The following is a 142,969-nucleotide window of genomic DNA, read 5'->3' on the forward strand; positions in this document are numbered from 1 at the left end:
TAGCAGGGGCTTGACGATGGCTCATCCCTTTGACCCTCCAGATGTTAATAGACTACAGCGCCCACCATTCCAGGTCATTGGCCATGCTTCCTGGGGCTGTCAGAAGCTGTTGTTCAGCAACTCCCAAAGGGCCAAACGTTCCCCCATGGCTGATTTAGGCAATGAACACATCTGAGTCAGGAATTACCCACCTGACTCCCTACAACATTCCCCCCCTCCCCTCTGCTTGTCTTTATTGCTGACACCAGACTGAATAATAAGACACGCTTTCTCCACACACAAAATGTGTATTTCCGACAAGGCTCTTCCACTGTTCATCTTGCTGGCAGCTTCTTACGAGGGGTGGGTCTGTGGCTTTTCCTTCTCAGTTTCCTGCTACATTTCTCTTTTTCTCAACTTAGTGACTATGAGTAGCGACAAGGCTCCTTGATATGGCAGGTTATAATCCTTTCCTTCTTTTTTGTTTTGTTTTGTTTATTTTGGAAAATAATAGGGGGAGCCGTATCAATTATCAGGACTGTATAAGCAGACATTGTTGCCCCCCCCCCCCCGCTCCTTTCCCTGCCTTCTGCTAGAATATTCATCTCAATACACTTTATCACTAGTTACCCGTTGTGACAATCACAATTCCAGACGGTTGTTGGGCAACAGAAACAAAGCAGAAACAAAATGTTTGGAGTGTAAAGGATAAAAGACTGTTGAAAACTGTTATATTCTCCTCCTGTCTTTGGAATCATTGAGATCTTCTGCTTTTTTATTTTTAATGCTGGGCTGAGGTGTGTTTTTTTCCCCCAACTCAATGCAAGTGGAAGTCATTATCTGTAAACATTTGAAGAGCCAGCGAGATGATTTTCATAACTTTAAGTTCTACAAAGGAGCCAAATAATCTTGCTTCGTGCATGCCACGGTGATAGAACCCTCCGGCTTTCATCTGATCTGATTCTCCCCAGTAAGGATAAAATGTTCCCTTTGGTGAATGTCTAAAGCTTACACTAACCGGTCTGAGAGGCACGTGCATGCCCCCCCCCCCCAAATGAATTGAAATGAAATATAAAAACTAAGCAGTATAGTCTTGAAGCCAGCCGCAGGGAGAAATTGCATTCTGAGGAAAGCCAGCAAAATATCCTATTCCCTACCTCCCAGAATAAAATAAAAGTTCATTTCTACAAAGAATTTGGAGTGGATTAGGGAACAGGAGAAAGACAGAAAGCTAAATAATAAACAGGAGATTTCCCCCTCTTCCAAGTTACCTCTTCCAATATCCCTTCGGTAAAGATATTTCCTGCATTATGCAGCTTGAGGTATGAGAAATCCTGGGATGCACTTCATACTTCAGGGTTGGAAAGTGGTGGCTGTAATTATGAATGAGCATAAAAAATCCCCCTCTGTATAGTAAAGAAGTGAAAGAGGGTTAACATAGCCATCTCCCTCAGTTGCTGGCTTACTACAGACAGGGAGCTTTGGGCTCATGGGAGCATCTGAAAATAGGAGCACACTCCTGTGGTCAGTTGGGATAGCCCAGGAGTTTATGTCTTGGTGCTCTTCTTCCAAGGGTCAAAATTATATACATGATGAATGAGTGGTGGAACAGATTGCCCTTCTTCAGCCTGCGGGTGGGGGAGTTCCAGATTCAAATGCTCCTCTCAGTTCTTTTCCCTTACAAAACACACACACCATGCAAAGAGAAAACTAGCAGATCAAGGACAAAGGTTCATTCATGGCCTCCGTTGTGCTCATTATTTTTTTAAAAAAAAAATATTGAGGATTTTCTTGGTTTACAAAGGTAATGCAGTGTCTCATTAATTTTTCCATTGTTACACATCAATCTTGCTTGTTGGGACATTAGGAAGAAGGGGGGGAAGAGGTGGGCGGGATGGGGGAGTGGGTGGGGTGGGGTGCCTATGTTTCTGTTTTTCTTGATATATGCAATAAATAAACAATATTTATGTGTGGCAAGGAGTTTTTAATATCGGAGGGCATTTAAAAATGTGTAACTCCCTCAACTGGCAGTGATACAGGCCAGATTTCTTCCAGCTCATCCCTCTGTGTAGATTAGACTTTAAGGCATGCCCAGAAACTAAATCTAGGGAAGGAGCCAGCACAGGAAGGAACTCTGGCACATCCTCTATGGAGAGGTCTCCCAAGGCCTTCCCTTCCTTAGAAACCCCAGGTTCAAATGGACTGAGCTTCCTGGGCTCCATGAGGGCTTACAGGTAATGCCTGAAGAAGGATAATGGTCCGACATAAGAACAGCTGTGTTGCATCAGGCTAATGATCCCATCTAGTCCATCACCCTGTTCTCACAGGGGCTGAACAGGTGCCCCAATGGAAAGCCAGCAAGCAGGACCTGAGCACTTGTGATCTCCAGCAGCTGGTATTCAGAGGCATCACTGCCTCCGACAGTGGAGGTGGCACATAGCCATCATGGCTAGTGGACATCGATAGCCCTTTCCTCAATGAATCTGTCTGATCCTCTTTTAAAGCCATCCAAGTTGGTGGCCATAATTGCCTCCTGTGGGAGCAAGTTCCACAGTTTAACTCTTAGCTTCAGTTCCTTTCCTAATGATCCTTAGCATGGAATTCAACTGACACTCCAGTTTGCCTTAAGGGCCACCCTTTTAATGATGCTCCAATGCGGGCAAACATGGGAAATTAAAATGGCACCTAGAGACAGCACTTTGGTGCTACTGGGAACATTCCGGCCAGATAGGACCGCCAGGGTCCCTTTGTTGGAAGAGAAGTCCTCTCTCTTAACTTGGAGGCTGATTGAGAGGGACCGCAGCATCCGAAAGGCTTCTGCAGGCTAGAGGACCAAGTGCAGGCAGGTGATGGGAACAGACCCTGGCCCTGGACTGAGGCAGCTTCTTGTATTGTTAATTGAATATCATTATTCTTTAGGATACAGCAAGCCGGCAACTTGGGTGCATTTAATTTGTGTGCTTTCAGCTTTACTTGCATGGCAAAATAAAAACAAAACCTATTAAAAATCAAAAAGGGGGCAGAAACGGGTGGAAATGACTTTGGCAGTCCCACCTGCCACAGAACCCAATGTGTTTTGACTATACGTGATTTTGGCATTAAGCTTGATCCCTGGAACATAACCACTGCATAAGTTGCGGGCCTACTGTAGAGGAAGCATCCAGCTGTTCTCAAAAACCAGCCAGTGTGCTACTGCTAGGGGCATTAACTGAACATTTCCCTCTCCCCCCTCTCTAAATAGGGTGTTTTTCCTGCACATCACACCTGAGTCCATTCTGGAGCGCCTGTGTTACCGTATGCTTGACCCAGTCACTGGAGAAAGGTTAGTAGCAGGTGTGCTTGGGATAGCTTCACTGCTTTGGAAAATTTATCCAAATCTAGTGGGGGGGCATATTTTTTGTTTTTGTTTTGCAGAATACAGTACACTCTTTGAAGGGATGTCTGGTCCAAGTGCAATTCAAAGTTAGCCCTCAGTTACCCTTCAACAGACAGGCTCACCTGGACAGCAGACTGAGCAGGCATATGAACCTAGTCACAGCCTTCGCCACTAGGGCGAGGTGAATTTCCATTGGAATGACAGTAACCCTGTCTGCATTTGCATTTACTCCAGGGGTGGGTCACCCTTCTTAAGCTGAAAAGCTGCCTTCCCTTCTAGACAACCTTGCAAGGGCTGCATGCCAGTGATCAGGGCCGGCCCTACGGCCAGGCTGGGTGGCGCAGGGCACCACGGCGCTGGCCCGCCAGGAGGGCGCCGCGAGCTGCGCCCGCCTGCCCGCTGGCTCACCGGTCCGCCGGTCCACTGCGCAGCTGCACCCACAGCAACCGCGCTGTGCCTGCCCGCCCGCCGCGCAGCAGCGCCTTTGGCAGCCGTGGTGCGCGCTGCGCCCACCTGCCCACCGCGCTGGGAAACGGGGTGGGAGGGTGCACCACAGCACCAGTGGCGCTTAAGACGGCCCTGCCAGTGATGGGAGGAGCCATTGGCAAATGTGGGAAGTGTCAGTTTTCTCATTTACACAGTAAGCTAATTTCATCACATGCTCATACACTCTTCTCTGTCCCTCACCCAGACAAGCAAGAGGCATTGTCAGAGTTCAAGAACACACCCCTGCCAGACAAAAAATTTGGAACTCAATCAGATCCTGTGAGGGGCATGGCCTGGGGAGAGTCCTAAGGGTCAGATAGAAAGGCCTGGAGAACAACTTTCAGCCAGGTGGCCTGAGGTTTCCCATCTACACATACAAATCATCATGCACATTTTATGCAAATCATTTTTGAGGGGCAGTGTTGATGTGTAAGTGGCCGTGCTAACCATAGTGAGCAAGTCTGGATGGAAATCAAAAACGAAACTGACATCCTTGTGTCTGAGCTCAACAACAGCACATGAAGGCAACAACCGCTACTCCCGGTTTTGTCTTCTAGCTACAGGTGTTCCCAGGTATATTGCCCCTGTGCATGCAGGTCGGCGGTTTGAATCCGCTTGACAGAGTGAGCTCCCATTCCTTTGCCCCAGCTCCTGCCAACCTAGCAGTTCAAAAGCATACCAACACAAGTAGATAAATAGGTACCGCTGTGGCAGGAAAGTAAACAGTGTTTCCGTGTGCTCTGGCACTCGCCACAGTCCTCCGGTGTGCCAGAAGTGGTTTAGTCATCCTGGCCACATGACCCGGAAAGCTGTCTGTGGACAAACACTGGCTCCCTTGGCCTGAAAGCGGAGATGAGTGCTCCAACCCCATAGTTGCCTGACAGGACTTAACCGCTCAGGGGTCCTTTACCGTTTACCATTGAGCTATAGTGGTTAATAGGTGTGGACAGATCTCTGTCTCCTCCATCCAATCCCCTTCTGGAGCCATCTAAGTTAGCTGTCACCACATTGTAGCAAATTTTGTAAATTAATTAAATACTGTATGCTTCTTCCTTGTAAGCTACTCCAGTCAGTTTCACTGGGTGACCCCTCATCCCAAGGTGGGGTGAGGGAGGCACCCTTCTGTATCTCCACACCATGCATAAGCTGATGAGCCTCTGTTAGCATAGAATATATTTGTAGAGTTGGAAGTGGCCTTGAGTGTCTAGTCCATCCCCCTGCATCGGTGGGCTCAAACCACCAACCTTCCCGTTAACAACCAGACACACTGACCCATTGCACTACAGACTCAGCCAGGCTCCATTCAGATTTGTGTGATTGGAGATACTGGAAGCTCCTGCATCAGATAAATTACCCCAAGGAGCATGAAAACAGCGAGCTTCCAGTGAATGGAGGGGCCAGGGGACCTCCCAGGAAGCAGCCTCAAATGGGAGTCAGACCATAGGTCCATCTAGCTCAGCACTGTCTACACTGGCTCTCCAGGGTTTCAGACAGGGAATTTACCTTTGGGATTGGATTGTAAACTTGAATGCAAGACTTGCCATTTTTCTTTTAAAAAAAACTTTGTCCAGGGGCTAGAAAACCGTAGGCCAAGCCTCCCCAGCTTTGGTTTGTTTGTTTGTGAGCACTTTTGCCAACAATTTTCCTGTGTTTTTAAAGAGTATTTTTTTCTGAATTATGGCTATATATCATGTCAGCAGTGGCCCTCCAGATGTTGCTGGACTTCAACTTCCAGCATCCCCTGACCATTGGGCCATGCTTGCTGCAGCTGGTGAGAGTCCCACAATATATGGAGTGCCACACAGTTGCTGATGGAAGAAGAGGTGCTCTCCTCTCTCGAATGAGAGACTGCTCTTCTAAAGAGAAGCATCCTTCCATGTATTACATGCAGTAGGGAATGCTGTTTCTTAAAATAGGTGTGGTGGACCCCGTGGGCTTCCAGATGTTGTTGTACTTCAACTCCCTTCATCCCTGGACCATTGGCTGTTGTGGCTACAGGGGCTGGAAGGCCAAAGGTTCCCCATTCCTGCTGTCACCTGGACACTCTTTAAAAAGGTAGGGTAGAGCTTCTTCTTTGAGCTTTTTACTGTTCTGCCCGCATTTCCAGGTACCACACACTGTACCAACCGTCAGCCTCCAAGGAAGCCAGTGACCGCCTCCTGATACATCCGAGGGACTTGGAGGAGGCTGTGAAACTCAAAGTGGACGCTTACTTGAGGATCGCCGAAGGCTTGGAGACTTGTTTCGAAGATGCCATTTTCATCAACGGCGACCAAGACCCACAGACAGTATTTGAGTACATCGAAAGCTACATTGTCAATCCCCGCCCCACCACCGTAGGCTTGCCACAAGAAATGGTGTGAAGTGTCTTCTTGAAAATGATTAGGCAAGTGCTTGGCTTGGCTTTGTTTTACTTTTTTCCCCTTTACTTTTTTAAAATAATTTTTTTAAAAAAATTCAAATTTTGCAAACAACAATTAAAAACAAAAACAAAAACCGTACACATATCGCATTGGACTCCCCCCCCTCTTTTGTGGATCCATATATATACAACTGTCATCATCCCAACCATTGCCCTGCTTGGCTGAGGCTGATAAGAGTCGGGAGTCCCACTTTGATCCAAGAAGAAGCATCGTCTCTCACATGATGGAATGCCTCTTCTAAATAGAGACATTCTTCCACTCTCTGCATGCACTAGGGAATGCCGCTCCTTAGATCAGAAATGGGGGACTTGTGACCCTCCAGATGTTGTTGAAGTTGGGCGTCTAACATCTGGAAGGCTGCAGGTTCCTCAACCCTGGCCTAAAACAAGTGGACTAGAAATCCCCACCTCCCCTGTAAATTTGATGTTTTGTTTTCCCAAGATAAATTAAAGGGGTGGTAACATTCTTGATTATCAACCAAACAGGATTTTTCTTTTCTTTTTGGATTTTTGTGTCCTGCTAATTCCCATGTGGTTCAGTGACAGAAGAAAAACCTTCCCCCCCCCAACCCCATCCTGTCCTTTCCTATATGGATGATTGTTCAAGGCAAGCTGTAAATCTGATTCCTCCCAAATTTTGCCTGGTGTGTTCTTGGGTCAGAAGATGTAGGACAGACTATTAAAAGCTTTCTGAACTGCAGACACTTATGTTCCAGCCTCCTTATTGTGTGATGTTGGCCGACCTGCACTGGAAGAAAAAAATTAAAAGGTGCCATTGAAATGTTGGGGGAAGGAGGAAAACAGAACATAAAAGCCGTTTATAAAGGAAATGATAAATAATAATGGAAACATAACAATAGGGCCATAATCCTGTCTCAGAGCCAGACATATTTGGGGGAAGGGTCTGTGCATCTCACAGCAGATGGCTGATGGACTCCAGTTGTGCCCTTTTGGTGACACCAGGCGTCTTCTTTGGTGGAGGGAGCCAGGATCCTGCTGAGTCAGCAGATGTTTGTGTGGGGCTCCAGAGAACTCATGAACTGTCTGTCTGAGCTAGAAGTCTCCTTTTCTTTCCAGCAGGTCTCCTCTCCGGTCTTTAGCCGATGACCTAAGGGATTTATCTACACACTGCCACATCGTTTCTGACCAAAGGAATGGAGAGCATGGACTGAGCCATGCAGGCCCAGGCAGCGTCTGCACTAAAAGGCCCCCAATAGGTCCATCTTTCTCTACGATATAGCCCAGGGTTGACTGTCTTTTTCAGCCCGAGGGCCACACTCCCTTCAGGGCAACTTGTTGAGGACCATGTGCTGGTCAGAGGCAAATGTGGATTTTACACTTTGTGCAGTAGTCCAATTTCTACACAGACTCACACACCCCTCTCTATGCTCCATTCATGCACAAAAGAAGCATTAGTAGAATTCAAGGATATATCCCAGCCAGGCAAAAGCACTCAGGGGGGAGAAGTAGGGCCAGTGAAGGGTGTGGCCCGGGGACAGCAGGTGTGGTCTGGAGGACCATATCTGGCCCCTGGGCCTGAGGTTCCCTACCTCCTGTTATAGCCCCCTGGCTCTTTCTTATACTGTATGTCAGGGGTGTCAAACTCAAATTCATCGAGGGCCGCATCAGCAGTTTGGTCACCCTCAAAGGGCCGGTTGTATCTGTAGGACTATGTGTCCACTCTTTATTATCATAAATTATTGTCACTGCATTCAATTATTACTGTTTTTTGTAATAATGTAAGTAATAACTAACATAGTCAGAATAATGGCAAGTAGATATTCAAATGTACAATTATTGTACAATTTATTGAAAAATGATTTTTGGTAACTGCACTGGGTGGTGGAGGCTCGCTAGGGTTTCATGCAGGAGCTTTGCAGAGCTACTGATACCTGGAGATGCTGGGGTCCTTCTGCATGCAGGACAGATGTTCTGCCAGTGAGCCACCACCCTTCACCAAAGGGACTGGCTGAGGTTGATTCACTGGAGCTGTTCTCCTGGTTCCAGGGTTTAAGGGCCAGAAGTATAAAGCAGCATCCTATGTTTCTTAGGAGAGGGAGAGGGAGGGGAGGGGAGGGAGGAAGGAAGGAAGAAAAGAGGGAGTGGGAGGAGAGAGGAAGGAAGGAAAGAGGGGAGAGAAAGAAGAGTAGGAAATAAGGAAGGGAATAAAGAAGGAAAGAAAAAGAAAGAGGGAGAGAAGACAGAGATAAAGAAGGAAGGAAGGAGAGGGAAATAAAGAATAAGAATGAGGGAGAGGAAGAAAGATGGGAAGGACGGAAGGAAGAAAGAAAGGAAGGAAGTAAGGAAGAAAGAAAGAAAGAAAGAAAAGAGGAAGCAGGAGGGAGAGAGGAAGGAAAGAGGGGAGAGAAAGAAGAGTAGGAAAGAAGGAAGGGAATAAAGAAGGAAAGAAAAAGAAAGAGGGAGAGAAGACAGAGATAAAGAAGGAAGGAAGGAGAGGGAAAGAAAGAATAAGAACAAGAGAGAGGAAGAAAGAAAGGGAAGGGGGGTCGCCGCCTTGATTCAGCGCCAGAAAAGAGCGCGAAGGGACCCAGGGGCAAAAAGCATTTCCCGTGCAGCATGAGGCAGCGGGTGTCCGTTTTAGGAGACGTGCGTAAAGCCTCCTCCTGCTCCTCCACGCGGCGCTGCTGGGTGCTTTGTTTGTGCTTCAGCAGCAGCAGCAGCAGCCGTTTCCAGGCGCTGAGCCGTGGCCGGAGGAGGAGGATTCAAAGTGCTACAGAGCACTGCTGCGTCGCAGAGGCTCGGGACTCTCCGTGCGGCGCTGCCGGGCGCTGACCCGGCAAGCTGCCTCCTCCTTCTGCTGTGGCTCGGGGTGCTCCACACAGCGCTGCTCCGGCCGCCTTTCTACCCCCCCAGGCCCCAGCTGTTTGTCGGCGCTTTGTCGGCGCCGCGCTTCAGCAGCAAGGTCCCGCTGCTGGGTCCCGCTGGCTGGGGCGCTCGGCGGGCCACATGACGAGGTCTGGCGGGCCAGATCTGGCCCACGGGCCTTGTGTTTGACACCCATGCATGTGCTTCCAGCTCAGGCCTCAATGACTCAAAGTCCTTTTCATGTTTCCTGAATATTTGCCCGCAACCTCACAGGAAGCGGATATGACAAAGCTCAATATGCTGCTTTACATTCTTACCCTTCCAGGCTGGTTATTCTGGCTTCAGCCCATTGCCGTGCCTCCGTGCATGGGCTTTCAACTGCAGCTCCAGCCACTGCCACCTGCCCCCCCCCCCTTTGCCATTTTGCTGTGGACGTGGTTGCAATCTTCGACCAGGAGGCAAGACTCCAGATCAGCAGTAAACAAGGGTTTCTTTCCTTGTCCTCTCCAGCCCAACGGGTGTGGGTGTGGGGGGTGTCACCTAGCAATCCCCATGGCCCCCTAGCCCCTGCTCACCTCTTGCTTCTGGCTGTGACATCAGGCCAAGGGCAACCTTTGGATTGCTGGAGCCCAGCAGCATGACGTCAGCAGGCACTTGTGAAAGGGCTGCAGTGGCTCAACCCTGGGGCATTTCTGAAGGGTTTCCCCTTGCCGGTGGGATGTGTCACTGCTTACCTCAGCAGCTGCCTCCTTTCCACCCCAGGCCCTGGCCCAGTGCTTGTAAAGCTATACTGCCGCTCCCGTGCATAAATTGGAATGGCGGCTATTAATAATAAATGGAGAGTACATCTTGCTAATATCACCTCCATCAGAGTGTTCCTACTAAATATTGATAGGCGAAACGGCTCGGCCGCGCATTTAAATACTGTTTGCCGTGCAAGTGAGGGTACAAAGGGGACAGTGGCTCTTTAATTAGACAGGTACATCTGCTTAATTAATTTAGCCATAAAGCTACTCCCCCCATTCTTTCATCTATATGCGTCGGCAATATTAGTTCCGCTCAGCCAGTCGCAGAGAAACCGAATGAGGCCGGCTCATTGAGATGCAGCCAGTGTGTCCGCCCAGAGAGTTCTCGGGTCAGTGGTCAACCCCCCAAGGGCTTCCGCCAGGCCTGGAGTGCAGGCCGTCTGGGTTAGCAGAACATGCTAATACTCTTGTAGGACTCTCCCTCAGAAACGACTAAAACAATTGACATTCATTTAATTACTGGGGAAACGAAAGAGGCCTTTGCATCCACTTTGCATAGTAAGAGGCCCCGTTAATGCTACAAAAGGTTCAGCGGGTGAGAGGAGGAATTACTTTTATAATTGGAAGACGATGCTTCAAAACCAATTTGGGAGCTGGGCTGGATTTGATTAGCATCTGATTCCAGCCAAATAAACATTTGGCAAGGAGAGCGCAAGCAAGCAAGCAAGCTAGGAGTGCATCAGGTGACAACAACTAGTCCTTGGATGTTTGTGTGGCACCTAAAACATGCAACTCTTGTCCCATCCACCAATTTGCTACATTCTCAAGAGAAATGTTTCCCAGATTCTGCTAGCAGGGATACATCTTCCTGTCTGATTTGGAACTGGAACCACATGCCATGCACAAAAAAAAGGGTAAGAAATAATCTGACTTCAGAAGGAGGCAACCTGTTTTTGCCCTGTGCAAAAACACATCACTGTTTGTGAGTGTGCCTCCTGACTGCATAGAGGAATGCCAAACAGAATGGCCCCAGGCAGAGGCTGAAGAGGCAGCCAATTTGCTTACATGCCTGCATTACAAGAGCTTAACTGATCTCATCATGCCCAAGGCAGAGACATAGCAGAATCCTTTATGCGGCAGGGGCAAGGCCCGAGCAAAGTCATTCAGAGATGCGGCAGGCAGACTCCTCTGTGTGGGCGAGAGTTTTGGGCTCACGGGAACCTGCAGCCGTGGAATTTATTACCCCTTGCAATCATGTCCCATAATTCTGGTGGGAATTCCTGCTGAAGAGAGTGGGGAGGAGAAAAAGGCTTTCAATAGAGGATTAGCTATGTCAAGGACTTCCCTTGAAAAGCAAGACAACAATGGTTACTCATGTCTAGTCCTGTGACAATATCCAATATGCTCACAGCACAAACCATCACGATACCAAAACTGCCTAGGCTCAGTGTGCAAAGGGCAACACCCAGTCCTGCACATACCTCCCCAGTCACGCTGTGCACGAGGTTCAGTCACCAGATTGAACCAGATTGGCTTGGCCAGTGTGTTCACACCACACCAATGTTACTTCACACCTCCTGGTGGCTTACATGCCAGGTCAGGGAAGAATCTCCGCTTGACCAAGCCATGCAATGACTCGAGCAAGTCATTTAACAGGGATGGAATAAGGCCTATACATGGATGGGGCCATCAATAGATACTGATGGGGTGAGGCTGAGTGTTCAGTCCTTAAACATTCTTCCTCTGGTTCTTAAAAGTGGCCATAAAAGTACAGTGGTACCTCTGGTTAAGAACTTAATTCATTCCAAAGGTCCGTTCTTAACCTGAAACTGTTCTTAACCTGAAGCACCACTTTAGCTAATGGGGCCTCCTGCCGCCACCGCGCCGCCGGAGCACGATTTCTGTTCTCATCCTGAAGCAACTTCTTAACCTTAGTACTTCTTAACCCGAGGTACTATTTCTGGGTTAGCAGAGTCTGTAACCTGAAGTGTTTGTAACCCGATGTACCACTGTACTGCTTTCATCTTAGTAAGACTCTTATTTGTCTGGTTTTCCTGGAGTCCTTGCTACCAGGGTTACAACTTAATTCAAAATTTGGGGCTTGATGGCATTTTTGCATGCTGAAAAGCAAGAAGGACCTCTATGTAGCAGCTGAAAGGAGAATAAAGCACAGAGAAAGGTGGCCGGAAGTGCTACTGTCCCCTCCAGCTTTCTCTGCTTTGGCTCTGGGAGCCCCTTCAGAATCCTCCGTCTCTTCAATCCCTAGCTTACTCATGGCTACTGCACATAGGATGGAAGTAACAAATAGTCATGCTTGTTGTCTCTTCTGTTGGGCTGATTGTCATAACATAAGAAAAACTGATGGGTCAGGGCAGTGTTCTATCTAATCCAGCATACTATTCTCACAGTGACCAGCTAGATGCCTGTGGGAAACCCACAAGCAGGACCTGATTGCAATAGCATTCTCCCCGCCTGAGGTTTCCAGAAACCAGTATTCAGAAGCTTTAACGCCCCCAACCATGCAGGTAGATCATAGCCATCATGGCTAGCAGACATTGATAGCCTTCTCCTCCTTGAATTTGTCCAGTTCTCTTTTAAAGCAATCCAAATTGGTCAAGAAATCAGCATAATGCTTTATCGGCCAAGAATCCAATGTCTCCTTCACTTTGCCAAGGCACCTATTTAAACACAATACACAAGTTGTGTGTTTCTTTACAGTATTTAGAAAGTGATTCGTGTTAACAGTGCTACTGTTGCAGTATACAAAACACATTCTCCAGATTCTGTTTCACATTTACAAAAGAAGTCAACCATATATACAGCATTAATATTCACAGTAATGTACCGTCCTCAAGGGAACCAGAGCATTTTCATAACATAGGCTTAATGCGGTCAGCTTGGTAACACAAGAACCAGCTAGTTGATTAACATTTCTTCTCTCCAACACATTGATTTTGTTTTTTGTTTAAAAGCCAAGATGCAAAAGCCCTAACTGGGTTAAGGAATGAACCCTTAATCAGACTCCCTTATTGCACCATAGCATTTTAAGAAATAAACAACGCACAGACATAACACATATTTTATATTTATGCTGAGCGGGTGGATAATTAATGTCTTTACAAATGACTATGATTTTTTTATGGCTTTTCTCCTCAGAATTGATGGTTTGGTTTGTCAGACCTCTGGCTGTGCTATTTAACTTTTGTAACACAGGGCCAGAAAAGGAGGTGAGCTTTTCCAACCAGAAATCTAATTAAAAAGGAAATCTCAGCCCACTTTTATTGGGGACCGATATTGCGAGGGGTGGCTAATGTTCCTCCTCACCCCATTTCCGCAGAACAGCAACACAGAAAACATTTTCTCTTCTGGCTCCATCTTGCAGTGTCATCAGACCCAGCATCCCACATACCACCAAGGAGGGGTTGAAGGGATATAGTGTTTTGGGGTGAAGGATTCCTTCAAGAGTTATTTCTGTATTGCAGAGACCCCACCACCTTCTCTGGCAAAAACTTGCATGAAGTGCCTTGAAACAGAAGGAACTGTTCCTTTGCCATATGAAACATGTTGTTAAGGGTTAACTGTATCAGTAATGGGTAGTTCCCAAGATTGCTCTGTCCCACTATAGCAGGATCTCCCAAAGTGGTCAATATTTCAATATTCACAAACATGGTAAATGGGACTGTGCAGTGGCTGAATAAGCAGTTGAAAGAGGGTCAAAAAGGACCTGGGAGTTGTAAAGAAGCCTGTGGGGTATAGTGTGAAAAATCTAATTAGGAACTGCAAGCTTCAGAAATAAAGGATGTGGGCATGTGCAGAGAGCACCCCTTCTCATCAACGAGTAACCTCTGGTAACATTATTTATGCTTGTTTTACTTCCTTATTTTTTACATGCTCTGACTCCCAGTAATGGTAATTAATTAATTAAAAAATACTGACTATATACAGTATTGATCTTTATGTTACGAATTTGGGGTGGGTTGGGCTGGACTGGGCAATGATCATAAGCTCATTGTGGCTGCATCAATAGAAGTATAGTGTCCAGATCAAGGGAAGTAATAGCCCCACTCCATTCTGCCTTGGTCAAACCACACTTGGAATACTGTGCCCAATTCTGCGCACCATAATTTAACGTGTACAGAGAAGGGCAACCAAGATGATCAAGGGTCTGGAAAGCAAGCCTTATGAAGAACGGTTGAGGAAGTTGAGTATGTTTAGCCTGGAAAGAGGAGACTGAGTGGAGATATGGTAGCTATTTTCAAATACCTATAAGGCTGTCACATGGATTGCAGAGCAAACTTGTTTTCTCCTGCTTCAGAGAGTAGGACCTGAACCAATGGATTCAAGTTACAAGAAAGGAGATTCTGACTAAACATCAGGAAGAACTTCAGCAGTGGAACAGACTGCTCGGCAGGTAGTGGACTCTCCTTCCCTGGAGATTTGTATGATCTAGTTGAGATTTCTGTATCACAGGGGGCTGGACTAGAAGACTCTCACAGTCCCTTCCAACAATTCTACAATTCTGATTCTAAATGAACTTCAGGTTGGCACTTTAATGGGACCACCAGGGGCTGGGACCAGATTAAGGCTCCCTCACAAGTCTCTGGTGCCATTCACACCCATGGAGAAAAGCAAATCTTTGCTTTGGGGAGAACCTGCAGTAAAGACAAAGTTGCACTTCACCCCAATTTTAGGTCTCACACTCCAACCTTTATTGGAGCTTTTTAAGCATAGATTGGAGAGCCATCTGTCACAAATGCTTTAGTTGAGATCCCTGCATGCAGGAGGTTGGACTAGATGAAACTTGGGGTCCCTTCCAACTCTACCTTTCCATGGTTCTATGCATAGGCAACTTGCATCCCTTACTCTAATTTCATGCACCGCCCTTGAAAAGAGTGCAGATTACTGGCAAGAGTGACCTGTGTTGTTGTTCCCCAGAAACCTTGCAGAGAGGGGAGGAAAAGCACAAGAGAAAAGAGGAGAGAGGAGTGGTTGCACCCACTGAGTGAATGTGGCCCTTGCCATCCTTGTGTGACAGCATCCTTGGCAGACAGAAGCCCTATTTCCAGACCCACGCTATCCACCAGACTGGCAGGCACTGGTTTCTACTTCATAAAAATAACAATGAAGCATTCCCCATCCCCCTGTCCTTTAATAAAGGTGATCAAATGTTAAGCTACTGTTGAGAATTTACTATTTTTTGGAGCTGAATACAACATAAGAGTCACCTCTGTGACTAAAACTCCCCACCCCAATGTGACTGGGCAGGTTTATGAACTCCATATTGCCTTTCAGAAATATCTGCCCTAATTCTTGCAAGAAACTCAGTTCTTTAAGGAAGAGCAGCCTGACTTTGTCTAGACATTCAAGCTGTGCTGGCCTTCATTAAATCTCGGGCCAACAACCAGTGTTCAGAGAAAGTACTGGCACAGCCACACTGATATTAATTCAATAGGCACAAAGTTCTGTATTCACCTGTTTCAAATGGGGTGTATGAGTCAGAAGAAATCTATTCAAGCTTTTGAATGTAGCTATAAAGAAAACAGGAAACCCATTCTAAGATTAAAGGTTAGATCAGTCAGAGATACTCCTGGAGAAGGAGTGGCAAACCACTGGCCCTCCATGTTGCTGCTGGACTCCAATTCTCATTGCCCCTGACCACTGGCCAAGCTGAGTGGGGCTGATGGGAGTTGGGAATCCAACCTCTTGAGGTCCACAAGTTAGTCACACTTGCCCTAGAGCAGTCATGTCCAAAGTGAATAAATAGAAAGAGAACCTACCCAAGTGGCACTAACACAAAACCCTGGCACATACACTAAGTAAAAGAACATAAGCTTTACCATCCCACCCTTTCCCATCTTCCTCTTTTCTTCCCAACCCTATACTGCATATAACACATTTGTCTCAAAACAAATGTAACTGATCTGTAGAAAACACAACCTGAAGAAAGAGACAATGCATGTGCTTTTGTAAATGAGGAAAATCTTTAATAAAAATTATTTATATATATATATAAAACTAAAGTGGGATGGATAAACTCCTCCTACATTCAGTGTGTGGGGTTTTTTTTAAACACACACAAACACACAGCAGAAGTGGGAGTCATTTGGTTAGGAGGGCTGCATTCAGAAATAAGTCACAAGACAGAAGACTTTGCTAAGTTGCTAAGTTAGCAGCAAACTGGTGCTCCCCCATTTTGATTCTACAATGTTCCTTCATCAGAAATTGGCCCCTTCAACTGCCATGGGCTTGAGTCAGCCCCCTTGAAAAGTTTTGTCACAGTTAAGACAGTTGAAAAACGGAACTGAGTCTGAACTCAGTTCTCATGTGCTTCTGAGGGTTCAGTGGGTTCCTCCCATTGTTAAATCTCTCTGCAACGAAAGATACTGGGCATTTACCTTTGGAAGGAAGTAGAAAGTCGATAAAGGAAAGAATTGAAGTCCATCTAGTAGAAGTACAGGTGCTGTATTTTGCCCGCATATAACCCCACACACAACACCAAATCTATTACAGCAGTTTGTGGAGTTATTCAGTAGTGCTGATTGATGAGAATTCAGCTCCATACACTCCACTCTCTTGTTCAGCTTACCATAGCAAGAATACATTGTTCAATATTTAATTAGCCTTTTCCACTGTTTTAATCCAATTAACCCAGCATACTGCCTAATGTGTACTATTTAGGTCCTCTCAATAGGCTGAGAATGGGCTCCAACAGGCAGAGCTGGGTGTGGGTGTGGGTGTGGGTGTGGAGTAATCGTTGGGAAATAGCACTGCCTCCTCCAGCAGGTCTACTCATCTCCAGAATGAAAAAACAAAAAGTAGATCACTTCGCCATCAACCTATTGAGCCTAGTGTTGTCTACACTGATTTGTAGTGACTCTCTAGACTGAAATCACTGTTCTATTCAATATCCTTTTAATCTAGAGGAGACCTTCATGGGGTTGTGGAGTGAGGACAATCATCTTGACCCACTTACATGGATCTTTCATACCCACAGAGTGAAATACCTTCTTGGAAAGTATAAGGAGAGCAGTAGATAGCTTCAGGAGAAAGCATTAGAACAAAGTCATCAGAGGCACTAAAAACATCAGCCCCAAAGCACAAAATTATTAACATAACCAACATCATTTTATGATCCCTTTTGGCTCACCCTGCCAATAAATTCCTATTTCCATGAACTGGTTGATCAATCCAAATTGACCTCCACCTTTTAAAGTGCAGTATTTTGGCCAAGGACAGCAAACAACTAAAAAATGTACCTACAGCCTATGAACGGAGTCCTAGAGAACTCCTGCTCACTCCTATGAAGGGCATGTCCTCAGAGGGCTTAGCCTACATATGCAGCAGAATACAAAAAAATTCAATGCATTCCTATGGGATTCGCTAGACAAATTTTTCGTTATAAGAATAGACCCGTGGAATGAATTAAATTCGTCTAGCGAGGCACCACTGTACTTGATTTTAACCTGCAGGAACTTTTTACTGGTGACTTGATTATTTACAGAAAGAAGTGCTACAAATGTGCTCCCTACTCCACAGTCTGAAGTAGTTCTGAGGACCTCTGATTTATTCTGCTGCATCTTGTAAGAACATAATAAGAGCCCTGCTGGATGAGGCCAATGACCCATCTAGTCCAGCATCCTGTTCTCACAGTGGCAACCAGATGCCCCTTCTGGGATGCCCATAAACAGGACCTGAGTACAAGAATACTCTCCCCTCAAGGGTACCATCTCCTAGGAGCCGAGCAGCAGAGGCGGCCGAGTGTGGCGTGGCTTCAGTAGCTGGCTTCTCCTCCTTCTCCTCCAGTCATGGAGTGGAAGGAGCAGGGAAACAGACTCTGGCGGTGGCAGCAGCAGTAGCAGTAGCAGTACCAGCAGCAGCAGCAGCAGCAGCAGCAGCAGCAGGAGATACAGCCATTGAAGCTGGGCTGCCACTCCACTGCTGCCACGTTCGGCTCTGCCCCCAGCTCCTCCGACATTGTGACGTCATGTACCACGACACACGCCTTCAGAAGCTGGCACCTCTGTCTCCCCTTCCCTGCGGTTTCCAACCACTGGTATTCAGAGGCACACTGCCTTCAACAGAGGGAGAACACAGCCTTATCCATTTGTCTAATCCTCTTTTAAAGCTCTGCAAGTTGGTTGCCATCACCACCTCCTGTGGGAGGGATCCAGCTGTAGATTCTGCCACAGCAAGCTGCAAATGTTTTTATAGCTGGATAGCTTCATTTCATAAGACAAGAGTGAATGACCGCAGAACTCTGGTGGGATAGTTAGACATTTGCCTGGTTGCAATTTCTAACATATTGACTGCTGAAGCCAACATCTACAAATAATGTATCCATCTATAATGGGAGGAAGAAGAAGATTTCCTGGCAAGCAAAACTGTTGCTTTTAAAAAAAAAGGCACTGGCAAAAATTTGGGAGGGGATTATGCGATTAGAAGGGGGAACTGAGCAAGGGGGAACAAATTCACTGGCAAGAAGAGTTTGATCAAAAATGCTGATGCTTTTAGTATGACATGCTCCATTGGTGAAATAACTTGATTAGCCTTTTAAAACTTACCATTCCACATTTGGCACAGGCGGATTAATGTTTCCTATAAGAAGCCACTGACTTGATTGCCAACTTCTGTAGGTGTGAAATGGTCAGGATTTTCACCCTCATGTAATGGGCATGCAGGACATTTAAAAAAATATTCTTAAACCTGCATGTTATTTCTAAAAATTTAATTGTCTCTGGCACAGTTTTAAACATTTGTTTGAAAATGAATGAAAGAGTAAAAGTAGGCTCAAATCCTGCTGACCTATGAAGTAGTAGTAGTAGAAGTAGCAGCAGCAGCAGTGGTATCCCCCACTGCTGGGATTCCACCTTTGCAAGAAAAGCATCCTATGGCCAAATGAAGTGGGCTGGAGGGTGGTGTGGAGTCAGCACCGGTGTATTTCTCCAATTCCAGACCCTACTTGCCAAGAAAAGAAAGGAGTCAAGTACCAATGCTTAACTGGGATGAGTCAGAGCTGTTTCCAAAGTGTCTGTGCTGAAGCTTTCCCAACAGAAGGCTTTTCTGCTTCCTCTCAGGTTTGAAATGGGATGCTGGACCACTAAGCATGTCCAGCTCACTGTCTTCTACTAAAAAGTTCCTTTCTGGGTAATTTACATGTTTGCACCTTCAGGCAGTTTCCAGGGTTAGAGTGGTGCTTTGTGCGCTGGAAAAAAATACATCAGGCTCTCAATCTTGTTCTTTAGAAAACGGGAGAGTCACAAAAACTGCAAGACCCCTGCAGCAACCTCTTGATCCAATCAGGATCTGAAAATAAGAAAACAGGTTGTTGGAGAACTAATGAGGAAAGGCGATAACGAAAGAGAAGGCTAGTCATGAGACAATAGGGGAAAATGCCTCACAGTACAGTAAACAGGATACTACCGTACTTTTCCGTACATAACTCAAGGTTTCTAAACTAAAAAATAATGTTAAAAAGGGGGGTAGTCTTATACACGGGGGCAATCCCATTTTCTTAATTTTGAGTCCCCTAAAATAGGGGGCATGTTATACACAGAAAAATACGGTAATTATTTTGTCTAAAGTGTTTTGAAGAAAATCATCTGGGGGTTAGGGTAGGGGGAGGCTCCACAAAGCAGAGTGTTCTGTGGTCGCAAATATTCTTCACACATGTAAACTGTTATTGGGGAGCAAAGATTTGCTTCAAAACATACTGGACCAAATAAACAGCATTGTATGCAACTTGGGATCTTCTTGCCCTTTCTTTCATGGATGACTTCAGTCTCATTATGACACACAAAAAGATGACTCCCCATTCCAAGAAATGCAGCTTCTGGAATGAAATCTCACGTGGATTTTGAAATGGAGAAATGAGAATCTATGACCTAACAAAAAGGTCAAGGTAAATCAATATCTGGGGTGTTTAGCCCTCGCCCAGCTGATAGGAATGCTTGATAGGTGCCCAGGGTGGATCAATGCAGAGCCTGCATCTTTGCCCAGATCAGAAACTCATCCAGACTCTGCCGCATCATCCACTCCTAGGTCTAAAGGAAAGAGCTCACCTTCTGGGGTTGGATTCCGTGCGATGCTGTCACGAAGCAAGCATCTTCTGTACACCAGGCTTTGGCAGGCTTGATAGGTAAGGAAGCACCTGTAGAAGTGGCAGAAGTGGGAAAATAATTATGGAAAGGCCTTTGTGGTTAAAAGGATCAGATGCTTCTCAGAATGCCATCTGTGCCACCCTTCAGATCATAGCTGGAGGACATGCAGCCCTCCAGATGCTGTTGGACTCCAACTCCCATCAGTCACAGCCTGTAGAGCCAACTGTCAGGGTTGTTGGGAGCTCCACAGGTCCCCTAGCCCTGTTTCAAGAAAGGATACCAAGAAAGGAAATACTGCTCCCATGGGAATAAACAGGACAAGTAATGAGTAACTTGCCCAATAATTTCAGTGGGGCCTAAGATGAACTAACTTAGTCTAAATCCAAACTCTTCTAAACAGAAATCACCAGTTGGATGTAAATGTAGAATACAACTAATGAAAGCAAATCAGATTATCCAAGACTAGTACAGGAAAAATAGGAATTCCATGACTGGGCAGGAAAGCAGGCAAGACACATAATTCAGCTCTCCTATAAAGTGGGAAAAGAACACATTTAACCACTGTAGCTACAATGATATGCTCTCAAATCTCAAAAATCTGTAGCTACAATGATATGCTCTCAAATATCAAAATTCAAAATTTTGTCAAGCAAAATTTCCACTACTTCTGCCCTGAGGCTTCAAGATCAGTTTTGATGGCCTGGGCACAGAATGTTAGCATCTTTTAGCAAATACACACCAAATAATGAATCAGATGACATTACTGTATTTTTCAAACACTGTTGGCATGGTAGAACTATCCTGCATAATCTGAGGTAGTGATGCCAGTTACCCACCTTACTGAAACTAACTGGCCACGTTGCCCACCCACCAGTATTTGAGACTACCACATTGTTGGTTTATACATACATTTTTAGGGGTATACAAAAGTTTTTAAAATGAGTACATATGAAAATACTGGGAAACTGTATCAAAAAATACTACATCACTGTCAGGGAGGCAATCGGGAAACACTAGTTTCAAATCAGAACAGCCAAGATTCAACAGCACATCCAAAGGCTTACAAGTCTATAATGGCAGAAACTTTGGTGGAAAAGAATCCATTTGGTCAGATCTACCACAGGTTTCAAATCAATCTGGCAGCTACAAACAATTCTCCAATGAAGTTTTACTTGAGCACAGGCAGATGAAATACTCCAAATAGGCTCAATATTCAGCTTCAGCACTTGTAGTTTCATGGTCAGATTCTGATTCCTATCCCTTTGGCTAATTTCTTTCAATTTAATGAATCTATACCCTTCATTTCAGCCCATCTTAGGCTGCCAAGGTAGCTTCTTGAGATAAAACACATTTCACACACACCAAGAAGCAAGCAGAAAGTTAAAACCATTTTAAGTTCTGACACAATTTTAAAGACAGTTCAGGGGTGTGTGGGTGTGTAGATTTACAGGTCTGTCCAAAATAGCACAGGCTGGGAAACACCTCTGGGTGCTGAATGCCCACTTGCCTCCCAGGAACCTCAAAAGTGATACACCACATTCTGGTGTCTGTTGTGAACAAGATGGCAATGAAGGAAGTGGCAAAAGTTAGGCACTCAGGCACACAACTGCCAACAGGCAGAAATAGCATTGTAAAGGAATTTCAAACTGTCTGCCTAAGAGCCATACTGTACTTCTCCAGCCCTTGCAAGCAAGCACCCTGCCTGTTTGCAGACTTTCTCAGGCAAGCAGAGATCAACATGATTCCAACTCTCTGCTCCCCCGGCATGCAGAAAGGCATTTCACAGCCACTGATAAACACCTGCCCCCTCCCTCCACTTGGCTAAATCAGAAAGAAGGGAACTTGACAGCGCTTGCTTGAAGTTGGGCTTACCTGAGCCAAATGTGTCCGTTGGAGCAAACTGCCTGCTTGCGATCTGTGAACGGCAGGATCTCTTTGCACAAGCTGCAGTGCTCTGGGAAAGTCTGTTTGTTCATTTTCTTTAAGATATGCCCAATCAGCACCTGGGAACACACAGCAGCAGCAGTCAGTAGCAGCACTTATAGGAAGAGACAGCTGCCTGCTGAAAGGTGGGGAAATCTCACAGGAGTTGTGAGGCGGGCTTTCTGAAGAACACAAGATGCAAAAGCCCAAGCCCTGCTTAAAACGGAATACAACAGAATGAAAAAGCAACAAAGGCGTCTCAGGCATGCAAAACGCAGAGTGAATGACTTCTCCGCATGCCGCTCAGGTAGTCTGAGGAACTTAATTGCCCTAACCCCCCATGCATTTCGGAAGAAAACTGATGGTTGAAGGTAAATCGAAAAGAGAGGAGCTTTAGCTCAAAGCGCATGTTACCACTCAAGAGAACATGATAAAATATTTTTGAACACTCTTTCTTATGTCAGCAGAGTTTCAAGTCTTAGCTACTTAGGAAGCTGCAGAAAAATACAGGATTGTGGCAACCACGGAACGGCACAATTGTTATTTATGTAGAACCATCAATGGAGGCAGGGCTCTATGGACCACCTGCTCCCACATCAACCAAACAGAAAGATCTTTTGCTGTGGCTCTTAAGAGTTTTGCAACCATCACAGATTAAAAAGGAAACAAAAGAGAAGGCTTCTTCATCTAGGGTACCCCAAGCTGGGGAACTCTCCTGAAGTCAGGAGTGGTCAGTAGGGCAGGGTGGTAGTGCTTACCTGGCTTCCCAATTCCAAGGTTGCTGCTAGTTAACAAGAGGAAGAAGGGAGGTTGGCATGGTGCAGGCACCAGACTCGTTGCATCCACACCATGCCAACCTCCTGGCCACCTGCACCCTTCCCCTGGTACCTGGCAGCAATCTCAGTGTTGGGAATCCAAGTAAGCCTTGCTGCCTGCTTCAGCCTCAAGGAAGCTTACCTGGCCCCCACTTTATTATCTAGAAGGCATCAGCTTCATACATTTGTATTCTCCCAGACACTGTAATGGTTTGTACCTTAAGATCATAATTGAAGGAATATACATTTTAAAACCACTGGAATTGAAGTCTTTTTTTACTTTCCAGTTTGCCATTTTGTATACAGGCAGCCCTGTTTATGCACATTTAGTATGTCTGCTCATGTTCTGTATACAGGAATCGCACCGAACCTGGAAGTAACTTGGAAAGGTCATAAAAACATCACTAAAAGGGTGGGATGAGGGGAGAGCAGGGGTGGAACATGGCGTTTGCAGGCTTTTCCGATGGGTTTCAATTACACCCGATTTCACCAACATGTGCAGTGCCTCAGAACATAACCCTGCGTAAATGGGGGGCTGCCAGTATTCTGCTAATTATGTTATTTGTTACCTTCATTTGGTTTTATTGCATATTTTATTACTATTATGTTTTAAACTATACTGTAAGCACCCAAAGCTGAATATTGTGAAGGACTGTATATAAATACATTAATGAAAGTAAATAAATAAATAATACATAAGCAAAAGGTCAGGTCCCCTGCCCCAAGGATTTTACAATTCATATGTCAACTGGAGAGGCAGCAGGGGAAGGCCCCAGCATTCCCTCCTGAAAAGTGTGATGTTTTGACTTCTACAAATATTTACTGATTTTATTTAGGATATTAATATACCACTGGGTAACTCACAAGTTTTGAAAGCAGTTTATTTGTGAAAAAGTGGCTTACAAGTTGGTTTCAAGAAAAGTTGCTCACAGTCCAGTTTAGCATAAGTAAGCAGTCTCCTCTGCCTTACAGACTGTCTACACAGGTGCCACCTGTCTTGGGGGGACCAGCAACCCTTTCCCACCCCAACCCCACGAGACCAAATTTAGGATCAGATAATGCCCAGGCCAGCAGGACAAGGCCGCTCCTGCCACACAGTTCTTTCCTCAGGCAGGTGAGTTGATGGTAGTTTGAATCGTCACGGAAGGGGAGTGACGCAGAGTTGTTTGTGGTAGTTCTGGCCTTAGCAAAGAGCACCTCCCCCTTGCTCCCTGATGAATCTGGCATTAGATCTAATCAACAAGTCCACAATATTTACAGAAGCCAGTAACAGCAGTTGTGATCCTCTGGCAGACCCTCATGAACTATTAGGAATCCAAACTATAACTTGCTAATATGGGCAGGTGGGACCTGCTTTCTTTGACAAGACCACAGTCAGTGCTACCAGATCTGCCTAGTGAGTAAGGACAGATAAACACTGAAGGGCATCAGAAGGCCTGCACCAATGATCTAGACACAGTAGCATTTGACTTTTCCAGATCAGAGACCATCTTTTTAAATTTTTAATATGCACCAAGGTTTACAGTTGGCTTTTGAATTGTGGTTTGTTTGTCAACACATAACAAGAAACTATGGTTGTTTTGCTGATGGCACAAAGATAGAAGAGAAGTGAGAGAAATGGGGCTGTATGTGCATACATGAAGCTGGTGCATATCCTGGTTTCTTAAACCAGGATTTGATAGGGCAAACTAAACCATGCTATCCTACTGCAACCCAACAGCTTTTATGCTGGGATGCACTTACCCGTGCTGTCCTGTCATCATAACTTTCATCAGACATTAAGAAGTCGCAGACTCCCCTCGTGGGAATGCTGGTGTTCTCCGTAATCCATGTGTGCAGGTAGACTTCCCCCAACACTTGCTTCATATGTTCCCGTGTCAAATGCATTTCCACTGCTTCAATCTGAGCTTGGATTTCAAGAAGCTTATCTTCCATTGGCTCCCGTCCTCCTATGTCACTGGAGTAGACAAGAGAGTCATCTGCTTGATCATCCACATCTGCTCCTCGGATTATGTCGCTTGGATTCTGCTTGCTGCCCTGTTTTGAAGTGCCTTTGTCTTGTTGCTGCTCTTCGCTGCTGCCCATCCCAGGGGAATGTGCTATTAAGACTTTTGTGTCCTCATGGGTTGGCTTCCACAGGGCCTCAGAGGGAGCCTTCTGCAGTGACTGGTACAAAATCCTCAAGAGAAACAGTTTAAAGCGCCAAAAATATGTGGACCCAAAGCTCTCAATCTTTTTCTCCAAGGCTTCCTGTAGGAATCGTGGAATGTGCTTATCTTTCAAGATCTTCCAGCGGACAAGATCTGTGAGGTCAACCTGCCTGAAAAGGTTTTGGACAGATGATTCTAGCAGCTGAGCTGCTGCCTCCTCAAATGTTTTAAGGGTCACAAACTGGACCTGGTAGTTCTTGGTGATAGGGTGGAGGCCACTGGTCATGCCTTCTGTGGTCACTACCGCCAGGTACACTCCACACGGGCTCACTGCAATCCCATGAGTCCGCACAGAGCCAAACACTTCAGACAACTTTATCAGCTGGTGCTCAAATTTCAATGCAACATCCGTGAAGATGGGAATCAGCTGCCTGACCTTCCCGTCAATAGAGCATGTGTAGACAGTCCCATTCTGTTTGTCTGCTGTCATGGAAATGATTGGGAGAGAGTGGAGCCCTGTAACATGTGAATTATGGACATTTAAACCTGCTTTGGAGATCAAAAGAAGACACCAGAACACATAGCATCCTCTTGCGGCCACCACTAAGCTACAGCTGCATTTCTGATATGGGTGGTAGAGAGGAATGCTCTTGATGCTGTGTACAGGCAACTGGTCCATCTCTTGCCACAAAATCACTGGTTGCCTGAGGGTGAAATAGCCCTTGACTGCTTTAAGGTTGACGGGGAGGATTTTAACGGGTCCAAAAGCACTCCCAACAATGAGACCACTCATCTTCCTATTATTGTGCTCATATTCCCACCATGACAATACGCTGGGGGAAGTGATTCCTGACTCAATAGTATTGCAAGATGTGATTGATTCCTTGCCCACAAATGGGAGCTGGAACTGCCAGATGGCGATATTGCCATTGTCAAAGATTCCGGCTAGCAGCACGCTGCCCACATCCCGACACTCATTATTATGCTTCACCTGTTGGGTGGTGCAGATTCCAGACCATTCCATGCGCACCAGGGTCTGCATGCTGTGCCTTCTCTGGAATTCGGAGAAGTCCCCTAAATCCACCCTGGGACCCTCACCCTTACAAAGCCGGTAGCCATTCTCAAACAGGCGCTCTCCATAGAGCTCAGTCAAGTCAACCAACTGCACCCATTGAAGTCTGTCAAGGTTAGCGTGGATGGTCAACCTGTTGTCCATGGTTAATGCTGCCAGGAGGCACCTGCTGTTTGCATCACAGCCCAGTGGAGACCAACTGGAGTATCTGAAGCCTCGCATGGACGGCAGCGACTTCCCTTCGGGGTTGAACACCCTGTCCAACATTAATGTCTGGCTCATGGTTGGATCCTTAGAACTGGCAAACTTTTCCTTACATTCAGCAACTTCATTTTTGGAACCAACCTGAAAAAGAATCAGTGTGTTAAAAAAAATAACAATTAAACATTTTACTAGCTTGTTCAAAATTAAGGCTTGTGTAGCAGCTTAAAGGTATATAAATGAGCTACTATTAGCAAAAGCCTATTTTATCAAATACTGGTGCAAACATCTGATCAAGCAAGCTCTTGCCACAGCTTTGAACACTCTAGCATTAAATACAGTAAGAGCAGCCCAGTAAAATCAGACTGAAGGCCTATCTTAGAGAGGTCCAAATTTTTATACCAAGTTGGCTGCAGTAGTACTTTGACACAGAGACTGTGAGCAGCGCACTCCTTGTCATGTGGGGATGAGTGGAACAAGGCCAAAATTTGATGCACCCCACCAGCCCCCTACACTGACTTCTATAAGCCAGCTAAGTGAAGTGCCAGGCTTTGGAAGGAGGTGCGAGGCTCTGGCAGGGTTCTAGAGGCTCTGACAGGGCTCTAGAGCTCTCCCACCTCCTTCCTAAATCCCTAACTAGGCTTGGGTTGGAGGAAGGAGGACTCTAGGACCCTGTCAAAGACCTCAAGCTTCCTTTCCAAAGCCCAGCTCCTCACTTACCTGGCTGGGGGAGGGCGTCAAATATAGCTGAAGGTCACCAAAAAAGGCCTTGAAGCCTGCATGTGGCCCTTGGGCTGCATGTTGGACCACCCTGGCCTATCTAGTCCAACATCCTCTTTCCCTCAGGAGTCAACCAAAAGCCTACAAGAAGCCCACAATTAAGGCATGAGCACAATAGCTACCTCCTGTCATTGTTCCCCTGCAGCTGGTGCAGTATTCAGAAGCCTCTGAGCCTGGAGGTAATATAACCATCATGACAAGTAGTCACTGATAGCCTTATTCTCCATGAAGTTGACTAATCTCCTTTTAAAGCAGTCCAAGTAAGTGGCCATCACTACACCATGTGACAGCAGATTCCATGGTTTTAAGTAGTCCCTCTTTTTGTCTGTCCTGAATCTCTCACCATTCTGTTTTATTGCATGACCCCATTGGGTTCTATTGTTATGAGAAAAGGAGAATATTATTATTACTTATTCTTATTGCCCACTTTTGCTCCATAAAGAGGCAAACAATGATCAAAGTAATATAAAATGATAGAAATACAAACTGTTATTTTTAGCACATTTCCTTCTGGCTTTGTAAAAACATAGCCATTGCCCTCCTGGATCAGACCCAATGCCATGCAATTCAGCATTCTGGATTTTATTACAACTTAGTTCTACTCAGAATACTCACTGACACTGATAAATTTATTTCATATTTTATTTATCTCATAAAATTAATGTACTGCTTGATTTTTTTTAAAAAAACAAAACCTTAAAAGCAGATAGGACTAAAATACATTCATTTTAGGGGACCTAAATTTAAGTAGAACTAAGTTGGATACTTTTATATGCCTGTTGTCTTTGTCCATGGAGTTTTCTTGGCAGGGATACTGGAGTGGCTTGCCAGTTCCTTCTCCAGGTGGATCACGTTTAGTCAAAACTCTCCACTATGACCTGTCCATCTTGGGTGGCCCTGCATGGCATAGCTCATAGCTTCTCTGAGTTATTCAAGCCCCTTCGCCACGACAAGGCATTGATCCATGAAGGGGACGAGATGGTTGGACAGTGTTCTTGAAGCTACGAACATGAGTTTGACCAAACTGCGGGAGGCAGTGCAAGAAAGGAGTGCCTGGTGTGCTATGGTCCATGGGGTCACGAAGAGTCGGACACGACTAAACGACTAAACAACAACAAGTTGGATACATTCCTCTGTTTCTTGCTGCAAGCAAGCCAAGGACACTCAGAAGTAGGATATGAAGACAATCACCTCGTTTGTCCTTAACACCTGAAGTTCAGAGGCAATTAACATGACCCCATAGCCCTATCCTCCATGAATCTGTCCAGTCCTTGTCAGAAAGTAAGAAAGTGTCAGTGGGATTGAACTAAAAATCTATGGAGTTAAGCTTCCTGTCAACAGTGGCCACCCAAATTTATTTTATTTTACTTATCTTTTTTCATAAATAAATTTTTTATGTCACCTTTTAGGACAAAGCAGTTTGTGACACACTGAAAATCAGTACAACAACGAAAACACTGTTAACAGAATCATTCAGAGACTAAAAAGGCAAGGAGAATGGAATGAGAATATCAACCGCCCAATCAGCCACTGCTGAACATCAGATGAAATAAAAACATTTCTAGCTGCCTGCCCATAGCTGCCAAGTTTTCCCTTTTCTCGCGAGGAAGCCTATTCAGCATAATGGAATTTCCCTTAAAAAAAGGGATAACTTGGCAGCTATGTGCCTGCCTAAAAGTCAACTGGGATTGGTCCAATCTAATCCTATTTGGGGAGCAAATTTTACAGCCGTGAGCTGCTGAAGAAAAGGCCCTGCCAGGTATTCCCAGCCAGCCAAACCTGTTCAGGTGGTGATTGTAACCTATGAGCCATTTCATATGAGAGGATTAAAACTTTCTGATATCCTGGGGCCCTTGAAGAGGGCCCAGAAACAGAAGCCATTGCATTCCTATCACCATCAGTCCCAGCCACATTGGAAAATGGTCAGGGATGATGGGAGCTGTAGACCAGCAAAATCTGGAGAGCAGTAAGTTTCCCATTCCTGATTTGACTAAGTCATTTGACATGAGCAGGAGGGAGGGACTTTCATTTAAGAGCCTTCTTACCATCTCTCCCCACGCCCAGTCATTCAAGAATGAGACTAGCAGTCATGCCCACATCTTGCAGCAGTGAGTTCCACATGCTGGCCATGCCTTGTTCTAGATATGTGAAGCAAAGAGGTGCACAGACTTCAGGTTTGTGGGATCTACTTTGTTTTAGTTATTTTTAAAAAATAGAACTCTGAGTTAATCAACCAAACCAACTATGTTGTGGAAGGCAAGCACAATAAAATCTGAGTCAGGAAATGAAAAGAATTCCTAACTTTTTACCCCAAAATCCACTTCTGATTACCCAAAGTTTCTTCGTTTCATTAGTAGCAAAGGGTGGGACTCCTTTCACTGCTTCTGTTAAAACACCTAAAATCCTTCCAGCATTACTGCAAACCACCCAGAGATCTACCAGGAGATCTACCATGTGGTGAAGTGGATGGTGTTGGACTATGGAAGAGGTGCAGGAAACCTTTCTCATCCTTTCATAGGGAGGATATGGCAGTGGTAGATGGGGCCAGAGGACAAGTGGGCAGAGCAGCAACAACAAAACTTTTGCATGTTCTAGTCATTCAAATATCAAAGGTTTCAACTATCTGACTTTTCTACCCAGACAAGAGGCAGTTTGAAGGCACATTTCAGTGAGGCAAAAAAAAAAAGGGTGTGGAGTAGGATATCTGAGGGTGTGTGGCCTGAATAGGGGGTGTAGTCTAGTGAGAGTTCCAAGGGCCAGATTGAGTGGGGCCTGAGGCCACATTCATGCTCCTGAGCCTGAGGTTCCCTAACCCTGGACTAGGATCTGGAAGACTCAAATCACCACTCAGCCACATAAAGCTCATTTGTGGGCTTTATGCGGCTTGGGCCAGCCTCTGTCTCTTTGCCTAACCTAACATGCTGGATTACTGTGAGAATAAGGATCGCTTATTTAACTTTTTTCATTAAGCAGAGAGTGGAAGAACCATGTTAAGCTACCTTGATCCCCTTGCAGAAAAAGCAAGGTCTGCATGCAGAAAAAGCAAGGTCTGCAGGGGGTTGGGCTACATCAGGGGCCAGCAAACTTTTCAGCAGGGGGGCCAGTCCACTGTCCCTCAGACCTTGTGGGGGGCCAGACTATTTTTGGGGGGGGGGGAGAATGAATTCCTATGCCTCACAAATAACCCAGAGATGCATTTTAAATAAAAGCACACATTCTACTCATGTAAAAACTCGTTGATTCCCGGACCGTCTGCGGGCCGGATTTAGAAGGCTATTGGGGCGGATCCGGCCCCCGGGCCTTAGTTTGCCTACCCATGGACTACATGATCACGGGGGTCCCTTCCAACTCTATGTCATTTGAGAGCACAGGCTGCGCTTAACTGAGAGCCTACTGAGAGCGAACTCCTTTAAAACAGACACACCCCCGCATCCTGTGGCGGTGGGTTCCGTTGGTTGATCATGCACACGCCGTGCATGCCTAGGCGCGGCTGCCCATCCCACCCTGCAGCGGTCGCCATCCATTCCCCACCTTGAGGTGACAGGCGGCGGAGGGGGCCGGCACGGCCGTGCGGTGGATGACGAGGTCAGCGCCGCTGCTTCCACCTCCTCCGCCGCCGCCTTGGACGTCGCTGAGCAGCTCCAGGACGGCGATGCTGCGGGCTGTGCAGACCGACACGCGGTGGTCCTCGGACCAAGCCAGCGGCTCCACACCGCTCACGCTGTGCTGCAGCCGCACTGCCGGCTCACGGCGCACCGCCGTCAAGCGGAACCCCGCGCTGCCGCTGCTCGGTCCCGCCGCCGACTCGTCGTCTTCCTCCTCCTCCTCCTCTTCTTGAGGCGGACCGGCCTCCTCGTCGTCGTTCCCCTCCGTCAGCGGCGACTCTGCCGGCTCCACCGCTGAGTTTCCCTCAGCCGCCGCAGCCGCAGCCATCTTGTCGCCGCCTTAGAGGCCGCGCGACCCTCTCCCCCGCCCCCCCGCGACGCTCCACCGCGGCCAACCGTCACTGCCCACCATCCGAGCACAGAGCGCCCATGCGCCGCCGCGCGTAGTGTGGCCTGCGAGGAAGGACCTTAGTTTATCTCTCGCGCGTATGGTGGGGAGGGATAACCCGTTCGAGGGGTGTCTAATTTGGTGCCTGAGAAAACGAATTTGGATTTTTGAGAGTGCGGGTGTTTTTTGGTCTTAGCAGAGGAAGGCAATTACGGTATTATTTTGTTTAGTATCCCTGGGGAGCTTTAACCAAGTATTAGTTTTAATTTTTGTTATTGTTACTCGCTTTTGTTTTTAACCAGGGCAACTCAAAGCGATGTACATACATTAAAACCAGCGTAAAAAATATAGAACAAAAGGAGTGGCTATCCAGGCGTTGCTAGGTTACGCTATTATTTTATGTTGCTTTTATTTATACCTCACCTACTTTTCCTTTTCCCCATTTTGCCCTCACAACAACCCTCCGAGGTAGGTTAGTTAGACTGAGAGAGTGAGTGGCTGGCTCAAAGTCACCCAGTGACCTCCATGGCCGAGTAGAGAGATTTGAACCCTGGTCTCCCAGGTCCTAGTCCGACACTGGAACCACTACAGCACACCGACTCTATTATTAACATCATTTATGAGACAACCAGCCTCAGGTTATAGGACAGGTTATAACAGGCATCCCCAAACTTCGGCGCTCCAGATATTTTGGACTACAATTCCCATCTTCCCCGACCACTGGTCCTGTTTGCTAGGGATAATGGGAGTTGTAGGCCAAAAACCTGAGGGCCGCAGTTTGGGGATGCCTGGGTTATAACAAAACGCTATGGTAAAAACGACTTGGAATCACATAAGATGGGACCTAGAAACATACCTTTCAATTGTCGAAAGCGCGCGGGGGGGGGGGAATAAAGACCACAGCTCCCATTATCATGTTTGTGTGTGTCCGCAACCTAAGTAACATGATTCGATGTATAACTTTTCCTAACAGTATCCACTACACCTCTGCTTTTCTGCAAGGCATCTTATTAGACACCTATGTTTGGGGTCCTTCTCCTTCCAACATACGCACGTGGGTGCCGGTGGGGTAACGACTCAAGTGTGCAAAACTCTGGGAGTGTGTATTGGAAGTTTCTACTGCTGTTCCCCTAAAAGCCTGGTATTAAATCGATTTCTGGGTCCCCTAACTCCCTGTCAGAAGTGCTTCGTTTCAACCAGCCATGGAATGCGATGAGGGGCTGTTCATCAACGTCTGCCAGCCTCCTTCAAGTTTGCGGCCCCGCACTCAGCAGAGGACAGCTTCAAAGCCACAGCATGGCAAGGCAAAAAAGGTATGCTTGTTTGAGGTTGTTGGTGAGGGAAAAAGCGTTTTGGGGGAAAGGGGGCCGCCAGAGTGAACGGAGTTGGAGCAGCTTCTGTACCTACCTCAGTTGGGGCGTTTTAGTTTAGGGTGGGAGTTGAGTAAGGATGTGGGTGGGTGAGTGAGATGTATATATATATATATATATATATATATATATATATATATATATATATATATATATATATATATATATATGATCAAGGAGCTGGAGGAACTCCCCTAGTATTGGGAAAGGCTGCAACATGTTTTAATGGTTTTATTAAGATTTTATTGTGTTACAAAAATACATACAGCGTCTTTAAGTTCATAGAGTTGAAAGGCTGCAACATTTGAGGCTAATTTGTTTAAGGGAAAAGGCAGAGTAAGGGGGAAGACATGGTAGAGGTGTATACAATTATTCATAATGTGGAGAATGGGTTTATCTCCCTTTCTTATAATACTAGAACCTGGAATCATCCAAAGTAGCAGAAAGGTGGGAGATTCAGGGCAGACTGAAAGAAGGACTTTTTCACACAGTCGAAACAAAATAAAAAAATTCCTTCCAACAGCACCTTAGAGACCAACTAAGTTGGTCACATAGGGCACAATTAAACTATGGGATTTGCTCCCACAAGTTGTACAGTGGTGGTGGTTAGGGGAGTGATCTGGCCCTAGGGCCCCAATCTCAATTGGGGGGGGGGGCTCACATTATGACACTTGGTTTTTTTGGGAATTTGAAAAGTTCCTCAATATGAATTAGATCAGGAATCCCCAAACTGCGGCCCTCCAGATGTTTTGGCCTACAACTCCCATGATCCCTAGCTAACAGGATCAGTGGTTGGGGAAGATGGGAATTGTAGTCCAAAACATCTGGAGGGGCGAAGTTTGGGGATGCCTGACCTAGATCATATTGGAGAGCCAGTGTGGTGGTGTGCTTAGAGGTGTTGGAAGTCCAGGTTCAAATCTCTCCTATGCTATGACTTGGGAGCCAGTCACTGCCTCTTGGCTTAACTAACCTACCTCACAGCATTGTTGTGGAGATTAAACAAGGAGGGAGAGAATCATGTATACCACCTTGGAGAAAAAAAGATGGGATATAAATGCAGCAAATACGGTAAATGGTGACACTCATCTAAGCAAATAAGAGACGTGATTTTGTAAAATACGTATAAGTTTTTTAAACTGATATAGATCATAGGGTCATAGAATCATAGTTGGGAGTTAAAGGGTCATCTGGTCCAACATCCTGCAGTGCAAGATTTTGTTCTGTACATAAGATCAACAGTGATGTTGCATGAAACTAAGGTTTGTTTCCTTCAAAAATGATGTCATATCACAGAAAAGACTAGAAAAGTATCTGCTAAATTAAACATATTTTGTTTGCATATGTCATAATCCTTTTGTGGCCATGTTTATTATAATGTGGTGCCTGAAAAGCTAGAAGTAATGTGGGGCTTTACTGGCCTCTGATAGGTCCTGGCAATGCCCCAAAACTAGGAGAGCTAGTTTTTTTTATTAATAACATAATTAATAAATTTTCCCTCCCCATTATACTGCTGAAATATAATTACGATTTCTAGGGAGCAGGGGCATGGATTTTTATGTGGCAGGATTGTGAAGTTAGTTTAAGTTCTGGTACTAAGACAAATTCCTGAGCACAACATTAATTTTATGCCTTTTGTATCAGGCTTTGGTTGGCGAGTTTCAGGGTTTGTGTAAAAAAAAAAAAAAAGCCCTCCAGGAGTCAGCAAACTTTTTCAGCAGGGGGCTGGTCCACTGTCCCTCAGACCTTGTGTGGTGCCAGACTATATTTTGGAAAAAAAAGAATTCCTATGCCCCACAAATAACCCAAAGATGCATTTTAAATAAAAGCACGCATTCTACTCATGTAAAAACACGCTGATTCCCAGACTATCCGTGTGCCGGATTTAGAAGGCAATTGGGCCGGATCCAGCCCCTGGGCCTTAGTTTGTCTACCCATGAGTAACACTCCCTACTTGTGATTCCCTGCAACTGGTATTTAGAAGTATCCTGTCTCAGACAATGGTTTGAAGTTGTTGGTTTGAAACTAACCATACTTACTGCGTATGAACCATGGTTTGTCAGTCCAAATGCCATGACAAATATGGTTAGGCAAAATCTTCTGAATGCCAAGTCACGTACAGAGCCGAACAGCTTTAGGCCGATCAACTTGCTAAATGACATTGGGAAGATTTATTCTGGGTACTTGCTAAACAAACTATCAAAATGGATGGAGGATGACAATATCATTGGCGATGAGCAGGCGGGTTTTCGCCCTGGAAGATCTACAATGGACCAAATATTAACCCTGCACCATCTGGCAGAAAAGTATGCCGACAAAGCCCCAAAAGTTCTTCATGTGGCCTTTATTGACCTTAAGCAGGCTTTTGATGGAATCTCCAGAAAGCAGCTATGGACAAAATGGGCTGCTACACCAATCAATCACAGCCTCCTACACCTGATTATCAACCTGCACACCAACACCTTTCTGAGAATTAGGCTATCTCCAACCCTATTACCACCTCTGGGGGGGGGGGGGGTTAAGACAGGGCTGTCTATTGGCTCCAGCATTGTTTAACTTTTACATTAACTCACTGGTGACTCATATGGCCAATGAGCTTTCCATCCTCCCAAATTAGCAGGCCGTTCTCTGAATGTTCTCCTGTATGCAGCTCCAACCTAACTATGCCAAGACTAAGATTATGGTCTTCTCCGCTCGTCTGAGACCCCATCGATGGTCGATGAATGGGATCCCCCGAGCAGGTTAACTGCTTTAAATATCTGGGGCAAGTAATATGATCAAATAGGTCTTTTCTGGCCCATAGAGACTATATAACTACCAATGCATCTAAAGCAGCCACGCAGATTAGATCTCTATATGCTAAGAACCAGGCGCAATCAGTGAAGGTAGCTTTGAGACTTTCAAATGAAAGCCCTCCCCCTTCTTTTGGTGGGTATCTCTTTGGGCTCCCGTAGGGAATTTCTGAAACTGGATTCTATCCAAACGAGATTTCTTAGAGCCATTCTTAGGATTCCTCCTTCCGTAGCGGACACAGCTATGAGACTGGAGGTCAGTTGGCAAGCCCTACGGTATGTGGCCCTGAAGACAAAGCTTTGGCTATGGCTCAAGCTTTCCTTTAAACCAGTGGGTATCACCCCCTTGATTTTGAGGGATGATTTTCAATCATTGTGGGAAAGGGAAGTCACTAATGAGGTTCACTCCTGCGGATTGTCACACCTTTACTTCGAGTCTATGATGTACATTCAAGCCAGAGCTGTGATCTCCTGGAGACTGAGTGATATGATATTGCTAGGCAAGAAGATATAGCCCAGCTAAAACCAGGGATGTTTCTAGGGGACCAGATCTACCAGATCATACCAGCCCCTTACCTTGCGGAAATCCACTATGTGGAATACCATAGACTTCTCACAGCGGCTAGATTAAATGCCCTTGATTCTGCGGTACTGTGGAGTAGGTATGGGGGCGTACCATACGCCCAGAGAACTTGTCATTGTGCCATGGGCGTCCTTGAGTCCACCAAACATATTCTCCTAACTTGCCCTTCTTACACAGAGCTTAGGCAAAATCTTATAGCTCCACTTCTACTCCAATTTATCTTTCTACCCAGAGAAAATCAGGTTTTATACTTGCTAAATAATGCTACTAGAAATACAGCCTCCTTGATGGCCAAATTTCTTCTTTTAGCTTTCAAGCGTTGTAAGACTAAAATTGACTGTATTGATTTGGGGCTATCTGTTTACCGTAGCCCCTTTTTAGTGTTGGCTGTTTAAAAACCCTTTCAGATGTTTTAACTTAGTATGGATAAATGTATCTTTTTCTGACTGACGGTCGAATAAAAGGATGCTGATGATGAATGCCAAGTCCCAGCCACATGGGAGGTGGGAACCACACAAGCCTAGGCTCATTCCGAAATTTGTTGCTGAATCTGTCCCCTTGTTTCATTTGTTTTTCTTCCTTAAGTCTGGGCAAATAAAATTTGAATGCCCCCAGGAAGGGACTCCACTAAAGCGGAAGGCAGCTCCACCTTCACCCCAAACCAGGAGACCACAGAAGAAAGCTAAAAGTGGCATCAAAGAAGCAGGGTTGCCAAAGTCTCGTTCAGAGAAGCCTTTAACTGATGCAAAGGACAGTGACGCCAGCAGCAACAGACCTTTTGTTAAGACTTCCTGCCTCTTCAAAAACAACCCTGAAATTCCAGACATTCAGAGGTACTTATTTTTAATCCCGCTTTTCTGGTAAAATGTGGGTAACCACAGGGAGGGAAAACTTCATGCCTAGGTGCAAAATGTGGCCCTCCAGGCCTGTCTGTCTAGCCCTAGAAGTTTCATGTAGACCACCCTCCCCAGCCACACCCTTAACTAGTCTTTCTTCACAGCCCCCTTTGCTGCTTTTGCCAGACTGCATGGGCGTACCCAGAGAGGGGCAGGGGGGCAGCTGCCTCCCAGAAGCAAAAAATAAATAAAAAATTACGGACCATAAGCCGCACTTTTCCCCTCCAAAAACTGAAGGGGAAAAGTTGTTTTCGCCCCCTCCGCGGCTGCAGCCAGTGACAGACCGTGGAAGGGGGGAGGAGCAGCCTGAACGGGGGGGCGGACGGACGGGATCTGCATCCTTCCTTCCATCCTTCCTTCCCCCCTCTTTCTTTCTTCCTTCCTTTCTCTCTCTCCCTCCCTCCCTCCCTCCCTTCTCCCCCCCCCTCTCTCTCTCTCTCTCTCTCTCTCTCACACACACACACACACACCCCTTCCTTCCTTCCTTCCTTCCTTCCTTCCTTCCTTCCTTCCTTCCTTCTCTCTCTTCCCTCCCTCCCTCTCTCCTTCCTTCCCTCTCTCTTCCCCCCTCTCCCCCCCCCCCAGTTTTGATCCTGGGTATACCCCTGCCAGGCTGGATTGTAATAACGACTCTTGCTTGTCTGGATAGAGAGGGATGTGTGAGTGTGTTTGGAAGTAGCCTGTTCCAAAGGTTATCAAAATAACAACAACAACAATAATACATGAATTGCTCTGCCTACTTTTGCCTCTGACCCTGCCCTCCCAAAGTGCCTGGGGTCCTTGCCACAAATGCATATGTTTGTCCCAGGTTTGGTGTACCTCTAGCACACTGGAAGCGCTCTCCCTTTCAAGGTTGCGACTTAATAAATTAATCCCTTTTACAGAACATCAGTGAAGCAAGTGCAAGAGAAAGTTTTCACTTCAGACTCCTTTGATCAGCTGGGCCTCCATCCCCATTTGGTGGGTACTTCATTTCTTTGTGCTGTGTCTCAGTAGGAGTAGTTAATGAAATTTATTAAATGCATTTCCTCAAAGATCCAATGCAACTTTACAAAATTTCCTGTTCAGTTCCCAGCATACAGCACTAAAGCATTATTTATAATGTCCGCAATACTATTTTGGTGTGCAGAGGAGCCAGCTGCCTCATTTGGAATTGTTGTGTTAAATTAAATTTTTATACCACCCTGTGTCTGAAGATCACAGGGTAGATACTATGTTTTATCTAGTCCAGGAATGGGGAATCTTCAGTCCTCCAGAGGTTGCTGCACTACCACAATCTCTGACCATTGGCTCTGCTGACTATGGCTGAAGAGAGTTGGAATCCACCAAATATATGAGGAGCCACAGGTTCCCCAGCTGTATCACACTTCACCTTGTGGGGTGGGTTAGCTGGACCTTTCCTTTCCTCTGTTCCCCAGAATTAGAGCATTCTCATCATTGAGTTAAAAGGGACTTTGGAGATCATCTACTCTAACCCTTTGCTTAATGCAGGATCGGAATTGCAGGATGTAGCATCTACAGCAGAAGTGGGGAGCCTTTGTCCCATGGGCCAAATTTTCCCTGCAAGGCTACACTCCAAACCTCAGATCATATGTTACTCCTTTAGTACAAAGTGGCTTGCATTGAAACTGCAGCTAAAACAGAAAGGGGTACTAAGCTCATTCTATGAAAACTTTGGCAGGTAGACGGGATTCCCCCCTCCCATGCCCCCCGTCGATCATCTGAGGTTACCAGGGATTGGGGGGGGGGCTGGAACTTGAACTGAGTTCTGCCACCTTTGTAGCGTGCTGGCAGCTGTGTTGGAGGCTTCAAGCTGCAAGCAGCACATAGCTTTGTGTCAGAGGCTGTGGGGCAGCACATTGGTGTCGATCGGGCAAAGAAGCATTTTTTAGGGTCCCACTAACCTGCCATAGTTGGCCCACAGATATGGAGGCAGACAAAATATCTGGTCCTGTAGGCCTAAAAGTTTCCCTCTCCCTGGAGAGATGGCCACCCAACCTCTGATTATATATATCCAGGAAATGAGAGCCCACTACCTCCTGAGGCAGTCTGTTCCACTAATAAACAGCTATTACACTCAGGGGTCAGCAAACTTTTTCAGCAAGGGGCGGGTCCACTGTCCCTCAGACCTTGTGGGGGGCCGGACTATTTTGGGGGGGGGGGATGAACGAATTCCTATGCCCCACAAATAACCCAGAGATGCAAAAGGGCACATTCTCCTCCTGTAAAAACACACTGATTCCCAGACGGTCCATGGGCTGGATTTAGAAGGTGATTGGGCCGGATCTGGCCCCTGGGCCTTAGTTTGCCTACCCATGCTTTAGAAGTTTTTCCCTAATGTTGACTGTTCCCATTAAAATACTTGTTGCTTTTTCTTCATTCTCCTCTCTGTTTTAACATTTTTGACATAATATTGGTTTGGCTATTTCTGTCCTATTCTAGGATCAAACATGTTATGTCCTAAATGTTTTATTTTTTGTCTCTGCCTCCCCATCAGGTTTCAACCCTAATCTCTGTCTTAAAAATATCTAGCATGACCAGGTAAGTGTGTGGGTGTGTAATTATTGCATGAATAGAAGTTTTTATTGTAAGTTGCCTAGAGAATGCCCTGGGTTTGATGACTTAACAAATCAATTAATCAAATTAAATTTTGTTTGGAGGAAAGGCAAATTGGAAGAGACATGATAAATATGTAATTCTACATGGTGTGGAGAAAGTGAATCTTGTGATACTAGAAGTCGGGGATATCCAGTGAATGTGAATTTTGGATGGCTGGCAAACTCTTCTTAAGATTTAATCCCAAAGCCTAGGTGCAGCACTGAGAAGGTCTTGTCCCAGGTCCCAACAGGGTGTATTCCTGGGGATGTTGGAACACACAGGAGGAGCTTGGAGAACGGTCTCAATAGGCAGGCGCATTGTCCTTTGGACATCCCAGTTACAAACAATAAAGTCCTTTAGAAGTCATCACCAGCACTTTGGGTTGGTCTAGGAAGCAAACAGGAAACCAGTTTAGCTGTTTCCATAAGGGAGTTGCATGCTACCCATCAACAGCTTAGCCACAGCAATTGGGACCCTTTATGTTTTCCAGACTGGAGGTTCCCACTGCTGCACCACAGCATTTAGTTAACATATTATTATCTTAGCAGATATTAGTTACTTAACCAACTATTATGTATTGTGGGGGATTAATTAGATCAGGCATAGGCAAACTCAGATGTTTTGGGACTACAACTCCCATCATCCCTAGCTAACAGGCCCATTGGTCAGGGATGATGGGAATTGTACAGTGGTACCTCGCTTAACGAATGCCCTGCTTAACGAAATTTCCGCTTAACGAAAGGATTTTTCGAGCGGAGGTTGCCTCGCTAGACGAATTCGTTTTATGAAAAATTCGTCTAGCGAATCGCAGTTTCCCATAGGAATGCATTGAAATTCAATTAATGCGTTCCTATGGGCAAAAAAAAAATTTCAAAAAAATTCAATGCATTCCTATGGGATTCGCTAGACGAATTTTTCGTTATAAGAAAAGACCCGTGGAACGAATTAAATTCATCTAGCGAGGCACCACTGTAGTCTCAAAACATATGGAGGGCTGAGTTTGCCTATGCCTGGACTAGATGAATTTTGTGGTCCCTTACAGCTCTACAACCCTAGGATTTTATTATTTAACTATTAACTGACAGTTACTTAACAGACTGACTATTATCTCATTGTCTATTATCTAACTATTAATTAGCTATCATCTAACAGACTGAACTAGCATCTCTCTAGCTTACACTAATGACCAGCCAGCACTATTAGGTGAACTAGCAACTGCTACATTCTTAATACTTTGACTTAAAATCAACAACGTCTTGTTTTTTCTTAACTTCTCCTGTTGTTGCAAAAGTGTTCAGAAGCAAACTATTCCCATACTATTGCAAGGAAAAGATGCGCTGGTGAGATCGCAGACAGGTTCTGGTAAGTGTGGGGGAGGGGTTGTGTGTGTGTGTGTGTATGTATGTATGTATGTAGGCTGCTTGTTTGGTCTTTGCTTTAAAAGGGGGCCTACAAATAATTTTAAATATAGTACAGTGGTGCCTCGACTTACGGATTTAATCCGTTCTGAAGGCACCTTCGTAGGTCGAAAAATTTGTAAGGCGAAAAGCGCCATTGGAAACACGATTTCCCATAGGAATGCATTGGAAACGGAAAAATTCGTAAGTCGAAGCAACCCCATCTAAAAATTCGTAAGTCAAAAAAACCTATCTAAAACAGCCGCAGTTTCCATTCAGATGTCGAGAAATTCGTAAGCGTGCGGCCATTTGCCCCATTCGTAAGTCGAAAAATTGGGTTGTCGAGTCGTAAGTCGAGGTACCACTATATAAAGGAGTAGTAGGTGAGCTTTGGACCTCCAGATACTAGGCAGCGACTATTAGAGTTGTCGTTCAGCAACACGTGGAGGGGGTCAAAGATTCACCTGGTGTAAAGTGACCCTTTGGTTGTACTGCATTGCGTGATGGTCAGTTGTGGTGGGCACTATGTTGTCTCAGGGATCTGACAGAAGTAGGGCAGTTGATTGATTCTGGCCCACCATGGGGAAAGAACAGTGGTGATGTCATTAGAAAGAGAGCAAGCTCTATGCTAGATTTGGGAAGCCACCTTTGACATGGCGTGTCAATGGCTAAATGTCTGGTGCAGGGACAGGGAACTCGCTGTTCCTGTCAGCTCTAGCCAGCATGGCCAGTAGTCAGGGAAGATGGAAGCTAGAGTCCAACAGCATCTGTAGTTCTGTTGAGTCAACCCCATATGTTCCCACTCAACCACTTCAATCACTGGAACTGGCAATGTTACAGGTGCCACAAAACACTTGTTCTGCACTTGTAAGGAATCAATCTTGTTGTGTGGTGGCACCTCTTGAGAGATAGATGGATGCAAAAGATGGAAGAATGCCTCTTATTTAGAAGAGACATTCCCAAGAGATACAGAGAGAAACAGGGGGGAGGCTGTGGAACCTGTTTCTCTCTATGCATTGTTGGATTCCCAACTCCCATCAGCCTCAGCCAGGATGGGCAACAGGCTGAGGATGATGGGAACTGTAGTCTGGCAACATCCAGAGCGTTCCCCACTCCTGATCTGAAGAATGAGGAGATATGTGAAATTGGTCTTTTATGTGCTCTGGGTGTAGAAGGCAACTGTGCCTTACTCCACACACTTTTGCTTATGGCTGTTAAAATCTAATATCTTTTCTCTCGAAGGTAAAACTCTGGCCTACGGAATCCCTCTAGTACAGGCCTTGCAAAGAGCAGAGCCGAAAATACAGGTGGGTTTGTTGAAATGGGCTTTCTCTCTCTCTCTCCACCTTGTAAAAAAGAATAGCAGGTTTTCCCAACCACTTCATATTTATCAGTAATTCCCACAACAACCTTGGATGATGTCTTTAAGGCAGAGAGCATTCCTCCCCCCCCCCACCTGGACCAAAGACTGCCTTTATTGCTCCTTTCACTTATGGGAAGATGCTCGCTGTTTTAAAAAATACTATGAAGGCTGAGTTCATTGGCATGACTTGTGGCTCCCTCAGAGATTTTCTGATAGTCCCTAAAAAGCTCTTCTGGAAGCACCATGGGAGAAAAGAGAGAGATCCGAGCGGACTCTGGTACTGCGGGGAATTGCGGCATACTGGGTTGGTTGAAGATGACAAGGGCTCTTTCCCTTCTCTCTTGTGTTCCTCTGTGTGCAATTCTGCCACTTATCCTACACCTCTTGTTTCCATAGCGTAGTGATGGTCCGTATGCTCTCGTACTGGTCCCAACCAGGGAGGTAAGTTGCCGGGCATTTTTGGTTAACTCCTAACCACACCGGTTTCATGGTTAGTAATGTTGCTAGGGGGGCAGCAGGCAGCCTTCAACCTAATTGCATGTGGGTAACAAGGAGAGTGGCACAGAGAGAGGGAAGGGGTGGTTGAAAGGGGGAAAGGAGGGGAGAGAGAAGGGGTGGTGGGGAGAAGGGGAAGGGAGAGAAAGAAGGGGTGGTAGAGAGTGCTTGCTCTGCATGCAGAAGATCTCAGGCTCCATACCCAACAGGTCCTGGTCGGACTGGGAAGGATTCCCTGCCTGAAACCCTGAGGAGGTGCCAATCAGTGTAGGCAGTGTTGAGCTGGCTGGACCCACTGGCCTGACTGGGTATACCACTGGAAGGAGTGCAGAAAGAAGAAATGCCATGGTGCATTTGCACTAGTGAAACCGGACGCCTTCAGCAGCCCCACCTGCAATAAAACATGTCTCTCTCATATTGGCCTCTACAGCCATAGCAGGCGCCGTAACTCTCCAGTGGTTTGACTTGGCACATGGCACATGGGGGTACAAACAACAACAATACGAAGAGAACCAATGGCTTTCAACCTTTTTGAGTCCATGGTTACCTTGACCAACTCCATTTCTTCAGTGGTACCCCTAGTGTGGGTTAGGAGCCCAGTTATGTCACCCCTTGTGTGCAGAGCTGTCAGCCTCCCACCCTTTTTCGAACACCCTCCTTTGTGGAGTGTTCCCTCAGCCTTTTTTTCCTTTCTCATCTTCTCGGGAGTCCTCCGGGCAGCTACTGTTACTGCCCTTGATCTCTGAGCTGCCCCCCCCCAAGGAGAGGTGCTTCATCACACAAGGGTCTGCGAAGCGGATGCTCACAGCCTTAGTGGCTCATCAGAGATTGCCCAAAGGTTAACATGGGGCCAGCAACTTACCTTGGGTGTCAGCAGTGGGTGCTGCTGGGCCTGCATGGCGGAAAAGCTCCCCTTCAGCACCAAGCACTCAGCTCCCAGGCAGGCCCTTGCACACAGCAAGCACACGAAAGGCCAGCACAGCACCTGCCTGTCTGCTCCCACTTGTCCGTCCATTCCCAACAGCAAGGTTGGTGGCTGGCTGGGTTCCCTCATCTGGTTGCTTACTCTGAAGCCTCCTCAGCTCCTTGCAACCAGCACCCCTTGATCAGCCCAGAGCCACCATTTGCATAGCTGCCAAGTTTTCCCTTTTCTCGCGAGGAAGCCTATTCAGCATAAGGGAAAATCCCTTTTAAAAAGGGATAACTTGGCAGCTATGCATTTGCCTGGGGAGCTTGTAGCCAGGGCTGCTGCAACAAACAGCCGTGCAAGGCAGAGATGAGAGGGCATCAAGGGAGGGAAGGAGGGAAAGAAAGAGGGGCAGAGGCCAGTGTTGCCTGCAACATCCCTGGCCATCAATCAAGGCACCACTGGTTTATGCCAAAGGAGAATGATGTTTTAATGCAAATTGTGTGTGAATTTGTATTAATCTGGTTCAATCCCTTCTTTTCTCCAGCTAGCCCTGCAGAGCTTTGAAACTGTCCAGAAACTGTTAAAGGTAAAGATAATTATTCTTCAAGGGGCAACACTAGAGGCAGAAACTGACAGCCAGGGCCACCACCCCTGGACATGTTGTAAGGGAGAAGGCAAGCAGGGGTGGACTGTCTGGGAGCAGTCCCCATTTATCCTAATGGACCAGTCTCCACTGCTTTGGAAAAACCCCTGATGATTCTGGAGCACTTTCTAGGGCACCCACTTGATTCACATCACGTCCTGTCCTGTGCCCCTTCTATCTTAAGCTGTGTGAAATGAGGGGGCTTGCTAGAACATATCCAACTCTCCCCCTGAGCTTTGCAGATGGCATGTGGATCATATATATAGAGCAAGTGGGGTGGGGGATATTTGACCCTCCAGATGTTCCTGTACTTCAGCCCCCATTATCTTTGGCCATGCTTGCTGGGGCTGATGGGAGTTGTAGTTCAGCAGCAGGAGGAGGGCCAAAGGTTCCCCACACCTGATAATAGAGTCAAAAGGAACTTCAGTGATCATGTGGCCCACCCCTCCTGGCCAATGCAGGAATCAGTGCGAGAGGACCCCTGGGGTGTTGCTGGACTGTTTTTGTTTTCGAAGGAAAGCCTGTCTGCTTCCTTTCGCTCATTGTCGAACTCCCTGCCTTTGCAACTTGGTTTGAAATGTGAGTGCCCCACTTTTTCAGTTATCCACCACTCTTCCTTTCTTCCCCCTCCTCCATTTAGCCCTTTACCTGGATTGTTCCTGGCGTGTTGATGGGAGGAGAGAAGAAAAAGTCTGAGAAAGCCAGGTAGGACATCACTTTCATAAAACCTGTAGGGGTTGTTTTTTTTTTTAGTTCACTCTTTCTCCTCCAGTCCCTTTCATCTGTCACTCTCTCTCTCCCAGGGTGCCTTTTTTTATTATTAGTGGGGAGAGAGTGACTTTGGATCAGGCTGTGAGTACCCCCCACTGTGGATCTTACAAAAAACGGACAGCTGAGCCAGCAGGAAGTGTGTTCATCTTTCTCTCTCTGGTTGTAAAATGTTGATGAGCTTCTTTAGCCTGTGATCCCTGTCGGTGTGTGTAAGATTCTTTCTCTTCTCTGCTCCCCTCCTTCCCCAAAAGATCTGCTGTTTCACCCAGGTCTCTTGCAAGCTCTTCTGTTTGCTCAACTGATGGGGCAGGGAAGGACCATAGCTCAGTGGCAGAGAATCTGGTTTGGCATGCAGGTTGGACAGGGAATGTTCTCAGTGTCCGATACTGAGCTAGATGAACCCAATTGTTCGACTCGGTATAAGGCAACTTCTTATTCAGAATGACAAGAACTGGGATCTTGGAAGTTATTTTTTTAGAGGAAAGGACTATGGCTCAGTGGTAGAGCATCTGTTTTGCATACAGGATGTCTCCCGTTCAATCCCTAGCATCTCCAGGTACGGTTGGGAATGTGCCCTGCCTGAAACCCTAGATCAGTGGTCCTCAACCTTGGGCCTCCAGATGTTTTGGGACTACAGCTCCCATGATCCCTAGCTAGCAGGCCCAGTGCTCAGGGATGATGGGAATTGTAGTCTCAAAACATCTGGAGGCCCAAGGTTGAGGACCACTGCCCTAGATGATGCTCAGCTAGAAGGACCAATGGTCTGACTAGGTATAACACAGCTTTCTATTTGTTTGGAACCATGTCATGCTTCTTTAAGAGGGAAGGACTGCACCTACAGTGCTAGAGCAGGCATCCCCAAACTGCGGCCCTCCGGATGTTTTGGCCTACAACTCCCATGATCCCTAGCTAACAGGACCAATGGTCAGTGATGATGGGAATTGCAGTCCAAAACATCTGGAGGGCCGAAGTTTGGGGGTGCCTGCGCTAGAGCATTTGTTTGTATGCAGAAGGTACCAGGTTAAATCCAAATGGGTTTGGGGATGACCCCTGCTTGAAATTTTTGAGAACTGCTGCCAATCAACGAAGACAATACTATGCTTGAACCAATGATTTGACCTCTGTATAAGGCAGCTTCCTATGTTAACATTTTGCAGTAAGAAAGTGTGTGTGTCTTTCTTAAGAGTCAGAAAAGGGCAGCTTAGATTATGTGTCTGGAACTACCTTGAGATTCCACTCCCATCGGGCCCTTCAGGCATGACTAATGGTCAAGGAAGACAGGAGCTCTTGCACAGCAACATCCAGAGGATCAGCATGTTGGTTATCCCTGCCTTAGATCTTCTGGGGAAATTCTGCTTGTGCCACATTCTATGACTATCACAGGGCGCTAAACAAGAAGCAGTCACCCCTATACAGTCACCCTTCCCACTGCCATTTGTGAAGCAACAGCCACCAGCTGCTTCAAACATCTTGTGAGACTCATCTTTTCCCCGACCCATAAGATTGGACCCCTTTGAAGTTTTATCTTGAGTTCTCTATTTTTAAATTTGTTTTTACATGCTTTCATGCTACTGTTTTACGGATTTATTTATTTCCACCATGATTTTTGCTATTTTTATGCTGTGTTCTATTTAGAGGCTCTCTGGGTTGGGTTGAGGGGTTTTTTTCCCCATGTTTGGAAAATTGGCAAGTTACCTGTTCTGGATGGGGTTGTGTTTCCTCTGAAGGACTAAGGTCATGGTTTGGACAGGGGTAGCATCACCATCATCCATGCACTGGGAACGTTGAACCTAGATTACTGTAATGCATTCTATGTGGGGTTGCCCTTGTCTGATTCGGAAGCTTCAGCTGCTGCTGCTGAATGCTGCAGCCACATTGCTGGTGGGAGTTTCAGGTCAAGAACATGTGACACTAGTATTAAAAAAGCTGCACTGGCTGCCTGTCTACTACTGAGCCAGGATCAAGGTTCTTGTTTTGATTTACAAAGCCCTGAACAACTTGGGTCCAGGACACCTCCAGGATTCTGGTTTGGAAGCAGAACCGAGGCTGGCTTGGCTCACCTGCGATACGAAAACCACGAACCTTGGCAAACAAAGAGGTTCAGTGTGTTGTATGTGTCAGGATTAAAGGTAAAGGGGACCCCTGACCATTAGGTCCAGTCGTGACCGACTCTGGGGTTGCGCGCTCATCTCGCATTATTGGCTGAGGAAGCCGGCGTATAGCTTCCAGGTCATGGGACCAGCATGACAAAGCCGCTTCTGGCAAACCAGAGCAGCACATGGAAACGCCGTTTACCTTCCCGCTGTAGCGGTTCCTATTTATCTACTTGCATTTTGATGTGCTTTCGAACTGCTAGGTTGGCAGGAGCTGGGACCGAGCAACGGGAGCTCACCCCGTCACAAGGATTCGAACCGCCGACCTTCTGGTCAGCAAGCCCTAGGCTCAGTGGTTTAACCACAGCGCCACCTGGGTCCCTGTGTCAGGATTAGAGATCACAAAGAGAGGGAGGGGCTTATGAGCGAGGTGTGATCTTTTGTTAACAGTTAGCCTGTTTTACCCATGTGTTCAATCACTCTTCTTCTGATTTTTTTTTTCAATTAAAAAAAAATATAGATTACGCAAAGGAATAAACATCCTAATTGCCACTCCTGGCCGCCTGGTGGACCATATCAACTCCACCAAATGCATTCACTTCCACCGCATCCAGTGGCTGATCCTGGATGAGGCGGACAGGTAAGTAGTCCTGGCTGCATCCTCAGTTGTTGGAAATACCTGCCCATGAGGGAGGTGGGATCTTTGCAATCCTTATGAGGCAACACACATCAGGTAAGAACATTGGAAGCTGCCTTATATTGAGTGTCTAGCTCAGCACTGTCTACACTGACTGGGGGTGGCTCTCCAGGGTCTTCACCAGCCCTTCCTGGCAGGAGATTAGGGACTGAGCCTGGGGAATTCTGAGGATGCTCTGCTACTGAGCTCCCATAATGCCAGGTTGCCACCATGAACCAGGAAAGTTGAATGTGTTGCTTATCCTGATGCTGTTCCTTTTTTTTCCTTATCTCTCACCTGTGTTTCAGGATCCTGGATCTGGGTTTTGAGAAGGCAGTCACTGCGATACTGAATGCTGTAAATGCTGGCTGTGAGAAGCGGCAAAACGTTCTTTTGTCGGCAACGCTTACAGAAGGTAAGTGCTACATCGGTGCTAATATTTTAATTGCAGCAGCCACTGTGGGAGGAGGAGCCGATGGGGAAGTTGTTGTTCTACTCCAGCTCTAGCTGTTGACCAGAAAGTCATTGGTTGCAGGGAACTTCTTCCCCCACCCCTACCCTCACCCACGCAAGAGACCTGAGTGGGCCCCCAGCAGCTCTGGCAGGGATGAGGGAACCTTTTTCAGCCCAAGGACTGAATTCCTTTCTGGGCAACTTTCTAGGGGTGACATGCCAGTGGTGGGTGGAGCCAGAGGCAAAGTGTGGGCTAAGCGCAAATGTAAAGTTTACCTTTTTAGAATACACTAGTTTCTACACACACACATGATCAGAGTTCAAGGATACATCCCAGCCAGGCTAAAGCACTCAAGAAGGGTATGAAGCAGAGCCAGTGAAGGCCGTGGTCTGGGGAGAGTTCCAAGGGCCAGACAGAGGCCTAGAGGGCCACATTTGTTCCTGGCCTTGAGGTTCCCCACCCCTGAGATACAGTTTTCAACCAGTATCTCAATAATATTTGTAAGCTCCTCTGGGAACTATTTCATGTTGGAGAACAGGATAAAGAAACAGTGATACTAAATAAATATTCCTCCCCTGTATGAAACAGGAGTCTCAAGGTTAGCTGACATCAGCTTGCATGATCCTGTTTACATTTCCATTGCGGAAGGATCAAACACTTCCAGGGCAGAAGTGTGTGCTAAGGAGGATGCCAGTGTCCCTCCAGTGAGCCTGGAACAAAGGGGATTTGCTGTACCGGAAAACCTCCAGCAGAATGTTGTGGTTGTCCCAAGCAAGCTAAGGCTTGTGACGCTGGCTGCATTTATCCTTGGGAAGTTGAAGGTGAGGCTCTAGTTCTGTTGGCTAACAGGTTAATCGGTGGGCCTTCCCCATATCTTTTCCTACAATAGACTTAACATGATCCCTCTCTTAAGAGTTTATTGTTTAGAATGTAATAACATAAGATGTTCATGATGGCTCAGGCCAGTGACCCATCTAGTCCAACATCCTGTTCTCACAGCGGACAAAAATGAGATGCCCCCCAATGAGAAAAACCTGTCAGCAGGACCCAAGCACAAGAGCAGTCTCCCATCCTGTGGCTTCCATCAACCAGTATCCAAAAGCGTTAACTGCCTCTGACCATGGAGGCCAAACATAGTCATTGTGATTTGTGGCCACCAATAATAACCTTATCCTCTATAAATTTGTCTCCTCCTCTTTGAAAACTACCCCAGCTCATAGCCATTTTTACATCTTGTTGAGAGCAATGTCTCACAAGCGCTGTACAAAGCAGTCCTTTCTTTTGTCTGCCCTGAATCTCCCAGCATCAGTTTCATTGGATGTCCTTGAATTTTTGTATTATATGGGGGGGGGGAGACTCTTTCCACTTCACTTCAATCCAGCTTGGACCAGCCCAGTGTCCCATCTAGTCCAGCATCCTGTTCTCACAGTCACCATCCAGATACCCATTATGGGAAGCCCACAAGGAGGACCTGAGTTCAACAGCAACTCTCCCCTCCTGCAGTTCCCTGCAGTTGGTATTTAGAGGCCTGCTAGTAGCCTCCAATAGCTTTCTCTTCTGTTGATTTCCCCACCCCACCCCTCCTGCGGAATTCCACAGTACACTCAGCCCTTGATTTGTGTTCTTATTCCCACAGTTTGAAAAATGCAACAAGATGATTGTCTTCTTCTCCAGCTGTGAGCAGGTGGAGTTTCACCACACCCTCTTCCACAAAGTCTTGGCTGCGGACCTTGAGCAGCCGTGGCTTCCTCCTTCGCTCTTGACGTTCGCACGCTTGCATGGTGACATGAAGCAAGAGGTGAATGGCCCACTCCCCCAACGCCCCATTTCAGGCATAGCTGCCAAGGCCCGGTTAGAAAAATACGGGATCAGCAGCGTAGACATGCGTGGAGGCGACTTCCGGTACCGGCGCTGGCCGATTTCCGGTGCCCAGACATGGGCAGAGTGGCACCGGAAGAAATCCGGGGGAATTGCGGGATATTTCGCCATTCGGGATGACAGTGGGAAACGGCTTTAAAAACGGGGGTTTCCCGGGGGAAACGGGAGACTTGGCAGCTATGTATTCAGGAGCTGAAGGAACCCTGCTTTTTCAAAGGCAGTCAGGAACCCTGCTTTTTCCACGTGCCATTTTTGGGAAATGGTTCTTTAAAAAGAAATGGGGCTTAGTCCTACTCAGAGTAGACAAACGGATAGCCCTGGCTAAATTAGGTCTATTCTTTCAGTGGGTCTATTCTCGGATACTATCCACAGCCTAATAGTGAGTAAGTGGCCGTATCTAGCTTCAGTATTGACTGACTGGCAGCAACTCTCCAGGATTTCATACAGGGCACATTTCCCAGCCCTACCTGATAGTCCCGGGGATTGACCTTGGGACTCTGCATGCAAAGCAGCTGCTCTGCCACTGAGCTGCGCTGCTTCTTGTGTGTGAGAGAAGGAGGAAATGTGAGAGCTGTCGGGTAGTGGTTAGAGAGTCAAGCTAGGGCTGAGGAGTCACTGGGGTTCAAATCCTCACTCATCTATGAAGTTGTCATTGGACAACTTTGGTTTTCGAAAGGACTTTGGGGGCCTCAGTGGGGTGCATAAACAGGAAGAGGCTCTGTCACATTTCCAAGTTGTGTTGCAACTGGTACACCTTGAGAAATAAAGAAGCTGCAGTTATGTCCTCATCTGCTCCTTCCCTGTGGCACCTGGAAATGTACTTTTCTTGTCCTTGGAATTCCCAAGCTCTCTCCAACCCGACAGAGGCAGAGCGGGCTTGGCCTAGCCTGATGCAAACCCCAGCTGTTAAGACAACCAAAATACCATTCCAAAGCCAGCAGCAGAGGGAAGATCCTGCCTTTTAGGGCCCAGTGTGCAATTATCCCTCTGTGGGCTAAACCACTGTGCCGCTTGGGATTGCTGATCGAAAGGTCAGTGGTTCGAATCCCTGCGATGGGGTGAGCTCCCGTTGTTTGGTCCCTGCTCCTGCCAACCTAGCAGTTCAAAAGCATGTCAAAGTGCAAGTAGATAAATAGGTACCGCTCCGGCGGGAAGGTAAACAGCGTTTCCGTGTGCTGCTCTGGTTTTGCCAGAAGCGGCTTTGTCATGCTGGCCACATGACCTAGAAAAGTGGACAGACGCCTTTAAAGCAATATGAACGCCACAACCCCATAGTTGTTCACGACTGGACTTATCTGTCAGGGGTCCCTTTACCTTTACCTTTTTATCTTCAAATTAAGGGCATTAATGGTACTAAATTGTGCCTCCCATATGGCGCTGCTGGGCACAGGCTGGTCTCATCAATACAAGGTCCTTTGCTTGGGGTTTGATTGCAGCTTGGCCTAGTTGCTTTATTTGGCGCACACTGGTGCATCTAGTTTTGTCCTCTTCCATGCCTATTCTGCTCTCATTAATTATTAGCCCCTACCCAAGCTGACAGAGTTTATTTATTTATTTTTAAAACCTCTGCACTTTAGGTGCAAAAGTGCCTTTAATATGATATGCAGATTTGGCTCCTAGGAAATTGCCATATAATATCAAGTGACACCATTGGTCTGTCAAGGCTTTATTGTTACTGCCAATGAACAGCATTAAGTAAACAAGAACAGGTGAGGTCTCTGCAGACTGGAGGTAGCCAAATGTTCCCCTCTTCAAAAAGGGGCGGGGGGGGGAGAAGACCCAGGTACCTACTGACTTTTGAATTTGACATCAATACCAGGAAAGGTCCTGGAACAGTCAGTCTGTGAGCACTTAGAAAACCCAGCAGAGGTTTCTCAAAAACAAGTTACTCCAGACAAATCTCATTTCTTTTTTTGGTGGAGTTACCAGCTTGGTGGAATTCTGTGAACATAGTATATCTTGATTTCAGTAAGGCTTTTGGCAAAATCCCCCATGATATTCCTGCAAAGAAGGTGGTAAGATGTGAGTTGAGTGAGGTAACTTGTTAAGTGGATTTGTAGCCAGAGCCCATACTAGCCCTTGAAGGCTAGCATGACAGTAAATTAATTAATTTAAAATCTACCAGTCAATATTAGAGGGGAAAGCCATGTCTGAGAGTTCCTCTTTCATCCCCGCTGCAGAACTAAGATAGTGTCTAACCAACAAGTTTTCCCATTGCCCAACCCCTTGTGTTGAAACCCCCCTCAATGATTAACCAATTAAATGGCTTTAATCTGCTTATTTGTGTAGTGCTATCCAAGCACAGTTTTCGTTAGAGTCCCTGCTGCAAGGAGCTTACAGTGTAAATAATTTAAAAACCAATTAAACATGCATCATACTTGGTTATTTATAATTAGTTTGCATAATCTTTTTTTCCTCAGCCTCTCACATTGACAGGTCTCATAGGCTCTATCCAAACCCCCAAATCCTTTGTAACCTTTCATGATCCATGTCCTGCCCATCTATGGGATTAATTTTGCTCACGAAGCACATGGATGCTTGCCTCATAAATCCCTTCATTTCTTTTAGGAGAGGACATCTGTCTTCCAGGACTTCTTGCAATCAAAGACGAGCATTTTACTCTGCACAGTAAGTTACTGGATTATAAGTTGACAGGAGCGGTTGAGCGGTATATTGCACCAAGCAAGCTGGAGTTTACATTAGCAAAAGAGGATCTGCACAGGAGTGTCATGTCTAATGAGCACAGCAACTCAGGTCTTGCCCCCATGAGGCAGTTGCTGAGACTAAAGGTCCTGCCTCCCCACAGCCGCTTATGTTTCCTCCACTGCAGGGTTTTTCCCCCAAGCGGTCAGAGACTGCGCCTGTGTGCCTGTCTTTGCTTCTCCCACTTTATGCCTCTCCTGGTTCTGGGAGACGGGGGGGGGGGAGGAGCTTATCACAGCAGGAGGGGGAGACACTCATAACTCTTCACAAGCCTGACTCATCTCCACTTCTTTGCTTCCCTCCTTTTCTACTTCAGCATCTACCTCTGATTCCGGTCTGCTGTCTGCCACAGACTCTCCCTGCTCCCTAAGCCCTGTTACCTCTTCAGCTTCTGGCACCTCCTCCTTCTTCCTCTTCTCTCTCTGACCACTCATCATCATCCCACCCCCAATACCACAGTTCTGAGCCTTCTTCCCTTGGGGTTTCCCCAGCTGGTTTCTCCCACCATTCTTTAGCATCCAACCAGTCCCTGGTATAGCTTTGAATATGAGCAGGGTTAATTGACACCCAGTTTATCTTGTCATCTGGCAGGGAAGGACATGGAATGAATTTAGGGTAAGAGGAGTCCAAAATAGAGGAGGAGTGAGGACTGCATGCCCAGTGGATTTCCAGTTGCCATGTCTGTTGTCTGTCTAGTCCTGATTAACTAAGAATACTGAGATCAAAGCACAATGACCTGTTTTATTATAAACTCAAACTCGCTTCAAGGGCGGATAGAAGACCATCACTGTTTGCGGGATGCTAGTAACCTCTCTCTCTACTGCTTCAGACTGCTGCATCACTACACAATTTGCTCACTTAACCATGGCAGCTGTTAAGCCTGGGAAATCTGTGTGTCTCAGTGATGGCTGCCTACCATAAATGTGTAAATTAACAGCTATCAGGAGCCGTTGGAGCTGAAAAGTTCTGGCCACCTCTGACGCTCTGGGTTGCCATAACGTGGCTTTGCTTGATGATTTTTATTTTTATTTTAATTGGAAAGTGGTTGCACGTTTTGGGAACAGGAGCAAGGTGGGCATCAAAGAGTCCTGCTGGATCAGGCCCAAAGGTCCAGCAGCTAATTCCCTTCCACTGCTGATAATTTCCAGTGCCTTTAGTTCCTCGCTAACCAAGCAGGAAGAGTGCAGCCTTCTCCTCTTGTCTGTCCTCAGCATCCATATTTAGCAGCAGACTGTCCTTGGGTGTAGCAGCTATATTTCCAATTGCCAGAGCTGTAATGTGGCTAGTCCTTAAGGATTTCCAGTTGCCATGGTTGAGGTCCTGTTTGTGGGCTTTCCATTGGGACATCTGGTTGGCCACTGTGAGAACGGAATGCTGGATTAACCTGGCCTCCCTTGATCCGAATAAGCAGGATTGGCCAGCCGTACCGTTTGGGACCGTTTGGTGCAGCTACAGCAGTCTACCTCCAATGAAAGACACTTTGCGTGGTTTTTGTTTGTTTGTTTTTTTAATTCCTACTATCTGAGTAGTGAGGAAAGCTGTTTGGATTTTCTGCCTTCAGGTCCCAAAATTATCTTCTCTTGTTTCTCTAGAGTGCATGAGTCCCATGACCTTGTGTTTGCCGTTTGCCGTGCTAACCAGTATGTTTCCCCTGGATCTCCTGTTTATTTCCCTGCGCCAGTTTCTATGGCACAAAAACAATAATGGCAGTCACACCCCTCCAAAACTATGGAATTAATAGTAGAAGCCAACCTTTCTTTGACTAGTGGGCATTTTTCAAATTTTGAGAGTGTTCGGGGTGCAAGTTAAAAAATGGCTGCCGTGGATTGGGCGTGTCATGACACAAAAATGACTTCTGTAGAGCACAGTATAACACAGAATTAAAGAGAGAACTATGCCAAATAACTATGCTTACCATGGGAAGTCAGCAATGCCTTGTTGGTCCTGAATATGGACATATCTCTCCCTCTCTCTCTCCCGCTCCCTCTCTCTCTCTCTCTCTCTCTCTCTCTCTCTCACACACACACACACACACACTGTTGCTGTCTAATAACAAGGAGCATTCCTCAATATGAGGAAAAATATATGAGGTAGCCACAAAGAAATCGCTTAGTGTGTGCCTGCACATTTTGCCGCATAACTTTCTTTCTAGAAGAGCTAGAGGCTTGCTTTTTGTAAAAATAATAATGAAAAATTGGTCTGGGGCATCTGGCCAGAGGCAGCCCTGGAAACATTCAAGGTTGGTAACCTTTGATGTAGACAATACTTAGTTAGATGGCCCACCAGAGGTTCCTATGCTGTTCCTATGCAGTAATTGTAATTTTTTGCCTAAACACACCCAATTAACATTTGAAAAACAGACCAGGGCTTCTCTTGCAAAACGTCTGTGCTTTCTCCTTCACTGAAGTTCTTTGCTTGCCTTTCTCAGGGAGGTGCTCCTGCTTTTTTAGTGGGGGGGGGAAGCAAGTTCAGTGAGAGGAAGATCATTTTGGAGATTTGTTTGCCTGTTAACTCCATCACGCTAACTCATCCTGCCAGTTTTCTGGCGGGCGCGGCCAAACGCTTTCGCCCTCTGACAGCTTTCTGCGCTCTCCCCCTCTCCTTCCTCCTCCAATCGTGCAGCCCAATCTGTCACTTGGCCGACGGGGGTCCCTTCCCCGCTGATGGCTTTCGACACTCAGCTGTAATGACTCTTGGCAGGCTGGGAAGGCATGAGAGCTCCTACCTTCCGCTTGGCCCTCTCTCTCCCCACCCCCCGACTCTGCCTCTCTTTTCTCGCTTCCCCCTGTTTTAGCTAAAGCGCTTTGTGTGTGCCTCTTTTTGGTAAATAAATGAGTCATTTTAATCCAACTGACAGCCTGGCACCTGAACGAGCTGCCTTCCATCTGCACCTTCTAGGCCTTGCGGAGGCTGCCAATTGTCAAGACTAAGGCCTTCAAGGCCTTTCAGGAACGACTTCATCAGATTTCTCTCTCTCTCTTCTGTCCCTAAATCTTGGGGATTTTGGTGGGTCCTGAGCATTGGGATTGTACACAGGATCCAAATTTGGAAAGAGTTTTAAAACACCCCTGCCTCAGCTCCAGAGGTGGAGATGGAAGTGCAGCAAAGACAGAAAACTAACTTTCTTGCCCATTCATGGTATTTATACCAGGCCAGGCCAATCTAGAGGCTTCATACTACTGGTAAGACATGGGGGCTGCTGTTCGTTTCTCCACCTAAGGGGGGCTTTACGTGCACATAGTCCCAGTCACTGCATGTAGACCCCAGCCTTTGCTCACAAGGGACCTTTTTTATCCCAAGGTTGCTGATAACACATTTTGTTGCCTCTTAAGACACCAGGCTCACTGATTTTTATTTTACTTCCTGTGCGAAAACTCCAGCCTACAGGTCTGATCCTTGAGTCTCCCCAGGTCGCACCCCTTCACAAGCCCCACCCTATTTCCCCAGGCCACACCCTCTTTTCCTCCAGACCACGCCCTCTCAGCAACCTTGCTTCAAATGCTTCTCCAGTGTTTTTCGCTTGGCAGAGATGTGTCTTTGAACTCTAATAATACCTTTGATTTTCTGGATGGAGCATAATAAAGAGAAGTGTGTTTAGAAATTAGCTGGCTGTACAAAGGCAATTTTTTGTACTCCTTGTCTGCCCACCACTGGCACAAGGCCCCTGAACAATTGAGAAAGTGGCCCTTGGGTTCCTGTCCCTGGTTTGGTGCAACAAGACAAGGAATCTTGAATGAGCATTGCAGCAGCTAGACCCTGTTGTCTCACACGCCACCCATTTAGGAACTGGCTTCTAAAATGAGACACAATCTTCATTCCTTGCCAAAATGGCACGCTCAGTGGTCCTGGAAGCTATATCCTCTAAAACAAAAGTTCAAGTGGGTGGGGGGGCAGTCTCAGCAGTGAGTGTAATGCTGGAGAGAGAGGAAGAAGGTTCAGTCAGTAAACTCATGCCATGGACCAGGGGTCAGCAACGTGCGGCCCATGGGCCAGATGTGGCTCACAAAGACCATTTTACCAGCCCCCGATCCGGCCACTCGGTGAGTCCCCCACGCGCTGCGCTAAATCGGCGCGGTGCAGGGACTCGCCGAGCGGCACCAGAAATCGCATCTGCGCACGCGCAGATACCAGAAAGCACGTCTATGCAGGTCCAGGCGCCGAAAATCGCTTCTGCACAGGTGCAATTTTCAGCGTCTGGGCATGCGCAGAAGCGATTTCCGGGGCCGCGGACATGCGCAGACACAATTTCCGGCATCTCGCTGCGCCAGTCCGGCCTGCGGACAATCTCCATGGGAGTGATCTGGCCCATGGGCAGTAAACCTTGCCGACCCCTGCCATGGACTGTGTGCCCTGGGGCCTCAGAAGGGCCCAGAAGGGAATAGCAGCCTACAACTCCAGCTCCTACCATTGGCTAGCTGTTTGAAACATCTAGATTGGTCAGGCCCACTATCAGTGCCCTGATTGGTGGGTTAGGGGAGAAGGTTAATTGAGCAGCACCTTCTGCCCCAGGCTGGCAGAATGTATCCTCTGGGTTGGCTAGACTAGCATCAATACCAGAGTCCTGATCCCTTTTTGCCTTTGCCTGGTTGAGGGAATGGGGCCCTCATGGCCTGTTTCAGTTTTCATTTCAAGGCCTCACTCAGGCTTCGTCCTCCTTGGTGGTTTTGTGCCTGTTTTGAAGGGTGGTAAGACAAGAGATCTCGATTACTTGGAATGCTCATTTAACCCAACTTCTCGCCAACAGTGTCCATCCGCCTTCTCTTCTCCTGGGAACTTTAGCCAAATGAGATTATTCGGTTGGTGTGCGATATTACACACACACACACACACACAAACACACCATTAAGTTAAAGTCTCATAACATTTTATAGGAGTGCTGTTGCCGTTCGCAGAGAATCTGGCCCTATCTACGCTATACACTTAAAGCAACATCATACCACTTGAAACAGTCAAGCCCTCCCTTTGGGGGAACTGTCACTTGTTAAACGTACTGAGAGTTGTTAGAGAACACTCACCAATTCCCCTTCCAAATTCCCAGCATGTGTTAGCAATCAGTCCCTTTTCCTAGGGGACTCTGGGAACTGTAGCACCAGGAGGGAAATATGACTCTCTGGAAACCTCTCAGCACCCTTAAAGCATGATGGAAACTCTAGTTTGTTACGGGTGCTGAGAATTTAAAGAGATACCCTTCTGGAGCTACTATTGCCCGAGAGCCCCGAGAAGAGGAATTGATTGTTAAACTTCTCTCTGGAAGGGGGAAGGGGGTTTTCATAACAACTCCCAGGACCCTTAACAGCAAACAGATCCCAGGCTTCTTTGGGGAAGGTCATGGCTGTTTAAAGTGGTATCATAGTGCTTTAAATGTGTGGTGCAGATGTGACTCTAGTGCACCTGCAGAATCAGAATGACTGTGCGTGAGGAGTGTGAGTGAATGAAAGTGCGATTTGTGTTGGGAGGCAGCTGGTTTTAATTGCAGGAGAAGAGAGCGAAAACCATGCTGGCGAAGAGCTGTAACCAGAGATGATATATTTGCATACTCATTACGGCTTTGCATGGTGTTGTGCCTTGATCTGCTTAAACTAATAACCTCTTTTGGCAGTGTATCTGCTTCATCAAGTGGACTGGGAACAGGCGGCGACTCGACGCCGGTCGCGGCTGGGTGTAATAAATCCCCCTTCTTAACTTGGCAGCTCCTTAAAACTAAATCCAATATCTTGGCATAATGGCATCTAATAAGCTGAAGCGATCGGTCAAATCCAATTTAAATCCCTTAACCCCCCCCCTTTTATTTTGGCGCTACGAAAGGAAAGCTCAACTAGGGTTGGGTTGGACCTGGATGGAAAGTGTTGTTTTATAGTCGCGCTTTTTTATATATAAAAACAAAATTTGAAAATCCTATTCCAACACTTGTGATCGCTAATTGCAGTTCCAGTTGGAGAGGGCTTTTGTGGTTGGATCCTGCTTGCGGGTTTGCTAGAAGCATCTGGTTGGCCATGTGAGAACATGAGGCTGGTCTAGATGGGACATTGGCTTGATCCAGCAGGACTTTTCTTGTGTTCTTATTTGGCGTTAGGGGTTTTTCACCCGCCAGTATAGGTTTCCATGCTGAGGAATGCATCAGCCCCAGATTCTGCAGCTGTTAAGATCCCAAGTTTTGTTGGCATATGGCTGGAGCAAACCTTTAAACAGACAGTGTTCGGGCTGAGACTCAGTATGAAATAAGAAAGCTTCTGTTTATCAAGGGAAGTCCATTTTTTGATAGGAAGTTCTCTGGTGCTAGCTAACTAACTAGGAGAAACAAATGAGCCAGTTTGCTCCTCAAGAAGGTATATCCAAGTAGACTTCGCAGCTAGAGGTCCAAGAGAAAGTGGAAGAGGGTGCAATGTAACTCATACTACTTGGGCTTCAGCACAGAGATCAAAGGGACAGATACAGGTTAGGACTCACACCTCTGGCTTAGTTCAGGTGTAAAATTTTGTTACTCTGGGAACAAGTCCTTTGTTTGCACACACTTCCCCTTTCCTGCTTGGCTTCAAGAGAGTTAATTCTTAGTAAACAATGGTTTGCACTTTGCCTTGCAAAATCTGCTTTAAGTTAGTGTTCAGAAACAAAATGCAAGCCATAGCTGCTGGTTCAGATGTAGTGTATCATTTGTTGAAATCAAGAAACTAGGTGGAGAAGGGAGTTAATGAGCATAGGACTCATTCTTAATATTGCATTTTTTCGTATTTTTCCTGAAATACAGTATGTTATTTAAAGGGCTGTGGATATGCATTCATAGTGCTTTGGGTTGAAATATCTTTTTATATAAAACAACTTATGAACATATGATCATGCATATATTTATTTGATTTAATTATCCAACTTGCTGGGAATTGTTGTTCACGGGCCCTTGCTAGCATTTTTGTTTGGCTCTTTCATTTTGTGGGTCTATAGGGGATGTTCTTATTTGAGTTTAGAATTGTTTCCTTCTTTGTTGCAATAGCTTTTTGGAGGTTAAGGTTCTCCCCTTTCTCTACACCCCGCCCCAATTTCCCATAGAGTGCCAAACCCCAGTTTAGTGTAACATCTCCACAGTTGATTGATTGTAATCTGCTCCTGAACACCTTGGATGAATAACAGGATAAACCATAATAAATGTAGTGAACGTAAGTCTAAAAACTGAGCTCATCATACCTTGTTCCTTTTCAAAGGACGTTGCTGCTCGTGGATTAGACCTGCCACAGGTTACCTGGATTGTACAGGTAAGTTTTTCTTTCCTTTATTTCCTGTGCATGTGTGTGTTATGTGATTGATGGGTAGAGGGATCAATCCTCAACCTCACAGAAACCTGGTGCAGAGCTCTGGAATGCTGTAGGTTGTGCATCAGGAGGGGGCAGGCATCCAGCTTGTTGATTCTACTTAGGTTTTTAGCTAGACCTCTCAAGATCTAAAAACCAGACTCAGCCTCTGGCATAATTCTTTCCCAAAGGTCATTTGCTGTGCAGAATGGTTCTTAACAGGAGAGACTGGAAAAATTGAGCCTAGGACCTTCTGCATGCAAACCAAGTGCTCTGTGATTGAGCTATGTAACGGATTAGCCCCAGGATGGAAGATTTATTACACCCTGGATTAGAAAGAGTTAATCCACCTCCAGTTTAACTGACATCTTTAGGAGGTGGGATGGTACCCAGTTTAAAAAGGAGGGAATAACCGTTTTGGCAGTTGGAAGAGGGGGAGTGTGGGGACGAAGAGGGAAGAAGAAGGGGCCAGGATAGTGGTGGTTTAGATTAGGCTTAGGATAACTTGAAGTTAAAGTCTGACAGAGTTAATGTATTAACTGTAACTAAGCTTGTAAACTTATGCATCATTAAGAAAAGAAAAACCTATGTTCTCAAGAAAATAAAATTCATCTTCTTTTTGTGCCAAAGAGTATCGTCTTGGTTATTCCAGCAGCGTATTAAAACTCACTGAGGTGGAGACTCTGAAGAGGGCAAAACTTAACCTAAGGAAAAGGGGATAGTTTGTGTCCTAGAGACACACAGGAAGGGCAGTATGGTGAAAACCTAGAGTGCCACAAGTTTGCCAGGGTGATATGGCAGACTGATACAGTTGGGGGTCTGAGTTGAGGGAGTCCCTGTTCTGTAGGCAAGGGGTTGTTCATTCAAATAGCCCTGAGTGTTTGTGAGATCAGGCCGTGAAAGCTGGAATTAGACTCTCTTTACTGAGAAGCCCAGAATTGAGGGGTTTATTTTAAGGCGTAAGGAATTGAGGGGCGATTGCTTTACTACTGTACCCTTTCGTCTCATAATCTATTGGCAATGTCGTCGAGAGGGCTCGTCGCAAGCTACACCCCCTTCCCAAGGCAGCGTACTGGGGGGGGGCAATGAAATCCTGAAATCCCGTAGAGGTGCTGTCAGTCACCAGCTAGGTGGACCGAATACTCTGACTCAGTTTAAGGCAGTTTCCTATGCTACGCATCAGAGCAAGGACATATCCCAGCCAGGCAAAACTGTTCAAATCAGGGCAAGTGAGGGGTGTGGTCTGAGGAGTGTCCAAGGGCCAGGCAGAGAGGCCTAGGAAGCTGCATTCAGCTTCCCTACCTCTGGCATACAAGCACACACTTGCCCCCCATGTATGAGCATTCACATCTCACCAACATACCCCTCTAAACATAAATGCTTTTTCGCCAGTCCTAACAGCAGGTGTCCCACTGGCCTGTAAATAAGAGAGCAGTACTTTTCTGCCATCAGATCAAGGGTGGTTTAGAAATTTAATAAATAAATAAAATGCTGCCTCCTTCCTGAATGTTCATGCCTCTTTTCAGGTGCAGGGTTAGCTTGCAGGTTGACACACACACACACACACCATATTAGATGACAGTGTGTTGGAGACCCTGGGGAAGTTGCTGCTTGTCCAGAAGGCTTGGCTCGGTCATCCGGATAAGCCCAAGGAGAGACCTGTGGGAAACAATTAGATTACTCTCTGTGTGTCTCGGGTGGCCCTGCAGCCTGTCGAAGGCATGCCAGAGGGCACAGGGGGAAATGATGGAACAGGGCTGTCGCTGATCGGTCTTTAGGTTTCTGATGAGGGAATAAGCAAACAGCAGAGTAAACTCATACTAGATAGGAACATGGGAACCTGCCTTATTCTAACTCAGGCCCTTGGTTTAGCTAAGTATTGTTTACACTGACTGGCAGCAACACTTCAGAGTTTCAAGCAATGGGTCTCTCCCAGCGCTAGCTGGAGATGCCGTTGGGGGATTGAACCTGGGACCTTCTGCATGCAAAGCAGATTCTCTGCTACTGAGTCTATGCGGTACTTTCCAGGAAACATAGGAAGCTGCCTTATATGGAGTGAGACCCTTGATCTATCTAGTGCAGTATTGCCTATACTGACCGGCAGCAGCTCTCCAGGTTTTCATGCAATCATAAAATCATAGAATCATTGAGTTGGAAGGGAACCTGCAGGTCGTCTAGATTCCAATGCAGGAATCTCAGCTAAAGCATCCATGGCAGGTGGCTGTCCAACCTCTGCTTGAAAACCTCGAGTGAAGGAGAGTTCACCACCTTCCAAGGGAGTCCATTCCAATGTTGAACAGCTTTTACTGTCAGCAAGTTCTTCCTGGTGTTTAGTCAGAATGTCCTTTTGTGAAACTTGAATCTATATATTGGGGTTCTAGCCTCCAGAGCAGGAGAAAACAAGCCGCCCATTTTCCATGATAGATATTTGAAGATGGCTATCTCCTCTCCCCTCAGACTGGGATATCTCCCAGCCCTGCCAGGAGAATTCGGGGATTGAACCTGGAAGTTTCTGTGTGCAGAGCAGATTCTCTGGCACTCGGCTACATACAGTTTCCCCCCCACAAAGAAGGCAGTTCAGAAATAAAATGAATAAATATGGTGCCGCTACAATACGACACTCACCTTCAGGTGTCATTTGAGTTCCCTGCCCTTCATTCCTTTGCTTGCTAATTGAAAGCATAAACTGGAACCTGTTACAAAAAAAGAAGATGCGTGTTTTGAAATTATTTGGGGGGGGCAGGAAACCCGATCAGTCGGTCTGCGAAACCCAATTCGCACATACTGTATGAGTGATTGCCCCGTGTTGTAGTCCATCCTAAGGAATTGACCTTGCATGTGTGAAGCAGTCCTGCAAGTGTATGGAATGCAGCTTTCCCCTCTGTTTGTCATTTTTTAACATTTTGAGGCGTGTACTCAGTGTACCGGTACATATACGGTAGCAATGTAATGTGTGAATCAGCCATCAAATGCCATGCCACTGTAAAGCTAAGCCTATGTAAATGCATCTCTCCGCTGAGTAGCAGGTCTCGGAAAGCTTTAAGCAAGCCAATTACTGTATACTTAAGCCAATATAATTTTAAGGGGAACCAACTCAGGTGCCCTCTCTGGGTTTATTTGTCTCGCGCCTATGGCGAGCAGCTGATGCATATTAAGGAAGGAAGCAAATAGGTCACTGATGCCCCCACCCCACCCGCATAGAAACAAATTTTGTTTTTTTAAAAAAATTGGTGAGAAGACAGCTTGGCCAATGTGTCATATTCATATGTCAAAAAAAAACCCTTGTTATCACTGTAGCTGTGAATGATGTTTGCGGGAATATGAGGATGATGGGTTCTGATAAGCCATTTCTTTCCTTGGAAAAGGAAGCTGATGTGACCTGGGATTTATTTTTCTAAATGACCTCCGACACAGCATTCTCTCTGATAATTAACCACCCATGCAATCTGCTAATTCCTTCTCTTCCCCTCCACTCCAAACTTCCTCTCTCTCTCACACATTATTTTTTCTTTTCCTTTTCTTTTTTTAAAGTATAATCCTCCAGCTTCGCTTGCCGAATATGTCCACCGTGTTGGGAGGACAGCTCGGATTGGCAGTCACGGGAACAGCCTGCTCATCCTTGCACCTTCAGAGGCGGAATATGTCAACTTCTTGGCTTCTTGCAAGATTAAGTGAGTCACAAACTCCCCTCCATCCCCCCCAACACTCCGCTCCTCTCCAACCAAACTTCCTAGCTAAACCAATAATAAGGTATCTGCTCTGCTGTGTCTCATTACAAATGGATGGTAGTTGCTACCTTCTTTTTAGCAGGATGTTTTTAATGACAGCTGAAGTATGATTCTTAAAGAGATTTTTTAAAAGAAAATAAATTCATTACAAAAATGATTTAATGGAATTCTCAGTTGGTTGGCATCCTTGTGTCTCAGGAGACAATGGAGGAGTGTGCCTTTGGGGGTACAGGCGAGCTATTGGAAGGTTGCAGCGCCTGCTGTGGCTGTAGAGACCGATACGGGAGAAATGATGATGATGATGATGATGATGAAACCAGTGCTTGTCCTACTCACAGTAGACCCACTGAAATTGGTGGACATGACTATTGTGGGTCCATTAATTTCAGTGGGGCAATGCAGAGTAGAACTTAGTTGGACACAACTGATTACAGTACTTATTGTTATTTTTATTGTTATTAATAGCCCATTCATAGAGACCATTGCATGGAAGTGAGAAGGTTTAAAACAACAGGAGAGGTTTGAATAGACTGGGGAGAAAGAAATACTGATTTTTATTTTCGTGTTTTAACAAGGAGATATAGTGGAGATGGGTACAACACAGAAGCCAGCACGAAAAAGCTTACACAACAAAGATGTTCTCAGTTCCCTTCTAGCTATACTGAAATCTTGCTTAAGACCACCACTTTATTCCTCCTCTATCCATGCCTTACTCAAACCTCTGCTGTTGTTTTATACTGCAACTTTTTCCTTCTCATTGTCCTTCCATCCCTGCTTTACTTAAGGCTCCCCCTCTTCCTTTCCTCAGCTGCCGCATGGGTGAGTGATAAAGTAGCGCTAAAATATCACTTCACTCCTGGTAGCAAATGTTGCCTTCAAGATCAAGTTCCAAATAGAATGTAGTAATTTACAGCAAGTATTTTATTAACAAGCAAACACTCGTGTATGTACAGCATTCATCACTTAGCCTTCTTTAACTGAACGAGCTTGCTTTTAATAGCTATTCATCTTAAACATGTAGAAACATACGGTATATCTGCAGAAGTAGGAGAATAGGGAGGAGGTGGTGTGGAAATAGTGATGGTCTGTTTGCAAGGGGTAAAAGGAGGCAAGAGGAGGGGGGAAGGTGCAGATGAAAACAGGGGAGTGCAAAGGAGGGGATGCAGAAAAGGACAACAGGGGAGGCATGCAAATGGGGACAAAGATGAAAATTGAGGTATGAGAGGCTGCAGAATAGGAAGAGAAACAGAATAGGAGGTGGCCTCATAATTGAGTAAAAAGTGAAAAGAGTGCTCAGTAGTTACAACATGTGATAGAGAAGAAGACTTGTTGAGTTATGCCTTCTGGATTTGTATGTGTAAAGCTTTTCTGTTGATGTGAGGCCCCGTCTTTACTGATGCGGTAACTTTTTTCCCATATAAGTGGAACCTGCAACGAAAAGTTGCAGTGGAGTGTTTTCCTGTTCAGAGTGCCAGCCAGTCAGCCATGTCCTCTACCACCATAATCCATTCCATCTCCCCACCCCGTCTCAGTTCCCCATCATTTCCCACCAGGAGTCAGTCACCACCATTCCATGCCCCCTGTGTGTGTTTGGAGGTGGTGTTGGGAGCCGGGGGTTCTTTTTAAATATTTATTGTACTCCTGCAAGTCTTGAGATCTCACCAAGCCTGCTGCTACTTCACTCTTCTTCATAGATGGTGCTGTTTGGCTCGATAAACTGGCCTAGGATAATCAATTTGCTGTATTGATTGATTAGTTGGTTCAGTAGCTCTAAAGTGTTCCACAATTTCTATAGATCATGCCGGGATTTCATTACTATCAATGGCAGCAATAGTAATAGAGAGGGGTGTGCGAGAGTGTGTAAGCTAGCCTATTGTACAAAGGTGAATTTTTGCATTTGTTGTTCCTCCCACTTTTGCCTCTAGCCCTGTTTGTCATGGGCATGAGGCATCTGAGAAGTTGCCGAGAATTGAATGTGCCCTTGAGCTGTAAAAAAAATTCCCCACCCCAGTTAGAAAAGACTCCCAGTATATCCCAGGAGGACTGGGGGGAAATTTTAAGGGGACAGGAGTCAGGACCCCTTTGTTGTGGGACAGGACCTTGGGTTAGTGGAGCATTTATAAAGTCCTCCTTTCAGAATCTATGAGCCTAATTAGGACAGGTAGGTGCTTCTTGCTGTGTGATAATCTATGTGGAACTGGATTATCCCTGTGTGTAAGTAAGAAGGGACTGATAGCAGGCTATGGGCTTAATGGATTACAGATCAGATCCGGATAGACAGTTCCAAGCCCAGGGCAACACGTGGCATCAAATCTAATTGCCCTTTCCGTTCATAAATGGAGCCTGGTGGAAATTTATCCTGACAATTTCAGTGTGGGAAACGAGGCAGAAGAATGGCCATGTGCTGGTCTGGCGCATAAACTATTGTGCTTTGAAAGCAAAGCTGTTCCGCCACCTTCTGAAAGGTTGGTCGGCTGCCTCTTGTCTCTTTTTAAACTAATGAAGCTTAATGAACTGATGTAACTGACAACAGTAATAATACGATTTGGGCACATTCATGGCAGATAGCAATTTGCTCTGAGCTAACTAACGCGAACAAATTGCTTTATGTGTCTGACAAGGTGGTCTCTAAGTCCATGAAAGCTTATGCTGTAATAAATTTGTTAGTCTTTTTATTTATTTAGAGCATTTGTGTCCTGCTCTTCAGGTGAAAAGAGTCCCAGCACGATTTACAGATAATCAACTAAAACATGACCATTCCCACGCAAAGATTTAAAATCAAAAAGATGCAACACAAAAGGAAAAGGTGATGGAAAGGGAAGAGGAAAAAAGCAAATTTAGGTGCCACTTTTGTGGACCAGAGCCCACTTCATCAGATGCATGAAATACTATTGACAGGTACATATATACACATGGGTGGAGGGAGAGAAGATGTTAGCAGTGTGATCAGATGGATATATTATATAAAACATAAGAAACACAGGACTCTCGTAAGTGCTCGTTCTGCTCAGCGTAGGCCCATTGAAATTGATGGACGTGACTAACTTCAATGAGTTTGCTCTGCGTAATGCAACCCACAGACTGTGATAAAGCTTAAATGTACATAGAATGAGCTCTGCTGGATCAGGCCAATGACCCATCTATTCCAGCATCCTGTTCTCACAGGGGCTAACAAGATGCCTGTGGGAAACCAGAAAGCAGGACCTGAATAGCAGAACACTTTCTCTCCACGTGGTTTCCAGCAACTGATACTCAGAAGCATTGCTGCCTCCAGCTGTGGAGGCAAAGCATAGCTGTCTTGGTTAGTAGCCATCAATAGCCTTCTCCTCTATGAATTTGCCCAATGCTTTTTTTAAAGCCATCCAAGTTGGTGGCCAGGGACGCGGGTGGCGCTGTGGGTTAAACCACTGAGCCCAGGGCTTGCTGATCAGAAGGTCAGCGGTTCGAATCCCCACGACGGGGTGAGCTCCTGTTGCTTGGTCCCAGCTCTTGCCCACCTAGCAGTTTGAAAGCATGTCAAAGTGCATGTAGATAAATACCGTAGGGACCGCTACAGTGGGAAGGTAAACGGCGTTTCCGTGCACTGCTCTGGTTCGCCAGAAGCAGCTTTGTCATGCTGGCCACATGACCTGGAAGCTGTACGCTGGCTCCCTCGGCCAATAACACGAGATGAGCACCGCAACCCCAGAGTCGTCCGCGACTGGACCTAATGGTCAAGGGTCCCTTTACCTTTTTAAGTTGGTGGCCACCATTCCCTCCTGCAGGAGTAATTCCATAGTTTTAACTATGAGCTTCATGAATAAGTTCTTTCTTTCTTTCTTTCTTTCTTTCTTTCTTTCTTTCTTTCTTTCTTTCTTTCTTTCCTTTCTTTCCTTTCTTTCTTTCTTTCTTGTACATTTTTGATAAAATGATATACAGTCATTGCTCGGAAAGCAGCATTGTCGCTTACATACAGGCATTGGTAAACCAATGAATACCTATAGCAGAGTTTATAAACAGATTCAGGCCACAGGTGATGGAACTGAACTTCTTGATAAGCTGTAATTCAGTTTCACACTGGAACCCCCACCCCACTTTATCTTGTTCAAGACTGGCTCCTAGCAACAGAATGTTCCTGCAGGATGAAATGTTAAGATAGGAAACTGCTATACTGAGTCAGACCCTAGCTCCTACCTCTGGCTCACTTTTGTCTACGCTAGCTGACAGCAGCTCTTTAGGAGTTCAGACAAGGAGTATTTCTCCTACCTGGAGATGTTGGGGATTGAACTTGGGACCTTCTGCATGCAAAAGCGGGTGCTCTACCACTGAGGTGCTGCCCTTCCCCACACAATAACATAGGATTCCAGTCCTTATAAAGGGCTGCATTAAATAGGAACATGGGAAGTTGCATTACACCTTGGTTCATTTAGCTCAGTATCTGCAGCAGCAGTTCCTGGGAATCAGGAGTGAGAAAAGGGCTGATAATCTTACGCCAGGCATCCCCAAACTTCGGCCCTCCAGATGTTTTGGACTACAATTCCCATCATCCCTGACCACTGTTCCTCTTAGCTAGGGATCATGGGAGTTGTAGGCCAAAACATCCGGAGGGCCGCAGTTTGGGGGTGCCTATCTTAACGCCCTTGCTTGTGGGCTTCCCAGAGGCATCTGATTGGCATTGTGGAAAGGCAATGTTGAACTGAACAGACAATTGGGTTTGATCTCGCAGGGCCCGCCTTACATTCTTGGGAGTTCATAGCAGAGGCAAGAGACAAAACCAACAACTTTGTGATTCATGGCATAGGTTAGGCTAACCTGGGGAAGTAAGGCCCAGCGAACCTGGCAGGAATACCCTCTGAGGAAAAATGGTCCAGATCTGGCTTCCATCATTCCTCACCTCTGCGCTAGATCTCAATAACCCCCTTTTGTTAGTCTTGATTATATTAAGTCATAAAATTAAGATATGAATGGCAGAGCATTTTTTCTTTTTCTTTTTCTTTTTAAAGAAGTGGTGTTTCCCCCACTGCTCTGACACATTTGTGAATGAAAACGTCAAAGCTTCTCCCCCCCCCCCTCCCCACTTGACAGTGATTTCCTGGAGATATCAAGATAACACCCCCCTTCCTCCAAAATTACTCCCGCTACCCCTGCCATTTCTCTCCTCGCGCTTGGCATGCTGCCAGCTTGCAACCTTGCATATAAGCGAACTTCGTTCACTCAGCAGGGAGCACGTCACAGAAAAGGGGGCTGAAGCTGGTGTGTGTGTGTGTGTGGCTTCATGCCTTCACGGGGATCCGCTTTCTTTTATAAACTTCGTTAGGCAGCTGTTAGGAAATAAAGCAACCGTCTGATGAGCTGTCGGCGAGGAAGCCCCTGTGCTGTTCTTACAACAATGCAATCCTTTTCAACCTGTCTCCCCCGCAACCCCCAAACAACCGCAAGTCTCAATCGGAGGAACCAAGAGAGACATAAGCAAAACACACACACACACACACAGCAAAAGAAAAATTACACTTTAGAGCTGACTTCCCCTCCACTTTCCTTGTCTATTTCTCCTTTGAAACGTCAGTTTCATTCCATGTGGATGCAAAAGGAAGCTAAATTTTAAAGGTGTGTGTGTGTGTTTATATGAGAAATCAGGGAGTGGGGAAGAGGCAGGATTGTACAAAATGCTATCGTGGTCTTAAGGGAAAGGTTAACGGAAGATAATCCGAGGTTCAGTTAACAACTACAAAACCCATTTGCACGGAGTTGATACCCAGGGCACTGGGTGAGGGTTTTATGGATGCTGCTCTGGGCTCTTTAGGGAGGAAGGGTGAGATATGAAATGAATAAAATAATAATAATTTTAAAATGATTATTGACTAGACGGAATTGTGCACAATTTTGTTTTTCACACGTCATTTGCCTCTCATAATATTAAAAAGGAATTATTATGAATCTGTGTAATTTTGTTAAGCCTGCAGGTGTGCCTGCTGTCATTGATGAGCAGCAAACCAACCAAGCTGCCATCCGTGGTGGTTCTTACCCTCTGTAAAATGGATGCAGGGAGGGGTCTGTCCTCAGAAGGATTGCTGGAAGGAGGTAGGGAAGAGAGGGGATGTCTTGGTGGCTAGCCTGAACTTAAAGCAGGAGTTGTGGGATTCAGCGCTAGCAGCTCTACAACAATAGCTGTATTTTAAATACATTCCATCCCTCCTACCCCACAAAAAGGGCAATATTCAGAAACCATAGGTAAACATTTTAGCCTCATTTATGAGGAAGGACTGTAGCTACTTTTCCTATACCTCTCTCTTGGTCCTTTCCATCTGCGATAGAGAGATGACAATATTGGTGTGCCTTACAGGCTCGTGAGCATTTCGGATTTTGTGTGTGTGTGTGTGTGTGTTTATGTGTGAACACATGAATAGCAGGGCAAGATGGTTTGAGCATATAATGCCAATCCTGACCTGACTGTAATGGCTGCCAATTAATTTCTGAGCCCAAGGACCGCCTCTCCCCATATGAACTGGCCCAGACCCTGTGATCATCACCTGAGGCCCCTCCCTTGTGCCCCCCCCATGAGAGGCTCAGGGGGTGACAACATGAGAACAGGCCTTTTCTGTGGTGGCTCCCCATTTGTGGAAGTCTCTCCACAGGGAAGCTCATCTGGCACCTTCATTAAACAACCTTAAGCACCAGGCAAAAACATTACTCTTCTCGCAAGCCTTTGGCTGATTAAACAATCTATGACTTCTTAAATGTGTCTGGTGTGTGCATGAGGGGAAGCTATTGGTTTCCCCCCCTATTATGTAATGTGTTTTTATGTTGTGATAGAGAGATATAATAAGCACCTGGTATTTTGTGTGAAGTACCTGGATGGAAGATAGAGAAAGAGAGTATTTCTATAGAAACTAGCATACCGTAGAAAGGTAATATTTATATTTGCTGCTTTCTTAGTTATGGCCCCACCCACCACTGGCATGTGGCCCTCAGAAGGTTTCCCAGAAGGGAAATGTGGCCCTCAGGCTGAAAAATGAAGCTACCCACCTTCATTATAGCCCAGCAGAACCTGAATGGCATCACCTTGGGCTACCCTGGATGTAGCACTATTTTATTTTATTTTCTAAAGTGCCATTTCCAGACATGATTTAATAATTATTAAAAATATGCACTAAAAATCCAAAATCTAGCAAAACATGAGTGATCTTCCCATCCCCTGTTTTTCGCCTTCCAGTGTTTCAGAGATGAAGATGGAATCTGTCCTGTCCAGCTTGATGAAAGATGACCGTTTCAAGGGGAGCCAGAGGGGAAATAAGGTGAGTTCTTATGAAGAGGGAACCCCTCTCTCCTTCCATATTTCCTTCCTTTCTAGGGAAGAAAGTTAAAAGGTTTGCAGTCCTTTCTCCTAGTCACAAGAGGCATTACTTCCTGGGGTGCTCGATGAGAATAGACCTTACATTGGGTCCACCAGCTCTGCTCTTATACTCTTCACTTAAACCTGGGCTTGAGGATTAGGTGAATGACCTATTCTGGAGGGAGATGTGCCTCTGAAGGACCAGGTTCACAGCCTGGAGGTTCTCCTCCTCCTGTTCTTCCTGCTGCTGCTGTTGTTGTTGTTCAACTTATTATCTGTCCTTTACCAGCAGATCCTAGGGCTGGTTACGGCAATTCAAAATTTTCAGTATTTAAAACAGTCTAAAATGAATTGCAGTCCCAGGAATAGGGTGGGCCCTGAAAGCACATGCCTATCAGGTGTCAAAGAGGTGCATCTTCAGCATTCACTGAAAGCTGTATGGGAAAGTGCCAGCCACGCGTCTGTGGTGAGGAGATTCCACAGAAAAAGTCCTCTGCAATCAATTAATGATGAAGAGTGGGATCTAAATTTGACATTTCATCACCTGAGGATGGTAGTGTTTGAGGAAGGTATAGTGGGAAAGATTAGTAAAAGTCTACACACCTGCCTTAAGTGTTTCTGCCTGGCTGGAATGTGCCCATGGACTCTGGTAATGCCTCTAGCTTGCCTGGATGGAGGACATTGTGTGTGTGTGTGAGAGAGAGAGAGAGAGTCAATGTCAATTAGCATTTGTTCCTGCACCCACTTTTGCTTCTCACTCTGCCTACTGCTGGCATGGTGCTGCTACCGTAGAAGGTTGCCTAGAATGGAATATAGCACTTAGGCTGAAAAGGTCTGAAGAAGTGTGCATGCACACGAAAGCTCATACCAAAATAAAAACTTAGTTGGTCTTTAAGGTGCTACTGAAGGAATTTTTTTATTTTACTTCGATCCAGACCAACACGGCTACCTACCTGTAACCAGGCTGAAAAGGGTTCCCCAACTCTGGTGTAAAGCAAACTATTTGCTTGTTTATCTATGGCAGGCACTCCCAAACTTCGGCCCTCCAGATGTTTTGGACTCCCATCTTCCCCGACCACTGGTCCTGTTAGCTAGGGATCATGGGAGTTGTAGGCCAAAACATCTGGAGGGCCGCAATTTGGGGATGCCTGATCTATGGTGAGTCAGAAGCTCCATGAGGCTTGGAAAGCATTGGAAAAGTGGCTTTTTTTTTTCTTTTTGGCCCAAATGACTAGCATCAATACATGTTGGCCATTGTTAGCTACTAGGGATTGCCTTGAACAGCTGTTTTCCAAAGTTCACCTTGACCTTGCAGCAGATCAGAAACTTGTTATTATTTCTGCAGAAGGGTCCCTGTCCCTGGTATCCTAGAGCCACCCAGTCAGCATAGAAAGGGACCTTTTTTAGCCACTGAGAAGAAGTTTTCCTGCCCTTTGTGCTGATTAGAGCTGATCAACTTGGAAACTGAGCGTTCTGCCTTCTTCCACTTCTTTGCGTGCTTCCAGTTTTTTCAGTGTATGAGGCTTTACCAAATGAACCTCATCATAGCTTTCTCTCCTTGCAGAAGTCTTCACTGATGTCCATTATAAAGACCCCTTTAGAGAGAGAGAGTGTGTCTGTGTGTGTGTGTGTGTGGACTTCTCTGAGGAGCTGATGGAGGAAAAGATGCCGAAAGCACCTGTAAAATGTATTTTTTATCTTTAGGCACATGAAATATATATGCGGCCGCGTCTGGGTGTGTGAATGTTCACCGGCCTACAAAGAGAATACATTTGATCTGCCTGCACTTTTTCTGCCAGGCTGGGGGAGGCTCCGAGCAGGGGGCACGCTCTGTGTGTGTGTGAGAGAGAGAGAGGCTTGGAAGGTGCAGGGCAAAAAGTTGCAAAAAACAAAAATCTTCATTTTTTAATGTATCCCTTTTTTTAAATAAATAAAAAAAGCAAGAGGCATTGCAGTTTGCACCTTGCTTCCTGCCCACCACCAACTGGAAGGAAGATGCCTCCCTTTTATAGTCAGGGCAAATAAAATCCTTCATGCAGCACATAGTTAAACTATGGAACTCACTCCCACAGGAGGCAGTGGTGACCACCAACTTGGAAAGCTTTAAAAGAGGATTAGACAAGTTCATAGGAGTAGAGGGCTTTTTAATAAAATAGCATCAATCAGTTCCAACGAAACCCGTACATGGTTACATGCTTACTTCAGTCGCATCTAAAAAGAAAAGTTGAGTAGGGACTTTTAATCCAATAACTGAATCATTGAATGTAAGCATGAATGGCTGGAGGTTTTACATTTAATGCCATGTCTGTTTACTTAGCTGATATACAGGGACCACACCTTATCAGATTGAACGTATTTATTTTGACCTCTGCCAACCCTCCTGTGTTGCATTAGGTGCTCTAGAAACAGCTGAATCCCAAACATTCCCTTGCCATGCCATCAGAGATGGTCCTCTGGAGTCTTTCCAGTGGGAGGCTAAATCTAAACAGGCATCTATCCTAACTTACGTATCACAGCAGGATATGAATGCAGGGTCCAGCTACAGCAGGAGTTGGGAGACTCAGGTCCAGGGGCCAAGCCGCACTCCTTGCTGGACCTGCATCAAATGTTTTTGCCTGGCTGTGTCCTGTGGTATGACCTAGTTCCCTGACAGTGCCTCTTCAGTCTACCTAGATGAAGGACAGATGGGTGAGCGTGTGCAGAAACTAGCCGGCTGTAGAAAGGTAAATTCTACTTTGGTTGCTCTCCCCACTTTTGCATCTGGCCTGGCCCACCACTAGCATGTGGCCCTCAGGCCGTAACTGGTTTCCCCTTCCTGAACTGCAGCTTCCCTAACATATGGTTTTAAATTGGGGGTGGGAACCGAGGCTCCTCCCAGACTGAGGTTGGTCCACAGCTCCCACCATCCTGGACCACTGGCCAGGACTCCCCACAACATCTGAAGTTGCCTTTATACTGAGTCAGACCATGGGTCCATCCCATTCAGTGTTGACTGCCATCTTTTTGGCAGCATCTCTCCAGGGTTTCAGACAGGTAGTCTCTCCCAGCCCTACCTGGAGATTGCTGAGGGTTGAACCCAGGACCTTCCGTATGCAAAGCAGTTGCTCTCCCATTGCTTTGTGGCCTCTCTCCCCCTTAGGATGTATAAAGCTGCCTAATAGTGAGTAAAACCCTTGGTCTATCTTGTTCAGTGTTGGATACATGGGCTGCCAGCGCCTGCGGGGTTTCTGGCTGTCTCTCCGAGCCCTATCTGGCAATGCCATTGTGGATTGTACCTGGGCCCCTTCTGCATGCGAAGTAGGTGCTCTACCACTGAACTATGGCGCTCCCCGAACTAAGCTTCTAGTCCTCATGTTTCTGAATTAAAGGCTGATTTAAAGCTGCCTTAAATACTTGAGTCAGAACCCAACTGAACATCTAGTTTGGTATTGTCTATGTTTGTCTAGGCAGCAATCCTTCAGAGTTTCATAGATGCTGGGGATTGAACTTGGGACATTCTACTTGCAAAGCAAATGCTCTGCCACAAAGCTGTGGCCTTCCCCTAAACTACAGGTTCCTGGTCCCTATTGTAGAGGTTCAAACCGTAATGTGAATACTTGGTGCTTGTGGTCATTTTTCCTGCAGTGTTAAGTGCAGCTTTAGCCAGTATTTCTTTAGGTGTGCACCTATGATGTGTCAAGCATACACACCTGGAAGTTTGAGGTCAAGTGCAAATGCCGCAAAAATGGGTGGGTTTTTTTTGGGGGGGGGGTTTACAGGTGTGGTCATTGGCTACAACTCTACCCTATGTCCAGGGTGGCTGGTGGTAGAATGTGTGTCTGTCTGTCTGACTGTCTGTCTGCCCTGCCCTGCGTATTTTCCCTTTTCAGCTCTGAGTCAGTTTTTAATTTTAGATTTTTCTTCCTTTCCCCAGACCAGCCACCCTGGAAGGCAGAAATCAAAACATGCCCATTAGAGTGCAGTTTTTAAAAATAAAATCGCTCCCTGGGGGGGGGGGGATGAGAAGATGTATAAAGAGAATGGTGGAACTGTGTTGGTGGGGGATTGATGCTAGTGGCGTGGGTTTCTTCTTTAATGTGTTGTCTCTCCCCACACACATTATTTCCTTCTTTTTTCTTTTTCCCCCTGTTTGTTTGTCTCTCTCTGACCCCCAAACTTGCTTCTCTACCTGCTTGTACTTAGGGGTTTGTGTGTGTGTGTATATACCCTTGATGAAATTGTTTCTTTTAAATAGATATATATAAACAAGTCTTCCTCCCTTCTTTTTCTGGAAAAAGGAGAGATGCCTCATTCTGAAACCTAAAAGGTGGGAAGATTTTTTCGGGGGGGGGGAGGGAGGGAGAAGAATGGTGTGGAAGGAGAGAGAGAGAGAGAGAGAATGAGGAGTCCTTTGTAATATATTGCCATATTATCACTAAATCCCCAGACAGTTGTGGCATAGAAGCAAGTCACCTGTCACTTAAGTTTGAGGTCTCTTTAATTTTCTCCTGGAATTCGCGCCGGGCTGTCTTTAATTTGAGGCCTTTATTGGAATTCGGGAACCTTTCCTGCCTTCCCTGGTGCTCAGATCTATTCTGAGCTCAGATACAGAATGTATACAATAACCATCAGAGGGATTTGGAGAGGGCTGAAGCGCTGTTTATTTAACACTCTGGAGGGATTTTCGGGGTTTATGCCGTCCTCGCTGCCCGCTTTCAATAACGCTTTTGACAACCGTTCTGCCCTTCTCATTAATTTTAAACAGTTAAAACACCGGGAGGGGGGTGAGAGGGGAGGGGGGAAAGTTTTTCATTATTAAAGTGCTTTACTTTTTAATAACAGAGGATTCTGTCCACCGGGGGAAAGGGCAACTCGCTTAATTTCACATTCATATTAAAAAGATGGCAGGAGGGTGACACTCTCTCGCCACCCAGGAGGCTTAAGGAAAGAAAAAAGGTGGATCGGGGTGGTGTGGGCGAAGAACGAGGGGGGGGGAGCAAGGGGAGAGAAGGAAAAGAAGTTTTTGGTGTTTCACAACAGCGGAGACTTGACTCGCTTTAAAAATAATAATTGCATGTCGCTTGTCCACCAGAATGCACAAGGAAGTACATTAATGGACAAATATTCATATATATATAAATAAAAGAACATTGGGTTGCAACCGGTCCTACTCATAGTAAACCCATTGAAATCAATATGCATGACTTTTTATAAAAGCCAGTGTGGTGTGGTGCAGGTGCAGAGTTTTGGACTAGGACCTGGGTTCGGATCACCACCTGGCCATGAAGCTCACGTTGCCTGACCTTGGATCACTGTCCCTGCCCTTTGGCCCATAACCTGTCTATCTCACAGAGTTAGAACCATGTAAGCCTTAGGACCCTCGTACCTACGGGACCGCCTCTCCCGGTATGCCCCGCAGAGGACATTAAGGTCCACAAATAATAACATACTGGAGATCCCGAGTCACAAGGTGGTTAGACTGGCCTCGACCAGGACCAGGGCCTGATGGGATTTCACCATTGGGAGGTCCAGCCGGCAGCTCCCTCTTCGTCTCAGTCCCGGTGATTCCCATGGAACACGAACACGACTCAGGGTCTCAGCAACCTGAGCACGCAATCAGCAGAGATGCCCACGCAGTTTCAGCAGAGATGATAAGGCAGCAGCAGAGAGGCATTTTAAAGTGGTTTATTTACAGCTATATTACAGCATGAAGAGAGAGCGAACGATGCTTTCTCTCTTCCATCAGATCAAACAGCTCAGAACAGAACTCAGAACAGAACCAGTACAGAACTGAAAGTAGAAGTCCATAAAAGGATATACCTAGACATGTGACATATATCAGCAGCAACATGCCTAAGTCTTAAGGTGGAACTGAATCTCCTGACAGGGCCTTCTCAGTACTAGCCCCAACCTGGTGGAACACTCTCTCTCAGGAGACTAGGGCCCAGCGGGAGTTGTCATCTTTTCGTAGGGCCTGCAAGACGGAGCTGTTCCGCTTGGCCTTTGGACTGACTCAGTTTGACCCCGGTGTTACCCTCCCCTAAGGTTTTATCCTACAGATAATTAAATGAGGTTGCACTTGTAGATTCCTAATTTTAACATTGTATTTATCTGCATTTTAATTGAATTGTTTCTTTTATGCTTGTTTTGATATTCTTGTTGTTAGCCGCCCTGAGCCCGGTCTTGACTGGGAAGGGCGGGGTATAAATATTATTATTATTATTATTATTATTATTATTATTATTATTATTATTATTATTATCACCTTAAGGCCCTTGGAGGGCAGAAATGGTGGGATCCACTAAACAAGCAAACCACGTTGTGGTTTTGTTGCCATTAGGAGGTCTGGGAATCCTATGAAATAATAATGTAGGCTTGTTATTTTCAGTGGGTCTGCTCTGAGTGGAACTTAGCTGGAGACAACCCATTGTGTGTATGCAGATAAAGGCATAACAATAACACTGCTTCAATAGTAAAAACTTTTTTTAAAAAAAAAGTCAGGACTAAATACATCATAACTTTAAACAGCTGTTAAAAACAAAGGTTTGCTGGAAAAGAGCACCATCAACAGGTCACATGCAAGAAGGGGTATCTGAACCAAGAATGGGAAGGTTGTCGCCTTCTAGTAGTTGTTGGACTATGAATCCCATCATCCCTGACCATTGACCAGCATCCTGTAGGGACGTAGTCCAGCACCCTGTAGGGACGTAGGAAAGAAGGCTGGTCCATTAGGGCAAATGAGGCCTTGGCACGCCAACCTCAGACTTCTCTCCACCAGCCAGCCCCTACCTGCTTAACTGCCTTCTTACTTCCAGTGCTGGTGGTAGCCCTGCCTGTCAGCTTCTTCCTCCTAAGTAGCCTCAGTGCGGCCCCTTGTATAATTCAGCAAGGAGGAGGAGATGGGGCTGGCTCTGCTTGTCATTGCCTCTGGTTCCTTCTACTGTTGGGCTTTCTGCCCTGCCAGTTCAAATAGGCACCAGCTGCCACAGGTTAGTCACCACTAATTTGAACAGGGCAGATAATTCCACCTATGGGGCACTGCCCAAGAGGAGGTCCCCTTTGTGCATTTTTTCTGCTCATGAACTGTCCTTCTGTTTTAATTACACACACACACAGCAACATATCTAACACTTCCACCCCTTTAACTCCATATTTTGGTATACAGTGGTCCCTCGACTTACGAATAACTCGACATCCGTAGGTTTCGACTTACGAGCGGGACAAATGGCCGCATGCTTACGAATTTTTCTACATCCGAACGGAAACTGTTGGCGGTTTTTAATGCGGTTTCCTCGACTTACAATTTTTTTAATGCGGTTTCCTCGACTTAGAATTTTTCTGAATATTTTTTTCCTATGGGAAGAACTTTTCGACCTACGAATGTGCATTTGGAACGGATTAAGTTCATAAGTTAAGGGACCACTGGATATTGCAAAACTTTTTCTCATTGCTAAACAATGTAGCCAAGCACCCTTAGTTGTTTGAAATCTGAATTGGTTTTCAGGATTGCATTGTAAACAACGTAAACGCCACACAGAAATTGTCCATTTAAAAGCACACTCCTCGAGCCATTGCCACAGAATGTGCTTTTTGGAATATATGGAATTGGAAGTGTCTGAGAGTGTTAAGATTTTTCCACTTTTGGTGAGACCAGCCAGCAACCTGGATTTAGTTGGAACAGTTAATGCTGTCTCCTCACAAACGATGGTTTGCAAATCCAGATCTAGGCTCGGAAAAATGCACTCCCTCCTGAGTAGAAATTTATGCTTAGTGCAGGCAAAGTGCAGCCCAGAATCATGCACTTCAAAGTCCTCCTGATAAATCAGTAGGATTTGGGTTGCAATCCTATACCAGTTTACCTGGAAATAAGCCCCACTAAACTCAGTGGGACTTACTTTTGGAGTCTGCCTTATGTGGCATCAGAATATTGGTCCATCTAGCTCAGGATTGTCTACACTTACCAGTAGCAGCTCTCCAGGGTTTCAGGCAGGGGGCATTTCCAACTCTACAGTACCTTGAAATGCTGGGAGTGAACCTGGAACTGCCTACATGCAAAGGACAATGTTCTACCACCAAGCTACGACCTTTGAACTGTTAAGCTCCTACTTGGCCATTCCCCATTGCACTCAATGTGAACTGTTGGAAGTGTTCAGCTTTGGTTGAAGCATGCCTTCCTACAGGAGCAGCCAATGTAGTGCCCACTGTCAACCCCCTTCATCCCCTGGCCATTGGCCATGCCATCTGCTGGGGCTCCTGGGAGATGGAGTCCAAAAACATCTGGAGGGCACCGTATTGTCTGTCACTCCCCAACTATATTGTGAGTGACACACACTTCTGTCTATCATGAGATACCATGGAGTGCACCTCTGAGGGTGAAGTCAAACTGCTGGAGAATCACAGCACCTGCTGTGGCTGCAGAGGCCAGTAGCTCATAATTGCTGCCTCACACATTATTTCTGCAGCTGTAGCAGTACTGAAGTGACTCTGGGGCGCAAGTGCAAGTACAGTGGTGCCTCGCTTAACGAATGCCCTGCTTAACTAAATTTCCGCTTAACGAAAGGATTTTTCGAGCGGAGCTTGCCTCGCTAGACGAATGCGTTTTACGAAAAATTCGTCTAGTGAATCGCGGTTTCCCATAGGAATGCATTGAAATTCAATTAATGCGTTCCTATGGGCAAAAAAAAAAATTCAAAAAAAATACAATGCATTCCTATGGGATTCGCTAGACAAATTTTTCGCTATAAGAAAAGACCCGTGAAACGAATTAATTTCGTCTAGCGAGGCACCTTCTCCAAAAACACTAGCATTTTATTAAATGCTTATATAAGAAAACAATTCAGACAAAATGGAAGCTGCTTAACAATTCGATTGCAAAATCCTTAGCTAAGTCTTCCTTGCACTTGTTTACATAGGGATGTATAAAAGCATGAGAAGAGCCTGCTGGATCAGGCCAGTGGCTGACTGGGTGCCTGTCAGAAACCCACAAGCGCAAGGGACTCGCCCTCCTGTGGTTTCCAGCAACTGGCATCCAGAAGCATACTGCCTAGGGCTTGCCGATCAGAAGGTTGGCGATTCGAATCCCTGCGACAGGGTGAGCTCCCATTGCCCAGTCCCAGCTCCTGCCAACCTAGCAGTTCGAAAGCACGTCAGAGTGCAAGTAGATAAATAGGTACCGCTACAGCGGGAAGGTAAACAGCGTTTCCATGCGCTGCTCTGGTTTGCCAGAAGCGGCTTAGTCACACATGACCTGGAAGCTGTAGGCTGGCTCCTTCGGCCAATAAAGCAAGATGAGCGCCGCAACCCCAGAGTCATCCGCGACTGGACCTAATGGTCAGGGGTCCCTTTACCTTTACCTTTAAAAACAGTCAACAACAGTGATCACATGATGCCAGGAGCAGTATATTTCAGCCACTGAATGTCTGGGTAATACAGGAATGCTTTTAGATTCCTCCTCGTTCTGATGGAGACAGCACATCTTAACAGGGAGGGCATTCCACAAACAGAGAACAGCCACTGATAAGGCCCTGACACAGGTCACCACTTAACCAAGCAGCCCCTAGTGGCGGCACCAGAAACATCATCTCGCCTGCCAGTCATACAGACCATGATGGCTCTTTTCCACCTGCATGGTGTTCCTCTGAATGCCAGCTGCTGGAAATTGCAGGAGGGGAGAGTTGCTGTTGTACTCAGGCTGTGCTTGCAGGCTTCCCATAGGGGCATCTGTTTGGCCACTATGAGAGCAAGATGCTGGACTAGATTTACCATCGGCTGTATCCAGCAGGTTTTTATGATATTGGGGGAGGTTTTCTTTGTTTTAGACATTTTTGCTGTATGGTTGAATTTGTCTAGCTTCGTTCACATCTCAGGAAGGAGAAGGGAGTTGCAACCCCAGAGAGCTTGGTGGCTATCCGTGCAAACTCAAGGATAAGACAGCACAGGCCCTGAATGTGGCCCTCTGGGTCCCTCTCTGGCCCTCGGGAGTTTCCCCACGCCACCCCTCCCCTCCCTGGCCCCAAATACCTGAAAGACTACCTTCTTCCCTACTGATACTTTCAGGCATTAAGATAAGCAGAGGAGAGCCTCTTTATTTGTCCCACCACCTTCTTCAGCTTGGGCTGATAATGATAAAAATTGGTTGGAAAGGCAGCTAGCTCATAAAGGTTTTTAAATACTAAATAACTGATTTGTTCCAACCCCCCCTTGAAAATCTGGCAACCTGGAAAGGGTAGCCTCTGCTTGGGGCATTTAATGTGTGACTTCCTTAATTGACACTTTTGGTACATTTGATCTGTTTTAATGGATGTTTCGTTTCAATGGTTTTTTACTGTGCGTTTTCCCCAGCTCTGTCCCCATGACAGAGCGATTCATAAGCTGAATAAACAGAACTGAAGAACTGGGTATAAAATCTCTTTTGAAACTGCTTCAGTCTTTCTTCTTTCCCCGCCCCCACTTTCTTCGTTTGCTATAGAAGTTCCACAGCAATGACCCCCAGGAAGTGCGACGCAGAGCCACCATCTTGCAGACTGAATTCGAGAATTACGTCCACTCTAATGCAGAAACTGTTCAGCGGGCCAAAAAAGGTTAGGAGTCTTTTTGTTTTTGATAATCTTAGAATGTAGTCCTTTTTTTTAGTTTTAGCAGGAGAGAGGGGGTGATGAAAAACATTTATTATTATTTTTACAATTGCATCATTGAGTGGTGTTTCTTAAAATATTATTATATTTTATATTCCGCCCTTCCTTCTGAAGGAGCCCAGGGCAGCAAGCAGGGTAACTAACAGAACACAATTTAAAAAACCCCAAACTGTTTAAAAACAACCTTCTAAAACCAGCTAATAGGTTTAGGTGAAATGCCATAGGGCAAGGACCATCATTCAATGGTAGAGCATCTGCTTTGGATGCAGAAGGTCTCGGCTTCAGTCCCCAGCATCTGCAGGTAGGGCTGAGAGAGCCTTATGTCTGAAATCCTGGAAAGCTACTTCCAGTTAATGCAGAGAACACCGAGCTTGATGGACCAATGGTCTGGCCCTGTATAAGGCAGCTTGCTATGTTCCTAGATGAACACCCTCCCCCCCCCTTGCCATGAGAATGAATTCCACCCTCTTGTTTTAACCACAGTTAAAGCTGAACACTGCAACTAAACTATGGTTAGTTGAAATCAGAAGCAAAATCATATTCTTCTGGGCATCTCAGAAACATCTTTCTATCATGCTAGACCAGGCATGGGCCACATGTAGCCCACAGAGGCCGTTTATCCGGTCCACGAGCCGCCCGTTCAGCAAATCCCCGCACCGCGGGGACTCACTGAGTGGTGCCAAAAATGGCATCTGCACACGCAGAAGCAATTTCCAGCTTCTGAGCATGCCCACAAGCTGGAAATCGCTTCTGCGCATGTCCAGGCATGCGCAGAAGCAATTCCCATTGCCGCGCTGCCCATGCCCAGAAGCTGGAAATCGCTTCTGTGCAAGTCCAACGAGCCGCCTGGTCACCGAGCCGCCCGTTCAGCAAATCCCCGCACCGCGGGGACTCACTGAGTGGTGCCAAAAATGGCATCTGCACACGCAGAAGCAATTTCCAGCTTCTGAGCATGCCCACAAGCTGGAAATCGCTTCTGCGCATGTCCAGGCATGCGCAGAAGCAATTCCCATTGCCGCGCTGCCCATGCCCAGAAGCTGGAAATCGCTTCTGCGCAAGTCCAACGAGCCGCCTGGTCACCGAGCCGCCCGTTCAGCAAATCCCCGCACCGCGGGGACTCACTGAGTGGTGCCAAAAATGGCATCTGCACACGCAGAAGCAATTTCCAGCTTCTGAGCATGCCCACAAGCTGGAAATCGCTTCTGCGCATGTCCAGGCATGCGCAGAAGCAATTCCCATTGCCGCGCTGCCCATGCCCAGAAGCTGGAAATCGCTTCTGCGCAAGTCCGACGTGTGCCCGCCCACGGACCAGCGTCAGTGGGAATGATCTGGCCCATGGCCGGAAAACGTTGCCGATGCCTGTGCTAGACTGTGGTTCAGCACGGGGGTTGCTGAACGTTTTGAGCCCAAGAGTGAATTTGCAAACATCACAGTCATAATTTGCAAACACAACAACCAATCACAAAAAGCAACATATTCTACTGGCTGCAAGAGAATGCTGCTTTCAGGCCCATTTTCAGCAAGAGGAGGAGCCAGGAAGAAACCTTCTAAATTTTGAACCCAAGGCCGCTCCCCCCCTTCCCCCCCCCTTTTCTACTCTGATGTGGAACCATTGGCATACAACCAGTCTGGAATATGATTTCTCCCCCCCCCCCCACCTCCCATTTTACGGACAAAGAAACAGTGACCCTCCAAATTCTGCAGTCTTCAGGATTTGCTTGGTGGGACTGGGCATAATTGGCCGGCAGGCATCTTGGCCGTGTTCTACACCATCAACAGTGGCATGAGATATCAAGGGTGGGGGTGGGAAGAGGCTCTTCCATTACCAAACCCATATTGGTGCTCGCAGTTTATGCAGTTGAGGGCTCCATAAAGGCAGATGTGATGCTCTTCTCCTGTGCCAGAGCCTGAACCTTTATGCAATGCTGGATGGCTGCAGAGGGGGAGATACCAGCCCCGCATTTCCCATGAATATCTTAAACGCTTCCCTTTCTCTCTCCCTCGCCCTCTGTGTTTTCCCACTTTTACATCCCGTGCAAAGGTGGCTCCTCCTTGCCCTTCCTCCATCGCCCCATCTTTCTTGCTGTCTGCATATGTAGGATTTCCAAACGCCGGCTGGCTTCCATAAACCTCCCTCCATTCTTCCTCCTCGGTTGAAGCCAAGGATGGTGAATAATTAACGCGGCAGCTGGCTCTCCTGTTTATGGCAGGAAATCAAACGGAAACGATGCCAAATGCACAGTTCTCTTTCTCTCTTTCTTAACCTTCTCTCTCCCTCCCTCCCTCCCTCCCCCCCAAGCTCTTCGCTTCAATTTATGTTTTGACCTGGTCGATGTTGTTGGTAGCCAGCGTTGCCTCACAGAACCCTTTCCTAAAGGAGCGGCTACTTTTTAAAAATATCTGGCTGTTCATCCTCACTCTGTTCTTTAGGAAGGGCCCATAGCTCAGTGGTTAGAGCCAGGATGGAAACCCTTCTTGCAGTCCGAGGCCTGTGTTTCCTTCTGTAGAACTGTTTGGGAGCCATGTGGAAACTTGACCACCACTGTTTTCCTAACTCTTTCCCTTGTGGCCGTGGGGGATGCAGGTGGCGCTGTGGTCTAAATCACTGAGCCTCTTGGGCTTGCCAATCGGAAGGTTGGCAGTTCGAATCCCCATGACAGGGTGAGCTCCCATTGCTCTGTCCCAGCTCCTGCCAACCTAGCAGTTTGAAAGCACGCTAGAAAGTGCAAGTAGATAAATAGGTACCACTCCGGTGGGAAGGTAAACGGCGTTTCTGTGCGCTGCTCTGGTTTCGGTGTTCTGTTGCGCCAGAAGCGGCTTAGTCATGCTGGCTACATGATCCGAGAAAAACTGTCTACAGACAAACGCCGGCTCCCTCGGCCTGTAAAGCGAGATGAGCACTGCAGCCCCAGAGTCTTCTGCAACTAGACTTAACTGTCAGGGTCCTTTTTAGAGCATCTGCTTTGCCCACAGAAGTCCCTAGAGTTCAATCACCAGCATCTCCAGATGGTTGAGAACTCTTGTCTGAAATCCTGGGGAGCTGTTGCCGGTCAGTGTAGACAGTGCTGAGCTAGATGGACCAGTGGCCTGACTATGAAGGACCTTCCTACATTCCTCTTCAAAGCACATGGCTTCATTGCAGAGCACCTGCTTTGCATGCAGAAGGTCCTGGTTCCAATCCAGGTAGGACTGGGTGAAACCTCCTGTTTGAGAGTTGCTGGAGAGCTGCTGCCGGTCAGTGTAGACAACACTGAGATGTATGAACCAATGGCTGACTCTGTATAAGGCACTGGGAATTGTGGGGGCAGACTTAAAATGGCAGGCACTTGCTGGTTCAAAGGGGGTGTTTGCTGGTGCTCTGCAAAGGCCCCAAGGGGAAGGTTGTAGAAGAGACACAGGATTTAGCTTCATGAGAATCTCTTGCTTTGTTGTTATTGTAAAGAAATGAAGTTTCTAGCCCTGAGAAGCACATAGAGAGGCGTGGCAGAATAGTGTATTTGGTGGCTGTGGACCCTCAGTGCCCTTTCCTACCGTGACTAGTGAAGCCAGAGTGAGTCATGCAGAATGCAAGCGATTTCTGCAAATCTGCCTAATTTATATAGTCGTTAGAAACTGTGACTGGCATGGAATCTGGATCACCTAGGTGTGGAGTTTTAGTCTCATTGTGGAATGCATGCAGACTCCTGCAGACTGCGGGCTCTGACACTTTTTGTATCTTCTTGACAATGAGGCCAGGGATGTGGTAGTTGTTACCACGCAGTACAGTGGTAGAGCACCTGCTTTGCATGCAGAATATCCCATGTTCAATCTACAGCAGCATCCCCAGGTGGGATTGCGAGAGAAATGTTCATAGGCAAGTCCACTAATTTCAGTGGCTCTACGCTGAGTAAAACCTAGCTGGCTAAACTAGGTCTCAAACCCTTGGTGATTTAGGGACTTTGCCTGCATGTGAAGACAGACTGGGGGATTAAGCGGACAGGACTAACAGTGGGTCCAACGGTCAAGGAGGTGATTTCTGCACATGCTGTGAGTGGGGCTTGTCAACCTTGGAAGATAGCCCATCTAGGAGGAATACTCTGATCCTAAATCTCCAGTGCCTCCAGCTAAACTCATTCATGAAAAAGGCTTTGGGAGTAAACCCCGAGGAAAAATCCATACTCACTGCCTTGTGGGCTATCTTTGGGAGAAGGGAAGGCTAAGGAGTAAACCCTACACAAATTTTTTCATACATTTTATTCTTACGTGCCCAAATATAATATGCAAAGTTATGCATTATAGCTGTACTCCAGATCCCCCAGAACCAATCTGTCAGAGGTGGTTTACTTTGAATTGCATATATCCAAGTTCCACTGAGAGTGGCCCTATTCAAGTTCATGGACCTAAGTGGGCTATGTCCATTAGTTTCAATGGGGCTACTCTGAGTAGGACTAACATTGGATACTCCTCCACCCTGCAATTCATGGGATCTGTCATATTAGCTACCATTAGTAGTTGCTGCTCTCCCCACAAAGGTTGACCACGGCATGCTCAATTCTGTGTTCTGGTGGGATGCACATTCAAACTGGGTGCAATGAGAAGGGAGGGACCATTTCAGTGGTAGCTCCAGAATAACCTCCTAAAGGAGGTTTGCCAGCCGTGTAGCTTCCTTGCTATTCAGGTCAGAGTCTCTATTGGTTGTTACCACATAGCTCCTGTTCACTAGAAACTGTGCATTCATTATTGTAAATCCCCCTTCCAGCTGAGATCAGACAGGCCCCCCCCACCCCCACCTCTCTGCTGAACTTCAGATATTTAATGTAGACCTTCCTATTCAGAGTTGTGTTGTACCTTTTTATGGGGTGGGGGTTACCTATGAACTTGGCTTGTTGTTTTTTAAACGCCATATTAATCTGATTGCTTAATTGTTTTATTGATTGCTCTGTAAGCCTCTTGTGACCACCTACGGACCTACGGTCAGGCTGTTGAGTAGGGGAGACAGTGGCTCTGAACCTGCTGGCTGCTTTTTTCATAGACCTCTGCCTCTTGCTTTTTTATATATAAGGTTTTTAGATAAAGATTTTCCTGGTGTTTTCTGTATTGCAGTCATTCACCTTGAGCTGAGGAAGGGAAAACACAGGTGTGCATATCCACACACGCCACAAAAATGGCAGACTCTGACTTCTGTTTCCTGCTCCCCACCCCCCTGGCCACCACCGCCGCCCAATATGGACTAGGAACTTGCTTTGTGTGGTGGAGTGGGAAAGAAGCAGAGACATGTAGGCAAGCCCCATAGCTGCCAAGTTATCCCCTTTTTAAAGGGATTTTTCCTTATGCTGAATAGGCTTCCTCGCGAGAAAAGGGAAAACTTGGCAGCTATGAAGCCCGGAGCATTTCTGTGCTTTGATCTGAGCAACTCTTGTCCATGTGGCTTTTGAACCACCTGTATGATGAAGTTGGGCCTGAAGTCGTGACTGAACATCTTAAAATATCAAACATTACCTTTAGAAAGGTTGGCAACTCACCCCCCCCACACACACACACCCGCCGGTAATTCCCCCTCTCTTTCTTCCTGTATTCCCCCTCCCCCACCAGACGGGTCTCTAAAAAATTGATGATGTGAAATGAGAAGAAGGGGTTGCAACGCTCTCTCCTTCGTTACTCCCTCATTGATTGGGAAATGGTGTTCGCTTTGCTTGGCAAACAGAGCTTTGATGGATTCCCAGAGTCCTTCCAGGAACTGATCTCGCTAAAATGACATTTTTATTACTGTTCGTAAACCCCAATCTCCTGCCACCCCTGAGAGATTAGGCTTAAGCTATGGGCAAACGTGCTGGTCTACTGACTCAGTGAGGAAGGGCAAAAAAGACTGGTGGGGGAGTAGTGTTAGGTTTTGATGCAGTTAAGGGACTGGGGTGGTCTGGGGTGGGGAGGCAGGGGCCTGAGATGAGGGTAGGGAGAGAAAGTTGGGAGGGGGTCCTGAGCTGCATCACTGGTATTTATTTAAAAACCAGAAATGTGATAATTCTGGAGTGAGAATTGGAGGAGAACGAGAACTGGGGGCTAACCCTGCAAAGCATGAAATCTTCATTGGCCTCCTTTGCAAGTATACGCACCTACATAGTTTTATTTGTATGCCAACTTTCCACAGTTCAAACCGTGCTCAAGGCGTCTTACAGCATGAAACGAATTCATAACTACAACATAGTAGAAGTAGTCATGAACAATAAATAAAACATTTTTAGAAATACACAACCGGACTGAACAATTTCCACATAAATCGTAACAAGATCTAAAATAAAGATTAAAAAAAACCTCAACAGCAACAACCCCCCAAAACACCCCAGGCCAGGAATCTGTTAAGCAGCCTCAGCCCCTGGATCTTATCTGGAGTTGGGCTATACCCCCAGGCCAGGAGGAAAATGGTTTGCAAGTCTTCCAGGACTCACAGCCGAGAGTTTAGAAGTGCCCAGTGGACATTGCAGTAGCTTGTCCCTATGGTGGCCTGCAAGAGTAACACAAGGCATTTGTTTGGTTTGTAAAAACTTTTTTAAAGAAGTGTTTGTGCTGCTTTACAGCTGATTTTTCTCCATCTGGGCTCAACCGAGAGGGAAGGGCAAGCCTCGGAATGACACTGAAAACTGTAAGACAAGGATTCTCGAACTATGTCCGTGAGCTTCACTGTGTGTCTGCGGATCTCTGGTTGAAGACATTAGGCGGACCTTCCATCACATTAAACATTCGCATTGATTTTTAATTGCATTTTGATTTCTCCTTTTATTTCTTCTTGTTGTATTTTATCAAATCACAGTTTGGAATTGCCTGGATTCTGTGGGATGCAAATCATAACACAGTAGAATTCAATATAGAAGAAACAAAAGGAGCAATAAAAATACAGTTGAAAACCATCCAGGCTCTAGCACGCCATTTGGCAATTGCTACAACAGGCAGAAAAATTACTAAGTCGCCTGCCAAGACCTTCAGCGGTCTCCAAGTTGGGTGGGGTGAGTTTGGGAGCTACTGATACAAGGGACTTTAATAAAAGTAGTAAGCTGCCCAATACCTTATGACGGGAAAAGGACAGGTGATAATTCAAGCGTTACAAATAAATAATTCATAATACAGATTGTAGATAATATGCATAGGGCTGAATTGTACTCTTGAGTAGACCCATTAAAATTAACACACCTTAAGTTGGTCACATCTTTTGATTTCAGTGGGCCTACTCTGAGTAGGACTAACATGGGGGACAACCTGCTATCACTAATTATTTGAGACAGATCTCTCTCTCACACACACGCGCACACACACACGTGTATATGAATACAGACAACCTCCCATATGTGCATGCTGTATTTGTACAGGAACATGCACACATGCAATGCTGGGAACTCAGAAATGGATCCTGGAAATGGGGAGCATCCTGGAGAGTCCTCCTGACTTGCAAGGAGACCCTCCCCAGAACCTGGAGAAGACATTCTCTTCAAACTTTGGGGAGGGTCTCCTCATGAGCAGGATGCCTCCCTGTCTAGCAGCTGACTACCTTTGCAGGGTAGCAAAGCAGCAGTCACTTCCTTGCACTCAGCTCTGCTGCACCTCCGGCTCGCACATGTAATAAAATTAGTCCCTAAGCCATGCCAATCAGAAAGAAAAAAAACCCAACATCAAACCACATCTTATGCACTTGTGGTTTTTTTTTATAGCAATAAAAATGTGATCCTTTATGTGTCTACCCAGAAATAAGCCCCGTTGAGTTCAGAGGGACTCTTTCCTTGGTATATTAGTGTTGAATTGCAGGCTCAGGTTCTGAAAACCACACATGTTTTAACTGCTGTTGTGACACACAAATGTTGCCCAGTGCAGGGGGTTTATTTTGGTAATTTGATAGTATGTGATTGGCTTATCTGTTTTGGAGGTGATCTTGAGCTCAAGTGAAGAGTGTCCCAACAGGAAGATAATCTCACCTGAGAGGCGATGGCACGTAATCCCTTTTGCAAAGGAAAATTCCCAACTGCCACATTTCATTTTTCTTCCTCCCATTTCCCTCCAGCTCTGCAGTCTTTCATTCGGTCGTATGCAACCTACCCAGCCAGCCTCAAGCACATCTTCCACGTCAAGTCTCTCCATCTGGGCCATGTGGCAAAGAGCTTTGGGCTCCGGGACGCCCCTAAGAATCTCAGTGCCACCTCTGCCTTCCCAAAGCAAGCAAAGAACCAGAAGCAGAAAAGGTAAAGGCTCAACTGTGCTTTCCAACTCCATGTGTGGGTTTGACATGGGAATAATGGGCAACCGGTGGCCTTCCAGATTCTCATCAGCCCTTGCAGCTAACATGACGAGCAGCCGGGGATAATGGAACCTGAAACGTGGGAGCCTGTGGAGGGTCACAGGCTCCTCCATTCCAGATCGAAGCAGCAGCATTGCCTACTGCATAGAGCGAATGGAGGGATGTCTCTGTTTAGAAGTGACAATCCTTCAGGAAAAAGGGGGGGGATACCTCTTCTTCGATTAGGGGTGGGGAACCTGCGGCCCCTCTAGATGTGGTTGGACTACCCCAAGTCCCAACTGTACCAGCTAGCATGGCCCAATGGCTAGAAGAGAATAGGAGTTTGGGATTCAATATACTCTAGAGTAGGCATCCCCAAACTTCGGCCCTCCAGATGTTTTGGACTACAATTCCCATAACCCCTGACCACTGGTCCTCTTAGCTAGGGGTCATGGGAGTTGTAGGCCAAAACATCTGGAGGGACGAAGTTTGGGGGTGCCTGCTCTAGATATTCCCCAATTCTGCTTTAACCTGTAGAGCCATAGGGTGGCCTGGGCAAGACCCTTCCCTGTTTCAGCTGTTCCTCCTCTCAATATAGCAATATGCATCTACCCAAAGGAAGCCAAACTGTGTTGACACTTGTTTTGTGTGCTTGCATAAGGCATGATTGGTGCATGAGCAGAAAGGACCCCACACATGCACTCCTCTCTTCTGCCACCAGGAGGAGGTCTTTGCCAGAGTTAGGAGTGCAGGAAGCTGCCTCATACTGAGTCAGACCACTGGTCCATCTAGCTCTGTATTGTCTACCAGGGGTGTAGCCAAGTGTGGTGCTCTTCAGCAGTTTCGGATGGCAGCACCCGTCAGCCTCCAGCCAAGATGTCCAATGGTCCAGAGTGATGTGTCTGCCTCTCCTGCTGCCTGTCAATGCCATTGCGTCACCCCAGGCTCTACCATTCAGTGGATAAAATCCTAAATCACTTACTTAGGCCAAAAATATCTGAGGGACTGCCTCCTTCTATACAGACCCTCTTGGCTGCTGAAATTGGCAGGGGGGACGCTCTTGGTAGTTATACCACCACTCCTGTTGTGATGGGTGGCAGCCGAGAGGTGGGCTTTGCTTGTCTGTAACAGAACCTAAGCTGTGGAACTCCCTCCACAAAGGGGTGAGCCTGGCTTCTTCACTCTACAGGCGAATGCTGAAGATGCATCTCTCCTGAATTTTAAAGCGTTGCAACCTGCCCTGGGACCTGCTCTTTGTCATCATCATCATTTTAGAATGTGAGGAAATCTAGTCTCTCTGCACCTTTCTGAATCCTCCCCGTTCTGAATCCACCATGTTCATTGCCAAGCCATGAATGCTCTCCACTTTTAGCGTTCCTGTTTAGATAGGAGGCCCTATCAGATTGCTCTTTTTAAACAAATCTTAAACTGTGGGGTGTTCTTTTTAAGTGTGCTTTTCTTTTTCTAAATCATACTTTTTAATCCATGCATATTCTGCTCTGTAAACCACCTTTGCTTTAATTCAAAGAAAACCATGGTAAAAAACAACTCCCAAACTACTTTCTTCTTTTCCTTCACTTTCTTTCAATTTGTTCCCTTTCTCTTTCTTTGCTGTTTTGTTCTTGACCTTTTCTCCCAAGCCTGCCTTCCTTTTCACAAATATGTGTTGCTTTTCTCAGTTTTCCCTTTCTATTTCTTTCCTTGGGTCCCTCTTTTTTCATATATGCTCCGTTGCTGCAAAATTGATTCAACAATGCTCCAATCTGCGCAATGCGTCGGCTGTGCAATTAAAGGCCCCCCTTAATCCGTGTCACGATTTGCTGGGGCCGCTGACATCTTTAGCTCGGGCCATCCGAGAAGCAAAATTAAAGAAACGAAGTATGTTTGGCGGGGTTGTGTGTGCAGGAGGATTGGGGGGGGGCCCCACAGAGCAATTGTTGGAAGGGGATTCAGGGTGAACCATATTGTCCCTGCATTTCTTCCCCCTGCGGACTGCTGCTGCTCACCCTCACCAGCAGATGGGCAGCAGGACAGCAATGCCCCAGCGAGCAGGGGATTTAACGGAGCTTTATTTAGCTAAGAATAGCCTGATTAGCTGATAAAGAGCATGTAAGATGGTATGGGGCAGGCTTTGATGTCTCCTTAGCCCAGTAGGGAACGGGGTGATGACTGACACCAACAGTCTCGCTGGATTACAGCAGGTGGTGACAATGTCTCCCTCTGTTCATGAGATGTTCTCTCTCTGTTAAAGCTATTCCCCCTCCCCTTCTTTTCCAGAGGTGGCCTGTTAGGGGGCCCTTTCCATCCCTCCCAGTTGCGGGGGGCGGGGTGTGTGGCAGCGGGGAGAGAAAAGCTTGCATTGCCATTTCCACAAACTTAGCAGAGAGCAAAAACTGGACAGCAGCTGGGGAGCTATCAGGAGAGTAGAGGGGTGATTAATGTTTCCAACCAACCTGCTTCCACCCCCCCCCTTTCTGGTCTAAAGAGAGCAAGTGGGTGGCATATTGGAACAAAGAGACCCACCAAGTTAAGATCCCTATAACCAGTGCTATTTTCCTAGAAAAAGAGGAATGCCTCCCTCATTCTCTTAGAATGGCAATGGCACCCACCTGAGAGGTGCTGGATCTGAGTTGCAGTGAGTTTCTGGCTGGGGGAAAAAAGCCATGCCTGATCCGCCTAACCTACCTCACAGGGTGGCTGTGAAGATTAAAGGTGAGAGAAAGCATCTCGGCATTCCTGAGCTCTTTGGACAAAGAGCAGGATAAAACTTAGGAGTAAAGGTTATTATTATGCCCCACCCCCTTCTCCAAGCTGCTGTTTCGTCCCACTGGGAGAGACATTCATGGAAGCACCATATCTTTCGCGCCATAGGACACACCTGACCATAGGACGCACCTAGTTTTTTAGAGTGGGAAAACAAGAAAAAAATATTTTGCTTTCTTGAATTGTCCGAGGAATAGCAGCCAACTCCTAGAGGCCTAGGTGCTTTTGCCCCCCCCCCCCAATTAAATATTTGAGGAAGCTTCTTTTGCAAAGGGGGAAAGCTCAATTTTTTTAGGATCAGCTCAAAGTTGTGCAGCTTTTTTGCAAATGGGAAAAGCCCCTTTTGGGGGGGGGTCAGCTCATAGTTGTGCATTTTTTTTTGCAAAGGGGGAAAGCTCATTTTTGAGGATCAGCTCAAAGTTGTTGAGCTTACCTTGCAAAGGGAATAAATCCTGCTTTAATGGGGTTCAATTCACAGTTCTGCAGCTTCTCTAGGAAAGGAAAGGGACCCATTTCTACAGGTTCCAGACAGATAATCTAATCAGCCAGTCACATGTCTCTGGGGAAACAAGCAACCTCTCTCTGCAGACACCAATTGAGGGCTGGGCAAGGGGCCTGGGCGGGGCGGGAAGGGAGCTTATCTCCCTCCCCGATCTCTTGCAATCAGCTGCTGAGCGGGTCCTTTCAACACTCTCTTCCCCTCTTGTTAGCCTTTAGCTCTTTCTTTAAAAAAAAAAAGCACGCTCTGCCTTTTGCCCCTGGGCAACATAGCTGCCAAGTTTTCCCTTTTCTCGCGAGGAAGCCTATTCAGCATAAGGGAAAATCCCTTAAAATAAGGGATAACTTGGCAGCTATGCTGGGCAATTCGGCTCCAGGGACCACACATTCGCTCCATAAGATGCGCAGAAATTTCCTCTTACTTTTTAGGAGGAAAAAAGTGTGTCTTATGGAGCGAAAAATACGGTACTTCCCTTCTCCCTGTAGGAATATACCGGTAGTAGTTTCACGAGGGGTGTGTGCTTTTGATCAGAGGTGTTTCCAGATTGATCTTTTTAGTGCAAGCAAGAGCTCAGTACATTTATTTTCTTTAAATAAATAAATAAACCAGGTTAAAACATTAAGAGCAATGGGTCTAGTGGATTATGGGATTATATCCAGCCGTATTTTATTCAAAGTAGACCCACTGAAATTAATGTACATAAGATGGTTGTGCCAATCAATTTCAGGGGGTGTACTCTTGAGGAGGGCTTACATTAGGTCTATTCCTTTGGTTTGGGGGATGAGGGCACTGGGCTGCTTAAAAAGACATGCAGCAGGACTTATTTACCACTTAATCAACAAAACCCTCCAAGCAGTTTAAGTAAAACAAAGCTTTTAATCCTGATGAATTTTCCCTCTGACCATACCTGTCATTGGAATGCAACCCCTGAAAGGTTGACTGGGTTTGAATACAGCCCTCACATTGCAGGTGGTTCCATGCCCCTGACCTAAGGGGGTCCCCCCCTTCCTATTCTCTCTGCCTGTCACTGTCAGAATACCAGATCCTGATAGATCCACCTCATACATTTGAAGCAGACCCAGTGTGCATTTAAGGCACATGATTTCTCTCCCCCCCCCAGAGGATCCTGGGAACTGTAGTCTAAGAATGCTGTGAATTGTACTCTGTGGTGGGACTACAGTTTCCAGGATTCTTTGGGGGAAGCTATGCACTTTAAACATAAGGTGTGGATCTGGTTGTGCCACCTGTTAAGCATTATGGAAATATGCTTCCCCCTCCACCCCATGAGTAGTTTTTCAGTTTTTAATTCATATTCAAGTAGATGCGGGTTTTAATTGAATTGTTCATAGATAGATGGTCTAAGACTTGTGATTAATTGGTCTAAAATTTCTTTAAGTGGGTAACAACAGCACCATTATTTTTAAAAGAATTTCTGGAGGCTATACTTCCAAGCTGAAAGGTCTGGCAAAAAAAAACCCCTGTTGCCTGCTGTTTTCCTTATTTTTACAGTATTTTATATTCCGAAACTTTTGCTGCTTTGCATAATTTATTCTGGCTTGCCTATGCACAGGATGGGGGTGGGGAGAGAAATTAGTCAGAGGCATGAAACCCCACACTCTGAAAACATTATTCAGTCCCTCTATCTACCTGACTATCTATCCCAGCTCCCTAGATCTCCCTACATATTGCTCACAGGTTTGGAAGTATGCCTAATTTATTTTGTTATTTAGGTAATTTTATTTATTCAGTCAGTCAGTCATAAAATGTTAATACTGCTTAATATAATAGGTCTCTATGCAGTTTGCATAAAAATATACCCAATAACATTTAATAAAAAATCCTAAAAACTAGATTAAAAAACAGAGCAACGCTCTACATCACTCTCTCACACACAAATAACATAGTTTGGCCTCCATAAGGACTAGAAACTTCCTCAGTTTTTATTATTTTTAATTGTTTTAATGAAAGCAGATATTCTTCAGAAGCTGCACCCTGCACCCAGAACCATATTCAGTGGTGGCGGTGTTATCTGCACAGGTAAGCCTGCGTGGAGTTGGCACAGCTATGGAATGTGTAATTTCCCTCCCTTTGTTAAGAATCAAGACCTCAGAAAAGGTCTGATCCGCATAGTGCAGAGTCCTTTTCTATATCTGAAATCTGGCCCTGAAATTTTGCCTGATTATTCTTAATTTTAAAAAAGAAGGAAGATGCCCAAGACTAGGCATATTCTACGAGTACAAAATCAGCGGCTTGTCTCCAGTTAACCTACCCATAGTAGACCCATTAAAGTTAATGAGCCTAAGTCAGCCATGTCTGTTCATTTCAACCAGTCTGCACCGAGTATAACTAGCACTCTATACAACCCAATATTTCTTCTCAAATTGTTTTTTTAAAAAAACCAAAACAAAATCAACAACTATGGGTTTATAGTCCTTCAGCTTGCATGATCGAAATGGGAGCGGGTCTCAAATTTTAGCTTTTGCAGATTACTCCCGATTGCCCCCAATACAGAACGATCAGGTCTAATTAAACGCAAGTCACATACAGCCTCTTCTGCATTGCTTTTTGAGTAATGAGAGAGAAGTTGGCCCTTGTCGAGGACAAACATGTGGAAGACGGGTGTGAGAGAGACAGAGAAGTACATTGCATGAGCAAACCTAACATCTTAACGCTCTTTGAACTTTTCTCTTTGGCCAGATTTTTTTTGGGGGGGGGAGGCTGGCACAGCCCCCTTAGAGGACAGGCTCTCGCAGGCAAAGAAGCCCTCCCAGGCCAGGCTGCAGCTGCAGAGCTTTCCCCCTGCAAAGCAATCTCCTCCTCGTCAGATTGGAGTCCTTTTTCAGCTGCCAATTTCCTTGTGGCATTTGCTGCTTCCTTAATATCACTTAATTAGTGGCAGGGAAAGCTTGGAGCCTGGCCCAGGGAGGAATTTGGGGTGTTTTTTTCCCTCCTCTGGATGGTGCTCTGCTGCGGAAATAAATAGAGTCCAGCGGGTGGGGGGGGGAAGCTTTGAGACTAGAGCATAGTTGGGCCAAGTGCAAGATCAAGAAAGGGGGGTTCGTTTTGCAAGGGACAGGGCTGGTATCATGGAGGGAGAGGGAGGGCTATCAATGGCTACCAGCCACGGTGGCTATGCTGTGCCTCCATAGTTGGGGGCAGCAATGTTTCTGAATGCCAGCTGCTGGAAACCGCTTAAGGAGGAAGTGTTCTTGTGCTCGGGTCCTACTTGCGGGTGTCCCACAGGCTTGTAGTTAGCCACTATAAGAACAGGATCCTGGACTAGACGGGCCATTTGCCTGGTCCATCAGGCTCTTCTCATGTTCTTACAATACAAGAGGCTTGATGGGTGATTCGAGACAGAGGCGTAGTTAGGGGGGTGCGCAGGGGGCAACACTTACAGCGGGGCCTGCAGCGCACCCAAGTGACACTTCTCTCCTGGGAGTGACGCGGTGGCTTGGGCGCCTGCAGGCTCTAGGCTGCCCAAAAGGGCAGTGTGGGACTTGCGTCTGCCCGCTGCCTCCCCCTCAGCTCCTCGGAGGCACCGCGGCGTGCCCTGCCCCGGCTTGGCCTGCCCCGTCCCCGGGTACAGGGTGCATGCCGCCCCAGGAAACCAAGCAGCTATCTGCGCCACTGAGCCTCATTAGGGGACCCACAGCTCTTTTTTTATCAGTGCACTGCTTCCTGCCTAAACGTTCTGCTTCATATTTCCCCCTTTCTTCACTCTTTTCAACCTGGATGGGGAATCTGCAGGTGTCTAGATCATGGGCAGTCCAAATTTGCAGTCCCAAAACTCCCATCATCATCCTTGACTGTTGGCCTGGGGCTGAAGGGATTTGGAGTACAACACCAAAATTGGGCCTCAAGGTTCCCTATGTAATGTTCTCAACTCTATTTCCATTATTTTTCCCCTGGACTGCACCTCTACTTGTGCCCTTCAGATGTTGTTGGATTCCAACTCCAGTCAGCCCCCAAACCCCACTAAAGAGCATGGCCAGTACCCGGGGATTGTGGGTGTTGGAGTTCAGCATGGGCCTCTGAGGCCAGGCGATCCCAGTTCAGGCGTGGCCTAAACTGGGCATAAGCGCTCCTATTTACAGAAGTCACAAGACTCCAGGGACAAGATGTAATCTAGGAGCACACCCAGTCTATGTATTTTTCCACTCAAAGCGATGTACAGCCCCTTAGAGCATACCTGGGTGTTGACCAGGTTGGCCCTCACCAAGGGCCCAGGCCCAGGGGGGTGCAAAAAAAATGTGCTTCTCCACCCTGGCTCGGAGTGGGTAGGAGCCCACTTGCCCACCCATGTACTCCCTGTGCTGCTCTGGGCAGCCAACATGTCCTTGCCAAGGCGCAGTGGATGGGAGGGGGATGTGCCAATACAGCTCCTTGTGAAGGGTGCATGGGAGCCTAAGTATGTCTCTGCTTCTGAGAACAAGTTCTTCATCTAATTCCCAGAGTCACAAAACACCCTCCAACCGTATGGCATCAGGTTTGTGAGGAAACAGACTCTCAGGCCCAGTTTGGCCCGTGGTCCAGATGTTCCCCACCCCTGACCCTACAAAGGGGTCCCAGATTGCAGCATTACTGGACCTTTTGCCCTGAACGCTGCCCCTTTCGCCTCCACCAAAGTGTGTTGATACTGTGTCCTGATTTGATGAGATCATACTTTAAAAAATAAATAAATAAATCTTTCCGGGATATGGCTTTCAGCGTCAGCCAACTTTGCCATGTAGTGGAGACATCTGCTAGGTTGTCTGATGGAGCATATCTCAGTTGATAGATGCTATACCCCACTCCTATGCTGCTGCTGCTGCTGCTGCTGCTGCTGCCACCATCCCTCCCCATAAGACACTCCCATCCTCCCCCCCTTCACAGCACACATCAGCCACAGATGGCTCATTTGACTCAATGGGTTGAAAAGCAGGTGTTCAGATAGAATTAAGCCAGAAGTATCCAAGCTTCATTGCTTGGCACTGCCAGCCACCGGATGGGGCAAGCAGTGAGGAACCTCTGTCAAATGGATTGACGGCATGATCCGTGTTGAAAACAGTCCCTGATAAATGGTGGCCTCTTCTTCAGAGATGCACCACGGGTCCAAGAGGGGCGAGCGTCACCATTGTGATGAGTTTTTGGCAATTCAGGGCTGGCTGTGTTGCTGCATGTGCATCAGCAAAAAGAGCGTTTGAGCCCACCACAGGGCTGTTGTCGCTTCCCACCCTTATTTGCAACAGTCTGGTTTTGTTTTTGTTTTTTTAGAAAAAGCCGTTCTCCTGCACTCAATAGCTAATACCTGCCAAAGTAATGTACAAAACTACATTTAAAGACCATCAGTGGTATGTGATGTTAGACTTAGAGCAGACCCATCAACTAATACGGGTAAATTAATTTCAGTGGATCTACTCTGGGTAGAATTTAACTTGAATGCAACCCTGTAAATCCACGTAAAAATAAATGACGACTCAAAAGCAGCAGAATTCATATCCCAGCCAGCTCAAAAGCTACTTGGGAACTTGGGAAATAATGTTCTTGACCTGCCTTTTGATAGGACAGCAGAGAGGGAAGGGAAGATCTTTCAGACCTCCTGGGGGAGTTCCAAAGCATGAGGGGACACAACAGAAAAGACCCTGCAGCCTGCTGAGGGTCTCACTCTAAAATCTGCTAGGAAGAGATTGCAGTGGTGTATATTTATTTATTACATTTATATCCCACCTTTCCTCCAAGGAGCTCAAGATGGCATGCAAGGTTCTCTCTCACCTCATTTCATCCTCACCCTGTGAGGTAGGTTAGGCCTAGGGTCAGTGAGTTTTACCCAGCAAGCTTCATGGCTGAGCAGGGATTCCTGAGTCCTAGCCCAACACCCTAACCACTGGCTTTTAAGCCTGTGGTCTCCATCTTCTCCCCAAAACAACCATATGGGGTAGGCTGAGGCAGGTGCTGCGCCAATGCCTGCCATTCCAGGGAAATAGCCAAGACCCCTCTGTAAGCCTATTTAAAGAAAATTCAGCTAGGCATTCCATGCAAGATCTGACTTCCCATTTTCATTTCCCACCCTCTCCTCAGTGTAGTTCTGCTCCAGAGCAGGGATGGAGGAACAATTGGCCCTCCAGATGTTGTTGGACTCCAATTCCCATCAGCCCCAGCATCCAGCATGGCCAACAGTCGGGGATGGTGGGAGATGTAGTCCAGCAACACCTGGAGGCAGCACGTTGGCTGTCCCTGCTTCTCTTCATCACTGGAAGAACAGTTGTCCTAAGGAGGCAAAAATATTGTTCCTGCCATTTTGAGGCAGCTGAAAAATCCATTTTACATTGTTTGTTGTTTTTGTTGTTTTTATATACTCATGTTTCTTCCAAGATGGGATCAAGGCAGCTTCCAACGTCTAAAAACATCTTTATGAAATGCAAAGTGATAAAAAGAAACTAGTTAATAACAATAGCACATTTAGAGCCAGCCATTCAAATCTACTTTGCCCCAACCGTAGCCCAGTGATCAGCATCGCCTGCACCTTGGTTTCCAAAGGCTCATCTGAACAGGAAGGTCTTTGCCTGCCAGCAGAAGGAAAGCAAAGAGGGAGCCAGTCTGACCCCTCTTGGGAGGGAATCCTACAATATATGGATGTGTTTCTGAAGAGAGGGGCTGGTGGGCAGGTGCAGGATATCACAACCCATATATTTACTATTGGCAAAACAAGGGAGCTCTTTTTTAAAACATGAGAGTTGAGCGAAGATATGAAATGTCTCCGTGGTTCAGCTGTGCTTTGCTCTTTCCTTGTGTGTGAACTACTGTTCTCTTTCACCTGCACACCTGTTGTGCATTCACACCTCAAGGGGGTCTGCAATAAGGCTTGCTTTTGAAAGAGGGAGCTGTATCTTACCATCTCTTTTGAGAGAGAGAGAGAGGAGAGACAGACAGACAGACAGACAGACAGACAGACAGACAGACAGAGACTGACTAGGAACCTGTTGACCCTAAATGTATGACTATTCAGGAGATGGATTTTCAAGGTAAGAACTCAAGGAAGGAGACTCAGCCAGTGGAGTCTGATCCATCAGGATGAATGGCGCTCTTTTCTCCGCACCAACCTCATTCCATCCTTGGCCAGCTCCCTACCTGGAGATTCTGGGGATTGAATCTGGGACTTTCTGCTTGCAAATCATGTGTTCTGTCACCCCATTATTGTTCTACATCTAAAAATAAAGTAATGCTCCAGCCTTCATGATTCTGGGATCTTCTGCATGCACTGCGAAAGTCCTAATCTCCCCCATCCCCACAACTGCTATTTAATTTTAGAAAAACAAACAAACTTGGATCTGTTATGTAATGAATGGCACATCTAGCTTGGCCCAAAATTCCACTAAGTTTGGTGGGAACGTTGAGGAGTGCATACTTAAATCTTAAAATCCAACAATATATCCTTGTAAAACCAAATCCTTTTAAAACAGTTTTCTCCTTCCTTATCTCTCTCCTTTCTTTTGCCCAGGCGTGAGTTTCTTCTCAAGAAAACTCGGGGCAAGCGCCGTCTGGCCGAAATCTTGCAGTCTGAATACTCGAGTGGCTTGGACATGGTTGCATCTAAGGTCAAGAGGAAGAAAAAGCTGGCCAGCCTGGGAACTGAAAGATGAGCCAGAAATTCTCAGCCTCTACCAAGACAGCTGAGACTCACAGTAGCTGCAATCTGGAAGTATCACAAAAAATTGAGGTGCTTCTTCCCCCACCAACCCCTTTTGCAAAGCCTACTCCAGGGAAAGGGAAAGCAAAATTCAGAACAGCATTGTCCTGTATGAAATTTAAAGGTGTGCTGGTTGTAACAACTTTTAACCAAAACTTTCTTTTGGGGTGGGGTTATGAATGCAGAGTGGAGCCTGCAACCCCTGGAACAGTGGTAATGGTGAAAGCGGTAGTCCTCCTAATTATATTCATTGTAATTTTTTTTATATATTTACCTTACATGAGTCGCCTTAGGAAGAACTTTATTCTTGAAGGATGCTGTAGAAATATATTGAATGAATGAATGAATGAATGAATGAATGAATAAATAAATAAATAAATAAATAAATAAAGGAAGTGTGTGTGTGTGTATGTGTGTGTGCATACATATGTATAAACTTCTATGACTTCTTCAGTCTGCTTTACAAAGGATGGATGGGGGACTCCAACTCCTATCAACTCCAGCCAGCATAGGCCAAAAGCCAGGGATCATAGAATCATAGAGTTGGAAGAGACCACAAGGGCCATCCAGTCCAACCCCCTGCCAAGCAGGAAACACCATCAAAGCATTCCTGACAGATGGCTGTCAAGCCTCCGCTTAAAGACCTCCAAAGAAGGAGACTCCACCAAACTCCTTGGCAGCAAGTTCCACTGTCGAACAGCTCTTACTGTCAGGAAGTTCTTCCTAATGTTTAGGTGGAATCTTCTTTCTTGTAGCTTGAATCCATTGCTCCGTGTCTGCTTCCCTGGAGCAGCGGAAAACAACCTTTCACCCTCTTCTATATGACATCCTTTTATATATTTGAACATGGCTATCATATCACCCCTTAACCTTCTCTTCTCCAGGCTAAACATACCCAGCTCCCTAAGCCGTTCCTCATAAGGCATTGTTTCCAGGCCTTTGACCATTTTGGTTGCCCTCCTCTGGACACGTTCCAGCTTGTCAGTATCCTTCTTGAACTGTGGTGCCCAGAACTGGACACAGTATTCCAGGTGAGGTCTGACCAGAGCGGAATACAGTAGTACTATTACTTCCCTTGATCTAGATGCTATACTGTACTCCTATTGATGCAGCCCAGAATTGCATTGGCTTTTTTAGCTGCTGCATCACACTGTTGACTCACGTCAAGTTTGTGGTCTACCAAGACTCCTAGATCCTTTTCACATGTACTGCTCTCAAGCCAGGTGTCACCCATCCTGTATTTGTGCCTTTCCTCTTTTTTTGCCCAAGTGTAGTACTTTACATGATGGGAGTTGTAGTCCAGCAACATCAAGAAGGCGACAGGTTCCCCATTCATTGTACAAAGGAGGATGTTTATTTTTAAAAGATTAGAAGGATGGGCTGTTAAGCTGTGACACAGAGTGCCTTGAAGGTGGTGGACTCTTCTTGGCTAAAGGTTTTTCAGCAGAGGGTACGACACCCCCCCCCAACCCCAGACAGGGTACTGTAGCCAGTCGTACAGAGATACACGGCAGATTATTTTTTGCATCTTTGAGGGTGATTTGAGTGATCCAGGTATACAGATACACAACAGAACTGTCCTAGCAGAGGCAAGTTAAGAGGTCTGGGAAGCTGCCATATACTGAGTCAGACCATTGGCCCACCCAGCTCAGCATTGTCTACACTGACTGGCACTGGCTTTCCAGGATGTTACGCACAAAGCAGAAGCTTCACCACTGAGCTAGGACCAGAACAGTGACTTAAACAGAGATGCAACTGACAGCATCCTCCATGTGCTTGCTTTTGTATTTCCATGATTTTTTCAAATCCATTTATTTCTTGTGGCTCAATAGTTCTGGAATTTCTGCCCCATGTTATTTGCAACTGTCCTGATAGCCTCCAAACTCTTATCACAGGACATCTGTTCATGCAATGTGTTCGCTACATATCTACACAGAAATAGTAAGTCCCATTGAGCGTTTCAGCCTTACGACTATTTTATCAATTCCTATTGCCTTCATATTTTGATTTACACCAGCAGCTTTGGTCTATAACCTTTTTTTCTAGGGTTGTATGCTTTCACCTACAATATTTCAAATTGATTTTTTTTTATTAAAAAAAAATCCCTTTGCCGAAGTGAAACCTTTCAACTCCTTTCCCAAATGTGTCTTGGCGAGGACAAATTTCAATCTTGCCATTTTCCTGTCGTGTTAGAAAGGGTTGTCGTTCATTAACGTGCGAGATGGCATCGCTGGGAGCTACAAGGGCAATTAAATAGCACAGAACGTCTTTGATTTGCATTTCTGGGCTGTGTAAATGTAAGGAAGGCCGTTGCTGGATTATTCTCTCTCTCTTCCAATGAAAAGCGCAAGTTGTTCCTTTGATAGATTTTTAATATGATTTTAAAAGAGTTTTGTTTGGCCTCATTCTTAGGCAATGAGATTAATTTAAAGCACTTATCCCCTGGGTTTAAGTCAATCCATGTAGGCCTTTGGACAGAGGGCTTCTTTAGGGGAGGGGGGGGACTTTGTTTGCAGTGCCTCTGAAAGAGACTCTTTTCCCACTTTATTAACCCCAGAGCTGGGGACAATCCCCTCCTCCGCCCTCTCACAACCTTCTTATACACACACACACTCACACACAGAAAAAGAAACCCTAGAGATTTACCAAATTCAGCCCCTGACCTGGGCTTCTGGGCTTCTTTTCTCATGTAAAACCAACACCTTTCAAAAGGGAGATGTTTGACTTAATGAGCTGCTTCTGCTTCCTTGATGTTTTGTGGGTTGTTTTTTTTTTTTTTAAAGAATCCACCAAGTAGAACACTAGAAAACTCCATTCTTAAAAGAAAAAAAATCAACAACGGGAACTTTTAATGGTAATCTAAGTCTGCATATGCACCATGTATTTGAAACGCCGTTATACCATTTTAAACAGGCATTACTTCCCCCCCCCAAAAAAAACCCACCACCAAAAAAAAACACCACCCTGGGAACTGTAGTTTATTCAGAGTACTGAGAATTGTTAGGAGACCCCTTCTCACACAGCTATAGTTCCCAATGTTCCCTGGGAAGAGGCATTGGTTATTAAACCCTTCTGGGAACTGTAGTTCTGTGGGGAATAATAATCTCCTAACAACTCTCATTTTGAGCTCCTTGGATGAAAGCTGGGATAGAAATGTCATAATAATAACAACAAATAATTATAACTCCTTCTTCTTCTTCTTCTTCTTCTTCTTCTTCTTCTTCCTATTATTATTATTATTATTATTATTATTATTATTATTATATGCCTGTTGTCTTTGCCCATGGCATTTTCTTGGCAGGGAGGGATACTGGAGTGGCTTACCAGTTCCTTCTCCAGGTGGATCACGTTTAGTCAAAACTCTCCACTATGACCTGTCCATCTTGGGTGGCCCTGCATGGCATAGCTCATAGCTTCTCTGAGTTATTCAAGCCCCTTCGGCACGACAAGGCATTGATCCATGAAGAGGATCGATGCCTCTTATATATCAATTATATATATACTCGAGTATAAGCCTACTTTTCCAGCACCAAAAATGTGCTGAAAAAGCCGCCCTCGGCTTATATTTGAGTGAGGCGGGCAGCAGCGGAGAAAGGCACAGGACCGGGGGTTCGGAGAAGCGCTGCACTGCGACTCTCCGAACCCCTGTCCTATGCCTGCTCTGTGTGAGGCAGCAGGGAGGGAGAAGCGGCGAGGAAGGGATTCTTCCTCGCCGCTTCCCCCATCCCGCCACCGACAGCTGGGAAAGGCATAGGATGGTATTTATTTTTATTTTTGAAATTTACCAGTAGCTGCTGCTGCATTTCCCACCTTCGGCTTATACTCGAGTCAATAAGTTTTCCCAGTTGTTGTTTTTTTAGGTAAAATTAGGTGCCTTGGCTTATATTCGGGTCGGCTTATACTCGAGTATATACGGTGTGTGTGTGTGTGTGAGAGAGAGAGAGAGAGAGATCAGTTTTTCCGATATCATTCCAATAACAGCCTTATTCAAACAATGCCAGTTTTATCCAATTAATACAATTATTAATACCGATTATTTAAATACCAAATTATACAATTTAGTTAAAGTGGCCCCCTAATGTGTTAGATTTGATGGCTTCCTTCCTTAATTATAACTAATAATAATTAGTCCAGGGGGTGGCACTGCCTGTTAGCTTCCTCCAGTCAGTCTAAGTTTCGCTGTTGCAGAACTTTGCAAGGAGGAGGAGGAGGGTGGGCATAAAACTTGAATGAGTTGGCTCTGCCTGTCATTGGCTCTGGCTCTGCCTACTGTTGGTCTCCTTGCCTTCTGCCTCACTGGTCCCAAGGGCCACCAGCCACCACCAACACTCCACACCTGTTGCAGGCCCCATTTTGTATTCTTATACAAAACAAATAGGCAAATTCATGGAAGATGGGCCAGGCAACAGTTGTTTGCAGCATCAGTTAAATGGAACATTCATATGCAGAGACTTGTCTACCTGAGACCCCCCCTGAATTCTCAGGAATAAGCCATGGGAGGTGTTTTGTTCTGTGAGCAACCAGATAGATCTTGTCTGGCTGCAACAGGAGAAAGGCTGGGCCTCATTTTAAATTAAGTTATCCATTGATTTTATTATCCTTTTACACAGCCTTTATGAAAATCAGTATGGTGGTGTATAACAAATCAAAACCTAACAACAAACCATAATATGAACTAATTAAAAATAAAATTTTGCAAATGTTAAATGCTCAGGTTTTTAAAATAATATGTTTATTCATTTTCATTCTTCACATCACGCATAAAACATAAGTCAAAACACATTAACCATGTTGCTTAAAAACATCAAATAAAATTATTACAAATCACTCCAAGAAATATTTCCATATATTACCATGAGAACTCAGTCTTCTTCATATCATCCAAAAACGGTTGCCACGCAATATAGAAAAGCTGTTGGTTAGAATTCCCTTTGGTAGCACAAATCTGGCACATCTGCTTTTCAGCCAGGGCTATTGTCCATGCTATGGAGTACAGTACCACACTTCAGTTTTCAGGCCCAAGAGCATGGCTATTTCCATGTTTTCCACTGTGAGGAGGAACATTAAAAGTTCTTCATGAACAATTGGTGGAGTAGATATGTCCTTTGTTTCAAGTAAAGCAAGTTAGAGGGTAAGGTTGTAGGTCCGCTTTTCAATTTTTTAAATATCAAAACCCAAAATGGGTAAACAGATTTGCAAAACCATCCAAATACATGTAAGATCCAGTCTTCCCACCTCCCTTCCAACAGGTTGATGTTGCCCCTGGTACCTTGTGGGCTATTCGCAAGCAGAAAATATATCACCTACAGTATGTATGCATTTCAAAGAGAATTCCATTAATTGGACCGAAACTGTTTTAAAATGTCCTCTCCCCCCCCCCAAAAAAAACCTCAAAGCGTTTTCCATTTTCCATTAGAGATTATTGCTTCAAGGTCCATTTCCCAGGAATTTTTGTGGCCATAAGATGGCCAAATTCTACCTCAATTAATATTTTGTATATGGTTGGTACTTCACCCACTGATGTAGCAGGAACAATTTTTTCTCCACACATTTTGTTTTAATTGATACTCATCAAAAGATGTACAAAAGTTTATACCCATTACAAAACATGTTTTTATTATATACCAGAATAAAAGAAATATTTTAAAAATCTAATTTAAAAAAACAGAAGCAAAGAGAAGGGAGAAGGAAAAAAGAAACACAAGAAATAAAAAGAAAAGAAAATTTAAAAAGGGGGGGGAGACTTCTGATTCTCTTGTCAGCTAAATATAGCAACTAGTTCAAAGTATTCACTCAAATTGACATCCAACTATTCTATTTTCTATAAGCCAACATTTTCTCAATCTTCAAATCCAGATATTACAAGTTCATTTTCTCTTTCACGCAAAAAGTCCATAAGAAGTTTCCAGTCTTTAATAAATGTCAACAAAGAATTTTCTCTGATTGTTCTCTGTAGCAGGGACATTGACCATAAGTTGTTCAAAAGCAGTCAACTCTCGGTCTGCTTGAATGGCTATACATGGTTTTAACAGAAAGAAAAACAATTGATTAAAATTAGACCATGACCATGTTACATTGGGAATGTTAGCCAAAATCTGTGCTTTCTGTAGGGGGGCGGTGGGAACATTAAAATCTCAAGTCTATAGAAAACTGCTTGGTTTTTTGTTTTTGTTTTAACTGTGCCTTGATACCTTTCCTAACAACAGAGACGTGGGTGGGTGTGATTGCATTCCTTCATCTCGGGGTGATGGAGGAAAAAGCTCTCCCCCACATGCCTGTCAAGTGGGCCTCTGCTGGCAGTCATATCTTCATAAGGGTCTCTCCTGCAGCTCTTAACAAGTGGGCAGGTTCATAATGAGGCATGCAGCCCCAGAGGAACTAAGCCGCTTAGGGCTTTAAACATCTACTCCTGAGCCTGGGGAACAACTGCTTGGCCATTACATTTTGCATCATTTGAAGCGCTGCACAGACCAGACAGTCGTCTAGGATAGCTCCACATAACTCAGTTTGCAGTAATCCGAACAGCAATGCAGTGAGGGCATGGATAACTAGTGCTAAATCAGACTGACACAAGAGACATAATCATTGGTACACTAAAATGCCCTGGTGTAAATGTACTCCTTGCAACCACAGCTGCCAGTATCAAGGAGCACCCCTAATCTACAAAGCTGATGGCTCAAGGGGGAGTACAACCCTTTCCACAGCAGGTCAGACCCTAGTCCCTGAGGCAGACTGACGAAACAGCACCTCCACCTGTCAGGGGTTATGGGAGTTGTCACATAGCGACATCCAGGGGGCCACAGTTTAGCCTCTTCTGATGTCAATGGCTATGACAAAAAGGGACAGTGGTGGAGCTGAGGTATTACTTTCAACCATTAACAAGTTTCAACCATTAACCTCCAGAAAGTGCTGGATCAGGCCAAAGGGTCCAGCGTCTTGTTCTCACCATGACCAAACAAATGCTTCAGTGGGAAACTCTCCCTTCCTGCAGTTTCCAGCAACTGGTTTTCCAAAGGATGTTCCCACAGGGGTGCAGCCACCATGGCTAGTAGCAGTACTACATTCAGGGCTTTTTTCAGGGGGAACTCACAGGAACTCAGTTCCAGCACCTCTCAGGCATACCCTCCAACATTTCTCCGATGTCCCCTTTCATAATGATTATCCTACTATATATACCCCACACATATTACTGGGTTGCCCCAGCCACTCTGGGCAGCTTCCAACATATATAAAAACATAATGAAACATGAAACTTTTTTTTTATTAAAAAAAACTTCCCTATACAGGATTGCCTTCAGACGGCTCGGCGGCCAGATAACTCCATACCCTCCAACATTTCTCCCATGAAAATAGGGACGTCCTAAGGGAAAGCGGGACATTCCTGGATCAAATCAGAAAACCTGGCCAGCTTCTCAAAATCAGGGACACACCCCTGGAAAATAGGGAAACTTGGAGGGTCTGTTCTTAGGTGGGTTCCGGCACCTTTTTTTCTAGAAAAAATAGTCGTGGCTACATTTACATACAGACTGAGGAGTCTGCATCCCAGGGCCTCATTATCTAGGAGGGCCTCCCCCCTCCCCCCAATTCTTAAAAAAAAAGGCAGATTTAACAATCTAGGCCCAGTTCTTTAGTAACATTAAACATGTGACACTTGAGTCTGTGACAAGTGAATACTTATTGTTTAGTAAATTCGTGGAGGCTTTAAAGCTACTCAGAATCAAATAATATCGTCCACTATGAAGCAATGCAAGTGTTCAGATCACTGTCTTATCATTACAGTGTTTTAAGAACAAGTGAGGATCCTTTTATATCGCTGTGAATAGCAATATTTATTTTTCACCTTTTTTGTGAAAATAACGAGCAAGCAATATGAAAGTGGTGCTAGTAAATGAAAGCGACAAAAAAAAAAAAGCAGAAGGAAATACTCCATTTAAAGCCAATCACTTCATATGGCTTTGTACAGCCGGGAGAAACAGCCCTACATAATCCCTCAGATACAGAACATTCGTGTTTACAAACTGAAGAAAATCGAGTAGACGGCACTAAGCAGTCTGAGGGCAGAAGAAGCAGTTTACATACAGAGCACAGCCTCCCAAGAACTTTGAGAACTGTTTTCAGTGACTACAGCCACAAGTACAGAAAATTCTAAGGAAAGTGGCAATGAAGTGACTGGACCTACAAAGACTAACACAAGGTACCAGGGGCAGATTTAGGTAACTGGTTTGGTCGCACTGGATGCCACGTCTTGAGAGCACTGCAAGGGATGCTGCAATTATGGTGTAGAATGGAGCGAGAGAGGTGAGGAGCACCAAATCTTGGTGTTGCATAGGGCACCTCTGAAATTTGAGACCCCATGGTCCGCCACTGAAGGTGCAGAAGGAACATGCCATGAGATAGTTACACCAAAGGAAGCAGTTCAAGCTCAATGCAATCTTAAAGAATTGGAAAACAAAGCAAATGATCTCAGCGAAAAAACCCCAGCACCGCAGACACAAAATTACCAACTAGTTATTTCAGAGACAATAATGACGTAGGTTTATGGACCATGTTGAATAACGAGGAAATATCATTCTGGATTGATTCTATTCCACCAAAAGTAAATGAAAAAACCTACCCTCAGGAATGGCTACTGTTTTGTGTGCAAACTTTTCTCTAACCTAACTACCTGAACTACAGTTTTAGCTTCTAATGACTTTGATTATTAGTATCATAGAATCATAGAGTTGGAAGAGACCACAAGGGCCATCCAGTCCAACCCCCTGCCAAGCAGGAAACACCATCAAAGCATTCTTGACATCACACTTATATTGTTCGAACCCACAGAAACTCTAAAAATCATAGTAACTCTGCTAACATGCTTAATAAGAAAGCATGGTCAGATGCTCACATCAAAACTCAAAGAGCAAATCAAAGCAGAACAGGATTACTGGAGGCACGTACTTCAGTGAGTCATTGCACTGATTTCTCTTTTGGCAGACCGTGGCTTGGCATTTAGGGGAAATGATGTAATGATGAAATTCGGGAATTCAGTTCACCAAATAATGGTAACTTTCTGAAATTGCTTGAATTAATTGCCAGATTCGATCCCTTCCTGTGTGCTCACATAAATCGGTATGGAGGTAAAGGCTTTGGTCACCCTTACTTATCCAGAGCCATATGCGACGAGGTTATCCTGGTGATGATGGCTAATACAGTTCAAGAAGCAATACCGAGCGACTTCAAATAGGCAGGTTATTTTAGTTTATCAGTCAATTCAACCCCTGATGTTTCCCATGTTTATCAGCTTACCGTCATTGTCACTTGTCAGATATGTTTCTCCCCACGATGGATTACCAGCTCAATGCTTTCTGAGTCTTTTAGAACTGAAAGATCACACCAGTGAAAGTATGGCTGAGCTGATCCTGAACTTGAAATAGATTCCAGCAAATGTAGAGGGACAGTCATATGACATTGCAGCAAATATGGCTGAAAACTATAACAGCATTCAACCAAAAATGCTGGAAAGGAACAAGTTTGCAAAGATTATTCCATGCATTGGACATACCCTAAATCTCATTGGCTGAACTGCAGTTTACTCATGCCTAGTTGCAGTGATTCTCTCCCCCCCCCCCCCAATAGATTAACTTTATTTTTTTCCTCACCTACTTCAGAAAGATGGGCAGTGCTAAAATAATTCTTGCTTTCGGGTCAAAAGTTCCTAAACATTTATCCGACACAATAGGAGAGGCTCAAGCCAAAACTACTGCAGCTATTAGTGAAAGTTATACTTACATTGTTGAATTCCTCTGTCATATTTACTGCGATGAAACCGAAAAAGGAGATACTAGACAACAACGCAGCAAATCTTCTGCAGAAAATGGAAGATTTTGAATTCATGTTTATGCTCCACCTTTGGACAGTTTTGCTAGACCAATTTCATAAAGTTAGCAAGGCACTCCCAAGTTTGCAAATTTTATTGTGCACATATGTAAATATTTACAGCTCACTATTATAGTTCGTATCGAACACCCAGGCTAAGTTTGATGAAACTGAACAGCAAGAAAAATTTAATCTACCAGAGGTAGAGTACAAAGCTGTCAAAAGAAGATACCGGGGGGGTGGGGGGGTGATGGGACAGCACCTGAAGCCTTAAATAAACTTTCTCAAAGAGTTAAGGGTAAATTCATTTATACCTGTCAGGGACACTCTTAAAGCCAACCTAAAGGGCAACGGTGTATAGGAGCTGACAATTTTTCTTGTGCGGTGAACCTTCAAGCAACCAAGGAATATATTCACAGTGGCATTGTGATTTTGGTGCAAAGTATCCAAAGGATGTTGACCTTAGTCTAGTCAATGAACTCTTGCGCTTCCACCTGTATGTCAAACCAGCTCACCCTGAAAAAGAAAATTTCACCCACCAAGATATGTACCAAGTAATATTCCAGGAAAAATTCAGACAGCTTTTCCAAATGTGGAAACAATTTTCAGATTGTTCCTGTATTTAATGGTTACAAACTGTACTGGAGAAACATCATTTTATAGACTGAAAAGGATACAGAATGATCTATGCTCAACAATGTCCCAAGATTGGTTGTGTGATCTAAGCATTCTCTGCATATAAAATGATAAGCCGTAACACTGATCTTAATGATATAATTGATTAAGTTTGCATCTACAGTGGTACCTCGGTTTATGAACACAATTGGTTCCGGAAGTCTGTTCATAAACTGAAGCGTTCATAAACTGAAGCGAACTTTCCCATTGAAAGTAATGGAAAGTGGATTAATCTGTTCCAGACAGCTTAAACTGAAGCGTTCATAAACTGAAGCGAACTTTCCCATTGAAAGTAATGGAAAGTGGATTAATCCGTTCCAGATGGGTCCGCAGAGTACTTAAACTGAAGCGTTCATAAACTGAAGCATGGGTGTAATTGGTTCCAGAAGTCTGTTCATAAACTGAAGCGTTCATAAACTGAAGCGAAATTTCCCATTGAAAGTAATGGAAAATGAATTAATCCGTTCCAGATGGGTCCGCGGCGTTCATAAACCGAAAATTCATAAACCGAGGTGTTCATAAACCGAGGTTCCACTGTAAAAGACCTTGAAAGAAACTGTTCTTTAGTGTAATGTTGTAACTTAGCTATGATTCCCCTATGAAGGTTCTGTGTGGATGTCTTCATTAGTTCCATAAATTTATAAACAATCTTTTAATCAGTACTAAAATTTCAGCAATGTTCTACTTTTGAGTTGATAAAGAAGAGAACAAGGTTTTGTTTCTCATGATCAGATGCTATTCAGTTTGGGCCTCTCAAGATCTCCTAGTCCGGCACCTCGAGTTGCTTTCATCTGGGTCTGCCTATTAGTCAACTGAGAGTCTTTATCTCCATGAATTTGTCCAATCCTCTTTTAAAGACATCATAGGTGGTGGCTATAACTGTCTCCTGTGGAGTCATGCAATACCTGAAGGGCTGCAGACTTCCCAGCCCTGAGTAAGAGTGAAGACAGAGGCCAGATTCACGCCATACATGTAAAGCACTATGATACCACTTAAAGTAGTCAAGTCTTCCCCCCAAAAATTATGGGAGTTGTAGTTTGTTAAGGGTGCTGAGAGTTCTCAGGAACAAACCCCCCCCCCCATTTCCCCTCTCAAAGCTACAATTTCCAGAATTCCCCATGAGGACAAATTGACTGCTAAAACACTCTGGGAATCATAGCTCTGTGAGGGAAATGCAGGGGTCTCTTTTAACAACTCTCAGCACCTTTATGAAACTACAGATCTCAGAATTATTTGGGGCAGTCATGACTGTTTAAAGTGGTATCATCATAGCGTTCACATTTTGCATCACAATTCTCCAGCTTGCAGGTACAGAAATGCATGTACTGGGGCAAAGTGTGCATAAAAATGCATATAATAATGAAAATGGCATACACAAATATCACACTGGGGGATATGGCTTGCAAATAAATGTGTATATTAGGCAAAACTGCCTACAAAGATGAGTCTATTAGGAGAAATTCACACTAAAATGCTGATGAATATTATCATCAACATCACAGATTATTCACTGCCTTCTAAACCACTGCCTCCAGGAGATTTAGATCAGTTAAGATCTAAGAACAGTTAAACTAAAACAACTGATACATTAAAAACAAGACTGAAACCCTAACAAGTGGATAGTCATGCTAAAGACTGAGAAAGTTTTTCTGAGAACTTTAAAAAAAATGGACAGTGGACAGTAAGACGAGAAATGGAAAGAGATTGGCAAATTGGCAAATTCTCCCATCCCTAGAGAAGCAAATATTTTCTGCAGCTCCTTAGATCATTTCTATGCCTGTCCATTTTCAACCCTAGGGCCCTCCTTCTCTCCTCCCTGCTGAGGATCTCTGCATAGCTCTTTCATTTATCACTATTTGTGTCCCTCTGCTTGAGTGTCTGACCTGCATGCATATATTTTTTGCAGTCTGGCCTTCAGGTTGGGGAGGAGATCTCTGTGTGTGTGTTTTTGTGTGTTTTTGTGTGTGTGTGTGTGTGTGTGTGTGTGTGTGTGTGTGTGTGTGTGTGTGTGCAAGGAGGGGGGTGACGTTGGTCTGGCAGAGGCCTGGTTCTATGTAAAGAGCTAAGCCTCGCAACCCATCTGTCAGCTTCCCAAGACAGAGAGCAGCTCCCAGGCTTGTCCCGGTGACCAGCTGCTGGGGGAGATGCAGGCCAAAGGCAGATGAGCAACTTAAGTCCTTTCCTTCTCTTGTTCCTCCCCTTTCCCCTTTTCATTATTGCTGGAGGGTGGAAGGCACTCTTTTTTGTTTTTTCACCAAAGCGATCATTTAAGGCCATTATCTGTTTGCAAGATGAGCGTTAATAATTCACTGTCGCTGGCAAAGTCCCCGCATCCCTGACCCTCTCCAGCTCTCCGACTCTGCTTTCAGAAGGTACAGAGGGCAGAGAAACAACCAAAAATAAGCCCCACCAGTAGCGGCTGGTCCACTGGGGCAAGTGCCCTACTAACTGTCAGCCCGTTCTCAGCCGCTCCCCACTCCCCGCCTGCTTCTTACTTGCAATCATTCCAGGGGTGGCGGTGGCTCTGGCTGCCAGCTTCCTCCTCCTTAGTATTGTCCCTTGTAGCATGAGCACCAAGCACCAAGCACCACCCACAGAGGAGAACCTCTTTCGCAGTTCTGCATGAGTCACTGGTCTGGCCTAGGCTGCTTTCTGTAGGGAGGCACATGTTCAGATGTGAAGAGCCAGGCATAGTGGCTGGTGCCTATTCAGAATGATCATGCGGAAGGCAGGGTGGCCAACAGGCAGAGCCCAAGTTTTCTTCTCCATCCTTCTCCAGCCCGCCCTTACCTTCCTTACTTATATCCAGTCCAAGGAGTAGTCCTGCCTGTCCGCTTCTTCTTCCTTCACCTCAGAGGTGCCCCTTGTAGACCTGGCTCTGGCTCTGCCTACTCCTTGCCTTCTGTGCTCCTACTCCCAAAGCGCACCAACTGCTGCTGGATAGCATGCACACCCTGGTACTAAATCTACATAACCCCAGGATAACCACCATCAAAGGCTAAGCACTGCTACCTTTTACCAAATGGTTTGACTGCAACCTCCATGCTTTCAGTTTGTTTGGATTTTCTTTGGGAACAGAGCATAGCCACATGGCTAGTAGCCCATCGATAGGCTTCTCCTCCGTGAATTTGTCTAATCCTCTTCTAAAGCCGTCTAAGATGGCATTTCAGAAACAGCGAATTAGTTAAGTTCCACCTGTAAATAAAAACCAGGATCAAATTTCTCCTGCATCCTTGCCTACAAGTGTATGGGTCATGTATGATGGAAACCAGCAACATATTGGAAGGCTTACCTGAGCTGCTTTTGTTTACTTTTATTTTACACAGATGTAAAATGTTGATAGGCTAAGAACAGATACAACGCAGCACATAGTTCAGCACAATGAAACTTTCTCCTGCTGGAAGCAGTGGTGGCCACCAACCTAGATGGCTTTAAAAGAAGATTACTGTAGGCAAAGTCATGAGGGAGAGGGCTATAAAGGGCTACTAACCAAGAGTCAGCAAGGCTTCTGAATACCAGTTGCTGGGAACCACACGAGCTGAGAAGGCTCTTGTGCTTTGGGTCCTGCTATCAGGTTTCCCACAGGCATCTAGTTAGCCACTGTGAGAACAGGATGCTGGACTAGATGGGTCATTGGCCAGATCCAGCTCTTAAGCCACCAGAAGCATCCTTCTGGGCTGAAAAGCAGGGTAGAGACATTAAACCAATTCCTTAATCACGTAACCAGAATTATTTTCCCCTCCAGCGAGAATTTTAGGGATTTCCTCTTGCCTCTTCTCTCTCATTGCTTTCCAGCATGTTTTGATGTATCTGTAGCGAAGTGGGGTGGGTGAAGAAGGCTAGGAAATGACTCAATCTGTTTGTAAAGAAGTTTATTTCCACATTTAAAAAAAGAGAGAGAGGGAGAGGGAAAGGGAAAGAGAGCGAAAGCAAGAGAGGAAGCTTTCCCCTCCCCCTGATCTCTTCTAAAGCAAGAATCCTCCTTTTCTTCTTCCTCATTACAAAGTCCGGAAAAGAGAATCCTACAGATATACAGACTTACGAGACTCACTTACACAAATACGCCCTCTGGGTTCACCAATAAATAATTCATATACATTTGTGCACCAAAGTTATTTACAAAAAGGAAAAAAAATAAAGTTACATACTTTTTGAAAATTCTTGGTCTACCATAAAAGGAGTCCTCTTGTGCTACAGGGAGATAAAACATAGTTATTTCTTTTGCTCTGTGTGTGTGTGTGTGTGTGTGTGTGTGTGTGTGTGTGTGTGCGTGTGTGTGTGTGTGTGTGTTGGAGGGAGCAATCTACATCTCTCTGTACCTCGAGCCAGGCTGGTGGTCCGCCAGCAACTAATTTCCAAAATTGGGGGAAGGCCTAAAACAGACGTAATCCCTGCTGGGTTTAGTGGGGCTTACTCATAGGTAGGTTTGCAAGTCTAGTCTCATCTGCTGAAATCAAATTGGATTCTGTTCTTTTAACCCATTCAACGTGCTTATTGTTTAGTGTTTTTCAAAAATAATAACAATTTTCATCTGTTGTTGTAACTGTTCTCTCTGTTTTATATACATTATAAAATGAAATTTTTAAAAAAATCTTTACATACCTTCCCAAAATTGGGCTGGTAGGTGTTTCACATACCAGGAATACAGAAATACTAAGTCAGACCATTGGTCTTCTTAGCTCAGTAATGTCTACACTGACTGGCAGGGTTTCAAAGAGTGAAGGATTAAACCTGGGACCTTCTGCACGCTGTACCACTGAGCCAGGTCTCATCTCCATTTAAATATATATATTTCTTAAATGATTTTAAGAAGCAAAAGAAGTAAAACACAGATATATAGAGTTGTATAAAACTAAGAGAAGGCCAACTGAAATGATGTAAACCAGGCATCCCCAAACTGCGGCCCTCCAGATGTTTTGGCCTACAAATCCCATGATCACTAGCTAACAGGACCAGTGGTCGGGGAAGATGGGAACTGTAGTCCAAAACATCTGGAGAGCCGAAGTTTTGGGAAGCCTGATGTAAACCACTTAGAGGTGTTGGTGATTAAATTGTATGTTAATCCTGCTGAACAGAATAAAATAAGTTGAAACAAATGGACCTGTGTTCACTAAGTTCATGGACCTAGTGTGCATTGATTTCAGTGTGTCTGAATACATACAGACTTTTTTTCCCCTTTACGAGCTCACTCTATCCCTTTTCCTGCATTGAGAGAAAAGCAACAGAGTCAGCTTGTAATGAGATGAGCAGAGGACAGATCTCCTCTTTTCTTGGTGTGGCTGGACTGGGTAGGAAAGCAAACTGTAAGTGTGTGTGTGTGTGTGTGTGTGTGTGTGTGTGTGTGTGTGTAAATAAATAGCCATCAATAACCCAGATCTGATATGTCTGCTGCTGGTTTTGTGGCTGGGGTGGCAGGGCTGCCAAGTTGTGAAAAATTCTCTTATTCTTGTCTTGCCTCTGAGGACATCTCCCAAACAATTTGCTTATTGGTGTGGATGTGACCTCAGTCTCAAACTGGTAGTGGGGCTGGGGTATGTTGGAGTGCCATGAAGTATATCATATATATTAAGTAACTGAAAGGCCAAACTGCCGTCTCATTGAGGAGGTTGCCTGTTATCAATTACTGCCCTGGGCTTAGCCCCTCTTGAACAGGAAGATGACAGGAAATGACAGGCAGAAGGGTGGGCTGTTCTGTGGGCAGGTGCATGTAAAGCATGTTTTTCCTCAAAAGAATCCTGGAAGCTGAAGTTTGTTATGGGGTGCTGAAAATTGTAGCCCTGTGAGGGAACTACATTTCCCAGGATTATTTGGGGGAAGCTGCCTGCTTGACTCTTTTCACTCCATCTGAAAACAAAGGGGCATTTATTTTATTTTATTTTATTAAAAAGTGCTTAACTTTGCCAGACCACGCAAAGGAAATCAAGCAATGCTGCAATAGGACAGAAGGGCCCTGTCAATGTGTTATGTGTGCGTGTGAGATGATATATTGTCTGGTGGGCTAAACAAAATTTTAAAAATCCTTCCAGTAGCACCTTAGAGACCAACTAAGTTTGTTATTGGTATGAGCTTTTCTGTGCATGCACACTTCTTCAGATACTTAAGTGTGCATGCACATGAAAGCTCATACCAATAACAAACTTAGTTGGTCTCTAAGGTGCTACTGGAAGGAATTTTTTTATTTTGTTTCGATTACGGCAGACCAACATGGCTACCTACCTGTAACTATGGTAGAACTCTGGTGGGCTGCATGTGTCCATGAAGCCATGTGTATAAAGGGTGTTTGGGTCTGTATGCAGAGCAAGGATGAGGCTCTTTCATATGCGGCCCTCCAGACCTCTCTATGTGGCCCTCAAAATTCTCCCCAGGCCATGCCCTTCACAGGCCAGGCTCTGCACCTTTCTTAGATGCTTTTACCTGGCTGGAATGAGTCCCTGAACTCTTGCTTACCTGGCTGGAGTATAGATGTCCACATGTGCGTAGAAACCTCTGGGGTTTGCAGCACCCCTGTGGTACAAAGGTGAGGGCCCCTGGCCCTGCCCATCACTGCCATGCGTCCCCCAGAAGGTTGCTTATGAGGACAAGTGGCCCTCAGCTGGAACAAAAAAAAGTTTATTAGGAAAGGGGGTGCTTTCAAACAGGTGGGAGGGGAGAGAATATAAGTCCATCAATGCTCCGCTGTGATATCAAACCAGGAGAAGTTCTCCCTGCAATCTGGGGGAGGGGGGAACTGCACCTGCTGAATCTCTACCTGTTGTACAGTGCTATAAAAAATTGAAGGAACTCTGGGGAGGGTTGGGGAGGTTGGCAACTTCAGGAGAGAGGGAGGGATGACCCTCCTTGTTCTGCGGGAAAGGACTGTGTCAGGCCCAGGCATGAACACTTGTGCACATGGGTAAACGGAGTTTATGAAAGGCAATGGGTCTGAAGAGCAGGAACCCCCATGCAAACAAGAGGCAGCATGGGAGAGACCGTCTTTTGTACACTGAAGAAGTGTGCATGCACACGAAAGCTCATACCAAAATAAAAACTTAGTTGGTCTTTAAGGTGCTGGAAGGATTTTTTTAATTTTGTTTCATCTTTTGTAGGGTTTTTGTTTTTTAAATTTTCACAGGGCCCATCCTACTCCTGTGGCTGTAGTCTGATTAAACTGTTTAAAAACTTTTTTTCCCCTATTTGAAATACATTTATTGATAATACTTTGGCTATTTGCTGTTGCTCGGCTTGCAAATCCGGGTGTGTAGAGGGAACAAAGCACCGTGCAATAGGTCGTGTGAAGGAGGCAGAGGCGTACTTAGGGGTCAGCCATGTTGGCCCCCGCCAAGGGCGCAGGCCGTGGGGCGGAGGCGCAAAAATAGTGCCCCTCTCTCGGCGCGGCGTGGAGGCATAGGCTGTCGCAGCAGCCCTGCAGAGCCCCCTCCCCAGGTAGCCGGCAGTGCTGCCGGTTAGTTTGTGCAGCGGAGCTCCCCGTGAGGACGCTGACGACGCCAAACGTCAGGAGAGGCTCTTAATTTTGCAAAGCCGAGTCACTTTCCCCTGGTTTCCTTCCCGCTTTGACCAATTTCCAGCCCGCGCCGCTGCATGTTTACCCCAGAGAGCAAGGGCCATTGACTTAAACGGGGCTTAGTTCCGAGTAAAGTGTGTACTTAAGGCGCAACTCCAAGTGGCGCCATAAGAAACAAAAAGGCAAGCGAGGTATTGTCAGAAGTTACTGCCTCTGGCTTGCCACCTTTAGGCTGCAGGAGACCGGTGTACCCACTTTCCTGGGAGTAAGCCCCATTAAACTCGGTGGGATTTACTTTTGATTAGACATTTATAGGACTGGGCTGTTAAACGCCCAGTTTAAGAGTAATTTGTGACGATTGAATTACGTCAATTTTTTAATTTTTTTTTTTTGGCTGGAGAAGCGGGGGGGAGGGAGGGGGCGCGCCGATACCGCTCCTTGCCAAGGGCGCAAGGGAGCCTAGGTACGCCTCTGGAAGGAAGCACTAAAACGCGTGCATCGTGGTATAGTATATTCCCCAAATAGGATCTGATTTCCCCCTCCCGTTTTCAAGAGTCAAACTGGACCAAATTTGTTCGCTTGCATGTGTGATGGAGTGTGCGTGTGCGTGCGTGCGTGCGTGTGTGTTTGAGCAAAGCAACGCCCGTTCAAAAGAGGGATTTCCCACCCACCCCCCGGCGTTCCCACGTTGTCTCTTCCAGAAGCTGCGCCCGGTCCCTCCTCCTCGCCTCACCGCGGCTGAGCCGCCCGGGGAAGGACTCCGGCCAGGGGGGGCAAGGGCGGCGGGGGCTCGCTGCCCCCTTGAAGTCCGTGGATGAGGATCCGGGGGACCAGCGGCCTCTGCAGGGCCGGCGGCGGGGCGCTGGGCCCGCGGTAGAGATAGAGGGCAGCGCCGGGATCCAGGTTGGACACCAGACTCTGCGGGTAGAAATAAGGCGACGGGAACATCCTCTGCAGCGCCGAGTAGTTCCCGGCTTCGGCCAGCAGCTCCAGGCCCACCGCGGTCTGCCTTTTCCATTTGGTCCTGGGGTAAGGGGAAAAAAAGTTTCGGGGGTCAAGACACTTGGATCACGTTTTTCGACCGTTTTAAGAAAATCCATCTCATGTGTCTCAGCGTTTGACAAAGTGATTGCTCTCTTTGGGGAGGGAGTTCCACACGTCCACTTGCATAGTCTACACCTGTGTGTACAGCTGCATGTGGGAAAGGACCCTCTTGGAAAAGCTGGTGTTTTTAAGTGTTATTAATCATCATAGTAAATGCTAATATCATTTTTTTTATTTGTTTCCATACCAGACTGTATTACAAAAGTAATACTGTTTAAAGAATAAATATAAATTAACACACAACCCTTTTCATGATTCAGAGTATATTTAAAGCACAATATATTCTACAAATAGGATTAAGGCTCTTGTATTTAGCATGATGTTCAACCTGCAAGGGCTATTTGCTTCACTAACTTTCGAGAATAGAGGAACAGAATCTCACTGAATGGACCAAACCTTGTTGGTTGATTGCATCAGGGGAAAACAAAACAGAAACCATTGTGTTCTAAGTGGTCATCAGAGTATCTGCCTGGGATGTTAGATCTGTGGTTGCAGATTCACACTTCAAGCCACCACCTGATGAGGACCTGCTCAGCATGTGGGGATTAAGCAGGGATTAAAAGACCCAGCACAGAGGAGAAGCATAATTTAGGAGGACAAAATCATGCTCATGTTCACATTAACTGAAAGAATTGTAACGGGCTGTTTACTTGCACATATGAAGTGTTAATCACAGATCTGACACCACAACTTTCCTATCATGCTGCTTCTCCTCCAACTCAATCTGAGACACTCAAATTTGGCGGCCACACATAGAATCATAGAGTTAGAAGGCACCCCAAGCATCATCTAGTCCAGGCATAAGCAACATTGGCTCGCCAGATGTTTTGGAACTACAACTCCCATGATCCCTAGCTCACAGGGCCAGTGGTCAGGGATCATGGGAGTTGTAGTTCCAAAACATCTGGAGAGCCAAGGTTGCCTATGCCTGATCTAGTCCAACCCCCTGCAATGCAGGAATCTCAACTAAAGCATCCACGACAGATGACCATCCAATCTCTGATTAAAAACCTCCGAAGGAGAGTCCACAACTTTCCGAGGAAGTCTGTTCCACTGTTGAACAGCTCTTAACTGTCAGAAAGTTATTCCTGATGTTTAGTCAGAATCGCCTTTCTTGTAATTTGAAGCCATTGGTTTGAGTTCTGTCCTCTGGAGCAGAAGAAAACAAGCTTCCTCCATCTTCCATGCAGGGGCGTACCCAGGATCAAAACACCGGGGGGGGGGGGGCAACAGCAAGGATCACTCATCTTTTTTACACGCAGGAGGTGGTGTGTGTGTGAGAGAGAGAGGCAGAGAGACAGAAAGTGAGAGAGAGAGACAGAGAGGCAGAGAGACAGAAAGTGTGTGTGCCTGTGAGGGAAGCGCATCATCCTGCAAGTTCTTTCCAGCCTGAGGACTCCCCGCTCCCCCAGTGGCAGCTTCAGGAACTGCAGCCCCCTTCCCTGGTCTGGAGCTGGGCGAGTCGGAGCGAGAGCCGAGTCCTTTCCCTTCTGGGCGGCTGTGTCGCCGGAGGGATGCCTGCCTTCCTCGCTCGGCTGCTGCCTTAACCATTTAATTTTTTGCTTCTGGGGGGCAGCTGCCCCCTTCTGCCCTCCTGGCTACGCCTATGCTTCCATGTGACAGCCATTTAGATATTTGAAGATGGCTATCATATCTCCTCTCAGTCTCTTCTTTTCCAGGCTAAACATACCCAGCTCTTTCAACAATTCCTCATAAGGCTTGGCTTCTAGAACCTTGACCATCCTAGTTGCCCTCCTCTGCACACGATGTAGCCTAGAATAGCATTAGCTTTTTTTGCTGTTGCATCATACTATTGACCCATGTTAAGCTTGTGGTCTACTAAGACCCCAAGATCCTTTCCACATGTACTACTGGCAAGGCAGGTGTCCCCCATCTTATATTTGTGCAACTGATTTTTCCTGCCTAAGTGTAGAACCTCACATTTGTCCCTACTGAAAATAATTTTGTTAGTTTGGGCGCAGTTCTCCAATCTGTTAAGGTCATCTTGAATCCTGATTCCGTCTTCCATGGCATTAGCTACCCCTCCCAGTTTGGTGTCATCTCCAATTTGGATGAGCATTCCCTCAATTCCTTCATCCAAGTCATTTATAAAGCTGCTAAACAACAACAGGCCCAGGACAGAACTCTGTGGAACCCGGTTTGTCACTTTTTTACAGGATGACAAGGAATCATTAGTGAGCACTCCTTGGGTTTGGTCAGTCAACCACCTACAAATCTACCTAACAGTTACCTGATCCAGCCCACATTTTACCAGCTTTCTGCAAGAATATCATGAGGGACTTTGTCAAAAGCCTTACTGAAATCAAGATACCATACATCCACAGCATTCCCCTGATCCACCAAGCTTGTAGGTCTATTAAAAAGACACAGAGAGATTTGTCTGGCATGACTTGTTTTTGAGAAACCCATACTAGACCTTAATAGCCACAGCATCCTTTTCTAAGTGCTCACAGACCAACTGTTTAATTATCTGTTCTAGGACCTTTCCTGGCATCGATGTCAGGCACACCAGTCGGTCGTTACCTGGGTCTCCTTTTTTCTCTTTTTTGAAGATGAGAACAACATTTCCATGCCTCCAGTCTGCAGGGACCTCACCTGTTCCCCAAGAATTCTCAAAAGATTATAAACAGAGGCTCTGAGATTACATCAGCAAGCTCCTTTAGTACCCTTGGGTGCAGCTCATCAGGCCCTGGAGATTTGAATTCATTTAAAGCAACCCAGTTTTCCCACACCACCTCTTTTCCTATCTTGCATTGTTTATTCTGTTATCACCAAGTTCGGCACTGCTTTCCTTTTGGGTGAAGACAGAGGCAAAGTAGGTGTTGAGCAGTCCCACCTTTTCTCTCTTACCCAACAGCATTTCTCTGTCTTCTCCATGCAGAGGACCTACTACTTCCTTGTTTTTCCCTCTTGCTTTGAACATAGCCATGTGAACAATGCAATATGAACAAGCGTTTGTGACTCAAAGCGGCAAGCCAACACATTCAGTTTGCAGAGGATCAAGCAGTCAGAAATCAAACAAGATGCAGGCGCAACATCTGTACAATGTTCAACCCTGGCCACAACACATTACAAGGAACATAGGAACATAGTAAGCTGGTTTATGTTGAGTCAGATCATCATTGGTCCATCTAACTTTGTATTGTCTACACTGATTGGCATCTGCTCCACAGTGCTGCAGACCAGGGAAGCTTTCCACCCCTACCTGGAGATGCTGTTGGAGATTGGCCCTATTGAGCCACAGGGGCCCTTCCCCAAATGCCAAAGTGGAGAACGCGTGGCCCTCCAGATGTCGCTGGATTACAACTCTCTTCATCATAAGAAGAGCCTGCTTGATCAGGCCAATTGCCTACCTAGTTCAGGCTCCTGCATCCTGTTTTTACAGGGACCATCTAGAAACCTGGAGCCAAGACATGAGCACAAGAGCCCCCTTCCCTTCTATAGTTTCCAGCAACTGGGATTCATTTCTGCCTTTGACTGTGGAGGCAGATGATAACAATTGTGACTAGTAGCCCTCTGTCTGATCCTCTTTTAAAGCCATCCTAGTTGTTGGCCATCACTTTCTCTTGTTCTATACTTTGTGCTGCTGTGTGAAAAAGGGCTTTCTTTTATCTGTCCTCGGTCTTCCAACATTCAGCTTCATTGAATGCCCACAAGTTCTAGTCTTATGCATAATTTTTTTTATAAATGTCTATCGTATCAGCTCTCACTTTCCTTGTCTCTAAACTATCCTTTATTTGCCCTGAATGTTCCATCATTCAGCTTCAATCATCATCATGGTCATCAGCACCATCCTTAACCATTGGTCATGCTGGCCGAGGCTGATGGGAGTCAGAAATCTGCAGCATTAGGAAGTCCACGCAGGTCCCCCTTCCACGCTGTAAAAGAGTGCTAACCTTCCAATTAAAAGGATCCCCACTATCTGACATTGATGCAGCCCAAAGCACGATCAATGCAACCAGCATCAACAGGGCCACATGCTTACTCGTGAGGAGCAGCTAATACTTCAAGGCTTTCAAGACTATATTTAAAGCCCCAATTGAAAACTTCCCTTCAGGAGTAGACTGTGCTATAAAGGCTGCCTCTGCCCGATAAAAGCCTACACATTACCTTTGAGAAGTTCAATCTTAAGTCTGGGGAAGTGAGGCATAAACAGACATATGTAAGTGACTTCCTTGTCTGTGTAGGACATGACAGGAGGTGCCATGTCAACCGAGGATTGTCATCAATGTAACATGAGCCTTGTGGCTCCATACACAAGGATTTGCCGTTGAGCATAATGATCGCAAATTGTTGTTATTTTTATTACGTACTGGCAGGTGCTTGTGTGATGCACACATTCAGTATAGCTGCAAAGGAGGTCGATCTGTTAGGGCAGATGGGACGTTGCCCTGCTTACCTCCCTCTGCCATTAGTCAGCCCCCACCTGCCTGCCTTCTTGCTTACACCCAGTCCAGGGGGTTGCCCGGGCTGCCAGCTTCTTCCTCCTTGCTCTCAGATTTGCCCCTTTTAGAATTGACAGTGAGTTGACAAATCAAGAGTGCATGGAGAAAGACTTTGTATGTTACATATTGGGCCCCCAGCTTAATTTCCAAAGCCTCCTGCAAGCTGTCACTCAGAACTCTGGCAGGAAGGAAAGAGACAGGCAGGAGAAAGGGGTGTCTTCTCCCACTTTTGCCTCTGGTCCTGACCACTGCTGTCTTCAGCCCCACCCACTTAAGCAACCAATAGCTGTGGACAGGATCCAAGCAAAGGGAAACCCTTAAAATACTTCTGATTTCAGTAGGAAATGATCCATCCTCAGATGTGCCAGTACCGTGTACCCCCAGAAAAAGCTCTTAGGTAATTGTGCCTGAGTCGGCAGCTTTCAGACCAATTGCTTTCAGTTTTGGAACTATGCAACTTGCATGTTTACTCAGAAGTAAGCCCTACTGAGTTATAAGCATATGTAGGAGATTTCAGCCTTAAGCATGGGCTTAAGTCTTCCCTAAAAAAACAACTTTTTTGTTGTTGTGGCAGGATCACACTCTGCGAGCTCTCAGATCCGTATAGTTATAATCCTATGTATCCATGGAATGAGAGAATCAGTCCATGTCACTAGTTGCAAAAGCCTGTCCCAAGCATTCTGTCACATTCTACTGTGACCAAGAGACAGAGCTCGAATAGACATTTTCCTGGAGAGAAGCCCTGTTAAATCTTTGGCAGCAAAAGCAACTAAAGCCATTTGTCTGTCTGTCTGTCTGTCTGTCTGTCTGTCTGTCTGTCTGTCTGTCTGTCTGTCTGTATAACATCTGCTCTGCATGTAGAAGGTTCCAGGTTCAATCCCCAGAAACATCTGCAGTTAGGGCTGGGAATGTTTCCTACTTGAAATCCTAGAAAGCGGCTGTTAGTCTGTGAGTACTGAGGTAGATGGGCCAATGGTCTGATTTGGTAGAAGGAAGTTTCCTATGCTCCTTTATGAAACAGCCACACACTCAGAATGTTAAAGATATGTCACACTTTGGACTGCAATGGAATGCGTATTCACCTGGAGGTATGTTTCACTGAACTTAATGGCACTTATTCCTGAGTAAACTTTGCACAAGCAACAGTACTCCTGAACAGTTGTGTAGGTTTTTCATAATACTTCAGAAAGAGCTAGAGAACAGCATTTACAAGAGCTCTGAAATTCAAGTTTGAAAATTTAAAATAAACATATCATTTCCCCAAGAGAATCACAGCAAAGCTCCTATTTTTGAATGTGTATTATTTGCATGGGTTACTGATGCCCTTCCAACATTCTTCCTAGATCATAACATGTAACCCAAAATGGCTTTAGAGGCACAAATGGAGTGCGCTTCCAGGGGCGGAGTCAAACTGCTGAAGAATCACAGTACTTGCTGCCTCCCACATTGTTTTTGCTGCATTAACAGCACCAAAGTGACCTAAGCACACGCCCGGGCAGGGTGTATAGAGGTCCTGGGTGGCCAAGAGAGAAAGACTTCCTCTTAGCTTCACTGATGTGGTCCAAAGGAAAATGGAACAATGCATCCGCCACCAGCTTGGCTGCAGGAGTTGCCAAAAGGAGGTGCACAAGACACCATCCAACCATCTTAGGCAGGCATCCCCAAACTGCTGCTCTACAGATGTTTTGGCCTACAACTCCCATGATCCCTAGCTAACAGGACCAGTGGTCAGAGATGATGGGAATTGTAGTCCAAAACATCTGGAGGGCCAAAGTTTGGGAATGCCTGATCTTAGGGAATCAACTCCAGATTTGTTTAGGGTTTACTCCTTAGCCTTTTATTCTCTTGAAAAGATGTCCCACAAGGCAAGGGTACGGATTTCCCTCCAGGGTTTACTCTTGAAGCCTTTCTCATGCATGAATGAGTGTAGCCTCTTAGGATCAGAGTTCACTTCTCCTACATGGGCTCCCTTCCCAGGTTGACAAGCCCCATCGGGCTCTCACTCCCCTCTACAGCTTGTGTAGTAACTTCCTTCTTGACCACTGGCCCCACTGCTGGCCTTGTCAGCTCTATCCACCAGAGACTGTCTTCATGTGCAGGGGAAGTCCCTAACGCACCCAAGATTTGAGACCTTTGGCTACCCTCACCTGGTTTAGCCGGCCAGTCAAATATGTATCTGGGGTGTAGCCACTGTTGCTTGCTGACAGCTTCCGGAAGCCACAGGTGAAAACTGAGTGCAGGGTGGGGACTAAAGGTGGACTACCCCAGAAGAAACATGAAGTGTCTCCCACCCCTAACACCCCATGCACTCAGAGTACCCATTGTAATTAATGACCCTAAATTCGTCAAGTCCATTAATTTCAATGGGTCTTCTCTAAGTAGGGCGAACATTGGATGGAAGAAAACATGGTATCAAGCTATCCATGGCATGGAAATTGGGTTAATTTGTGTCCAGTATGTTGGGTCAAGGTGGGGAGCACTCTTCTGCAGCACTTTGCTACAGAGCAAAGGACTGGAGGCTTAGGAGGTTGGGCCATTTCACAGAGAGATAACTTACAGAGAAGGGAGGCATACCAGAAGCTTATGAAATTTTGAACGGCCAATGAAATTGATGGAGATTGTGGCACCATCAAGGTTGGTCTTTATGGCCCCCATTCAGTGGGAGGAGCTGGGTGGGGGTGGAAATGCAGCAGTGCATTTTGAAGCAAATTAAATTACATGCATTACCATCTAAAAGAGAGGGGCTCCACAAGTCAATTAAGTTGGAGTCTAAAATTACATAACTGGCATACTGGGATGGGAGTTCTTACAGGCCAGCCCAAATTAAAGTACAAGGCAGAATTAATTAACTGAAATCTGCAGCACAAGAAATGATAATAGCCACTAACCTAAGCGGCTTAAAAAAAATTAAAGGAAAAAATCAGCATGGGTTGAGCAATAGTTATTACGTATGTGATAATTCAGGTAGAACCTCCACATCCAGAGGCAGTCTACTTCAGAATATCAGGTGTTGGGAACAAAAATAAGGGGAGGGGTTTTTTTTTGCCTTCTCAGATGCCTCTGGCCTCCTGTTTTAACAAAATGCTGGTGGGGTGGGAAATATGTGTTACATTTCAATTTAGACATAAAAGTCTGGTTCGAAGAAGCGAAACCAAATTAAAATAGTTGTTACAATTGTTCCGAGTTCAAGAGTGAGATGGAAACCAGCTCATACAATTTGTAAGGAGTTTTGAGGGGACAGTGGAACTGGAATATATTTTTTGTTCCATTTTAATGTAACTTTTTTAAAAAAATGCCTACAGGGAGCCAACTGCATTTATGTGGCTGTCAGGTTCAATCTATAGGAAGAAATTCAAAATAAACACTGTACACAAAGAAAGAGAGGAATTGATATCCAAAGGAGGAAGCAGCTTAACTGGCCCATCTTCAGTTTCTCACTCAAAAAAGCATAGCAATTTTTTTTGTTAGAATTTATTCTTTGCAGAGTTCCTGTTTGAGGGTCATCAGAACCCTCTGACCCCTCCTCAGCCCAAAGCCCCCCAATATATCACTTTATCCCATCAAACATTATGATTAATTTTGCAAGCTGATCTGATACCTGCCTGCTGGGACATAAACCCCACTTTGTCCACTGGGATTCCATTCAGAGCAAATAAATGCACCTTTGCTTCATTGCAGAACCACATTGGAGAAGCATACTGATGAATCAAAAGTACATGCAAGGAGAACAAACTAGGGTTACAAATCGTAGGCATTCCACACTTGTACAAAGGCGGTAGCTCAGTGGCTGAGCATTTGCCCTGCATGCAGAAGGTCACAGGTTCAGTTCCCAACATCTCCAGGTAGGGCTGGGACAGAGTTCCTGTCTGAAGGTCTAGAGCAGGCATCCCCAAACTTCGGCCCTCCAGATGTTTTGGACTACAATTCCCATCTTCCCCAACCACTGGTCCTGTTAGCTAGGGATCATGGGAGTTGTAGACCAAAACATCTGGAGGGCCGCAGTTTGGGGATGCCTGGTCTAGAGACCCACTGCCAGTCAGTGTGTAGACAATGCTTGACCAAGGGCCTAACTCAGCAGAAAGCAGCACACTACATTCCTAACACAGCAATCCTAACGATTTCTACTCAGAACTAAGTCCAGTTGAATTCAGTCAAGCTTACAGGTAAGTGGGTTTAGAATTGCAGCTAACTCCTGTTGGACTTAGTGGGGTTTAGTTCTGAGGAAATCCACACAAGATCTGGATGAAAGACCTCATGGGTGGAGCCTGTGATTGACTTTGTATTATTTGTTTGTTTTGCTTCCTGCATGGATAGTTTGGCAGGATATCTTTATTGCATTTCTATCCCACCTTATCCCCAAAGATGCTTGGTGCGTGTGCACGCACATGATTCTCCTCCTCCATAGCCTCACAACAACTGTATGAGATAGGTTGGTCAGCAAACTTTTTCAGCAGGGGGCCGGTCCACTGTCCCTCAGACCTTGTGGGGGGCCGGACTAAATTTTTTTTAAAAAAATAATGAACGAATTCCTATGCCCCACAAATAACCCAGAGATGCATTTTAAATAAAAGCACACATTCTGCTTGTGTAAAAACACCAGGCAGGCCCCACAAATAACCCAGAGATGCATTTTAAATAAAAGGACACATTCTACTAATGTAAAAACATGCTGATTCCCAGACCGTAGGCGGGATGGATTGAGAAGGTGATCTGGCCCCCAGGCCTTAGTTTGCCTGCCCATGGGTTAGAGTAGACTGAGGGTTGGTGACTGGTCCAAAGCCATCCAGTGAACTCCATGACTGGAGAATTTGAACCCTGGACCTCTGGGTCCTACTCTGACACTCTGAAACCACTACACCACCAAGAGAAGAAAGAAATCTAAATCTGCAGTCTAGCCACTACATGAAGCTTGGCTCTGATAATGTAAGAACATAAGAAGGGCCTGCCTGCTGGATCAGGCCAGTGGCCCATCCAGTCCATCATCCTGTTCTCACAGTGGCCAGCCAGATGCCCCCACGGGAAGCCCGCAAGCAGGACCTGAGTGTGACAGCAGCACTCTTCACTTGCAAATCTCAGCAACCAGTTTTCAGAGGCATACTAAACAACAAGGAAAAATATGTATGTGTTACACACACACACACACACACACACTGCCAGCTACAACCCCTTTTGAACAGAGATGATTTGGGCCACTGTATGCCATGCTCTGGTAACTTCTAGACAGGGTTAATGCAATGTGCACTATGTGGGGCTGCCCTTGAAGACAACTTGGAAACTTCCGTGAGTCCAAAATGCAACAGCCAGATTACCGACTGTGGTTCCATTTAGACGTCACGTAACTCCTGTTTTAAAACAGCTGCACTGGTTACTGTTCATTTCCGAGCCCAATTCAAGGTGCTCACAGACCTAAATGATTCAGGTACCAAATATTTGGAAGTCTGCCTCCTTCCCTAGAGACCCTCTTAGGGCTGAGATGGGCAGAGGGAGCCCTTTAGTTCCTCTGCCCTCAGAGGCTGGGGGCAGGGAGGTGACAGTCCTGGAGAGGGCCTTCTTTGTGGTAACCCCTAACCTGTGTAACTCCCCTGTGAATGCTGAAGGGGCACCCCTTCACCCCAGCTTTTGACACTTGAGATGAGTATTTTTAGGACCTAACTGATTTATGTGATTGTAAGTTGTTCTAAACTGGTTTTAGTATTGTGTTTTTATGCTGTTATCCACTCTGGGACCTTAAGGTGAAGGGTGGATTAATAATAATAATAATAATAATAATAATAATAATAATAATAATAATAATATATTTTGCATGTGAGAGAAGGACCATTTGGACATCTTATTTATTATGCATACACAATTGTTTGTGCTCATGATGATATCAGGGTGGTTATACACACCTGAGATTTCAATATCGTTTGCACCTACAAAAGTTTAGGGGTGGACATACTGATTTGTTTCTCGTCTATGCATGTAGCTTCCGGGTGAAATCCTTTGCCTTTCTTCATACCACAAATGTTCTGCTTTATATCGTTTTGTTTCTGTTCTGCTTTTGTAGTGCTATATCGCAAGAGTGCCTCTCCGGCACAATTATGATGCAGTGGCACTGGGAAAACATCCGTGGGACAACTAATAAAGTGGTGACCCAGTATAAATCCACCGCCAATGCGCTATTATTGTAAGTTGCAAAACAAAAACAAAAACGGAACTCCAATCAATGAAGGGAGGTGGCGCAGAAAAAGCAAAGAAGCAGGAAATCGTGTTAACGAGACACAGAGAAATCTGTGCGTCTGAGAGGAAAGGGGGCGTGGGGAGTGGAATAAATAAATCGCTTGTGTTTGTCCCTGTAGAGGGGCTGGAACGCTCACAAAACGATAGATGAAATGGACCAGAGTTGCAACCCAATGGTGAAACTGAGCGGTATCTTCCGGACTATCTGTTGCCCTGTCTGTGTATCCCACGCGTTGAGGTGCGGCGGTGCCAAAATGGGAAAAATCTTATTCTTTTACTAAATGTTGCTGCCGAGCACAGGCCGGACGGTGGCTAAGAGCTCGGGAGCCGCCGCCTCTCATCAAAAGCCGCCTCCACAATCCCTTTCTCTCGCCGTTTTGCTGCGGAAGAAGCGCTTTCAGACCTATTTTCCTGAGTAAATTATTCATCATCATAATAATTGTGTAATTACTGTAACTGCTCTTAATTATTGATGCCCAAAGCAGTAATTGGTATTTATTATTAATGGGCCAGTGTGTTATGTGCAATGTTGTGTGTGTTTAGCTTAAAAAAAAAAACAACCGGGAGAGTTTTGCTCTCTCACCCACCCACTCGCGTCGCTCTTATTTTCTCTGCCCTCCCGAATTAAACGACTGGTCTCGGCTGTGAAATAGTTTCTGCTTCTAGGGGAAATGCGGGGAGGGAAGATTGGGGGTGGGTGGGAGGTGAACATCGGGCATTAAATAATTGCGATTTGTGGGAAGAGATTTATTTACAAAAGCAGGCTTCATATAACAAAATCGAACCTTTAAAAAACCAGAACCAGAAACTGGTGGAGGGAAGGAAAGGATTGGAAAAAACACGTGTTGAGTCTTGAAACCTGTTTGTAATGTGGGAAATGGGTACGTGCACGAAGCTGAGTATTCAACTTCTTATTTTCTCCATATGCCAAATAACAATAAAAATAATAGTAACTATTATTGCTGGGTTCTACTCAGAGCACGCACATTGAAATCATTGGATTTAATTTTAAATTAGTCATGTCCATTATTTTTGTGTGGATCTACTCTGAGTGGGATTAGCAATGGATATTATTATTATTACACCTTCTAAACAACTGCAGGTCTATTTAAATTGATGGACTTGACTAGTTTAGATACAGCCATTTCAACAGGGTCTACTCTGAAAAGGACTTCGTTGGCCCATTATTGGGATTTTTTTATGAAGAGGTTAGGGAGGAAAGTGGGCAATAAATAATTTAAATAATAATGATTATTTATTTATATAGTACCATCAATGTATATGCCACACCCCTCCTCTGAGAGTCACAAAGAAATGTAACAAGTCTCGTCCCCCAAGAGCTTACAGTCTGCATTTAGCCACAGGGGAAAAGCCCGAGCCGGTTAAGAGAGGCATATTGGTAAATGCAAATTATGTGTAGACTAGTTTCTTTTCATAGGGGTTGAGGACTAAAGGGTTAAAGCCACAGGTCTCTCAGGAAAAGGGGGCATTTTTGAGGGAGGAAGGCAATTGTGCTCCTAGGCAGGCTTACTCGGAAAGAAGCCTCGTTGTTGCCAATGAGATTCAACTCCCGTGTCAGCTCACGTGGAGAGACCGTTCACACGTTTAACTTGCTATCTGCTCATCGAGTGATGCATTTGCACATGTCAACGGACATTTCCTTTTCCATTATCGCAGCATTCTACACGCTTTCGATAAAGGCCTTTATTTCCTTTAGTTGGAGTTCCATTTATGGTTTGCCGTGAGGTTAATACTGGACTGGGAATGCGTGTTCTCCAGTCTTGGTTAGCAAGAAGGCGATCTCAATAAAAAATAAGGGCAGCGTTGGCTGCAGCCATATGCCTGTTTTCACATGGAATTCAATGGGACTTATTTTTGAACAAGCCGAGTTGGAACTGCCCCGCAAATCCGCCAGAAGGTCTTTTTCTGACTACCTACATACCGTACCATAAGTTTAAAGAACATGACATCGCCCCATGAATCTGGGAACTGCTGATTGTTCATTGTGCTAGGAAGCGTAGCACCGTGGCGGGGTAAACTATAGTTCCCAGTATTCGTTTGGTGGAAGCCAAACGCTATAACAATGCAGTTCTTTTCACGTCTGCCACAGCCTAAAATCTCTTACTTTATCAACCACTGATTTTTGGACCTAGTTCCAGGGCGTGTTAAGAGCTCCTATTGGAAGAGGAGACTGGACGGAGTGAAAATTTAAGTTTGACCTTGATTTAAATGTTCTTTGACTGATATATTTTGATTTAAATGACTTTCTTCCTGACGCAGACGTGGGTGCATGTGTTCTCTGACCTTCGAGAAGAGCACACCTTACATGCTCAGAGGCGCCCTCATCTGCCATTCCTATTTTCTGCATCCAGCAGTATTCCTGAAAATATTGGATAGTATCCTGCTGGGTTATACTCAAGGTGGACCCACTGAAGTTAATGGACCTAAGTTGGTCATTAATTTCAGTGGGTCTACTCTGCTCTGGGTATGACCGAAGCTGAAACAGCCCATTGGCTCAAATTAAAACTGGAACAAAGTGAGACTTACTTCTGAGTAAACCATATCTAGCCTCGCACTGCGTGCCCCTGCTTCCATGTAATGAGTTGCCACCTTTTCTCGGCTACCCCTGCTCCTCTGCCCTTTGGCATCAACCTGACTCCCAAACACACCTTAGGTACGTATACCTTTCCCTGAAAGGGTGATGGCTGGTGGAAAAAGCTTCCTCCGGCTGGGCCCCTGAAAAGCACGAGAGCAGGCCTAATTTTTTTTAAAAAAAAGTTAGCAACCCTGTATGGGTGTTCTCACACTCCTTGCAGAATGAATATTAGCTCAGCATTGACGAATGGGAAGGAAAGGTGTTTGCGATGAACAGGACGTTCGTATGAGGAAATAGAGGTTGTACCGTAGCTATTTTCAGGTGGAAATTCAGCTACCTACTAGCCTGTTCAAGCCAGGCACACAATTATAGCTGAATCACTTCCCGCGAAATGTATGACTTTTGGGGATGAGGAAAGTAGGGGAAGTGAGCTGAAGATCGTGTGAATGAGACTTGCTTTGGCGCAACGTCGTCTCACCGCAAACAAATCAGAATTAATGCTCATTAAAACAGGCGACCTCGTCTAATCTCCCTGCAAACAAATCAATAAACAGGTTGTGTTAATGCCCCCCAAAATCAGACCGTGGTACCCTCCTTGGCTCATTTACAACTGAAACATAGCCTCTGATATGTGCAAGAAAAGGACAGTTCTAACCAACGAATGCAATTAACTCTTTTTTAAAATCTACATAATAATAAGAGGAATGCAGCACCTTCAAATTTGCTAAGTGCTGGTTCGAACCTCTGGCTACCAAAAGGTGAGCTTCACAACCATCTGAACCAGTTGTGAAAGCGCTAATTTCCAAATGGGGAAATGTCGCTCATTTTGAAACCAGGCTCTATTTCATTTCAGCACGTCTGGATTTAATAACACGCAAGCTGGTGCCGGCTAGGGAAAGAGATGGGACTAAAGAGTGGGATGATTTGCTTGCGCCTGTGTATGAATTTTTACGTTTATTTTCGAGATCGGATCTTGACTGTTTACAAACACCCAAACTGTGGGTGTTTGTAAACGTTATGTTTTAAGGTGCAAGCCAGGGGTATGGGAAAGCTTTGTTTCTTCAGACGTTGCAGAACTCCAACTCCCATCATCCCAGGACAAGTAGCCAATGTGATATATGATATATGACTGAAGCAGAGCTGGTTGGGTTGATTTGGGGGGGGGGGGGTTGCGCGAATTACCATGCAGAGACACAGAACTGGCTGCTGTTCCTTGCCCAAACTCGGGGTTGCTGGAAGGTAATGTGTGGAACGACTTTTTGCGTTGTATTCAACTAACCTTTACTCAGAGTAGACCCACGGACAGTAAGGGGCCTAGGTGAGTCATGACCGTTTAGTTATGAGCAAAAGTGAATTGGATACAACCCTTTTGAGTCTAGTCCTTCACACATAACAGGATCCGAGTCTGGATATTGAACGCAGGAGCCGACAGCAATGACAAGTGTCTGAACGCCTGTCAGGGAGAAAGAGAAGATTCTGGCGCGGTTTTTGACACGTATTGTGTGGCTGGGCGTGCAGATTTTGAAGATTTTGTGTCAAAATTTTGACACCCAAAGTTACCAGTATGCATGGTCATCGCTGCAGCATTCAGCCAGCCAATGAGGATCCAAAACCAGGGGGGGATGGGCCTCATAATCACCTCCGACGCCATTACTGTTGGCAGAAACCATTCACACGTTCAGGTGCAAGTCAGCGCAGGCAAAATAATCCGGGGACTGTGCGTGCTTGTGTCTGTGCTCAGGCGGGCGGGCGGAAAGATCGAGGATCCGTGTTTGGTCTTTTAAAGCAACCAACACTATCAGGAGCCCCAGATATCGACAAACTCTCTTTGTACGTGTCAGGGCTGCACGGGTAGATACGGTATCAGGAAAGGCGCGTTTTGCTTCGGGGCCCAACAGTTTCAGATCTGTGGGTGTTTGTGGTTTACCTGGTTACTAGACAAAACAGGATATATGTAGTTCTGCTAATTTCACCCTCCCCGGTTCCTTCCCGTTCGCCCTTCATCATCCCCCGCGCTCCAAAAAAGGCTTGTAGCCAACTTTGCTCTGTCTATGCACGCACGCAACTAAGATTTCGCTCGAAATACAGCATTGCATGCTTTTACTGTGGCACCTTGGAAGAGCTCTGTGTAGCTTAAAAATGTGCAAGTGTCACTGTGGCATTGAAGCTGACTATATTAAAAATAATATTTTATTAAGTCAGGGGAGGGGAAACTGGTCCTTTAGATGCATTTGGACTCTGATTCCCATCAGTTCCAGTCACCACGGTCAATAGACAGAGATGATTGGAGTTGGAGTACAAGGGGGTGGGGTTAACTCACCCAAATGCGTGTAATATATATATATATATATATATATATATATATATATATATATATATATATATATATATATATTTCAAAACTAGATTCCTTCAAGTAAACTGAAGCAGAAACAGAATTTCTCTGTGTTAATTACTTCGGTAACAGCTCGAGTTTGTGGATTTGATTCCCCCCCCAATATAGCGATACGTTGGGGAGGCACAGCATTTTGCCAAAGAAGTTTAAAGAAAAAGATGACATATTATATTATTGTTATTATTATTTTAATTAAAAAGAGTAACTACCGCGGAGTAAATACCACCCTTTCCTCTCTCTTTTTTTTTGCAACCCTTGAAGTAGGCTCTCTCCCCAACCTTCACCCAAAGATTTAGGATGCCATCCAAAACAAACTTTCCTGCAAGCGACAGGATTTAATTTTCGAGCATAAACTTGCATAGAACTGCCCTCTTCGAAAACCAGAGTGGGAGGAACAATACCCTTTTCCAGGGTAATTAATCCGAAGTCAGGGAGGTGAAAGATGCCCCGCCTCCTCCTCCTCCTTGCCTTTGCCACCCACCCACCCCGCTCTCCCCCCACCCCCGCTCTCTTTTACCTTCTGTTCTGGTACCAGGTCTTTACTTGGGTGTCTGTGAGGTTGAGGGAAGCGGCCAGCTCCATTCTGTCCTGCACGCTCAAGTATTTCTGCCGCTCGAAACTCCTCTCCAGCTGGGCCAGCTGGTGATCCGTGAAGGCTGTGCGGGCCTTGCGCGGCTTTTTCAGCCTCACTGGGGGGCTCTCTCTGGAACTGGAGATCTCTCTGTCCCCTTCTTCTTTCACTGAGCAGGGGGGAAGGGGGGAGAGAGAAAAGGCGTTGCCACAATCAGTGCAGGCAGCTTAGAAGGGAAAGTCCCCTTATCAAGGGCGGCAGGGAAGAAAAGTGGCCGTGGCCAGACGCCACGGCGATGGGCGCGGGCCGCTGCTCGTTTCTCTTGCGCAGCTCCGCGCCCCTTTCTATTAGATCCCTATGCCTGTTTACTCGGAAGTAACTTCCATAGCGCTCTATGGGGCTTCCTCGTCAGTGAAATGTGGATAAGGTTGCAGCCTTAACATCCTCCTTTTAGGTACGTTTACTCGGAAGTAAGGCCCATTGATAAGTCAAAGAAGTCCGTTCTTTAGCCCAGTTAGGAACAGCGTAGGAACAGGACAGTAAATTTAACTACAAACACAAATATCTATATGCATGCGTACACATTATTTATTTTATTATTAAAATTATTTATAGCCCGCCCAATATCATATCGACTTCAGGGCTTCATGGTTCACAGTCGTCGGAGTCAGCGATCCAGTTCAGCATGATTTAAGTGCCAGAGTTAAGCAAGCCCTTGAAAGATTTCCCCTTAAAATTACTTATTTATTCAAACATATTTCTAGTTCCCATGCCTTTTAGTACAAACCCTGAAATTAAGGGGATGTCACAGCCCTTAACTTTAGGTGTTGTCGAAAATGTTCTTCACGGAATAATATATAAATATTGATCTTAAAGAAAAGATCCAGCCTGGGGAAGACATTCATACAAACAAACACCCCCCCCCCCAATAAAATAAACTCGGTATTCATTGTGTCATTCTGGAATAGATTGCACTGTTACTTCCAGGTAAACACGGGTAGGATCGAGATGCGCGTCAGAAATGCCAGGAAACTACTACTGAAGTTAGTTCCCCCCCCCAAAAAAATATATAGAATGCATCCTTCAGGCAAACGGATTATTATTATTATTATTAAAAGAAGGCAAGGCAACTAGATTTACAGGAAAAAACGTATGGGCTTGAGATGGAGTCTCAACACGATCCGTACAATTTACTCACAAGTAACAGGGAAGACTATAGGGAAGTAAACGCCACTCAACCCGATGGGAGTTACTTCTGTGTAAAACACGCCTAGGATCGGGCTATACGAAACGAACCTGGAAATTTTAGAAAACATCTTATTCCTAACAAAGAGTGTCAAAAATTATGGGATGCCGGATTTGCATTCCGGTTTAAACTACAGGTTCTTTAATTCGTTTTAACTGTGATCTGTAACCTACGTTTCCCATTTACAGTACTCAGGCTGGACCCACTGAAGTTAATGAGAGTGACTTTGTTGTTCTTGTTTAGTCGTTTAGTCGTGTCCGACTCTTCGTGACCCCATGGACCAGAGCACGCCAAGCTCTGGCGTGAGAGTGACTAGATCCATTGATTTCGGTGGGGCTACTCAGAGTAAAAACTATTTGGAGACAGCTCTAATTTTGTTCTCTATGATGGAAATAAATCCGAGGTTTTTGCAACTGGAATTAGTGATAATCTGAATTAATGAATGCTAAAGTAAGTAACACACCACCCTAAATCGATACAGATTCAACAAAGCCTTTGGGTTTCAGCCAGCTAAATTATACTCAGAGTAGACCCATTTAAACTAATTATTTTCAATAGGTCAACTCTGAGTAGCACTACCTTTGCATACTACCCGGATAAATTTCGGTATCTGAGGCAAACGATTCTTCCTTTTGCGGAGTTAAAAGCAGAGGAATAAACCAAACAAGTCAAATTTAATTAAATTTTAAAATTGACATTTTAATCTTGGTTTGAGGGCACCCGCGTTGTCCTGAAGATGCGATGCGGACAAAACTGAGCACTTTCAAGGGCGCCAGCCAGGTTATGCACTCCTACCTGGGAATAAGTCTCAATGAAGTCAATGGTGTTTCTTCCCGGTGAACACACACTGCCCGCCTCCCGCTGATTTCAAACCAGAGCGAAGCACGTGCTGTACAGCCCCGATTCTGTGCACGTTTATTTGAGAGCAAATCCCACCCCAACCCCCTCCCCGATATTTACTGCAATCCTAAAATGCCTTCTCAGAAGAAGTAAGCCTCGTTGAATTCCAGGAGGGTTCCTCCCAAGTAAATGGGTAGAGGACTGTAGCCTAAACGTGCATCATTTTAGTTGCTTGAGTCTACTCAGAAATGTCCCAGTGAGTTCTAAGGGATTCATGCCTCTATCAGTGTGCTTGGGTCTCTGACTTTTCTTAAATTCAAATTTCCCCCGTTCCCCCCCCCACAAAATCCCTATTTTCCTCCATGATTTTATTGGCTGGGTTCTGCCGCCCCCAAGACTTTCTCACCTCCCGCTGACAATAAAGTTTCCATCCCTGAACAGTAAGCTATGCCACCCTACCTAGGTCTAATCAGAACTAAACCAACTGAGTTCAATGGAGCTGACTCCCAGGTAAGTGATGTTGGATCGCGGTTTTAAATGTTGAGAATTATGACAGCACCCAGATTTTGTTGCTTCAGGGATTAGCTCTGAAAGAAATCGAGGCTGATCAGCTTCCTCAAATTCTTAGAGAAACTTCCAAAAGCCGGATTCGGGACGAAAATGGTATTACAGTTGTTTGTTGTTGTTGTTGTTGTTGTTGTTGTTGTTCTTCTTCTTCTTCTTCTTCTTCTTCTTCTTCTTCGTTTTGGGATAGAACTGGCATTGATCCATGTATTTTTTGCCGTCGTCATCACCACATTTGAAGCCCACCCTCGCTCCGAAGAGTTGCGCGTGGTATCCAACTTTATCCTCACAATCATCTTGAGAGGTAGGCTTGACTCAAGTCCTACCACAGAGACCTGACTGAGGATTCGAACCCACAGCTCTCTCCAGCCCGCTAAAGACCACCCCCAAGTAGGCGTTCCTGAGGCTTTCCATCCCAAAACAAAACAAAAACAAAGGATCGCTTATCTATCCAAGGAAAAGGAGCAAACCCCAAACTCCCCATTTCTCTCTCTCCAGATATTATATATATATTGAGAGGTGCAGACTCCCCCCCCCAAACAGCAACCCCCCTCCCTCTCTCAACGCACAATAAATGAAAAGAAAACTGCGTCAACTTTTTGAGTTGCCCGAAAAGAAGGCTTTCGGTAGAGCTAGGTCACAGCTGCAGGGGAGCCCATCTCTCTGACTGATTCACACAATACTGTACAATAGATTTGGTTATATATTCGGAGTAGGCAGAGAGCCTGATGTTTGAACGGGCAACTGAACAGGGCAGTTGTCAAATAAAAGTAGCAAGGGGGGTTAAACTTCTGCCTTCTCCCCTCAGCTCTGATACCCCCCCCCCAATTATCCCTTTCTTTCTACGTTAAACAATCGCATGGGAGTCACTCCTGTTCAATCCGGATTGAAACCGACCCCCCCCCAATGGTGCAAGGCATATTCCTTTCGAGAAAAAGGGCATCTCGGATTGATGGAAGGCAAAAATGAAGGGTGAAAGCTGGTAACTCCGAAAGAAATGGCTACGGCCTGCAGTTCCTCCCCCCCTTTCTCTCGCCCACCCCCTTTATCTCTGTTCTTAAAGAGATTATGTTTATCTATAGGGTGGGGGGAAGCTGGCTCCGGTTTATATAAATTGGCCGCATTAGCTTTTTTACAGGGGTTTATGGTAAATTTCATTGTGGAAGGGTTTAGGAGCGACAAAGCTCAGCCTCCACGCGCGTTGATTTCTCTCTGTAGGAAGACAATAATCCACTTAATTGAGCCACCAGGGATATGGGAAACCCTTCAACCAGAAACCGAGTCCAGATAGGCATGAATATCTCTTAAACATGAGATGCTCTTTCATTGATGGATGGAAGGCGCAAACAAGCCTGCTTCTTCCCCTCACCCCTCTTCCCTTTATAAGAAATAAAGGGGGTGTCCTGGAATTAGTGGCACTGACCTCTACAGAATGTTTAATTTGCGGTTTGCGGGGGGCGGGGCGGCGGCAAATAAATGAATTTGATATTTGAAAAGCTAAATAAGAAATCATTCCCTACTTCTCTCTCTCTCTCTCAAAATAGACCCCTCTTTAGGCTTTGATGTTCAGTTTAGACTAGGGGGCTAACTAGGACAGAGAAAGTTGGCGCTGTTTACCTGAGGGGAAGGTGGGGCGTTAAGGGCAGGGCCGTCGCTCAGCGCCCGCCTCGCCTCCAGGAGATCGCCGGGCTCAATTCCCGGAGAGACATCTAGGGCTGTGAATTATCTCGTGTCTGAAACCCTGGAGAGGCGCTGCCAGTCAGTGCAAAGAACTGTGAGCTTAGAAAGAAGAACCGATGTTTTTTAAGGATGATGCTGTGTTGACAGAGAACCTGATTCTGGAGTTGTGATGGGGTGGGAAGAGGGGAGAAGAAGGGAGAGATTGAGAAAGTGGAGAGAGGGGTTTGAAGTTCAGGGAAGTTTCCCTGAGGAAGAGGGAGAGAAAAAGGAGGGAATGAGAGAGAGAGAGAGAGAGGAGAAAGGGGGAAAGAAGGGGGGAGAAAGGAAAAATGAAGACAGAGATAAAGGAAGGAGGGAAAAGGAGGAGAGAAAAGTGGAGGAAGCGGGGGAAGAAAAGGAAGAAAAGGAGAAATAAAATAAATGTGAGGAAGGAGACAATGGGGGAAGGAAGACCTATTGATGTTTCTAAATGTATCCCTGATGTGGCTCTAACTGTAGCAACTCGGCCAAAAACAGCAAGTAAAGAGCGAGCAAAAAAAAAAGTTGAATGGTATTGGGGGGGCGTTATATGTTTGTGGCTGAAATCCAACACAATTTACGGCCGGGGCGAGGGGAAAATGAAGAAGGTTTTAAAAAGAATTTCTGTCTCTCTTTCTTAGCAACTGAAATTTTAATTGGTTAATGGGGATAGGGTGGAGGGTGGGGTTGGAAACAGAAAAGACCTGGGCGTAAGGGTAGGAATTCCCCGGTGGGAGACCCTGCCTGAGTCCAGAATACCACCTGCCTTTTTCTACAGGCCCAGCTGTTAATCCTGGATGCGCCCACAAAATTGGAAAAGGAGGAGGAGCGCGTGGCCAAGATCCTGGCCATTTGTATAAACAGGCCGAAGATGGAATGTTGCTTTTTATATATTTTTTAAAAAATGTTATTGGTTTTATTTTATTTAAATTAAACCTGCATTTACTAAGCATGTTTGCGAGCAAGGAAGCCACACATTGAACCTCGCGTGCGGGAGTTGCTTCCGAGTAAACCAGCTTCAGATGGGGCTGCAATTCGGCAGTATTAACCGCGTCCGCGCAGAAGTGAGTCCGCTTGAGTTCAATAGGGTAAAGGGGTACCTGGATCGCAGCCATGCTTGGGAGCCAGCCCCACTGAACAAAGTAGGTCTTAACTTGCAAAACAGGAGATGTAATCGCGCTATTCAGAGCTACTGTACAGGAAAACCGCTTTCGAAAGGGATGCCTTCCCTCGATCCAACGACCTGATCTTTATCTGGGCCGCTTTTCCATTCTGTCAGTTTCTCTTTCCAAAGGAAACATAAAACCCACCAGGAACTGCAGAGGTCTAGCTCGTTGCAGATCCTATTCTGGCCTGGAGGAAAAAAGAGCTTCCGTTTGGAACTGTATCTCGGAACAGGCTTTCTTCCTGCTTTCAGTGACTTCTGTCTAAGGCGACAAGCCTAACCGCAATGCTTGAGAGTAATGCCCCCCCCAACTCAATAGGACCTTACTTCTGAGTAGGCGTAGATAGGTTTGTGCTGTCAATGAACTCCAACTCAGTCCAATCTTACGGATGTTTCACTCGTAAATTATTCTCCACCGCCCTGGATTTCAGTTGGACTTACACGCGACTAACCACAAGGAACTTAAAGTCTTACGGAGTGGAAATTGAACTCATTGACGTCATGGGGGGTTTGCTTCCAAGTAAACCTGAAGAGGAACGAGGCTTTAAATCTCTTGAGGATGTTACTTTTCATGGCGGGGGGGGGGGCAAATGGCGGGGCAAGAAATGACCTGAACAGGGTGGCTTTTGCCGTTAGAAAAACGTATTTGTCAAAGAAAATAAAAACAAAACAATTCTTATCAGAGGGAAAGTCACTCTCTGGCGAGCACCCCCACCAGTTGTTAAACTGAAGATCTGCTTTTGCTTTCGACGTCTCTGCAAACACCAATGTATTTAATTCCGAGCTATTTCCCTTAGCAGAATTTTTTCAAAAGTTGTCATTTGCTTAACGGGACTGGCGCGATTCAAAGCCTCCTCGGCCCAGTGAACTAGGAGCTTGAAGGTCGCCGCTGGCATTATTACGAGTTCTCTCGTCGAAAAGTTTTTTTTTGGGGGGGGCAGACTCAAGGGGAACCACCGATCATTCAAGGGATGATTACGAATGATAGGAAATCTGATAGAGGCGAAGAGGCGAAGCTTCTGCACTGAAGTTTGGCCTTCTTTCTTATCTGCCTGACAACTTGTATTGATCTGTGTGTCAAAAATCATTCGTGCCGCAACCTAACGAATGTGATAATATTGGTACCCCGTCCATCTCATTTCAGTAAATCCAGTGTATATGGAGTGGGGTGGGTGGGGTCGGAATGCCTTTTCTCCAGAGTAGACTCTACTTTAAATCAGAATGCAGACCAGAATATCCTGGTGACTGTAGAAACACTCGGGCTGCAATCCTTATACCCACTTTCCTGAGAGCAGGCCTATATCCAATTGAGCTCAATGGGTTTTGCTTCTGAGACATGGAGGAGGATCGCTGGCGCAAAATAGATGGAAATAACAATCTAAACAGGCAAGTGTTTGGGTTATGCGGAGTTAAATGCGCAAATATAGAAGTTTCGTATTTATCTCCGCCAGGTTCTCATATTACCTTCCTCCCCTTCAAA

At 45.7% G+C, this 142,969-nt stretch overlaps 4 protein-coding genes across 5 annotated transcripts in view; 2 read left to right on the forward strand and 2 right to left on the reverse strand.

Annotated features, from left to right (window-relative positions):
* The window catches only part of AK8 (adenylate kinase 8), a 108,470-nt gene extending 101,515 nt beyond the window's left edge, over positions 1-6,955 (forward strand). The window contains exons 12-13 of one of the 2 annotated variants that reach the window (XM_035102200.2): positions 3,221-3,301; positions 5,949-6,955. In XM_035102200.2, the coding sequence (XP_034958091.1) occupies positions 3,221-3,301; positions 5,949-6,204 (337 nt within the window). In that variant the 3' untranslated portion in view covers positions 6,205-6,955. The remainder of the gene's footprint in view (positions 1-3,220; positions 3,302-5,948) is intronic. The other variant, XM_035102197.2, reaches the window with a different exon arrangement.
* Positions 6,956-9,494: 2,539 nt separating this feature from the next.
* Positions 9,495-30,838, reverse strand: GTF3C4 (general transcription factor IIIC subunit 4). The gene is made up of 5 exons (XM_035102194.2): positions 30,405-30,838; positions 24,414-26,237; positions 21,805-21,935; positions 19,894-19,982; positions 9,495-19,138 (listed from the first exon to the last, which is right to left on the reverse strand). The coding sequence occupies exons 1-5, from the start codon at positions 30,804-30,806 to the stop codon at positions 19,074-19,076; spliced, it is 2,511 nt and encodes an 836-aa protein (XP_034958085.1). The 5' UTR covers positions 30,807-30,838; the 3' UTR covers positions 9,495-19,073.
* A 1,084-nt stretch (positions 30,839-31,922) lies between these two features.
* On the forward strand, positions 31,923-107,833 carry DDX31 (DEAD-box helicase 31). The gene is made up of 20 exons (XM_035102204.2): positions 31,923-32,179; positions 36,194-36,441; positions 37,389-37,464; positions 39,002-39,045; positions 40,394-40,464; positions 41,742-41,806; positions 42,259-42,303; positions 43,812-43,853; positions 44,551-44,615; positions 47,295-47,414; positions 47,759-47,865; positions 48,493-48,725; positions 49,541-49,702; positions 52,351-52,410; positions 59,679-59,729; positions 63,297-63,436; positions 70,686-70,767; positions 81,253-81,364; positions 89,445-89,622; positions 100,400-107,833. The coding sequence occupies exons 1-20, from the start codon at positions 32,069-32,071 to the stop codon at positions 100,539-100,541; spliced, it is 2,154 nt and encodes a 717-aa protein (XP_034958095.1). The 5' UTR covers positions 31,923-32,068; the 3' UTR covers positions 100,542-107,833.
* An 11,518-nt stretch (positions 107,834-119,351) lies between these two features.
* The window catches only part of BARHL1 (BarH like homeobox 1), a 24,497-nt gene continuing 879 nt past the window's right edge, over positions 119,352-142,969 (reverse strand). The window contains exons 2-3 of the mRNA XM_035102223.1: positions 135,923-136,145; positions 119,352-119,646 (exon numbers count right to left, since the gene is read on the reverse strand). Of these exons, the coding sequence (XP_034958114.1) occupies positions 119,352-119,646; positions 135,923-136,145 (518 nt within the window). The remainder of the gene's footprint in view (positions 119,647-135,922; positions 136,146-142,969) is intronic.

The sequence above is a fragment of the Zootoca vivipara genome, chromosome Z (genome assembly GCF_963506605.1).
Source record: "Zootoca vivipara chromosome Z, rZooViv1.1, whole genome shotgun sequence".
Lineage (NCBI taxonomy): Eukaryota > Metazoa > Chordata > Lepidosauria > Squamata > Lacertidae > Zootoca > Zootoca vivipara.

Excerpts from the sequence above, each read along its gene's own strand:
- GTF3C4 (XM_035102194.2), bottom strand. The coding sequence starts at position 30,806 with ATGGCTGCGGCTGCGGCGGCTGAGGGAAACTCAGCGGTGGAGCCGGCA. Across the intron at positions 26,238-30,404 it reads CCGCCGCCTGTCACCTCAAG|GTTGGTTCCAAAAATGAAGT; the intron begins GTGGGGAATGGA and ends ATTCTTTTTCAG. Across the intron at positions 19,983-21,804 it reads AACGGACACATTTGGCTCAG|GTGCTTCCTTACCTATCAAG; the intron begins GTAAGCCCAACT and ends CCACTTCTACAG.
- DDX31 (XM_035102204.2), top strand. The coding sequence starts at position 32,069 with ATGGAATGCGATGAGGGGCTGTTCATCAACGTCTGCCAGCCTCCTTCA. Across the intron at positions 44,616-47,294 it reads AAAAAGTCTGAGAAAGCCAG|ATTACGCAAAGGAATAAACA; the intron begins GTAGGACATCAC and ends AAAAAAATATAG. Across the intron at positions 89,623-100,399 it reads AAGAACCAGAAGCAGAAAAG|GCGTGAGTTTCTTCTCAAGA; the intron begins GTAAAGGCTCAA and ends TCTTTTGCCCAG.